This window comes from Nicotiana tabacum, chromosome 18 (assembly GCF_000715075.1).
Source record: "Nicotiana tabacum cultivar K326 chromosome 18, ASM71507v2, whole genome shotgun sequence".
In the NCBI taxonomy this organism is placed as follows: Eukaryota; Viridiplantae; Streptophyta; class Magnoliopsida; order Solanales; family Solanaceae; genus Nicotiana; species Nicotiana tabacum.
Window position 1 is genome coordinate 94,842,503 of NC_134097.1, and position 144,179 is coordinate 94,986,681.

At 39.0% G+C, this 144,179-nt stretch overlaps 4 protein-coding genes and 1 long non-coding RNA gene across 7 annotated transcripts; 3 read left to right on the forward strand and 2 right to left on the reverse strand.

Annotated features, from left to right (window-relative positions):
- Window positions 1-5,181: 5,181 nt before the first annotated feature.
- LOC107805767 (uncharacterized) lies at window positions 5,182-8,763 on the reverse strand. 2 transcript variants are annotated; one of them, XR_001652489.2, is made up of 4 exons: window positions 8,541-8,758; window positions 8,238-8,307; window positions 6,232-6,301; window positions 5,182-5,534 (listed from the first exon to the last, which is right to left on the reverse strand). It is a non-coding gene; the product is annotated as an uncharacterized LOC107805767 (long non-coding RNA). The 2 variants fall into 2 exon arrangements; XR_001652488.2 differs by having other exon boundaries at window positions 8,238-8,763.
- A 16,034-nt stretch (window positions 8,764-24,797) lies between these two features.
- LOC107805763 (uncharacterized) lies at window positions 24,798-36,492 on the forward strand. 2 transcript variants are annotated; one of them, XM_016629837.2, is made up of 10 exons: window positions 24,798-25,059; window positions 31,764-31,899; window positions 31,994-32,115; window positions 32,535-32,696; window positions 32,819-32,924; window positions 33,094-33,276; window positions 33,535-33,694; window positions 34,192-34,517; window positions 34,790-34,879; window positions 35,968-36,492. In XM_016629837.2, the coding sequence occupies exons 3-10, from the start codon at window positions 32,080-32,082 to the stop codon at window positions 36,018-36,020; spliced, it is 1,116 nt and encodes a 371-aa protein (XP_016485323.2). In that variant the 5' UTR covers window positions 24,798-25,059; window positions 31,764-31,899; window positions 31,994-32,079; the 3' UTR covers window positions 36,021-36,492. The 2 variants fall into 2 exon arrangements, with proteins under 2 accessions (XP_016485323.2, XP_016485324.2); XM_016629838.2 differs by lacking the exon at window positions 31,764-31,899 and having other exon boundaries at window positions 24,831-25,059.
- Window positions 36,493-37,072: 580 nt separating this feature from the next.
- LOC107805764 (protein GAMETE CELL DEFECTIVE 1, mitochondrial-like) lies at window positions 37,073-45,857 on the reverse strand. The gene is made up of 3 exons (XM_016629840.2): window positions 45,244-45,857; window positions 39,135-39,321; window positions 37,073-37,472 (listed from the first exon to the last, which is right to left on the reverse strand). The coding sequence occupies exons 1-3, from the start codon at window positions 45,798-45,800 to the stop codon at window positions 37,257-37,259; spliced, it is 960 nt and encodes a 319-aa protein (XP_016485326.1). The 5' UTR covers window positions 45,801-45,857; the 3' UTR covers window positions 37,073-37,256.
- A 1,899-nt stretch (window positions 45,858-47,756) lies between these two features.
- Window positions 47,757-50,612, forward strand: LOC107805765 (small ribosomal subunit protein uS4y). The gene is made up of 3 exons (XM_016629841.2): window positions 47,757-47,915; window positions 48,801-49,182; window positions 50,254-50,612. Exons 1-3 carry the CDS (start codon window positions 47,888-47,890, stop codon window positions 50,435-50,437), a joined length of 594 nt encoding a protein of 197 aa, XP_016485327.1. The 5' UTR covers window positions 47,757-47,887; the 3' UTR covers window positions 50,438-50,612.
- A 4,693-nt stretch (window positions 50,613-55,305) lies between these two features.
- LOC107805766 (peptidyl-prolyl cis-trans isomerase CYP23-like) lies at window positions 55,306-67,834 on the forward strand. Its single transcript, XM_016629842.2, has 9 exons — window positions 55,306-55,568; window positions 62,293-62,406; window positions 62,483-62,631; window positions 63,435-63,507; window positions 63,606-63,695; window positions 65,098-65,137; window positions 66,406-66,488; window positions 66,571-66,632; window positions 67,534-67,834. The coding sequence occupies exons 1-8, from the start codon at window positions 55,452-55,454 to the stop codon at window positions 66,589-66,591; spliced, it is 687 nt and encodes a 228-aa protein (XP_016485328.1). The 5' UTR covers window positions 55,306-55,451; the 3' UTR covers window positions 66,592-66,632; window positions 67,534-67,834.
- The last annotated feature ends 76,345 nt before the right edge of the window (window positions 67,835-144,179 follow it).

Below are 144,179 nucleotides of genomic sequence, written 5' to 3' on the forward strand. Positions count from 1 at the left end.
TTCGGGAGTTGATTCTGGAAGAGGCCCATAGCTTGCGGTATTCCATTCATCTGGGTGCCGCGAAGATGTATCAAGATTTGAGGAAGCACTATTGGTGGAGGAGAATGAAGAAAGATATTGTGAGATTTGTAGCTCGGTGTCTCAATTATCAGCAGGAAAAATATGAGCATCAGAGATCGGGTGGCTTGCTTCAGTGGATGGATATTCCGAGTGGAAGTGGGAGCGAATCACTATGGACTTTGTAGTTGGACTTCCACGGACTTTGAAGAAGTTTGATGTTATTTGGGTGATTATGGATTGGCTGACCAAGTCTGCGCACTCCATTCATGTGTGTACTACCTATTCTTTAGAGCGGTTGGCTGAGATCTATATCCGGAAGATTGTTCGTTTGCATGGTGTCCCAGTTTCCATCATTTAAGATAGGGGCACTCAGTTTACTTTGCAGTTTTGGAGGTCTGTGCAGCGAGATTTGGGTAGTCAAGTTGAGTTGAGCACATCTTTTCACCCTCAGACGGACGGACAATCCGAGCGCACTATTCAGATATTGGAGGACATGTTGCGTGCTTGTATCATTGATTTCGGAGGGTCATGGGATCAGTTTCTACCGCTTGTAGAGTTTGCTTATAACAACAGCTATTAGTCGAGTGTTCAGATGGCTCCATATGAGGCTTTGTATGGGAGGTAGTATAGATCCCCAGTTGGTTGGTTCAAGCCCGGTGAGGCTAGGCTATTGGGGACAGACTTGGTACAGGATGCTTTAGAAAAAGTAAAGGTAATTCAGGAGAGGCTTCGTACAGTGCAGTAGAGGCAAAAGAGTTATGCTGACAGGAAGGTTTGAGATGTGTCCTACATGGTTGGCGAGAAGGTTCTGTTGAAGGTTTCGCCCATGAAGGGTGTTATGAGGTTTGGTAAGAAAGGTAAATTAATTCCTCGGTTCATTGGGCCTTTTGAGGTGCTTCGGAGGATTGGGGAGGTGGCTTATGAGCTTGCCTTGCCACCCAGATTGTCGAGTGTGCATCTGGTGTTTCATGTTTCTATGCTCTGGAAGTATATTGGGGATTTGTCTCATGTTCCGGATTTTAGCACGGTTTAGTTGGATGGTGATTTGACCTATGATGAGGAGCTAGTAGATATTTTGGGTCATCAGGTTCGAAAGTTGAGGTCAAAGGATATAGTTTCAGTGAAAGTGCAGTGGAGAGGTCAGCCCGTGGAGGAGGCTACCTGGGAGATCGAGCGGGAGATGCGGAGCAGATATCCTCACCTATTTGAGGTTTCAAGTATGTTTCTTAACTCGTTCGAGGACGAACGTTTGTTTAAGTTGGGGAGGATGTGACGACTCAACCAGTCGTCTCATGAGTTACCGCTTTGTTTCCCCCATTTCTGCTTCTTATTGCTTTATCTAATAGTTCTACATGTGATCGGGTTGATTGGTTCGGGTTCGGAAAGGATTTGGTATGGTTTGAGACACTTAGTCTCTTTTGAGGAAGCTTTAGTTGAAAAAGTTAACCAGATGTTGACTTATGTGTTAGAGGGCTCGGATGTGAGTTCCGACGGTTCGGATAGTTTCGGGAGGTGATTTGGGACTTAGAATCGTGATCAAAATGAGTTTTGGAGGTTCGGAGTAGATTTAGGGTTGAATTGACGAAGTTGATATTTTGGCGATTTCCGGTTGGTAGGCGACATTTTGATATAGGGGTCGGAATGGAATTCCGAGAGTTACAGTAGTTCCGTGGTGTCATTTGGGATGTGTGTGCAAAGTTTTGGGTCATTCGGACGTGGTTTGGTTGGGTTTTTGATCAAAAGCGGAATTCGGAAGATTTTGAAAACTTAGGCTTGAATCCGATGTATTTTGGTTGATTCGATGTTGTTTGAGGTGTTTTGAAGATTGGTATAAGTTTGAATAAGGTTTCGGGATATGTTGGTGTTTTTGGTTGAGGTCCTGGGGGACTCGGGGTGATTTCGGATGGTTGACGGAGAGTTTGAGATTTTGTTGAAGGTGCAGATTTTTCTGCTTCTGGTATTTCTGCACTTGCAGATTGGGGACCGCATGTGCGATGCCGCAGAAGCGAGGAAGGGTCGCAAAAGTGGTCAGCCGCAGATGCGGTTGGTTGACCGCACCTGTGATGGCGCAGGTACGGCTACTTGGTCGTAGATGCGGTTTTGGACCATTAAGTGAAAGCCACAGAAGCGACTCATTGACCGCAAATGCGGTACCGCAGAAGCGGAATCTGGGCCGCAAGTGCGGAATCCCTGGGCCAGAAGGTATATATTGTTTCCTTCGCGAAAATTTGCTAAGTTCTCCATTTTTTAAGACGGGAAGCGAGTTAGGGTAGTGATTTCAAAGGAAGATCGAAGGGGATCAGTTGGGTAAGTTTTCTAAGCTTCATTATTTGGGTTTATGATCATTTTTCCATTGTTTAATCATGGTATTAGTGGAGATTAAAGGAGAAAAATTGGGGATTAGAGCTTGAGATTAAGAGACTTTAAAATGGGAATTTGAGGGGTCATTTGGACTCCGATTTCAGTGTGCTTGGTATGTATGGACTCGTAGAAGGATAAGGATTCCGTTGATGTAATTTTTACCGAGTTTCGAGACATGGGCCCGGGGGTCGGGTTTTGGCAATTTCGAGATTTATGGTATTAATTGATTATTTTCGCTTGGGCTTCGTTCCCTTAGCATATTGTGACACCGTAATTCTGATGTTGGATAGATTTAACGTGAGTGGAGGCCGATTCGAGGGGAAAAGGCGTCGCGGAGTGGTATTTTTATCAGTTTGAGGTAAGTAACTATTGTAAATCTGGAACTGAGGGTGCAAACCCCAGTATTTGAATTGTTTTGATAAATACGGTAACACACATGCTAGGTGACGAGCGTGTGGGCGTGCACCAGTAGGGAGTATGACTTGGTCCGTCCCGTAGCGACTATTAAGCCGCGTATTTGATTTTAAACCTTATGATATTCCGTACTTTAGTCATTATATTGTATTATGGGTTGTATGCCATGTTTGTGGCCTTGTGCCGACCTGTTGAGGCCCTTAGGGGCATTTTTACTGTTTTTCCTCACTCTACTTGTTTGAAAGCATATCCTCAGTCATGTTTTACCTGTTTATTGTTTAAAACTGGTTTTATCACTCTACTTCTTAATGTGAGGACTGTTCGAACCAAGTTCCCTAATTTCTACTGTTGTGTCCGAGAGGCTGTGAGGTTAATGACTGAGAGAGGTTGAGTACCTAAAGGTGAGGATATTTATATACGTATGAATTATGGATCGGGCTGCACACCACAGCGATACTTATATGGATTGTTCTGCACGTCGCAACGATATATATATTGGATCGGGCTGCGTGCCGCAGCGGTATGATGCTTGGGCTGTAGGAGCCCCTCCGGAGTCTGTACACCCCCAGTGAGCGTAGTCGACTATAAACTATGGATCGGGTTGCACGCTGCAGTGGTTACTATGATTTTTTTTACTATTATGAGATATTAATGAGCCTGAGTGCTGAGTGTGAGTACTGAGTGGCGAGAGTTGAGTCACTAGTGACTGAGAGGCTGCCCGAAAGGCCATATTCTGAGTGATATCTTGCCCAAGGGGCCCATTTATGATATTTTCACTACTTTCACTCTTCTCTTAAAATAAGCCTCTGTTGATGAATTGCTAAGTAAATGATTTCAAGTATTCCAAATGAAACTAGAGATTTTATGACGAAACTGGTTTTAAACTGCAGAGTTTGATCTATTATCCTGTTGTTTACTCCTTTATATGATTTTAACTGCTCGTCACTGCTTTCAGACCTTATTTACTTTAGTTACTTACTGAGTTGGCATACTCACGTTACTCCCTGCACCGTGTGTGCAGATCTAGGTGCCCGTGCGGCAGATTGAGGGTCCTCAACATTATCAGAGTTTGCTGGAGACTGCAAGGTAGTTGCATGGCGTCCGCAACCCTGCTTTCTTCCTCTATCCTTGTTTTTTCGCATTTTAGACTTGTTTTGTATTAGACAGTCAGATTTGTATATGTTAGAGGCTCTAGACTTGTGACACCAGATGTTTGGGCTGTGTTGGTTTAACATTGTATTGATTTCCGCACCTTTTGGCTGTTTATGCACTTCTTATGAAAAATTGAGGTTTTAAACTTGTGTTAGAAAAATGATTTTATAAAAGGAATTTGTTGTAGTTAATGGTTTGGATTGGCTTGCCTAGTAATGTGATAGGCGCTATCACGACCGGGTATTTGGGGTCGTGACATACGGCACTCAGAGTACTCACGATCGGTAGAGAATACTTAGGCGAAATTACAGAAGACGTAGCAAGAATGATTCCAACAATTGAGGAAATCATAACTCTAGACCTCCTAATCTTTTCTTCAACCCTTACTATCCCTAGTTTTTAATTTACTTTTTTAATTTATTAGTTAATTAGTTAGACATAAAAATCTTAATATTATAACTTAGGAATTGTTCGAGCTTGTCTTTCGAGTGATATTGAACAGTTATAGTGAAACCTTAGTTCTCTGTAGGATTCGACTCCGAACTTTTAGACCGGATTATATTTGCAGCGAACGCTTATCCTTTTTAGGATTAGAGTTGGGCGTGATCAGTAGAATAGACACTTTTCGCGAACTATTATTTATTTTTCTTCAAAATAAAATTTACATATTTTCATTTTTGGTGGGAACTATTTGTGATGGAAATTTAATCCGTCGTCTATAACTCTTATCTATTTTGTATTAGAAATTCAATGACAAATATTTATGTTGATTCCAACATTTAATATTCAATAGTACTCTCATTTAAATTTAATATTTTTGTCAGGCTTTTTTCCTCAAAAGCTTAAAGATTCCCAAAGAAAGTTTTTTTGGATTAATCATATAACTTCTTGTTTGTAATAACAACGCCAATGATCTATTCTATAGTTTAAAGAATTATATAAAGACCTTTTTCTAATATAATATATATTATTATAGAGATCGTTCCTACCATTAGATCATGTTATTGATAGTAAAAGTAACGTAGATATTGTTTTAGTTTTTACTCTTCGCTTTATTTTCTATTTTGCCTTTTTTCCTGCTTTCTTTTGTTATTTTGTTTATTCTTTTGCTTTAATGTTACACTCATAATTATTTTTAAGCGTCTATATCTATTAATGGTAGCCAATTCAACATTGAATTTTTATCGTAATAACTCAATTCAAGTTTTGCTCGTGAATATTCATTTTCATTGAATTGCCGTGACTTTCCTTGCATAATAATAAATGATCCAGCCGCCCCTTCTTTCGAAACTAGTTGGCGGTAGCCCGGGCGGTGCCTGGGCCCAAGGAGCTTATAAATTTTTGATTTAACATAAAAAACTTTTGTTTACAAACTGTGAAGCAAAGTTGAACAAAATCTACATAATTTGATTCAAAATCTATACAATTAATTAACTTTCTTCTTGTTGTTGTTGCTGTAGTTCTATCAGCTATATTAGGTCCCTAATAGTTGTCGTGCTCTTAGGAAGCAGAGTGTTTTTACCTTGCGACCGAGACAACAAGCTGGCCTGGAAAATGCAAAATAAAAAATGCTTTAGCATATGCGTAATACAAATTACCAGAATGAAAAAAGTAGAAAGTAACACATCCGTACATCACAATTATTAAAAGAAATATTTTTTGAAAATTCTCTTTAAATTCTTGATTGTAACAAACTTTAGAGTCTACTAACCTAAATTATTGGCTTAATTCCATAAATTTTAACAAAAGAGGAGGGATAATGTATTGGGTATAGCCAATACATTAGTTATAATTTGTGTTTGAATTTGTTTGACTTGCTTTATAGTCTTATATGAGAGTAGTGCAGATGAAGTCTTCTGTACAGTAACTGCACTTGGTGTTGCACTAATATAAAGTATCTAAAAATATTAAATTTAGATATTTGTACCCTGCCGAAGTAAGGAACCATGATAGTTGAGATAAAAATATTTGCTAGTGCTAGAAGTTAATGAATGTTACTCTCTTATGGAAAATTAATTATGTACCCTTTCTCTCTAAGGCATTTCTCACTATTTTTTCCACCAAGATATGAACGTTCCTGATCTGCTCAATTTAGGCGTTGTTCATCTTTCTTTTATTTGTAGGCATATAAATTTACTACTACTAAAGTACAGACATATTAACACAATAACATGAAATATAAAGCATAACTATTTAGCATTATTAATAAGCATATGACAATAGACTAAAGAAGTGCAGAATCACCTATATAGTCGAAGTCATGTATTTTAGTAGAAGCATTGTTTCTGCTTCCCAGGCCAGCACTTTGAAGAACCTGTGAAATCAAGCCATTATATTTCCAACAAAATTTATCAACCAAAAAAAACATAGAAATGTGGATAAGATGTAAACATGTAGGTTAACACTATTATAAATTTACATATCCAGAACAATGTCCTTCCTTAGACATAAAGATTTTTTTGAATCATTTCCGTTGTTCCTTCAATGATCATTTATCAATATTGTAGGGATGGTGATAGTTATTATTTCTTCTAATTTAAATTCTAACAATATATTTTCTACGGACTTTATATGTTCCCAATAGTACTGTAGTTCTATCTGTGATTCATTTAGGGATAAACATTTTGCTGAAGAATAAGGATTAACTAAATTATTCCTAAAGAAAATCATTTTAATTAACACTGACACATGTCTTTCGAGGAAATGCAACAATTAACTCTCAGAAGAAAATTAGAAAAATGAAGTGATACTCAAATGTGCAAACATGTATGTTTGTCTGTGTAGAGACAATGTCATAAGGGACCATCTAGGTTTATTCCTCTAAACATGTAGACCAAAAATTCAAAGAGCAATCTGTTGCAAATTGCCATAATGGAAGACTAAATAATTAGAAAAATATTTTAAATATTCTGAAGGCTTTGTTTTCTGTTGTGCAGTACATTTTAAAATTTCAGGAAAATCACCAAATCAGGAATGTTTACCTGTTAGTCCAAACTATATATACAAAAATACATAGTAGTAGTCGAACCAAAGTCCAAAATTACATGTACAACTAAAGATATTAAAAGATTAATCTAGTCATACCGGATATTGATAAAAACCTTCGATGGATTAACTTTGCAAACAAAGTATACTTTATATATTCTCTCTATGAAATCCCTACGGGAGAAATGGATAAATTTTGAGAGAATCCATTCATAACCCCATGGAAGGATTAGGAGAAAGAATAGATGGAAAGACTTTGAAGGGGAACAAGAGTTGTTTTAAGGCCAAAATTTGGGTGAAAATTAGCCACTTTATGCCATCACTATATTATGCTAGACTCGACTAATCAATACTCTGCATCATTCATTACTTGTACGGTAGGCGCCCCACGAAGAAGGTCATAGAAACTAAGTTTTATAAAATTATGGTTTTCCCTACACGTATATCAATAACAACTACTGAATAGTATATCTAATAAACGTTTTTAAGGAAATTATTATTGGAACCCACAAAAGAGATTTCAAATGCCTCGTCGTAAAGAAATTCAAGGGTAGAAACTGCTGAAATTTACTGATCCATAGTTATGGCAGATACTCCTGATAATTCAAATCTCATCAATCTGTTCACCAAGCATTGTCGCTACAAAAAATTCACTTTCAGACATTAACAAAATTATCACTTAGTATATTTTCGTTGTAAATTCAACAAATAGTAGCCCAGGCAGGTTGAACAATAAGGTAAACAGACACACATTATGATACAACAGGTACATCCAATTGGGATAAAAATCATAACCTTAAAATATAAAAAATTACATTTGATATTCTCAGGTAGAGAATATAAAAAATTACACGATATTATTAGGTAGAAAACTTCCCCTTTCTACATCAATTTTGAATCTATATAGTTATTGGTGTCGCTAGAGCCTATATTTTTAAGATAGTAAAGTAAAAATAATAGATACTTTAACAAACTGAGAATACTACTCAGATTTCAGTTGTGCTGACCAATTAACTTCCGTTTGTTCTCTTTTAAGGATAAATTCAAGAAGCACCACGACAAAACTAAGATTTTTAACAAACTGAGAATACTACTCAGATTTCAGTTGTTCTGACCAATTAACTTCCGTTTTTTCTCTTTTAAGGATAAATTCAAGAAGCAGCACGACAAAACTAAGATTTTCATGTAACTAAACCATTTAGTCAAACATTACTGGAAATAATTCATACACAAAATAGCTATCTATAAGGAATAGCAATTTTTACCTCTTTGTTTTGTTCCAAGTACTACTTCTCGTCTTTATCTCTCGGTATACATGAAGTTTATAATCTAACTCTGAAGGACAAAGATGGATTAACAAGCATATGCAAATTTGAAATACCACAAACATTGCAACAAAAATTGCAGACCGAAATTGGAATAGAGAAATTTTAAGGGCTTGGATTATACAAATTGCATAAACAAATCGAGTGTAAACTGCTAAGTTGAATTAATTTAGGCAGATCCTCGAGAAAACAATCCAAACCCAACAACAGTTGAAGGAAAAGAAACGGAAGAGTAAAACTAACCTTCTAACTTTGTGATTATCTTGATGGAGCAAATATTGAATTGCAAAAACTCAGCAAAAATCACAATCTCTTGTCAATATATAGCAGAAATTGATGCGTCAGTGGAGAAGCCAAGGGAATCTAAACAAAGCGAAAAGAGAGATGCGAAGGAAAATCTTGGTAAAGCAGAGATTTAGGCGGTGACAGTTAGAGTGGTTTGCGAAATTACCTATGTAGTCTTTCTCTAAACAACTCAAATATTTCTGCTTGACTGGTCACTTTTATCTTTTTACCTTTTTTCGAAATCAGTGTTTGACCATAATATTTTCAATTTTCATTTGAATATGAATTTCAGAAAAAAATTTAAAAACTCCAAAAAGTTATTTTCAAAAAATTTACTTCAAATCACTCACAAAAATCCAAAAACAACCCAAAATTGTATTCTTGTCCAAACACAACTCTAATTTTCAAATATCATTTTCACTTGAATTTTTTTCCTCACTTTTTTACGTGAATTTTACAATTCTTATGTCCAAACGCTCACTAATTCACGGACTTTTTCTGTATTGCTGAAAACATGCACGCAAACTAACATCGACTGTATCGACAACCGGCACTTCCCTAGGGTTAATCAGTGGTACACCGGCTCCTGGAGCAACTACATTATCGTTTTCCCCGTGAAATCCAAGACTATCATCGCCGTGTATGGGTGCGTATTGTGAGTTTGACATGTTTGAACCTGAGAAAGGGATCCCCTTTATACAGTAAGAAAATCCTAAATAAGGTATACTTCTAATTGTAGCAAGGAATCTTATTATACAACTGTCTAACCATCTAGTACAAATCCATTCTAGAATTTACGTCGTGATCTTAGGTCCACTGCGAGAATCTTGCTCTTTCTGTTATGAAATCATAACGGTATTATTTCGTGGTTGGTCACACTTGGCCTCGGTGTCCATCGAGCACTTCGATCTTCGAGTCTCGTACTCCACTATTTAGCTCGAGCCCGGTCTATTTTAAACATGTTCTCGAAGCAAACCCTTGAGCCTACGAAATCGGGCATACCTGATTTCGACCGTATATAGATAGTCCTTGCATTTCTTTGAATAAGATGATAAGAAACGATTTGATCCTTGATCCTTTGATGCCTCGATCATGATATCAATCCTGTAACGTCAGTGACAGAAGTGATTTAAAGGTCGCGTCTGCATAGTTCCCAAGGTCATTAATTGAAGGCGGCTGATGGTCGGCCATTGGCTTCCCCAAATCGTTGACGCGACCACTATAAATAGGTCAATTTCACAACCTTTGCAATCTTTACTTCTCAAATCTTTACTAGCTTCTTCATCTTCTTTGAGTCCATCCTTTTCTTCAATTTGTGCTTGTTACAATATCAACTTCTTCTCTTCTCTTGAGTTTCACAACAGTGATGGCTAAAACATCTAAAACTGTTCCTCAGAAAGAAAAAGCCTCATCATCATCGCGGCCGGCCGGTGGCACCTCGTATCGAGGAGTGCATTCCTGGGCCATGCAGCTATTTTCCGATTTCAAAATCGATGAGCCTGCATCAATTCTAGGCCGATGCGAGCCCATGTCCCAATACATCTGCTCGATAACTAAAGACGATATCGAGCAGGTGAAAAAGGATTGCAATTGGGAGGATAAGGAGGTGGCAATTCCTTCCCCTGAGGAGGACATCACCACCCACGTGGAAGGATACTTAAGCGTGTATACTTATCCTTTCACACTGGTCCCGTAGACTCAGTTATTCTCGATTTCTGTCATCAATATTGGGTGACCCTTGGCCATATCTACCCTTCTTTCTGGCACATCGTCAATTTGCTCAGGTATTTTTTAAGCAAGGTCAAGGGGATGTCTTTTACCCTCGACCATCTGATCAGGCTATACAGCCCTCGCCTCTATCGAGGTGGGTTGATAAAGCTCCAGCGTCGATCCTCGAAGGCGTTGTTCTTTAGCATCGATGAAGACAAGGATCGAGGATGGATGGTCCGGTTTATCCGAATCAATACCTCCAACCTACTTCATGCCGAAAGGATGACATTCCCCGAGGAATGGAACATGAAGCGTAAGTACAACCCCATCGATGATGCTTACTGCTATGCTTTCTCTATTCTTCTTTATTCTACTTTCTTTTTGATGGTGCAGCTTCCCCTTGGTTTCCTAGTGTGATTCTGGACCTCGCAGTTTGGGTAGACAATTGGCCTCCACTTCTTCACATGCTGAACATTGTTGGCGCGATTTGGCCAAGAGTCGGTGGGAAGCTAAAAACAATAGTGAATTTCTTTGTTCATATGTTGTCGTTTCTCTGTAAAATACTTACTTTCCCCTTACGCAGGCCTCAGGGACACTGTTGTTATGAGGCCGCCTTCGCCCAATGAATAGGAAATCCCGAAGCCAACCAAAGAGAAGAAACGGAAAAGGGCTTCTCCACCAAGTTCCCCGAAGCCCATAAAAAATAGAGCTCGAAAGCCTAGGGTCGATCCTGCAGCCCTATCATCTAACGTGGTCCAACAACTTCGGGATGACGAGGAAGAATGAGAGGATGATGACTGCTTGCTGGTATCTCGGAAGAGGGAAAACACTAAAGCTTCAAAGACTGCTGAATCGGCGGTGGCCGATGCGGTTCAATCTCGAACCGGAGAAATCTCGGAGGGGAGCTCGAGTAGAGTCCCCGATCTATCGGGTGATAAAAGCGCACCTCATCATCTGGCAGGTGAGCCCGAAGGGCATAATTTTGAGGCCCTTCAAAGAGAAGAGAATGTCCCAAGTGAATCACTTGGGATAATTAACATAGATGAATCGCCGCCCGACACTGTGTTTTCTGAAGGGAAGTTCCGAGATGCCCGGGCCATAAAGACTCCCAATGTGGGGACGACCCATGAAGGGAATGATATTTTTCGAGAATGCTTTGCGGGAGTCGAAGATGGTCTCGACCCGGATGCTTCGTTTATTTTTGACGAGGCTCAGCGACTTCTCAAACAAGTAAGTTTCTGCCTCCATAATTATGTTCGTGTTTTATTCTCGTTTTTCTAAGTCTGACTCCTTTTCTTTGTGTGAAGGTCGTGACGCTCCATCAACAAACGTTTTCCAATTCTCAACCCGAGCTTGCCCGATGCGAGGCTGAAATCAAGAAGCTTGTGGAAGAGAGGGTTGGCCTCAAACTCCTCTACGTTAAAAAAGAGGAGGAGATCAGGGACCTCGAGCCGACTTGGCGAAAGCTCATCGAGAACAGCCTGAGCTCATTGAGCAGGTAATATAACTTTTTGGGAGTTTGCTACATGTTCATTTGACTCAGCGATTAACATTTTGACTTTGCAGGCCCAGTAGAATGACGAGCTAGTGGAGCAGCTTCGAGAGGAGGTCAAGGCGAGAGAGGCCGAGACCTTGGGGTGGAAGCAACATATGGATCGTCTTGCCTCGGAGAAGGACATGCTTCAGGCCCAGCTGACTTTGGTCTAATTCTAGCTTCAAAATGTAAAGGGGGAAATCTTGGCTCGGAGCCGAAAGATTGAAGAGCTCGAAGCTAAATCAGTCACCGAACTTGCAGAGGCTAAATCTGAGGCGGAGGCGTTTATGGCCTCTTATCGAGCTAACGTTGAGGTTGCCAAAATTCGGGCACAGGAGATCACTATCGCTGCTAAAGTCAAATTTTTGTGTGTTGTCGATCACGCCAGGCAAAAATCCTGGAGAGAGACTCTCAAGGAAGTGCACGCTCGTGGCTTTAACCTCTCAACTGATATCAAAAAGGCAAAAACTTTGGAGGATGAGGCTGCCGCTTTACTCTCCGATGATGAAGACTTTGCTAGTAGTTCTGAGAGCGAAGGAGATGAGGATAAAGTCCCCGAGGAGGAGGTTCTCGAAGATGTGGCTCCCAAAGATGCGGCTCCCAAAGTAGACTAGGCCCTTAGGATTTTGTTTTTTGTTTTTTTGTGTAAGGCCCCTTGTGGGCATTGTAAATACCTTTTGTGTATATAAGGAATTCCTTTTCTTTCCGATCCATCTCCGATTTGTTATAAAGTCTGCTTCATTTTAGTTTTGTGAAATTTTTTGATGTTATAACTTCAATAATCGAGTTAGCACTAGCCCAGATTCAGAGTAAAACAAATCTTAAGTTTTTTTAGAAATCGATGGGAAATCTTATAATAGAATACCTCTTAAGGTTTTTTGATGAATCCTCGAGCTATGCTTAAGTTAATATTATGCGAACTCAGGATGGTGGAACCCTTAGGTCCGAGTTGAGTGAGAATAAGGTCTCGAACTCTAAATGTTTTGGCAAACTTAGGTTCTTTTAGTTTGGGCCGATACGACCGTTAAGAAATGGCTATTATTTTCCCTTTTCGGCATAAAGGCATAGTACAAATTTCTTTATGCCTTAGCATGCATGTTTTACCCATTGGGTTTTTTGAATGTTTAGTGTCGATCGAAACTCTTTTATTTTTTGTGCCTTAGCACAAGTTTGTATTTGAATAATTTGATACCTCTTAAAGTTTTTTGAGGGCTGATTTTATCGAAGCCTTTAATTATTTTGCCGAGCGTAGCCTTTATTAGTTGGTTTTCAGAGAATTCGAAGGTTTGTTTTTATTGCGGGATTCAGACATCTCCGAGCCGCGTTATTTTAGCCGTAGCCTTTATTATGGACGTAGACTTCGGGTATACCTCTTGGACTTGTTTCCCGATAACATTTCGAACTTGTTCGAAATGTCAGTCCCGAGTATGATGGCCTTGGCCTTTACGTCGAGGGGTGCCTGTTTGAGGTCTTATGAATCTGAGTTTAGATAACTCGAATGTGTTGACTGTCGACAACAGTCCCCGAGTATTCGAGGTGTATTTGCATTTTGGCCCTTGAGCCGTTTCATACAGAATCACAAGTATGAAGCTCGTATAATTGCAAATTTCTTTGATACACGAAGTGTTTGATATAGAAAGAATGCTTCTTTGAATAATTCATACATGCGTACATATTTTTCCATCAGGACTCGACTATTCTATATGGACACGGTTCATCTGACCGTTTGGCCCATTACAAAGTTTTCCTATCAAGGCCTTCTTTGGCGTGAAGTATTTTTCTCAAAAATATACCCTCCGAAGGTGATGCCCCCCCCAGTATTCAAGGTTGATTGAAAAGAAGCCTTGGATACTGTTGAATTCTCCTTAGGTAGCACATAGTTTTTGCCTCGTTAAAAACCTCGCCAGAAAAACCCATTTAGGATAAAAATCAGAATAAGGAAAAAAGAGTGCAACGCGTGCTTTAAAACCTAAGATCTTCGTGCTAAAACGTTTCCTCGACGCCTCGATCGAACACCTACAATAAGTTAGTATCGAATACAAATAGAAAAGGGAAAAAGTCATACCTCAACAATAATATCGTTTGAGTAGTGATACGTTCCAATTGTTTGGCAATTGTTTGCCTTCCGTCATGCCAAGTTTGTAAGATCCCTTTCCGATGATACCAATGACTCGATATGATCCTTCCCAATTCGGGCCTAGGTTCCCTTCGTTTGGGTCTCCAGTATTGAGGGTGACTTTCCTTAGAACTAAGTACCCGATTTCGAAGTGGCGAAGGTTAGCCATTCTTTTTTAATATTTTTTGATTCTTTGCTTTTGTGCAGCCATCCGAACAAGCGCAAATTCTCATTTTTCATCCAATAACTCGAGGCTAGTATTCATAGCCTCGTGATTTGATTCCTCCGTTGCATGACGAAATCTGGAGCTAGATTCCCCGACCTCGACTGGGATTAAGGCCTCGAAGCCATATACTAAGGAGAACGGGGTTTCCCCCGTGTTGGACTTTGATGTCGTTCGATATGCCCAAAAGACTTTGGGTAGGACTTCTCTCTATTTCCCCTTAGCATCACTCAACCTTTTCTTTATGTTTTGGATAATGGTCTTGTTCGTCAATTAGGCATGTCCGTTTACGCTTGGGTGATATGGCATTGGTAAGATCCTTTTTATCTTGTGTTCTTCGAGGAATGTTGTTACCTTGCTGCCGATGAATTGCTTTCCATTGTCGCATACGATTTCAGCAGGTATCCCGAATCGACACACGATGTGATCCCAGATGAAGTCTATAACTTCTTTTTCTCTGACCTTTTCGAAGGCATGTGCTTCCACCCATTTAGAAAAGTAGTCAGTCATAAACAAAATGAATTTATCTTTACTTGAACCGTTGGTAGAGGGCCGACGATATCCATCCCCCATTTCATGAATGGCACGGGGATATGACTGAATGAACTTGCTCGCCGGGCTGATGGATCATCGGTGCAAAACTTTGGCATTTATCACATTTTCGAACAAATTCCTTAGTGTCTTTTTCCATGCTATCCCAGTAGTGCCCTGCTCTGATGATTTTGTGAATCAAAGAATCAGCGCCGAAGTGGTTCCCACAAGTGCCTTCGTGGACTTAGCATAAAACATCGATGTGCCCCAGCCCTAAACATACTGCCAACGGTCCATCGAAGGTCCTCTTGTATAATGTTCCATCTTCCCATGTGAATTAGGTTACTTTGGTTCGTAGGGTTCTTGACTCTTTAGGGTCCGATGGGAGCTTTTCATTCTTCAAATATTCAATATATTTATTCCTTCAATACTAGGTCAAACTTGTAGAATTTAGTCCCAGGGATAATATCGTCCTCTTTGACTGATGATCCCAAATTTGCAAGTGCATAGACCTCACTATTTTGTTCTCGAGGTACATGATGTAGAGTCCACTCCTTGAAGCAGTGCAATGTTACCTGTAACTTGTCCAAATACCTTTGCATTCCATCCTCCCAAACTTCGAAGCTTTTGTTTACTTGATTCACTACCAATAAAGAGTTGCACTTGGCTTCAATGACTTCTGCCCCAAGCTTTTAACTAGATCGAGACTTGAAATCATGGCCTGATATTCGGCCTCATTATTAGTCAACCTAGAAGTTTTGATAGATTGCCCGATAGTGCTACCTGTGGGCGGCTTCAAAATAATGCCAAGCCCGGACCCTTTCACATTCGAGTCACCATCCGTGAAGAGGGTCCATACCCCCGATGATTTATCCGACTTTAATAGAAGTTCCTTTTCCACTTCGGGTACAAAGGCTGGCGCAAAATCGGCCACGAAGTCCGCTAAAATTTGAGACTTGATGGACGTTCGGGGTTGATATTTGATATCATACCCGCCAAGTCGACGGCCCATTTGGCCAATCGGCCCGATAACTCAGACTTGTACAAAACATTTTAGAGTGGATAAGTGGTTATCACACATATGGGGTGACACTAGAAATATGGCTTTAATTTTCTATACGCGCTTATTAATGCAAGTCTCAATTTCTCTAAGTGTGGATACCTTATTTCAGCATCTCCTAAGGTCCAACTTACGTAATAAACAAAAAATTGCGTACCTTGCTGTCACGACCCGTATTTTCCACCCTAGGGAGTCATGATGACTCCTACTAATATGAGCTAGGCAAGCTAGTCCTTTAAACTAATTACTTCATTATCCATTTATTTCTTTTTACAAACATAAAGCGATAACGTAAAAATAGCGGAAATTTAAATTAAGCAGAAGAAAATAATAAAATATCTGAAATCTGTATCTATTACAATTGCTTAAGCCTTAATCACCCAAAACCTGGTGTCACAGTACCACAAACGGTCTAAGACTGCTAAATACAAGGTCTGAAAATAAAAGACACATTGTTTCTGAAGCAGAAAGATGAAATAGGAAAATAAAAGATAGAGGAGATGTCAGGGCCTGCAAATGTCTGCAGGTCTACCTTGTATCTCCGCGTAGACTGAAGGTAGCCTCCAAACTACGGTCCAAGAGCTACTCTGGGATCTGCACATAGTGCAGAGTGTAGTATCAGCACAACCGACCCCATGTGCTGGTAAGTGCCTAGCCTAACCTCGGCGAAGTAGTGATGAGGCTAGGACCAGACTACCAAGTAAACCTGTGCAGTTATATAATATACAGCGGAAAGTAAAGCAAAAATAAACAAGTAAAAAGGGGAGGGAACACATACTTCGGGGAATAGCAGGTAAAAACAGAATATCAAGAGAATTACAAAGGAACCAAAATCTAACTACTAACAAGGATAAGGAAAACAAAGGCAGATTTCACTTTCATTTCACATCTTGTTGCAGGCGTGCAACCCGATCCCATTTTCTATATCTCGTGGCAGGCGTGCCACCCGCTCCCATTTTCTGTATCTCGTGGCAGGCGTGCCACCCGCTCCCATTTCATGTATCTTATGCCAGGCGTGCCACCCGCTCCCATTTCGTTTATATCGTGGCAGGCATGCCACCCGCTCCCATTTCAATTATCTTGTGGCAGGCGTGCTACCCGCTCCCATTTCATTTATCTTATGGCAGGCGTGCCACTCGCTCCCATCTCATATATCTTGTGACATGCGTGACACCCGCTCCCATTTCATTTATCTTGTGACAGGTGTACTACCCGATCCCATTTCATTTATCTTGTGATAGGTGTGCCACCCGATCTCAGTTACAAATCAACAACAATCACAAAGAATCCCGGCAAGGGAACAAGAGCAATATAACAACATCCCGGCAAGGTAACAAGGGAAATATAACAACATCCCGGCAAGGGAACAATAATATTTCAATAACCTCCCAGCAAGGGAACAATAATATTTTAATAACCTCCCGGCAAGGGGACAATAATATTTCAATAACATCTCGGCAAGGGAACAAGGGCAATATAACAACATCTCGGCAAGGGAACAATAATATTTCAATAACATGTGAAGTGCAATAATTCACAACGGAGTCATAACAATTATAATACAAGACTCACGGGCATGCTTGACACCGACGTATAGATACTCGTCACCATGTCTATACGTCGTACTCCACAATTAACATGTAGCAAATAAGACACGACTTTTAATCCTCGAGCTAAGGTTAGACCAAACACTTACCTTGATGCCACGAACACAATTCGCGTTTCAATTATAGCTTTACCCCTTGGTTCCACCACCAATTCGCTTGTATCTAGTCACAAGTTACTTAATCACATCAATAAATGCTAAATGAATCAATTCGAATGCATGAAAATGAATTTCCCAAAGTTTTACCCAAAAAGTCAAAAATCGCCCCAGGCCCACATGGTCAAAACCTGAGGTTCGAACCAAAACCTGATTATTCATTCCCTCACGAACCCAAATATATAATTTGTTTTGAAATCGGACTTGAAATCGAGGTCCAAATCCCCAATTTTTGAAAAACCTAGGTTCTACCCAAAATACCCAATTTCTCCCATGAAAATCATTGATTTTGAGTTGAAATCATGTTAAATGATGTTAATGATTGAAGGAAATGAGTTAAAACCAACTTACAATTGATTTTGAAGAAGAGTTGTTCTTGAAAAATCGCCCTAGAAAGTTTGTGTTTTGAAAAAAATGTGAAAATAGGTTAAACATTTGTCTAAGTATAAAAGTTGCAGGTTGCAGATGGGGAAAATGCGAACAGGGGTTCGCAATTGCAAACCCCGACCTCTGCTAGCTTGGGAATTGCGAAAAGACTCTCACATTTGCGAGTTGGGAATTGCGAGAGGGGCGTCACATTTGCGAGTACAGGCTGGGAGAAGGGGCATCGCATTTGCGATGGATTTCCTCGCATTTGCGAGATGGAGCTGGCCTGGGCTTCCTTCGCAATTGCGACAAGCCACTCGCATTTTTGATATCGCATTTGTGAGCCAGTGCGAAGCCTGCAGGCCTGCTATGCACAGTTGAAAATCTACAATTTTTCTAAGTCCAAAATACACCTCGTGGCCTATCCAAAACTCACTGAGCCCTCGGGGCTCCAAACCAAACATACACACAACCTCAAAAACATCCTACGGACTTATTCGTGTAATCAAATCACCAAAAAAACATCATGAACATCGGATTAAACCTCAAAATCACTAAAATTTCTCAAAACTTCTTTAAACATCAAAATTTTCATTTAAGGTCAGAATCACGTCAAATGGACTCCGTTTCTTACCAAACTTTACCAACAACACATAAATAACCATATTGAACCTGTACCGGGCACCGAAACCAAAATACGGGCCCGATACTATCAAGTCTTAATCAAAATTCATTTCCAAACCTCATAAATAATTTTCTTTAAAAATTTATTTCTCGGGCTTGGGACCTCAGAATTCGATTCCGGGCATACGCCCAAGTCCCATATTTTCCTACGGACCCTCCGGGACAGTCAAATCATGGGTCCGGGTCCGTTTACCCAAAATATTGACCGAAGTCAATTTAGTTCATTTTATATTTAAAATTTATCATTTTTCACAAATTTTCACATTTAGGCTTTCCGGCTACGTGCCCGGACTGCGCACGAAAATCGAGGTGATGCTAAAAGAGGTTTTTAAGGCCTCGAAATGCAGAATTCATTTTAAAACAAGTGATGACTTTTTGGGTCATCACACTTGCTTTTCTCGAACTAGTACACCACTTACCGCTATTTTGGACACTACCAAGTATAAGTACAACTTCTCATCTGCCTTCGGAGTGTAGAGAAGAGGTGGACTCGATAAGTACTGCTTCAATTCATCAAATGCTCGCTGAAATTTCGGGGTCCATGCGAAATCATTTTTCTTTTTGAGTAAGGAAAAGAACATGTGGCTTCGATCTAATGACCTCGAAATGAATCGGCCCAAGGCAGCTATCCGTCCGGTTATCCTTTGTATAGATTTCACACTGTCTACAACGGTGATATCCTTTATGGCCTTAATTTTATCGGGGTTTATTTCGATTCCCCGATTTGATACCATAAAGCCAAGGAATTTGCCCGAGACGACCCCCGAAGGCACATTTTCCGGGGTTAAGTTTCATGTTGTACTTCCTAAAGATCTCGAATTTTTCCTGCAAATGAGTCAAATGGTCCTCTGCACACAGGGACTTAACTAACATATCGTCAATATAAACTTCCACTGATTTACTTATCTGTTCCTCATACATTTTGTTAACTAGGCGTTGGTATGTAACTCCTTCATTTTTTATCCCGAAGGGCATTATATTGTAACAATAAGTTCCATACTTGGTGATAAACGAGGTTTTCTCCTGGTCTTCTGAGTTCATCTGAATTTGATTGTACCTGGAATAGGCGTCGAGAAAGGTAAGGATCTCGTGGCCAGCCATGGCATCGATCATGCGATCGATGTTAGGCAGTGGAAAAGAATCTTTAGGGCATGCCTTGTTCAAATCCTTGTAATCTACGCACATTCTAAGTTTGTTCCCTTTTTTAGGGACTACAACTACAATGGATAACCATTCGGGATATTTTACTTCCCGAATGGATCCTATTTTAAGAAGCTTAGTTAGCTCATCCTTTATGAACGCGTGCTTTACCTCGAACTAGGGCCTTCTCTTTTACTTCACCGGTTTGAACCTAGGGTCGAGGCTTAGCCGGTGTGTTGTTATCTCTGGTGGGATACCTATCATGTCTAAATGGGACCAAGAAAAACAATCCATGTTATCGATAAGAAATTGAATAAGTTTTTTCCTAAGTTCAGAGGTCAACCCCGTTCCTAGGTATACCTTTCGTTCGAGTAGATACTCGATTAGTATCACTTGTTCCAGCTCCTTGACCCTCGACTGGGTGCATCTGATTCTTCGAGAACAATGAAAGTTTGAGGAGTAAGGAAATCCTCTTCTTCTTCTTCGATTACCTGTTTCTCTAATTCGGTCGAGGCTGGGGAGGGTGATTGTTATTTGGATGTCTCCTTATCTTTGGTACTCGATTTTTCTGAGGTTTAAGGTGTTGATATCGGGTCACCTCGTCGACTGCAAATATTTCCTTTGCAGCGTGTTGTTCCCCGTAAACTGTTTTTACATCGTCCATTGTTGGAAATTTCATCATTTTGTGAGGGGTTGACGATACCGCCCTCATGTTGTGGATCCAGGGCCTTCCGAACAGTGCATTATATCTCATGTCACATTTGATGACATGGAATTTTGTATCTTGGATGGTCTCGGCCATGTTTACTAGTAGGATTATCTCCCCCTTTATTGTTTCACTTGCCATGTTGAAGTTGTTCAGGACTCAAGACGCAGGCACAATTTGGTTCTGCAGGCCGAACTGCTCTACGACCCTCGATCTGATTATGTTTTCTAAGCTACCTGGATCCACTAGCACACGTTTAACTTGAATTTTATTTAACAAAATAGAAATTACCAGGGCGTCGTTGTGTGGCTGAGAGATGCCTTCCATTTCTTCGTCATTGAACGATAGGATATCTTCGGGCACATAATCCCGAGTCCGCTTTTCTCGGGTGATCAACATTGGTACGTTTGAATACAGGCCCTTGTGGAACATCGACCCACCAACGATCATATGACTGACATGTTGCGGTTCTTCCTGTTCATTCTTTCTGTTGGCGTCTCTTTCTCTGAAGTGATTCTTAGCTCGATCACTGAGAAACTTTCGAAGGTGACCCTCGTTGAACAATCGAGCTACCTCCTCCCTCAACTGTTTGTAGTATTCGGTCCTATGGCCACGTGTGCCATGATATTTACACATCAAGTTTGGGTTCCTTTGAAAAGGATTGGTCTGTATAGGTCTGGGCCACCTGGTGTCTTTGATCCTTCCAATAGTCGATACAATCCCCAATGTATCGACACTAAAATTATACTCCGATAACTGAGGTGCTTCTACGGGATCAACATGTTTATCAAAACCACTATAACTCATAAGTCCCCGAGAAATTTGCCCTGGATCACTCCAAGGAGTATTGCGCCTCGAATCATCGTTTCTTCGATCTACGATATATGGTTGATATCGTTCTCTGCTCGACTTTGGTTCCCTGTCAGTATCCCTCAGAGTTTTAACCGCCAATCTATTTGGATGAACTGAACCCGATGAGGCTCACAGTTGGTTGTCCTTGACCCTGATCTTCCATGGATATCGATTGTGCACATCCGCTCAAGTTACAGCTGGATACTCGATCAGATTTTGCTTCAACTATCGTGAAGCTATCGAACTCCGCTCGTTCAATCCCTGTGTGAAAGCTTGAACGGACCAATCATCTATGATCGGTGGTAACTCTATCCGCTCCATTTGAAATTGGGACACGAACTCCCTCAGCATTTCGTTATCCCTTTGTCTTAATCTTGAAAATGTTTGATTTTCTTGTTGCGACTTTTATGGCCCCGGCATGCGCCTTCACAAAAGAATCAGCTAACGTGGCAAATGAATAGATGGAATTCGGTGGCAAGTTGTGATACCAAATCATTGCTCCCTTTGATAGAGTTTCCCTAAAATTTTTCAACAAAACGGATTCGATCTCATCGTCTTCTAAGTCATTTCCCTTTATCTCGCACGTGTACGTAGTGATATGTTCATTAGGATAGGTGGTCCTGTTGTATTTAGGTATATCTGGCATACGAAACTTCTTTGGAATAGGCTTCGGGGCTGCACTATGAGGAAAGGGCTTCTGTACGAATTTTTTTGAATCCAAACCCTTTAAGATCGAGGGTGCCCCCTATATCTGATCAACTCGGGAGTTGTATGTTTCCACCTTTTTGTCATTATCTTCGATCTTCTTTTCTCCCGACTCGATTCTTTTAGTGAGCTCCTCGAGCATTTTCATAATTGTAGGATCAGTCTCTGATCCGTTACCGCTTGTCCTTTCCGGTACTTGCTCGGTACGATGAGTGATTTCTGGCTCGACCACACTCGGAGTTCTATATTGACTCTGAAGCTGAGCAATAGCGGTCTGTTGAGCCTGTAGCATCTCGAATATTACTTGGAGACTAACTCCCCCGTCTCCTACACCTTGTGTTCCATGGCCACCAGATCGGTCGTCCATGCGTACACTTCCTCCGGGATCTGCGCGTAAGTCCGCGTTCAAAGCAATGTGCGAACTAACATCGGCTGGATCGACAACCGGTACTTCCCTAGAGTTAATCGGTGGTACACCGGCTCCTGGAGCAACTACATTATCATTTTCCCCGTGAAATCCAAGACCAGCATCGCCATGTACGGGTGCGTTTTGTGAGTTTGACATGTTTTAACCTGAGAACAAAAATTCTTAACAAGAACAAGTGTGAAAATAAAATGTGTTATCAGAATCAGTACTGAAACAATCATTATTATCCTTAGCCCCACGGTGGGCGCCAAACTGTTTACCCTAAAATCCGAGTAACAATTAAACTTGTATTGTGGTTTTAAAGATATGTGATTTAATCCAATATTAAATGATAAACAACGAATCAAAGATATAAATTAAAGAGTAGATTAAGTCAAACCAGTATGCAAACAAATCTCGACCTCAAGCTAAGGCAGCCTCGAGGTGGGTTAGCAAGAACAAAAAAATAATAAGGTAATTCTGATTAGAAGTAAGCAAGAAAGTGAAGTATGTATATTCTCTTGTCAATGATTGATATGTTACAAATGATTGGGATCCCCTTTATATAGTAGGGGAATCCTAAATAAGGTATACTTCTAATTATAACAAGGAGTCTTATTATACAGTTATCTAACGTTTAGTACAAATCCGTTCCGGAATTTACGCCATGATCTTTGGGCCATTGCAGGAATCTCGCTCTTTCTGTTATAAAACTATAACAGTATTATTTCGTGATTGGTCACACTTGGCCTCGGTGTCCATCGAGCACTTCGATCTTCGAGTCTCGTACTCTGCCATCAGACTCGAGCCCAGTCTGTTTCGAACTTGTTCTCGAACCGAACCCTCTAGCCTACGGAATCGGGCATACCTGATTTCGACCGTATACAGTTGTATAATATGTTTTCATAATATGAATATTATATCAACAGAATGGCTTCATATATACAAAGAAATAATATAATATAAAAAAACAAAAAGAATGTTACAAAAGAGAGAAACCAGTAGCATGGAGATATTTGATTATGTTGCCGAGTTTAGATCATAGCATATTGTCAAATTGGCATGTAATTATTTGCAGGAAAGAGTGGTCCTCTGCTTATCGTTGAATTCTTAATCAAAGGATCGGTTTGATGGACAAGTAGATCTGTTAGGTTGGACCACTTTGATTGTGAGCCCCAAATTATAAACAGAACTAAAAATGAATACTTTACTTTTACTACTACAAAATCTAAGTTACTACTTTCATAGTCCTATTTTCTCGGACACTCCATTTATTGAAGATCAATTTGACAAATTTTTATACATAAATCTAACCACATTAAATTATTTTTTCTGTATCAAAATGTAGGTACATTTAAATTATAACTTTATAGTATGTAGTTGGAGTTGTTCTCATATCAAAAAGGATATAATTTAAAATTAGTTTAAGATCAATTTACTTGATTCTAGGTAAAAGATAAGTTACATTTATTGTTTAGGCAGCCAATTTTCAAAAGTCGGCCAAATTTAATGTATACTTTTTCTAGTCCGTATATATAAATTATATATTGATTATCCACAATTATATATATATATATATATATATATATATATATTATATATTTTTCAGCTATTTTAGTTTAAGAGATTAAGTCGATAGCTATTTGGATTAATTCTTAGCAACCAACAATTCAGGCATTGCCTTTCCTATATTATTAAATTAGTTTTATGTTCTGTGATCTCTACCTTTATATGAATTTGAAATCTACTATATGAATATCATTATTTAAGTGAATTTGACACTATTAATTGGGTGTTTATTTTACCTTTTAAGTTTTAACTACTTTTATCGAGATTTATTAAAAATGTATTCTTATCCAATTTCTTTCTTTAGAACAACGATTCTTATAATTTTTACAATATGTATAATAATACTATTTTCACCTTATTATTTTGTTAGTTTTATTATGCTTTTATATGGTTTTTGGGTACCGTTCTTATTTATAATTTTATTGACGTGATACTTATGATTTCCTTAGCGGAAGGTACTTCTTGAATTTGTGCCGACTAACCTACTAACTAAAGTAATAAAACGTTTCTTACGAAAAAGTTTTCACTTGTAAAGCACAAAATGAGACATTTCGTTAAGGGTTCAATAATTAGAATAAAATACTAGTAATTGGTATTGTTGAATTTATGGTTTGGCGGTAATATGAAGTTTTTCATTAGTCCATTTGCCAACTAACAGTAACAGCAACAACTTACTGAACTACCAACTATTGGTAAACTAGTAACTACCAACTATTGGTAACTATTCCTTCATCCTATAATTAGAGGTTTGAGTTAGAGCTCTTGGTATGAATATCCAAATTTAGTCAGACCCCAATGTGAATACCGGACAACGAGTGCAAAACAAAAAAAACAACTTACTCAACTAAAATGGACCAATAACCACCCAGCAAAAAAAAACCATTTCTAAAACCTTCCACAACTGTTCCACTCTCCTCCTCTTCTTCTTCTTGTGGCCTTTAAGCCGTGCCTTCAAACTTTGGTGCAGAATTTTCAAGCTTAATATCTTTTAACTTTCCTAGTTAAATAAATACTTTATTCCCACTTCAAGATTTTATTTTATTTTTCCCTTCTGGTGATTTTAGTTGGCCAGCAAGCTCAAATTTGCCTCTTGTTGGACACCAGCAGATGCAGGTTCGTCTTGTTTTTCTCTTTTATATAAACACTTGATTTTCATTTTTTGGTATTTTTTATTTGCATATGTTGTTTTTATTTCAAGAATTGGGTGAGTCTATTTAAGCTCAAAATGCTAGCAATAACATTTCCTTTCCACTGATTAGAGCTTAGTGTGGAGATTTGTCAGATGGGATTCTTGTATGTTTGGAAATTTTGATTGTCTTTACTTAGTGATGGACATAGGGAGTTTTTTATTACTACAATCTTGATTGCAATAGTAATTTGTCTACAACTAGCTGAAGATAATTTATACTTTCTGCTTCTATGTATTGTGATGCATTAGGCTCTTGCAATGTGGATGTCTGATCTTTCCTAATTGATAATGTTCGTTAATTTTTATGATCTTTCTTTCCTAGTGTGATGCATTTAGTAGAAAAGACTTAATCTTTGTGGATAATTTGATCCTTTGGCAAGTCAATTTTGTTGTAGCTTTTCAATACTTCTTTGTTATGCCATACTTATACAAATAAAAAAGACTCTTTGTTACAACTTATGATGGTATTGCTGATGCTAGAGTTTGTTCCATTTTGAACTTTATTACGCATTACCCTCCCCATCGCTGGGTTTTTTGTTGTTGTCGTTAGTTGGTAGGCATTCTGCTCATTCAAAAGCCAACCTTTTCATTTTCAGCAGTATAGTTCCTCGAGTAGTCCTAGTTGCGGTGTTAGTTAAAGACACAGCAATTGATTCATTTTCAGCAGTATAGTTCCTCGAGTAGTCCTAGTTGCGGTGTTAGTTAAAGACACAGCAATTGATCACCTTACAGGGCCCGATAGGTCACATATCTGTATCCGGTAGCAGTCACTTATTCTTTTAGATTTGTGGCAAAAACTGACTTGCAAGTAAAGACAATGGGGACCTTCAGAGAAATGCCTGTTTTCAGCTCCCAGATTGAAGCTGGAAATTATCTTTGGTTTGGTATTTCGTAATCTATGCTAATCTCATCTCATGATGAGAAATAACTTTAGGACTTCTAATAGGAGGAAAATTTGTCATAAATCACATATAGTATCTAGATAGACAGGTTGCAGGATTATCAGGTACATTCATTCAACTCTACTATGTCAAATCACAGATTGGAGAAATTATCATGCACTTTCTAAATTGTTCCTGATGCATATGCACCTTCTTTGATAGATAATTGATTTCATTATCGTTTTCCCCGAGAAAAAGCAATTTTTTGGTTCCAATGCCTCTTTTTGATCTCCTTGCGCCGACGGTCTTTTGGAAACAGTCTTTCTACCCCCAAGGTAGGGATAAAGTCTGCAGGAAGAGTATGAAGGCTCATTCATTTATTCATGATGTACAAAGCTCTTTAAATACAAAGGATGGACCAAGAATTACTCCTAAATTATAGGATAATGAGCTGTATTTGACAAACTAAAGATACACCAAAATCTGCACAAATAAAGAAATAAAATAACAGTACAAAAATATCTACACAAATAAAGGAAACAAAATAACTAAGGATAATCGCCAATACGCCTCCGCAAGTTGAAGGTGGGATCGACAACCTTCAACTTGGGAAGGTGCCGGTGAAAGAGCAGACGAGGCAAAGGCTTTGTAATTGTGTCTGCAAGCTGATCAGCAGAATGCATCTGCTGAACTAGCACCTCTTTTCGCTGCACTTGATCTCTAACAAAGTGAAAATCAACTTCAATGTGTTTCATCCTACTATGTAAGACCGGATTTTGACAAAGGTAGGTAGCACCAACATTATCACAAAATATTATTGGTGGATCAGGTAGCTGCACATGTAGTTCTGCGAGAAGTTTTTGAACCCAATTGACTTCAGCAAGAGCAGAATCTATGGCACGATACTCAGCTTCAGTGGAGGAGCAAGCAACAGTACGTTGCTTCTTGGATGACCAACTAATTGGATTTTGACCTAGGTAAAGAATATAGCCTGAAGTGGAAGTCCTATCGTTAATATCACCAGCCCAATCTGCGCCAGCATACATAAACAACCTAGGAGATGTCTTGCTCATTATCTGTAAACCATGATTTTTGGTATGTTGAAGATACCGCAGAAGTCTCTTAACAAACGACCAGTGTGTTTGGGTAGGAGCGTGTATAAATTGAGATAATTTATTGACCGCAAAGCTTATATGTGGTCTGGTAAATGACAGATACTGAAGCTTACCAAGCACTTGACGATACAAAGTGGCATCCACGGAAGGTGTATCATCCTTTAGTAACAGGGATACAGTGGAACTCATGGATGTTTGAACAGGTTTACAGTCAGACATATTACGGGCAACAAGAATATCAGAAACATATTTGGCTTGAGAAAGAATGATGCCATCTGTTGTTCGAAGGACCTCAATACCCAAGAAAATAGTGCATTTGTCCAAGATCTTTGAGAGTGAATCTCGCAGAAAGAACCTGTATAGCTTGTTTAATAACATCAGAGCTGAACCAGTGATAATAATGTCATCGACATATGCAAGAATGTAAACCAACGCTCCATTATGATGACGAATAAATAAAGAGGAGTCAGAGTCTAAGTTGCGCAGACTCTTCGATTTTGATGCCGTCCCTGTCCCGATACGAGACCGGAGCGGGAGCGGGATATGTCCCGGATACGGTCAACTGACTCCAGACACTTTGACCAGAGTCCATCGACAAATTTGGGAGAAAACTTGAGATTTTGATTTCTCAAAGAAAAATAAAACAGATTTAGGAGAATGAAAGAATAATGTCCATCTTGGAGAGTGAAAGATTGAATTCTACAATATTCATGTAAGTTTTTCACAGAATATCTCTCAAAATTTACATATTTTTATAGCTCTATTTTTTATTAGCCGAATCCCTACACCCGTATCCATATCCGGACCCGCACCCCCGAATCTTAAAATTTAGATTTTGCCGAATTCGATACTCGGATAGGTCGGGTATCAGATACCCGCACCCGAGTCCGAGCAACTTAGGTCAGAGTTATACTTTTGAAAGCCAATCTGAGCCAAGAATTGCTTTAATTCAGAGTACCAGGTGCGAGGGGCCTATTTGAGGCCATAGATTGCTTTATTTAATTTGCACGCATAATGAGGACAATAAGGATGAACATGCCCTGGAGGTTGACACATGTAGAGATCTTCTTCTAGGTGTCCTTGAAGAAATGCGTTATTCATGTCCAGCTGGCGCAAATGCTAATTATGCTGAACTACAAGTGATAAATGAGTCTAACAGTGACAGATTTTACCATTGGACTGAATGTAGAGTGATAATCTACACCTGGTCGTTGGGTAAGACATTTTGCAACCAACCGATCTTTATACCTGTCAACACTTCCATCAGGTTTGGTTTTGATACGATAGATCCATTTGCAATCAACTACATTTTGGGAAGAGGATGGAGGCACAAGCTCCCACGTCGTATTGTTAATCAATGCTTCAAACTCAAGTTTCATGGCTTCTCTCCGGTGTGCGCTCTTTTGGGCTTGATTATAGGTGGTGGGAAGTGGTTCAGTAATGACAATGGCAAGGTAATCAAAAACTTGTTTGGGTTTGATGATATTGTTCTATGAGCGAGTTAGAGATCAGTTAACAAAGGGCAGTTGGGTATATGGTATAGCTGTGGTAGATGGTTGGTTGAGATTCAAAGATGGGCTAGTTATTTGGGCAGATTGTTGGGTTTGCCGATTTCGGCGTTGATACTGGATTAGTGGCTGAGGTGTTGGTGGAGGAACAGTAGAGCAAACTGGATCAGTTGGGTGTTGCGTGTCAGAATTAGAGACAGTAGCAGGAGCTGGCGTGGCCATGAGAGATGGACTTGGAGATGAACCTACGGAGGAAGCCACTAGAAATTGTAGACCTACCTTGATTGGCAATGAAATTTCATGATTTTCAGACGGCATAGATTTGGGGCTAGAGTCATGTGACTCTTTTTGTAGGATATCCCAATCTATATTTGAATTTTTTTTGTCTTTTAAGGATAAAAATATATCTGAAAAAGGAAATTTATTTTTCATAAAAAATAACATCTCTTGAAATATATATCTTTTGAGAGATAGGATCATAACATTGATGGTTGTGATAGGTATTCAAATAGCCTAGGTATACACAAGGAGTGGACCTGGGTTCTAATTTGTGTTTTGCATATGGTTTAAGCCATGGATAACAGGGACAACCAAATAACCAAATTACGAATTGTGTGGTAATTTGGAATTTCACCAAATAACCATTGGTATGGAGAATCATTTATTGAGTGTGGGGATAGGCAGTCTATTAATCAAGAATGTGGCTTGTTGACAAACAAATGACCAAAATACTGGAGGCATGGAGGCTTGATGTAAAATGGTTTTTGCTGTTTCAATAATGTGTCTATGTCTACATTCTGCCATGGCTACTCTTTGTGGTGTGTATGGTGGTGATACAAGGTGTTCAATGCCATTGGTATGAAGAAATGGTTTGAGGCCTTCAAACTCACCACCACTATCAGTGTAAAGCTTGTATGAAAACAAGGGGTTTGAATTTAGAAAAATTGTTTGGACCTCGCTTTTGTTTTTAATCGTATATAACCAAATATATTTTGTGAATTGATCAACAAAATTACATAACATAATTTTTTATCAATTGACAAAATAGGCGAGGGCCCCCAAAGATCATAAAAACAATTTGTAAAGGCTTCTTGCTCAATAGAGTGTTTTGAGAAAAAGGTTGCATGTGGCTTTTATTGGAACAACACGAATTACAATGATCAAACTTTGTAGAATTTGAAACTGGAATTGAAAACTTGTATAAAAGTGTCTTGAGCACTCTTTTATTTGGATGTCCTAATTTCTATGCTAAGACTGCTGAGATTCTGCCTTGTTGGGTTGGTAGCTCAAATTGCATTGGTATCCTCCGGAGGGCCACTCATAAAGTCCTTCTTTATTCTGGCCTTGTGCCAACAACGCCCCTATGCTCAAATCCTTCACAAGAAAATCATAGGGAAAAAATTCAATTGATATTAGGTTATCGTTACAAAATTGAGACACATATATAAGGTCACGTTTAATATCTGGGGCACACAAAGTATTCGAAAGCTGAAACCTTTTGTTTGAAGCATTTATTTGAACATGACCAGTGTGAGTTATAGGGATTTTATTACCGTTGCCCATCGTAATGTCCTCCGTACCAGTGTAGTCATCTGAATGTTGAGGATTCTGAGTATCAGTAGTCACATGATGTGACGCTCCTGAGTCAACAATCCAAGGCATGGCAGCAAAGTTTGCCTTGGCTTCCAAGTGATTATGAGAGCATGAGCGGCATACATTTGGCAGTATGCCCAGTGCGACCACATAACTGGCAAACTGGACGATTTTGTTGGGGAGGGGCTGTTGGACGCTAGTTAGGTGATGATAGTGCATTTTGCTGCCTGGGATTTTGTGAACGCCATGGTTGTCCTCGCTTATTGCTGCGAGGCACAAAATTGTTTGAGGAAGCTTTTTGTGCCACTGCGGCAGTGATTGAGGATGTTGATTGGTTCATCTCTTGATGCTTCAGGAGAAGTTCCCGATTCAGAAGCTTGTTATACAATTCTTCATACGAGATAGGTGCATCTCGTGCTAGAATCTCCGCCAAAATCGACTCATACTCAGGTCTTAGACCACTGAGTATTTTGACTGCAAGTTCGTCATCTGGAATAGGAGCTCCAGCAGTTGCAAGTTCATCAGCATCATTCCTGATCTCTCGCAAGTACCCAGTCATACTGCGGGATTTTTTTTTTAATTGTTGCTAAGGAGTTTCGAAGACTGAACAGTATGAGATTTGTTCGCATACAAGTTATGTAACGAGTCCCACGCTTGCTTGGAAGTGGAAGTTTTTGTGATTGCAGAGGTGATCTTCGGATCAATAGATGCCATCAATGCATTGCGGATCAACTGGTCCTGACGAAACAGAGTTTATATTTGGGATTGGGTTCCTCTTAGTTGTTGATGGTGACAGTTTTTGGTGGTATTGTCATAGTTCCGTCAAGATAGCCATAGATGTCGTGTCCCAACATCAGAGAATCGACTTGGGCCTTCCAATTGACAAAGTTGATTGGACCAGTGAGCTTTAGAGGAAGTTGGGAACCTGGATTAAGTTGAACCAGGTAATTGGTGTTATTAGCAGGGATGATGGAGTCACTTGGATTAACCATGGATGACATAGAAATTATGAGGTAGGTTTTAAAAAGACGAGCAGACAATTGATTATTGTTGGAGCTTTGAAAAGCTCCGATTCCATAAAGGTGCACAGTAGGAAGAGTATGAAGGCTCATTCATTTATTCATGATGTACAAAGCTCTTTAAATACAAAGGATGGACCAAGAATTACTCCTAAATTATAGGATAATGAGCTGTAATTGACAAACTAAAGATACACCAAAATCTGCACAAATAAAAGGAATAAAATAACAGTACAAAATATCTACACAAATAAAGGAAACAAAATAACTAAGGAGATTCACCAATAGGTACGTGGAAAATATGGATGCTAGGAAGAGGGAAGTGTGGAAAGAAGCTCCTCTTGTGTGTTTGACCAATTTGGGCATAAAGGAAAAGTAAAAAAACAGGATGGAAGTCAAAGCAGATCTTTTGTTTCATTGGTAATTTTGGTGAAAATGGAATATTCTTTTTTGCATAGATGGGTGGGTGGATCTTTGGAAACATAATGACACTACCTTTGTGTGATATTCAGTGCAAAAATCTTGGCTTTATCAAAATGGAGTTCATTAATTAGAGCAGATCAATTATGCTCCTGGGAAGTGGAAAGATATTGTTCCAATTTCATCTTAACTGGGAAGTGGAAAGATATGAGTTCCTTGCACAGAGAAGTGATGTTTACTTTCTTTATCCTGAAATTTTATGCTTAATACATTAGGTTTGATCTTTCATTTACACTGTTAATTCTTCCATTTTTTTCCTCAGGTGATTTATTCTCCTTTATTGAGAGATCTTAGAAGTAGTAATACAAGTTATAGCCATGGCGTATTCGAGCTTCATGGAGATATTTAATGTGCTTGCAGTTAGCTAAAATGAAGACCACACAGGTTCTTATGTTTATATCTTAACATAATTCCTTTTTTGACATGTTCAGATCCTTGATGTTTTTCTCTGCTTTGCTTTATGGATTTTTCACGTTTTTTGGCATTGCTGTATAATTTTTTCAAAAAAGTTTGTCAGTGCAACTTATTGAAACAAACTTATGAATCATTTGACTTGCTGCTTACATTTGTGGCTTATTATTTAAGGCTGAGTGATCTCAGGTCTATAATATAGGTTGTTCCTTTTTATCCTGTAATAGTTAACTGTTTATCTATGTTATTTTCTTATAGAGCCAGCAAATAATATAATCAGATGACTAAAATTCTGAAACCCTATTAAGTTTAGATATTCATTTTTACAACGGAATTCCTTTAATTCGGATGTGGAACTTTTTGTCATAAATTGTTTGTTGCAATAACTGCAGGATCTACAAAACACAACTGAGAAACAATCTTCCAACCAGGCTTCTCACGAGGCTCAAAGTGATCAGCAAAACAATACAACGGAAACACCTGTAGCAGATTCAGGTTCAGTTTCTGCATCAGGCAATGACAACCGGAAAGTTTCACGTGAAGATATTGAGCTAGTAAGATAGTTCTTTTTTGGAGAACATACTATTATACAAGTGTGTGTGAATGCGTAGGGGAAGTTTCTGTTCCCTGTAGCACCTTGTTCTTTAACTTAATTATGACACAATTGGTGATGTAGGTCCAAAATTTGATCGAGCGGTGCTTACAATTGTATATGAATAAGGATGAAGTCGTTAAAACACTTCTTAACCGTGCAAGGATAGATCCTGGATTTACAACTCTTGGTATGTATATCAAGAATGCAGTTGTTTGTGATTGTGGTGTTTTATGCATTTGCTGCTTGATTGAAATATGCTTTCTCATATTTATTGTTACTGAGTGGCTATCGGGTCTATAACTTTGGCTGTTAGGTGTCAGTTCTCAGTCCTTTAAACATCTTTATACTGAATACAGTTTGGCAAAAATTGGAAGAGGAAAATGCAGATTTCTTTCGGGCCTACTACATTAGGCTTAAACTGAAGAAACAAATCATCTTGTTCAATCATTTGCTTGAGCATCAATATCATCTAATGAAATATCCTGTGCCACCTAAGATTCCATTGACTCCGATGCAGAATGGAATAAATACCATGCCAGGTAATTTTATTTATCATTACTGTCATTTCAATTTCATAGCCATTTTTTGTCTTCGTCTTTCCCCCTTTCACTTTCTGAAAAGGAGGAGGACCATCACCTCTTCCCTTTCTGGCACAACGTTAAACTATCAGTCCCTTTCAAATAGGAGTTAAGCTACTTTAAGAGAGAATGATCTTAATTTTATCTACAGAGCTATTGAACAATACTCGTGCATGCTTTCTTGCCATTGTTATTCATTACCTCTTGTTTTCAGTGCAGTCAACAACTTTCCCATGGGATACCCCGTCCTACAGCAACCTCCACTTCCAGCTGCAGGTCAACCTCATTTTAATTCTATGGGCATGTCAAGTTGCCATGTGGTTAATGGTGTCCCCGCACCAAGCAACTATCATCCAATGCGGATGAATTCTGGAAATGAGTGAGAATCCATGTTTCCCTTTAAAATTTTGAAATGTGAGACTAGAACTCAATACTAGAACACTTTCCCAGCTGACCAGTGTGCCCTATTAGGGTCCATGTATTTCTTATTTAGTGACCCTCTTGTACTTGCATGTGCCCAAGGATCTTGAATTTGACTCTACTCCGTTACAAGTGCATATATTTCATGCTTCACAAATCTGGTGAAGACTCCAGCCACTTCTCATTGTTTAAGTATTACTGAAAAGTATAATTGGGTTTAATCAGTGTAGGTTGGTGAAAGAGGTTGCTTTTTCCTGCACAATCCGCCATACTTGTTTATTGTTGTCCATGCCTAGTTTGTTAATTTTCTCTATCAAGCTTTTCAAATAGGAATAGACAATCAATCTGGTGGAATATAATGTTTTTGGGCTTCAAATGATGAAAAGCTGTTTCTATTAGTTTCTTAAGAGAAATAGCATGACTAATGGCGCTCAACATTTTCCTATCTGTTGACAGTATGGTGGTAGAAACCAGTGTATCTGATGTGGCACCAGCTGTTCCACCTAGCAATGCCATGTCATCTATGTCCGATATGCCTGTAAGCCCTGCATCAGTGGCTTCAAGTGGCCACTTCCCCTTCACTGCTTCGGAGATTTCAGGGATGGGAATTGACACCTCAGCCCTTGACACTTCATTCCCATCTGATGTAGCAAGTTCAGTAGAATTGCAACTTCCGCCAGATAACGGGGTTGGTAATTCTAGAGATATGCTGAGATCTTTTGATCAGATTCCTTGGAATTTCAGTCTTTCAGATCTAACTGCAGACTTGTCAAACTTAGGAGGTAACTTTCTTCATACAAAATTCAAAGTTTTTTAATCGCACGACTCCTGGAAAGCAAATTTTGGTTCTAAGCATTGCTCTTTGAACTTCTTTAATAATTGTGTTGGCTGCATAAAGTTTTGAATTTGAGGATTCCTTTCCTGCTCTTAGCATTTTCTAGTCCCGGTTTCTCGTATATACAAGCTTGTCCCATATTTTTCTTCCCTTCTATCATTTTTCTCTCTTCCTCTTTGGTCTGATTAATTGTAACTTCTGATTCAATACTAATTGCAGATCTAGGATCTCTAGGAAACTATCCTGGTTCCCCTTTTTTGCCTTCCGATTCAGATATTCTGCTTGATTCTCCAGAACAAGAAGATATAGGTGAGAATTACTACTTTCTTACCCATGTAATATTATGCTTTGAATCAGAAACAGATTGAGAAGTTAGAAAAAGCATTAGCTTTAACTATCTCACATCTGTGTGCTCTTTCTGAAAGCTATTCAGATGTATATTAATGGCTGGGGTCTTTTTATAGTCGATATTCTTTTTCTTTTACTTTGAAATCTTGTTGGAATCTGGCTCTGATATTTGTTAATGCAATCTGGCTTTCATGCCTTTGTGTGACATGGTCTGGTCATGAACATTTAGTGCCACCTTGAATGTTCAAATGCAAATTTCTGACTAGCCTGATAAGCCACATTTAACTATTGATACATTGATTGCAGCACGGCTTTAAACATTCTAGTCTTTTGCTTTTGCATGTTATACTTACACGGTTCTCTTCTGAAATCATCACCGTCTATGCATGTTCTCTTGAAGGAGCACAGTGGTAATTGAGCTGCATGTTCTATGCAGTAACAGTGGTACCATCATTATCCCTTTTAGGGGCTACATTGTTTTATCTATCGGCCTAATGGTAGCTTTGTTGGTTGTATATCCTAGTTGAGAACTTCTGATATCATCTGTCAAGGCGCACATCAAATGTGTTTACTTTCGTTAAATGACTAGCGTCTGCTATTTCACAATATTACTTCTTGCTTTGCCTTCCCTTTTTCTTACTTGTTTCCTAGACTCCCTTATTCAATGAGGTTATTACAAGTTTACAACACAATGATGTTATGATTCGTGCAAGGCATGTCTAGAAAGTTGTACTTGTCTTCAGGGGCGGGGGTAGAAACTCTGTAGCTTTTGCTCAAACAATGTGCTTTTATTAATAAATGCATCAAATATGTACACACGTTAAATTTAGAATCTAGTTATTAGCACTTGAAGTCATCGTTCTAAAATCCAGAACCCATGAAGCTGAAATTCTAGCTCCACCTCTAACTGTCTTGGGATCATGAATAAGTTGCTTGGTAGGAATTTTTCTTATAGTTTATAGATGGCATGGCTGCTAAACTTTTTCTCTTTGCTCTGGTTTGGTTATGAACTAATAGTTCTCGTGCTTTTGGTTTTGGCTTTGTTTTAGTTGAGGAATTCTTCGTTGATGTTGAGCGTCCCATCTTTTTCTTACTTAAATGAAGAAAGACAGAACCCCTCTTTTCGGCCACAGCCAGCAGTTCGCTTTCCACTTCCAAATACCAAAGAGAGATTGAGAGAAGAGCAGTACGTAGGACTTAAAAAGAGGGTTCCTTCCTCTCTTCACTCTCTGAATTTTGATCCTCACCTTTCTGGTGCCAAAGGCCTACCCTTCAACTTTACAGGAAGTTCTAAAGGAAGAAGTCGAAAAGGAAAAGAAAGTCACCTTTTCTGCCAACCTTCCTCTTTGCTTAAAAAGAAGGGAATATATCTAAGCTTTGAGTTTTCATAGTCGGATATTTCTTTCATTAGTAGAAGCAGATCAGGATATGTTAATTTCATTCCTTTTGAATATTAAGGTTGTATCTTGATCATTGAACATTAGCAATCAAAAAGAATATGTTAACCAACTAATGTACCAATCACCTGAACAATGATTTTGGATGTATGATTATATGAAAATAAGTTATCACTACAGTCAAAGTGTATGCAAAATGTTCTCTATTATGTGTTAATTGCAGCTTTCATAAATCTGAAATAATACTTCCAAGTTCAAGTTCTTTCCCTTCTTTCTTTTCTTTTTGTTTTGAGTATGATCAAAATGAAAAGTTGTTCCCACATATACTGGTAACAACTCATGAAACATAGCTTAATGACAGTAAAGTGTAAAATTATCAAAGTAAATTGTAAAATTACGAAATCAAAGAGAAACGGACAAGTTTACAAAAAGAATTGACAAATATCACAGTTTTCATAATCTAGCAATGGAAAATAGCCATGGTTTTATTTTTAAAAAACAAAAAAAAATTACACCTGGAACTGGGTGCGAAAACCAAACCTACCTCAATGGTGCAAACTAAATTCTTTTAATCAAAATTTTTTATACGGAACAGATCAGCAGTTGATTACTACTTGTGCTTAATGTTGCAATGGTTTAAGCTTCTATATTAAACTAATGTAGGAATTTAATCTTGCTCATGTCAGGGATGGAGTTATTAAACGAGAAAATGATTAAAGTTATATTAAGCTCGAGATAGAAAACGAAGAGAAAAATATACCAACACAAAAATATAGATTATGTTTATTAAGATGGAAAAAGATGATTTCCACCAGGACCTACTGAGAATTTTGTACTAAATTCAACAACACTTCCTAAGACAAGTTCAGTACTAATTTTACAACATTGATGTCCATAGTTCCGCAATGAAACTCTGTTCTATGAACAAAAATTTACAAATACTACCTTCCAGTCCTCCCCCGATTAGAGGGGAAAGTAGTGTCCGATGATGTTACTTCCTCTCTAAAAGGCCGAGTTGATGCATCTGCTATGCTAGGCAACCTTGAAACACTGCCCTTCCCTTTCTTGGCATTTGGTCCAATCTCCTCTATCATGTACTTCCAACCATCTATAGGCCTCCTTCGGCTGAATATATGGGTTTTAATAAAACTAGCAATCTGCATAATGAACATTTATGCAGAGCATAAGAAACAACACCAAACAATAGACCATGAAGTTTCACCATCTATTGTCAGAACCTTATAAAATCCGTGTTAAACTTTACTTTGCTAAATTGCTACTTTATTCATTACTGGACAGAATCACAGAGGAATACTTGGTACATGTTAAAAGGAACACATGTCAAGATAAAAAATTTTAAAAAAAATAGCAAAGGCAAAAAATAATTTACAATGAGGTCCGTCTGGCATATGTGGAAACATATAGCCTATATTCCTGTCTACAAATAACTCACAAGTCACAACCAAGTGCATAAAATACTAAAATTGTACAACTGACAAGAATGGGATTGGCAATGAGCTTAGAGAACATGAAATTGGAGAATAAGTACTTCAAGCTCATATTGTTACAGAGTGAACTTTATAAAGACAGACCGAAAATGACAAGCCATCATGTTACCGACCAAGGTACGCAACAGCCACCAATTTTATTGGTCAATGATATACTAGGATTATAAGGCAAGCTACGTACTTGGTGAATAATGTAAGGCAACATGGACCTGCTATCAGAAATGACAAGCTCCAAAGAGAATGTTTACCCCTCCAGAGATGTGGACCGCCAAAGAAAATGAATTGGAAGGGAATTTCAGAGGCTATATTTGGCCGAAGAGATTTGTTGCAGACACTCAGCTACACTTCACTGGTAATGGAAGGAAACAAGAACAAAAGTTTTTCCCCGTTTTTCCCCTAAATGGACACTGCTCAGAGGACGTACAATTACAATGGTGTCATCCTCATTAACCAAGTGGTAAGAGGGAACAGAACAAGGAATGTGACAGGGCAACTTAACAAAACCTCTATGCATAGAGTTCCATTAAGAGACCACAACTTCAAAGCACCCAAATCCATTTGCAGGAAAATAACTAAGTGACTAGAAAGGCCAATCTCAGAGGAAGGTGGTAGTATTGGCTCTACAATGAAAGAGGAAGAGGCTTCAAGTTCGGGCATTTTTTTCGCCTAAATACTGCTGGGAAATTATTAGGCAGAATATTCTGATAGCCCTTCAACATGTCATATGACAGCAGACTATAATACAACGATCATTTGCCACGCCCCTAGAACAAAAAAAGTGCCTGGTAGAAGATATGGTAAGCATATTAGCCTTTTTTTTTTTTTTGGGGGGGGGGGGGGGTTGATAAATTCCTGTGGATGTGATGGTTAATGACTGAAAATTTATCACTCCTTCAGTAGCGGACAATGCCTTCGTCGAAGACTAGTTCTGGATATTCAACAGAGAAATACATTTCTAGTTCGACCCTCGTAAAACTTTGGATGGGCTGCAACTAGCACAACCTTACAGGGTGCTTTGCTGTTTTTTGCTAATAAGTAGCACAGTGTTGTCGCCTCAGTTGGTGTGTGCAGTTAAAATGATTTTTTATACGTTTCTGATCAAAGGAAAAATATAAAAAGGGAGAAAAAAAATCTATAAGAAGAACAAATAAGAAGGATCTAAGCAAAATAATCTGATACTTTTGGCAAGGGTGGGCACCAATTTTTTGGAACAACGACACATGCTTAAACCAAAGCTAGCGGATTCACCAAACTTAACAAGTCTGCTCTGCAACTAAGCTTGAATTCATAAATTGGAATTTCTCCACAAACCTGGAATTTATTGAATGCAATTCGGCGTTCAAATTCTTGGACTAAGATATCTTCCTCTCTTTGTGACATCTCCCATATATTCCCATCTTGCGTTTTCGACGTTGTTTCCCAGCCATCAGGTTTGTTTTTGAACTCAGAATTCGTAATGTTTGAATTGCTTAAATCATCATTAGGTGAATCAAAAATCCTACATTTGCACACACAACAAAGTGAAATTAAAAAGATATAGCAGGTCATCACGGTATCAAACTTAACCTTCAGATTGCATTGAAAGCAAGTATTCACCGCATCAGCTCACACAAGTTCAGGAATTCCATACTCACATTCCACCAAGACAAAAGATGCTTGAAATGTGGCAAGATTTCTGAGAAAAGGTATACTAAAGTCAACACATACTCAAGTGATATAGCCGCAATTCTACTACTTACGACTTGCTTTCATCATCAGTATCTTTCAAGACAATGTTTTAGCATAGGTAGTTGAAAACTTCTGTCTCCCCGGAATGAAGATATTTCTCTTTTGGGATGCGCCAAGATTTCTTATATAGGAAAAAGATCCTGAATGGAAGTATACGAAACCCAATACAGATCTAGCCCTTAGAATTGGGTTCAACCGAATGGCTCGCAAGAAATGCATTGGGTTCAACCGAATGGCTCGCAAGTAATGCATTGGGTTCAACCGAATGTATGCAAAAGATGTCAAAAAATGTCAATAAATAATAAGACTTCTACTAATCCGATCCACTAATTCTAAATTCTAGATCCACCTCTGACAAAATTATTAAAACTCACAATTGCATGCAAACTAGTTAATGAATAATGATACGATAACGAACCAATTCAAATGCACATCAAATAAGCACAGCCAACTACATCAATTTTTTTTTTTGATGAAGTAAGATAATTTCATTAAATGGCATCAAGAAGATGCATAGCAAAAATATACAACAAAAGTGTGGCTGCACATATACAAAAACTTACATAACTAAGGAGCAGACACAATCCCAAAAAGATTCAAAGCTAGTTACAGGGGCTTGGTTAAACCAAGTAAATAAATTGATTAGACAAGTTGCTTTAAGAGAGTGATTAGGAGTTGAAATCCCATCAAAACATCTGCGATTTCTCTCATTCCAGATGCACCAAAAAATAGTAGCAGGCACCATTTGCCAAGTTTTTTTGATGGATTTCCCAACTCTCCATGAGCTCTAGCTCTCGTAAGCATCCTTGATACTGCAAGGCATGACCCAAGCAAGTCTAAAAACGGATAAAAACATGTTCCATATGTCAGCTGCTACTGTGCAATGAAGAAACAAATGTCTCACACTCTCAGACTCCTCCTGGCACATAAAACATCTGTTCACTGTCGGAATGCTTCTTCTACTGAGGTTGTTTTGAGTAAGGCATGCTTCATGCAGGCTTGTCCAGATAAAACCAATTACTTTTATAGGGAGTTTGGTTCTCCATATGAGCTTCCACGACCATTTGTCAATCAGCTCTTTATTGGAGCATAGATTGTCATATCCTCTTTTGACAATATAGGTTTTATCTTTGGAATCTCCCCATTCCAGCTTGTCCTTCACCCGAGTATTGACCTTAAAATCTGATAGTTTTGAAAGCAATCTCAGCAAGTCATTTAGTTCCCAGTCTTGGATATCTCTTCTGAACTGCAGGGCCCATGAGTTATATTGCCAATAGTGCTCAATAGTGGAATCCTTGTTGCTAGCCAAAAGAAATAGACTTGGGTGTTCGTCTTTCAGGATCTCTAACCCTAACCATCTATCTTTCCAGAAAGAAATATGAGCTCCATTCCCAAGCTTGAGTGATGACTTGAGTTGAAAGTCACCCCATAACTTTGAAATGTGTTTCCATGGCCCAGAACCATGAGGCAGTCTACTTTGTCTAGTACACCAGTTGTTTGCCACCCCATATTTTGCTTGTATTACAACTTTCCACAGCCCAGGGTTCTCCATGTTGTACCGCCGGTGCCATTTCATTAACAAACTCTTGTTGTGTAAAGTGAGATCTTTTATTCCTAGCCCTCCATGCACCTTGGGGAGAATAACTCTTGGCCATTTAACCAAATGGAATTTGTGAGTTTGACTATTTCCTTCCCATAGAAAATCTCTCCTTAGTTGATCAAGTCTCCTTTGGACCTTAGCTGGGATTGGAAACAGTGACAAGAAGTAGGTAGGAATGCTATCCAACACACTATTGATGAGTGTAAATCTACCACCCAAAGAAAGATACTGCATTTTCCAGGAAGCTAACTTTTTTTTCAAATTTTTCAATTACTCCATTCCAGATAGCTAGAGCTTTGTATCTAGCTCCCAGACGAAGACCCAGATATGTTGTAGGGAAAGAGCCCACCTTACAACACATTACTTCCGCAAGCTCTTCCAAGTTTGGAACTGAATTGACTAGGTAGATGATGCTCTTCAACATGTTCATGTGTAGGCCTGAGATAGCTTCAAAGATCATAAGTGTAAGATTGAGGTATAAGACCTGTGATTTTTCAGCTCCACAAAAAATTAAAGTATCATCTGCATAGAGCAGATGGGAGACTGTAACAGAGTTGCCATCTGCACTTCCCACCTTGAAACCATCTAGCCAATGAAGCTGGTTTGCTTTATCTAACATTTTGCTAAGCCCTTCCATAGCAAGGATGAATAAGAAAGGAGACAGAGGATCTCCCTGTCTGACGCCTTTTTGGGGAGAAAAGAATCCAACTGGTCCACCATTGATCAGGATTGAGTACTTCACTCTAGTGATACAAAATCTGATCCATCTAATCCAACATTCACCAAATCCCATCCTTCTTAGTGTATTTATCAGATAGGTCCAATTAAGTTGATCAAATGCCTTTTCTATGTCAAGTTCGAAAAGTAGACCAGGTTGCCCTGACTTCATCTTCCAATCCAATATCTCATTAGCTATAAGAGTTGCATCTGTGATCTGCCTATTTTTTATGAAAGCATTTTGATGACTAGACACCAATTTTCCTATCACCCCTTTTAACCTTTCTGCTAAGAGTTTGGAGGCAATTTTGTAAACACTACCAAACAAACTAATTGGCCTATAATCTCTCAGCTCAGTGGCTCCTTTCTTCTTCGGGATTAGTGCTATAAAAGTGGCATTGCATGATCTAACTAGGTTGCCATTCTGGTGAAAGTGTTGAAGGGCTCCCATGATATCATACTTGATCACCTCCCATGCTTTCTGATAGAATGCCATAGTGTATCCGTCCGGACCTGGAGCTTTATCAGGTGCACAATTCATAATTACAGCCAAAACTTCTGCCTCTTCAAATGGCCTTTCCAGCCATATTTTCTCTTCCCCATTTAATGTTGCTACATCTTCCAGTCTTGTGGTAGGTCTCCAGCTTTCATTCTCAGTGTAGAGCTGTTGATAAAATTCTTAAATCTCACCCCTAATTAGATCTTTATCTTCAGTGATGTCATCCCCAACTATGAGTCTATCAATACAATTAGTTCTTCTATTGGAATTGACCACCTTATGGAAGAATTTGGTGTTTCTGTCCCTTTCTTTGAGCCACAAACATCGAGATTTTTGTCTCCAAGATACTTCTTCTGCTTTAGCCAGTTGCTGAATTTCCACTTGGAGTTTCATAATATTGGTTTTTTCTTCCTGGGATTGAGCTCTTCCTTTTGTTTGTTGTTGCAAGAAAGAAAGCTCCTCTAATGCCTTTCCCCTTTTCACTGCAATGTTGCCAAATTCTTCTCTATTCCAGATAGTAAGGTCTTTCTTCAAGAGCTTCAATTTTTGCACCAAAATAAAGTCAGGAGTGCCATTGACATCATAACTCTGCTACCATATCTTGATCTTTTCCAGGAAACCTTCTGTATTGAGCCACATGTTTTCAAATTTAAAGTAGGATGGGTTAGAGTCCCAATCCCCACTCTCCAGCATGATAGGGTTGTGATCTGATATAACTTTAGGAAGAGCAATTTGATTAATCTTTCGAAATATATCATTCCACTCAGATGATATAAGGAACCTGTCTATTCTTGAGGCTTGGATATTAACCTCCCCTCTAGACCAGGTGAAGTAAGCTCCCAGTAATGGTAAATCTACTAAGCATAGATCCTAAATCTACTAAGCATATATCCTGGATGACATCAGAGAATCCCCTCATGGCTCGTGATCTTCTCACACAATTGTGCCTTTCACTTTCAAATCTACAAACGTTGAAATCACCTCCAATCACCCATTGTTCATCCCATAATCCTCTAACAGCTCCCAATTCATGTCATAGTTCTTCCCTTTCCCAGTTTGTGTGTGGACCATACACCCCTGTGAAACAAAATCTGAAATTCTCCTGTGTGTTCTCAAGCATACTTGATATGGAGTGAGTTCCCTGTTGGATTTCAATGCAGTTCCACTGTCTTTTGTCCCACATCGTAACTATCCCTCCCCTAGTGCCACTGGCTTTGAGTTCTGCCCATTCAACCCATCTGTTGCCCCAAAATTGCCTTGCTAGAATTCCATTCCAATCTTCAATCTTTGTTTCTTTCAAACAAAGAATATCCGGCTTCCAATCTCTTACTAATGATTTGATAATATCCCATTTCCTGTTGTCATTCAACCCATTCACATTCCAACTGAGGATTTTTGTTTTCATCCAGAAAAAGATTGGTATTTCCTCCCCTTGTTCTTCTTTTTTTCCCATCATAATTCACCAAGGATACCAACCTCTTTGACTTCTGTTTCCCCTTTCTTTTTTGACTTTCTTTCTCCTTCTTTGGACTTTTGGTTTTTCAATTGAAGCTGTCTCTTTTCCTCCATCCTTAGAACCATCTCTAAGATTTCATGTTCAAACCCTTTGAAATTAACTCCGAATGCCTTGCATGCTTTTCCCATGACTAATTTAGTCCATTTTGATGTCTCAATTATTGTAGGGTTCTGAATTTGATCACCAGAATCATACCAGGGAAGAGAGAGATAATCACCAGTTGATTGTAATGAGAATGAGAATTCTGAATCTAAGTCAGTAAGAGGAGAAAGAGTAGGACCAGAGATGGATCTTGGCATGCAGAGAGAAAGAATTGTGCTCAGCTTCATCGCCCGCTTCATAATCATGGGTGGAGGCTGCTGGCTGGTCAGGCCTCGTATCATTTTTTTTTTATTAGGCACAACCAACTATATCAATCAACGAACAACTATGCCTCAATCCAAATTATTTACGGTCGAATATATGAATTCCTACATCCATAAGCACATTCAATCACCAATAAACTGCCCCTCAATCCTACTTATTCAAATAAAAGAAAGATAAAAAATACACCTCCATCCCAAACTATTTGGGGTCGGCTACGAGTCTGGTATATTCATAAGCAAAATCAACTATATCAATCAACGATCAACCACGCCTCAATCCGTAATGAATCCTCTATATATGTAAATTCATCTAGGGATTAAGGCATATTACTTCCATCCCAAACTATTTGGATCGGCTACGAGTCCGGTATATTCATAAGCAAAATCAACTATATCAATCAACGATCAACCACGCCTCAATCCGTAATGAATCCTCTATATATGTAAATTCATCTAGGGATTAAGGCATCAACTACACCTCAATACCAAATTACGTAATGCGCCTTAATCCCTAGAAAAATCCTACATATCCGTAAACACCACCAATTATATCAATCAAACAATTACACCTCAATATCAGACTACTTGGAAATCCTCTATATCCATAACACAGTCAAATATATCAATCAAAGAGCAATTGCACCTCAATCCCAAACTAGTTAGTGTTCACTACATGAATCCTTTATATCCAATATATGCAAAATCAACTGTATCAACCAATGATCTATTACACCTCAATCCCAAACTAGTTTGGGATCTTGAAATCCTCTATGTCCATAAGCATACAACAACAACTACTACTACAACTATAACTCATTCCCAAACAAGTCGGGGTCAGTTAAATGAATCCTCTTTGACCACATTACGCCATTTAAACTCATCTCGTGCCAATTATCTCAACTATACAACATATTTATCAATTTCATACCCAAAAAAAAAACATAAAATCAAAGAAATAACGGCCAAAAAAATTGTAACTTTTAACAAAAACATACTCTGAGCAGCTATCAAGAAGCTTTTCAATATCATCAGCATTGCCACCAATAGAATCCCCAAGCTTAGCCTCTTCCATTTTATCAATCTCCTTCAACCACAAGCCCGCATGTATTCTCTGCTTCTTCAACCTATAATCCCTCTTTATATTCTCCAAACTATACAGCGAACTCTCATTCTCATTCATCTTTATTATGCCCTTTTCATTATCATCATTAGTACTATTTTTCTGTTGCTTCCCCTTTCTTAAGTGCCAATTCTCATTCATGTCCTCTACAAAGGCTTTGGTTTCGGCATCAACTTCCGAAGCTCTAGGCACATTTTGGGTATTTTCGGTAGTATTGGTAGTATCATCGGGAAGTGCAAAATTTACATCGGCTTCCCATGGAGCTCGATTCTTGCCAGAGAGATCGTCCGGAAGCCATGCGGATTCCCATGCGTCGTTCCACTCGTCGTCGCCGCTTTTGGTCGACAATCGCCGGCGGACGGCGGCGGAGAAGGTGGGGTTTATGAGGGGTTTTTTGAGAAAGGTCAGTGGGAGTTTGCGGATTGAGTTCATTAGGAAATCTAGTTTCTAGGGGTTGGCTATCGTAGTTTTTGGAATTGTGCACATAATGTTACAATTTGGATATTTAAAGCTTGTTTGGATATGTAGCAATCGATTTGGTGTGATCATATTTTTAACTTATATTTTTCTCTGAATCTCACCCTTTATTATTATTAAATAATTTTATTTTATCATTTACCATACCTTTTATATAATATTTTTACCCTGTATCATAATTTTTTTATGTGCATGATTTATGAAATGATGGCAAAGGACATAATTTATTCAAATGTTATATTTATCAAACGATACAGTATAATATAAAATATAGTACGATACGATACATTATCAAACGACACGTGACAACCGTCCAAACAAGCTGTTATGTGCGAGCCATATAACTTTTTCCAGTCAAATGTGTAGGATAAGATTCTTATTTTATATACATAAATGTTGAAGTTAGGACACTATATACACACACAAAGTATAGTATTTAAAATACAGACTTTAAAATCGAGAAATCAAATTGCAACAATTTGTTCTCATTTTATAGTGGCAGTAAAATAAATTTAATTTTTTGAATAATAATAGTATCATATAAAATCGATAGGACTAGTCTAATCTATAACTGCAAAGTCCTTAACAATTTTAGCTTTTAAAACCCTAACACTAGATGATATTATTGATAGTGCTTTTATGATGGAAACTGATGGTGGATGTGAATGGTAATAGTGGATGGTAGTGGCAACTGGCATCGTAAGTGCTTTTATAATTATCTTATTTCTTATGTTTATGTCACTGCTCCAACTAACATTTACACATTACTATCAAGTTATTTTAATGTAATCACTACGGGTCGTTTGGTACGAGGTATCAGAAGGTATAAGGGTGGTATAAAAATTTAATATCACCTTAATACTCTGTTTGGTTAGCAAATTAGGTATAGGTTATCCCGGTATTAATTTTAACTCTGGATAACTTATACTTTATAGAATGTGGGATAATTAGCATCGGTATAACTTATACCTTCTTTTTAGAAATTATGCAATTGTCATTCTTAATACAATATACCAAACAATGAATAAACAACAATCCCAGCATAACTAATCGCTAAGTCGTTTGTTAATATTATTACTAATATTTAATAATTCTTTTTAAAAAATGACTCTCACTCCGCAATCAGACACCAAAATTTTTTTCTTAAAAAAAAATTCACATAAAATTTTTCTACAAAAGTTCTCAAAATCTAAAATTTCGGTCGCATGATTGAATTGAGACTTAAAACTAACAATAATTGTGGGTGAAGTGCAGTAATAGCCACTTTTAAGCCCCCTATTTAAAATAAACCCACGACTTACAATGTATTTAGAAATTGGTCAATTCACTCAAGCTTTAGGACTTGGTGTCCTGAATTTTTGAGCTGCTAATTTAATATTTAAGACTAAGTGTCCTGAATTTTTGAACTACTAATTTAAAATTCAGGACATAAAATTCCTCCAGGACACTATTTTCGAACTTTAGGACACGATGTCCTAAAGTTTGAATTTTGAGGTTTAACTTTAAGATGTCGCACCTTGAAGTTTTAACAAAATTGACTAATTTTTAAATACATTATAAACTGTAAATATATTTCAAACAGTATACTTAAAAGTGGCTACATAGTGTCATTTCCACAAGAATTGTTGGGGGAAAGATAAGATCCATTCATCCTTAACTAAGAGTTTCAGGTTCGAGCTTTATAAAATTCATGTTAAGAAGTGTTTCTCTTGAGTGGACCTTACACGTTGCGAACCCGAATTAACTTAGGCCCCAATACTAAACACCGAGTGGAAAATAAATAAATAAACAATCATAGATTAAAATAGTTCTTAGATGAAAGAAAATAAAATGAGTTGATAAAGTCTAATCTGTCATTTGGGTCACTACACAGAACTATTGGGCCTGACGTTAAACCCAATCAGTTATGAGACATTATAGCCCATTAGGGTTTAGAGTTGAAATATAAAGTGCTAGCTGAAAACCCTAGTCTGTGATCATCCATTTCCCCCCTCCCGTTCCCTTCAGCAGATCGCCGACGACAGCGGCGGTGACCGGAAAACATGGTACACGTCGCCTTTTATCGTAACTGTAAGTCTTCAAATTTGTATTCTTTCTCTTTATCGGCTTGCCGTGTTATTTCTTTATTTATTTAATATATGATTTCTGAATAATCATGATTGCATGTGTTTGTCCTGTTGATTTCTTTATTTTTTTAATAATTAGTAGGAATTTAGGCAATTGTAGGGTTCATTTTGACGGTGTAGATAAATTCGATCGGTTATAAGTTAGGAAGCTAAAGAATCTGATAAGCGATACAAATTAGTAGTTGGTAGCTGTTATTGGTATTAGGCGCAGTGTTATTCAGAGATTTGTATGTCATTGGAGGGATGTAAAAGATTTTGGGAATCTCTAGTTTTAATATTGGAATGAAACATTCCCAAATTGAGCAGAAATATATAAGCTATTCGAATAGCCGACCCAGCTCGTTTTGGGACTGATGACTATTTTTTGTATGATCATATACTTGGTAATATGGATGCATAATGTTAGAAGAGTTGATATTTTATTTCGATGTTAATGCTTTGTGCTGTTGTATTGGAACATCATTTCTTCATGATCAGCTGATAAATTACTGGGATATTTTAGAGAATTTTATGTCAATAGAGGGATGTAAAAAATATAGAAAACTGCCTAATAATTACTCAGTTCTGTTTGGGTCAGCCTGTTTCCGTACTGTCATATTCTTGCTAGTACCAATTGCTTTATGTTGGAAGAGTTGAATTTTATTTTGATGTTAACGCTTTAGGTAATTGTGTCGGAACGTCAGCTGACAAAAGCACTTAAAATAAAACCAGTATCATGCATCGCTTCCTTTTTAATGATTTTCATGATACATAACATTGTTTCTATCTGTATTTTCTCTTAAAATTTTTAGCATATGTTTATTTATTTTTACTTTGATGTGTACCTCAGATGGAAAGACCTTTAAGAAGCCTCGACGTCCATATGAGAAGGAGCGATTGGATGCCGAGTTAAAGCTTGTTGGAGAATATGGATTGAGGTGCAAGAGGGAGCTTTGGAGAGTTCAGTATGCCTTGAGCCGTATCAGGAATGCTGCAAGAATGCTTCTGACTTTGGATGAGAAAGACCCACGTCGTATTTTTGAAGGTGAAGCACTCTTGAGGAGGATGAATAGATATGGGTTATTGGATGAGAGCCAGAACAAGCTCGATTACGTCTTGTCTCTCACTGTGGAGAACTTTCTTGAACGTCGTCTTCAAACTCTTGTCTTCAAGACTGGCATGGCTAAGTCAATCCACCATGCTAGAGTACTAATTAGGCAAAGGCATATCAGGTAAAATTCATTGCCACTAAAAATTTATTGCCAGTTTTAGTGTCAAAGTTCAAATAAGTAGGCTTAATATGTTTTTTCCTGATATTTCCTGTGTCTGACTGTATGGTAGCGGGACTGCTAAGCGAATATTTTTTTTAGAATTACCTGCTATGGTGCAATAATATGTGGCATTTATAAAGTGTTTGATAGTCCAACATTTTAATATCTAGCAACTGATCTAGCCTTTGATTACACCTTTTGAGGGACTGTTGTGATGAACTTTTTGTTTTGAGATTCCTTATAAAAGAATCATTTATCTCACATTTTTTTTGCTAAAGAACTTTAATATAAACATGATGTTCGGGTGATAATTATTTTTATAGATGTGCTTTTCTCGAAGGTGCTGGTTGAGGTCTTGGCTTTTTTTTTTTCAAGTGCTCTACCGAACACTTGACTTTTTCTTTAGAGAACAATGGAATGAAAATTCTTATGAAGCTTCTGAGCCTCATTTCATAGGATTGTTTCTTTTAACAGTGAGGTCTTTATTTGGAAGCACTATGCAATGCAAATAATCTGTGATCCGATATTCTTGCAGTGAATTTTTGAGGAGAAGTTGTCAGAATAGTATCTCAACAAGGATATATTATCTGTTTTAGAGTTATATTTGCTTCCACATTAAGGAATCTGATTGAAATATCTAGACTGTTTTCTTGAGAAGCTCTTGTTTATTCGCTCACTGTAAGTTTGTTGATGCATCTCAAAATGGTTTGTGTTTCTAGGTGTTCGTAGAAGCTAATTTGTAGTTATTAAACTTCAGCTGGTAGATTTTTTTCCTTAGCTAGAGGAAGAAAGTGTTGGTTGTGTCATATATTGCATTATTTGTGAGTGTTCCTTCTTATATCATGTACTCTGTTCCTTATACAAAGTAGTAGTCTATGTATTATTTGTTCTGTTGTTTAGTACTGCTGTGAACATTAACAACTTCTCTTGGTCTGCGCATTTTGGGTTTTCTCAGATTTCTTTCACTGTGGGCTAGTATCATTTATCTGTCTGGCAGATATAACGCCATGACCTAATAATCTTGTCATGCAGAGTTGGTAGGCAGGTGGTGAATGTTCCTTCTTTTATGGTGAGACTGGACTCCCAGAAGCACATTGACTTCTCTCTCATCAGTCCTTTTGGTGGTGGGCGCCCTGGAAGAGTGAAGAGAAAGAACCAAAAGGCTGCTGCAAAGAAGGCATCTGGTGGCGACGGAGACGAGGAAGATGAAGAATGAGCTCTTATGTTTATTTGCATTTGGATCTTATACTTCGCCTATTTAGTACTTTCTTGTTTTATGTTTTGCAACTTTTATGTACTGTCGCGTGTTAGAAATGTTTTGGTTTGGTTTAGCACTTGTTAGGCTTTGGCCTAAATTTATGATTGAATCAGATGACCTGGTTTTAAGAGCAGTTTTGTCTTTGTTTAAACTAGACAATGAATTGTTGGGGTTTACTTGAATCAAATTCGAGATCATACATAACAGCTCCCAATCGTTTTTTACTGGCAAGTTATAGCAATTGTCTGATTTACAGTACTTAGTATTTGATGCTTGCAGTTGATAGATATTGTTGGAAAATAAGCTGCAAGTATATAGAAGCGTTGGACTGACCGAAATAATAGCGAAAATGAGATGCAACTTGGGCTTTGTTGTCGTGTGTTGCATATAATTGATGCCTGACTCCGAATAAAAGAAAAATAAATTATGTTATGGAAAAAAAAAATCATCCGTATGAGATACGTGTCAAGTTTAGTTAAATATCCAATAACCAATGCATAACTTATGCATTTTGCTTTTTTTGTTTTCCTTTGGCAAAATACATAAGTTACCACCTGACCTATGTATCAAATTCTTCTTACATGTGGACCAAAATTATCTTACACACTTAACCTTTCCAAAGTATATCTAAGATACACCTTTTTTTATGTTTGACCACTTTATCTCAGAGATTGTATCACATGTGCTAATTAAATCTTGACACGTGTCATAACTCAAGTATAAAAAGAAAATGCATAATTTGCATCCCAATTGATACTAATTTTTAAACAAGAAAAGAAATCAGAAAACAAACCCAAACCCACTCGTCTCTTATCCCCCCCCCTTCCCCCCAACCGTTTCCTCCCCTTGTCCATCACTTTCCTCTCCGATTAATCAGAAAACTTCCTCATAAAATACCTTCTTTCTCCCATTCTTTAAGAAAAACCCAGAATTTCTTTGATTGATATCTGAAATGGATTATTGATTTTGCACCAATTAAGTTGTAATGGAAGTGTGCAATGATTCTTCCTCTAAAATCTTAGCAGCCATGACAGATAAAAGCTTCAAGAAAAAACCCATTAACTCTCCTCTTTTGCCACTGCTATATTCATATAAATGAAGCACCCAATTGTATTAACTTCTTAATTTTTCAACTTGAAGCAGAATTTAAACTATTTCACTGGCCGGAGTTTCAAGCAGAACTCCATTTTCGACTGATAAAAGACGAAAAAGATAAGGGTTTCACTAATAACTCCATGGCTATGGAGAAAAATACGGGTAGAGATTTTAAATCTAAAGATTATTTCTTTTTTATTCCTACTTGGATCTACTGGAGCGGTTGGGTGACGTATATAGTGGGAACAAGACCAATGAGCAGGGAGGTTGGGGACGGAGGTTTTAGCATTAGCAATCTTTTTTCTTTTCTTTTTTGTGTTTTGTATATAATGGTAAAAGAAAAAAAGGATAAAAAGAAAAAAAGGATAAAAAGAAAAAAAATATTTAGACCTTTGGATCAACTTGCTTGAATCTACAACGTTCAAATAAAATTTCAGATTTTTATTTTTTACCTCTTCACGCACCTGTTTTGCGTGTAATTTACCTGGTCAAAAGTGGGGTGTCTTAGACACACTTCGGAAAGGTTGAGTGTGTAAAGTAATTTTGGTCCGCAAAAAGTGTGTGAGGGATTTGGTCCATAGCTTGGGGAGTAACTTACGTATTTTGCCTTTTCCTTTCTTGAATTTTTAGGTATTTTTAATCTACTATATAAAAATTATTTTTTCTTTTTTCTTTTAAGAAACGGTATGTGGTACCACTATAAAATTCTAACACTATAATGAGTATAATCCATGTTACTTAATTCATGGTTGCTTGATATAGTTTCGCGTTAAAAAATAACATAGTCATGTATTTGGTGATTTCGTGCATGCGTCTAATCTAATGTGAGCAGTTTTTGTCTTTCTAAATGTTATATCTAATGGAACTTTAATGATAAAAGGAAGTTTCATAAATATTTAGTACTAGCGAGATGAGTTTTGGCAAAAATCATTCTTGAATTATGCGCAAATCTAAAGTATATCCTTGTGACATCTTAGTAACAAAAAAACATGCATGTACTATTTATGTTATTGCAAAAATCATTCTTCCAATAATTTTTGTCAAAAAGACTAACGGCTAAGCAAAAGAGCATACCAAGCACGTGAGTTTCCTCCTAAAGTTTCCAAGAATGCCCCTCCCGTCCGATCATCTTCCACCTTCACCATAAAAGACAAGGCTTCAAAAATAAAAATTTCTTTCCATGTGATCTTTAGAGTATTATCTAGGGCAAACTTCTGAGCAAAAAGAGAAGCAAGGGCTATTGTTTCAAGCCTCACAAACAAGGTAAAGAATCAATAGTCAAAAAGTTATAGATTCTCCAATTCTATTACGATTTTTGCTATTTTTCAAAATAAGAAGGAAAGAAGATGATGAGCAAGGAGCCAGCAGGACGAAGTTAAAAAAGAGACCAAAATCAGTCCACAACAGTAGAACTTCCACTTCTTTCTTAGATGCTATTGAAATTCATCCACCAGACTACCTTGCAGTTTGGACTTCATTATGTCTGAGAGAACGTCAAGTTTTCATAATGTTGAAAAGCTACTGGTAAAAACATTTATTTCAATTTTTTTATTACAGTTTACAAATTAAGAGATTCATATTCAGTGTTTTAATTTGTTCTTTCAGGTTAGAAGAGGTACATCGTTGGTCAGTCAACAAAGTTGCATCTTTTCATCATCTCAACAAAATGACAATTCTTGAAGAATTTTGCCTTCTTATTATATTGAAGAAATATTGATATTTTCTTGTCTTTAATTCGTTTTCTGGTGTTTGGAGTTTTTTATTTCTTATTAATTAGCTATTGGTTTCTGCATTGGTGTTATGTAGCTAGTTTTTATCTTTAATTAATCAATGGTATTGCAGTATGTGAATACTGATTTTTGCTGAAATTTTTTGTTGTTTTTGTTGTTTTTCCCTGCTCATTATTGACTTTTGCTGGTCCTAATATGATGGTCTAAAGGTGTTCCTTGTTGCTGGGTTTTCACTAGTTTTAAGCATTAACAAAGATGAAAAGTTAACTGATAAATACTTTATTGTAACGTCTCACTGCTTCATCTTAACCAAAATAAAGAACTAGCGGTTTAGTGCACTTGTTCAGAAGAAACAAAATGATACTCTTAGGTAGCAACACTACTTTTTATTGAACATGTGCATAGATAATAAATTTAATATAAAACTGCAAATAAACGAATAATACAATCAGATTTTGCCTCAAATTTTCTCTCGAATTTTAAGACTATTCGTTGCTCTTGTTTAACCACGACATCCAATTTGCTTCTCATTGTTGCAACGATCTTTAAATTGTACTTCGCGATCAAGCACTTTTTTCGAGAGTTTTTTTGAATCACATGAAGGATCTTACATTAGTCTATTCCACTGTTGCTGCAACAAAGAGAAGAAATTTAAATATCTCCACGAATGAAATGGTCTTTGATGTAAACTTGTAGCAAGAAAAATATTTTCTTTTGCAGCAGAAAATATAGTTATCTAATGTAGACTCCTGAAACTAACAATTCTAATTCTAGATGAACAACTTCTAAACTAATATCTTCTTCTCCAATATTTTCTTTTGGGGCAGCATTTAGATTATTCAAACCAAGACGAGGAAAAAAATGAAATTAGAAAATCTTTCTGACATTTCAACAAACAGGTAAGGGACTTGGTTACTTCTAATTGTCCTTTAGACTTGCAGTAATCTCTTTCAAATTAAAGTGACAAAGAAGGCTTACAGTAAGAAGCCAAATACATTAACCAACTAATTCAGTCTGAGAAATAGCAAAAATCGTAATAGAATTGAAAAATCATTCTTTACCTTGTTTGTGCGGCGTGAAAAAATAGCCCTTGCTTCTCTTTTTACTCAAGAGTTTGCCCTTGATAATTCTTTGAAGTTCATTTGGAAACAAACTTTATTTTTAAAGCCTTAGTCTTTTTTGGTGAAGGTGGAAGATAATTGGGCAGGAGGGTATTTTTGAAAAATTTAGGGGAAAATCCACGTGCTTGGCATGCTCTTTTGCTTAGGCGTTAGTTTTCTTGACAAAACTTAACGAAAGGATAATTTTTGCAATAGCTTAAATAGTATAAGGATATTTTTTGTTCGCTAAAACATCACAAGGATGTACTTTAGGTTTATGATCTAGTCCAAGGATGATTTTTGCCAAAACTCATAGCGAGATCATGCTAGAATACAAGCTAGTAGTCATTCTATTTCTTCATACATCTTACAAGATAAACTACTTTAAATATACTTGTAATATGATTCAATCACCATATATATTTGTATTATAAAAGGAAACTCTTATACCCTTTCTACTACTGGAAGTCCAAATTTGCTTATGTATTATTTAATATCGAGTATAACTTCAGCATGTATTAAATTTTTGGTCCAATCTTATTTTTGCCTTTGATCCCTAGCAAACCTCTAACCCAAGGATAATTTTACACGTTAAAATCTTATTTTTGCCTTTGATCCCTAATAAAGCTCCAACTCGAGGATAATTTAGATCTTGATAAAAGATTGAAGGGTAAATATAATTTTTTTTATCTCAAAGAATCTGAATAGATGGACTCGTGAAGTGCACTAATTTCACGCTGGAACTCAATTAGAGGTAAAAAAAAAAAAAAAACTTTTCCTAACACAAGTTTAACGAGGAAAAATTACTCAATTTTGAATAATACAATTCGAACCTTGCAGAGAAATAAATTTCTGCTTTTTATGCGTAAAAAATAAATGGAAATGACAATTCAAAAGTATCTACTATTAGACTACAAATTAGATGCGAGCATTGAGAAAGCTGTAACCCGCCCCGGGACCCGGAGTTGACAATTCACAGGTTGATCGCCATTTCTGACATCTACTAGCAGAAAACACTGGAAAAATCCAACCCCTATTCAGAGAAACATGTGTAGAGACAAAAGGGTCTCGATTTTCATTGCCTACATAGCCCTTCTCTGCTTGGCTTCAAACGGTACCTATGCATTTGAACCAGAATTCGGGTCGACCCGCGTTGTCTTTCAGGTTGATCTTCTTTCACATTACGTCTCTTTATGAATGTACATGTATTGAGTCATAATAATTCATGTTGTACAGCTGAAGTTAATGCTTAAAAGATCAGAACTTGGTATCTTCTTTTTGTAGTGTATATTACTGTAAATTTGATAAGTTTTGGATCTTTGTTGTGAAAAATAGACGGAAAATGGAAGACATTTCTTGATTAGAGGGATAAACTCCAAGAATGTATATTTTCATGTTTAGTACATTATTAACTGTTAGAGTTCACGCTGTTTAGTTAATTTTGCTAGTATATGTGGTTGAAATCAGAGGTGGATTCAGGAGCCTTTAGTCAGTGGATGCGGAATACAATCGCACTCACTTCTAGTTTGTGGCAATAAGTAATCGGTTTCAGACCGCTTCATATACACACAGCGGTCCTCATCGATCATATTAAAGTAATAAGATTGTAATAACTTGATGAAATCTCAACTACAAATGCCTAAATGATTGTTTTAATCCATAAATGGACCTCTTGAGCTTGCGAACGTTGCACTCTTGAACATTTTGGATAAAATCTAATGGTTACTCGAGACTTAGATGATTCGGGCATCTGAAGAGGAGAGACACAGATGCACTGGTGAGGAGGTGTGAGAGGTTGTCCATGGAAGGCCTAAGGAGAGGTAGATGCAGCCCGAAGAAGTATTGGGGAGAGTTGATTATGCAAGATATGGCGTTGCTCTAGTTTATCGAGAACATGACCATGGATAGGAAGGTATGGAAGTTGAGAATAAAGGTAAAGGGTTAAGTAGCCGAGCGTTGTTTTTGTCTGTAACAATAGCTTTAGTACATGACTTAGTGTCATTTGTGTATTTTCGTATTCCTTGGCTTCTGTTATTACTTGTTGTTTTCGTTTCGGCTTTCTGATTGCAATACCTAGTGTTAGTTTTGTATTTTTACTTCGTTTTTCTGATTGGTGTGCTTGTTGTTTCCCTTCCATTTACCTTCCCTAAGCCGAGGGTCTACCGAAAACAGCCTCTCTATCTTCTTGAAGGTAGGGGTAAGTTTACACACTACCCTCCCTAGATCCCACTTGTGGATTACACTAGATTTTTTGTTGTTGTTGTTGTTGTTGTTGTGTTTGTTGTTCATCTAGCTGTCCATTGAGAAGTGGGTTTTTATATCCATTTGATGTAACTTCAAGTTCATGCTTGCAGTAAATCTCAAGAAAATTCTGGTGTTCTGATTTGTCACTGTGTAGATGACATGACATGTTGTACTTTGCAACTGATATTGAAAGAGTCAAGGAAACTAAATTATTTCTCTCTTCTCATTTTGAAATAAAAGATCTTGGAGAAGCTAATGTGATTTTGGCCATTAAAATTGTAAGATTTGTACTGGTTTGATTCTTATTGAAGCCAACTGTATTGAGAGTCTTAAAAAGTTTGGTTATTTTGATACTAGCTTGCTCCTACACCATCTGATCCTAGCATCAAATTAGCACGAAATTCCAGTGGTGCTGTAGATTAGCTGACTTAATTTTCGGATTGTTGGTCTTATATATGCAATGCATTGTACAAGACCTGATATTGTTTATGCAGTATGGACATTGAGCAAGTTTACTAGTCACCCCAGAGTTGAACATTGGAATGCCTTAAGCCGTATTTTAAGGTATTCAAAAGAATACAATTAATGTTGGAATGCATTACTCTCCCTTTCCGACCGTTCTTGAAGGGTATAGTGATGTGACTCGGAATTCTGCGACTCTAAGAGCACGTTTGGACATAAGAAATTTGTTCCCTTTTTTTTTCCAAAAAAATTTCACTTGTTTTTCGAAATCAACATTTGTTTGTAAAATTTTCAATTTTCACTTGAAGATGCATTTTGGAAATTTTCGAAAATTTGAAAACCTACAAAAAGTTTTTTTTTTCAAAATTTTCACTCAAATTACTGACAAAACTTCAAACAACCCAAAATTATATTTATGTCCAAACACAACTCTAAATTTCAAATACCATTTTCACTTGAAAAATGTGTTCACCCTGTTTTAGAATTTTACAATTCTTATGTCCAAACGCCCACTAAGTCAATTATTGCTTGGACACTTTAGCTGAAACAACAATTGCTTGGAAATCAAAGAAGCAAATATGTATTACTCACTCAACAACAAAAGCAAAATTTATAGCTACGTCTTCTGTTGGAGAAGTAGCCGATTGGCTTAGAAGTATTTTAATAGATATTCCTCTATGGAGTAAGCCAGTGCCACCTTTGACTATCTATTGTGATGATAAATGTGGTATATTTCGGGCTTTAAGTGATGTTACAATGACAAATTGAGACAAGTTTGTCCCAAACGTAATAACATGAGAAGATTATGGGAGGATAATGTATTATCCGTTGAATATATTATATCCAGGTTTAATTTAGCAGCTCCTTTGTCTAAAGGATTAGGCAAAGAGTCGGTGAAAACTTGTAAAGGGATGAGAATAAAACTTGTTGTAAATTTACTGTACTTTATGAAAACCCTACCTAATGATACTTTCTTAGGTTCAAAAGGACAAGCAAGTAAAGTTACATTCGTTGAGATGTCTTGAGCACATCAATAAAATTCCCATTATTTGAAAAGATGTAATGGATGTGCATATTTCTCTTGAAAAGGAGGATAATATTCTATTCTCTTAATAAATCTTGGACCAATTTCGACTGTAGTTAGTAGGAACACTCTTGATAGATTTATCAACACTTTGTTGTAAAGGAGTTTGAGACTAATATCTCTTAGTGAATTGATAGACTATTTTGGTCCGAGTATGCAAAGTTACTCTTGATCAATTCACCGGTCTAAGTGCATAGTGCAGGCTGCTTCGATAAGATTTAGAAAGGCAAAATTTTAGCACTTAGATAAAAGGATTCAGAGCACATGGGTGTAAGGTGACAAAGTTTCTCGATTTTCACAGGAAAATAGTAATGTGCATTCTACTTCATACAATGAACTCCTTTGTTCAAGATTCATTCACTAGCAATTCAAGATTCATTCACTAGCAGTTCAATGATTTAGAATGCTTTCACTAGCTAATGGTTCAAGTCCGGAAGATACCACTATTGATGCGTGTAACTAAATCAATTGTCTCAAACCTTCAAAGTTTCTTAAACAAGTAGAGGATTGTTGGAAATAAGTGTTTCAATAAATTTGGAACAATAATTTTTTTCCGGAAGACTTAGTTTTCCGCAGTGAATCAATCTTGAGAAATGAATTTAGAAAACTTTCTAAGTTCAATCTTGAACTCCTAAGATACATTCTTGATTTTGCAAATATATTTTGGGTATTCTAAAAATCATGAATTTATTCATGAACTCTATTTAACTTTGTTTACATTTTTCTAGAAATTCTTTGTGTATAAGTAGAGGTTCTTTCATTCGGAAAATATAAGTACAAACAACACAGACAAGCATGTTCCTTATTCTGAAAACAAAAGAAAGACATTGGTTAGAAGGTGAAATCCTAGATTCAAGAATATAAGATCAACGTTCTTGAATGCTACCTTGTTGAGTCTTAGTTGAACACCAAGACTTGAATGCTACCTTGTTGAGTCTTAGCTGAACACAGAGATGGTATTGTCATTTTTTTTTCATTTGCTCGTGGAAGAAACTTCAACTATCTTCAAACAGTGTATTTACGTGCCTCTACCCACAAGAAGATTATTATTGTTGTTTAACAATTTTGCATATGTTCTGGTCCACCAACTGAAGATATGTTTTATCTCTAGTTACAATGAACGAGTTAAAGTTATTATTATATCTGGTTCTAACAACTTGAAGATATTTTAGTTCGAGCAATTTGACAATTTTATTATCTTGGTTCTAATAGGGAAATATTTCCTGATATATGCCCGCAAGGATACATCCTACATGATATGCATATATGATTCCTATCTGTTTTAATCAAAGGATCGTGATTGTAGGAGGAAAAGAAACTTTGATTCTTTAATTAGGTGATCGCCTTTCAAACCTTAAGCAAGAATTTTTTGAGAAATTATGTGTTGCTTATTTATGCGCTATTTTTAGATGTGAAGTGCTTGGTTCAAGAGATATGGAGATATTTCACTGGCACGAGAGTGAAGTAGCGGGGAATGAGAAAGTCATTCTCTTCCAATGTCATGAGAGGAGACACAAAAGGGGATGATATGTGAAGGTAGTCCGAGGCATCACAAGAGATATTGGAAAACAAAGATGATGATTTTTTCTTAGTTCTCAAATATTTTCACCTATGCATCCATATCTCTGAAGTTCAAAGACATGATGGAAATCCATGGTTGATCTAGCTCATGGTAAAAATTGCAGCACGCGATCCACTTTTGGATATGTATTCTTGCTTAATAATGTTACCATTTTGTGGAGTATCAAGAAGCAGACATGCATAGCTTTGTCAACTATGGAAGCAAAGTTTATTGCATGTTCTGCAGCAGTGCAACAAGCTGTGTGGCTAAAGAGGTTTATGAAATACTTTGGGATCATTGGCAAGTTAATGGATCCAGTTCAACTGTGTTGTGATAGCCAAGTAGCCGTAGCTTATATGGAAGACCTTAAGCATCATTTTAGGACTAAGCACAATGACACAAAGTACAACTTTGTTAGACCCATCATAGCGCGTGAAGAAATCACTCTATAGTTCTCGATACAGAAGCTAGAATTGAAGTTGTAAAATCTTCTAAGTGCTTGAACTGAAAAATCTTCAATTTTTTTGAACCATATATAATAACTTCAACCCATTGAACCGGAGGTAAAACCTTTTGCGACAAGGCATTGGCATAATTGTTTTAATATTCTTGTCATTCTTAGAGGCACATAAAATCCGCTTTTTGAAGTCTCCTCTACGAACAGACAGAAGAATAAATTCAACACTATAGAGTTCAACTAAGGCACAACAAGGTAAACATCCAGGAATGTCTTTCTTTTGTTCTTCAAATAAGAGAACTGCTTTCTTGTCCTTCTCATAAAAAGAAATGCTTTCTTGTGCTTTTATTTTCCAAATGAAAGAACTCCTATTTATAGACTAAGATTTCTTGAAAGACTCAAACAACATTAAAGAGAATTCATGCCTTTTATGATACAAAATTGTATTTGCTAAATTAAGAATGTATTTAAGAGTTCAAGAATGAATCTAATAAAATTTCTAAATTCATTTTTCAAGATGCATTAACTTGGAAAGCCAAACGTCTTGCATGTATTTAATAAAATTCATTGTTTCAAAATATTTGAAAAACAAGTCCCAATTTAGTACAAATTAGTATTCTTAAAGATTGTTAAACTATCTAGAGTATTCATCAGGGGCAGCAGGCCCACGCCGCTGATGAAATGTAGTTTTAGTTATGTTACATCTAAGGATTAAAGTTTCTTGGTGACCCTTAGCATGTAATTATTCATAAGAAACAGAACTTGGAATCTTCATGTGTCATCCATAGCATGTAAAGGGCCGCCCAATTCACAAAGCATCCCGCATTCACATAGGGTCCGGGGAAAGGCCGTACCCCAAGGAGTGTGATATAGACATGTTACCCTAATGAAAGCATTAGTGACTGCTTCCACGGCCTGAACCCGTGACCAATAGGTCACACAGAAACAACTTTACCGTTGCTCCAAGGCTCCCCTTCTGTTCCATGGCTCTCCTTCATAGCATGTATTATTTTAAATTGGTAACTTTTGTTTTGTATTGTGAGAAGTAGAAGGATAATGGAAGATTTTTCTTGTTTAGTGTGATATTAAATTTAGTTTGTTGGGTATTTGAATGCAAATAATGTATATATTCATGTTTGATTATGAGCGGTTAGAAATTCACACTGTTTAGTTAATTCTGCTAGTATTATGTTGAAATCAGAGGCAAATTAATGATGTTTAGTTAGTGGATCCGACCCACTTGTATTTTAATTTTTCTTTGCACATTTTATTGGTGTAAATATATATATATATATATATATATATATATATATATATATATATATATATTTGGTTGGGAGATCATTAGCACCGATATACCATAGTGTCTATGAAGTGGGTGCAGAACCATGAGGTCTCAGGTTCAATCCTAGTGGAGAGAAAAAACACTAGGTTATTTCTTTCTATGTGTCTAAGACTTGGTGGGCACAGTTACTCGATATTTGTGCTAGTGGAAGGTAGCAGGTAATCGGTGGATTTAGTCGGAGTGCGCGAAAATTGGTCCGAACACCACCATTAAAAAAAGAAAAAAAGAAAAAGTAGATGTGATTCAAGCCGAGGGGCTGTGCCAAAAACACTATATCTTTGCCTGGTTGAATCATTGTATTTATTTAGTTTAAAACTTTGGATAAAAATTTCTTTGTGATCCTTGGCATGCAATGATTCATTAAGAAAATAGAACTTGGAATCTGTATTTTTATCAGTAAAGCAAGTATATTTGTACATAAGTAACTCTTGCTTTAAATTATAGAAGTTGAAGGAAAATGCGGAACTTTTTTTTTGGTTAAACGGATATTCAGTTAAGTGGGTTGGATACTGTGATCCCTAAGAATGTATATTGTAATTAGCTATCAAAATTCTCGCTGTTACTTGATTCTGCTATTATATTGGATTGAGATAGGGTTTTAGTTATGTTTTACAATGTAAGGATATAAGTTGCTTGCTGTGCTGACTCTTAATCTCCTCACCCCGCAAACCTCTAAGTACGAACTTTGTCTTGATCCATCTGAATGATTTTTGACTGATTTTAACTATGTGGCAGACAAATTACGGAGATATTGAATTTGGTTTCTACCCTAGTGTTGCGCCAAAGACAGTTGAGCACATCTTCAAGCTAGTGCGCTTGGGATGCTACAATACCAATCACTTCTTTCGGGTAACTGCCAAGAATTAAAACATTGTGCATTATTATGTTTGGAATTTGATGATGAGAATCTTAATGACGTCGGCAGGTTGATAAGGGTTTTGTTGCCCAAGTGGCTGATGTTGTCGGGGGGAGGAGCGCACCTATGAATGAAGAACAAAGGGCAGAAGCTGAAAAAACTGTTGTTGGTGAACTTAGTGAAGTGAAACATGTGAGAGGGATCCTTTCAATGGGAAGGTAATGTTTGTTGATTTTCTTGGCTATGAATAGCCAGATCTATAGTAAGTGGGCGTTTGGACATAAGAATTGTAAAATTCCAAAATAAAGTGAAAAAAAAAATTCAAGTGAAAATGGTATTTGAAAATTGAAGTTGTGTTTGGACATGAATATAATTTTGGGTTGTTTTTGAAGTTTTGTGAGTGATCCGAGTGAAAATATTGAAAAACTACTTTTTGGAGTTTTTCAAATTTTCGAAAAATTCCAAAATGCATCTTGAAAATTGAAAATTTTATGACGAAACGCTTATATTCAAAAACAAAATGAAAATTTTTCGAAAAAAGTGAAAAATTTCTTATGTCCAACGGGCTCTAAGTTACAATCATGGTACACTTATTCTTTTGAGACGCACTCTTCCTATATATTGCAATTCCTTGCTTATAAGAAATGTTCATCTGGAAAAATGCATGACATAGTCTAATATCTTTTATTGAATGGCGGTGTTTGTTAAGAAGCTGTACAATATAACTTTTAATAAAATAAGGGGAGACTCAGATATGTCAAAGTAGGAATTGACTAGTATAAAGGATTTCGTCTTTTGCTGCAGATAGTCATGGTCTATACTAAAGCCTGACCGAGGTGTATGCCGGTATTGTCTGGGATATGTAAATTAGGATCAAGTTCTATGGATGCTACATGCAATTAAAAATCTTTTCTATTCTCTACCAAGATACCTTCAATTTTGCACTTTCTGATTTTACTGGTATTTCAATTGTGCACCAATTAACTTTAGGTGAACCTTTCTCATATTTGCTTTTCCATAGGTATGATGATCCTGATAGTGGTACCTCATCATTTTCAATGCTCCTTGGAGATGCACCTCACCTTGATGGCAAGGTGTGCTGGTCAAAATCCTAGCTATCATAGTGAATAGAGAGGGATATTTTTAAATTGAGAATCTTACAGTGTTTTTCATTTTTTGTCGAATAACTCAGTATGCAATATTTGGCAAAGTTACAAAAGGAGATGAAACATTGAGAAAGCTTGAGCAGTTACCTACTAGACGTGAAGGGATCTTTGTAATGGTATTATTTCTAGTTCAATTACTTTCTTTTCATTTATTTTCATTTGAAACAGGTATAAATTTATTGTAATGGTATTATTTCTAGTTCAATCACTTTCTTTTCATTTATTTTCATTTGAAACAGGTATAAATTTATGTACTTTGCTTGAAAGTAGTATCTAATGAAAGGTATCTTGACTATGCTAAAACTATTACGTTGGCTGTAGTTTTATCAACTTGATCCTTTTTGAAGCATTTGAAAAGCAACACTTTAAGCACATCATATTTTTACGAATGTTTTCATGGAAGAAAGTTGTTTTTTGAGAAAGTTGGAACGCATGCATTTGTTTGTTGGTTGATAATGCAATGATTGCTCCTAGGAGTTGTGCTGGAGATTTCAGTTTAAACTCGTAGATATGATCTAAACTTTCAGAAGTTCTTCATTTTCTATGTCATGATTGTCCATATATGGAGTACATAGAAAATGTTGTCAAATCAATTTGGTCACCAACATTCGATCGGCAAAAACTGCAGCCATCACGTCTGAAATTATTTCTAATAGCTCCTTTACCATGATCCCGCTGTAATGTGGCTTGCACATGCTAAAACTAAGGAAAAAAGTGGAATATCGCTTCAACCAGCATAGTGAAATCCCAAATTGACTATAAAGATAGAATAGAAGGTGGTGCGGTCGTGCTGGAGGGAGTTGTAATGGAAGAATAAGAATAGGCCTCGGATGGAGGTGCTGGGGTGGGAGGGAAGAAGCTAAGTTGGGAGAAGAAGAAGCCTGGGACCGGAGGGGTGAGGTGCAGGAGGGAATTGTGATGGTGAGAGAGTTGGACGGGAAGAAGAAGGATAATAGAGGCTGGGGAGGGAATCATCCATGAGCGTGGCAGCTACCTGGGGTGCAAAGGAGGGCTATGATGGTCTAGAGGAAGTGAGGAGTAGCATTGTGAACCGGAGGAAGGGGGTGGGGAGTGCAGCGGCGAAGATTAGGAAACGTTGGATACGGAAAGGAATTTGAGGGATTGGATGCGATAGGGCGTTGGAAGATGATGGTTCTGGTAAGTTGGCGTACAGAGAGCATCATCATCATCATTTTTATGTAGTATGTTTTGCTTAATTCTTTTTGCATTTTAGGATCTTTTTCCATTTCTGCCATTAATTCAGCTGCTGGAAAATATACACATGTGGGGTTTGAGGGGGAGATTTCAAGTACTTTTTCTATAACCAGTCTCAGACATTGAGGATGTAATTGACACATCAAAAGATAGTCTTTCTGTATGCTCATTCATTTTCTTATACTTTTTTTCTTTTTTCTTTTTCTTTGTATGAAATATTATACTTTATCTAGTCATTTGGCTGTTTCTTCCAGATAGAAGTTTTTGTCTTTTTACTGAATAATCTTTGTTCTCATTATTCAGCCAACTGAACGCATCACAATTCAATCAACATATTATTATGGTAAGACGACGTTCTAATTTTCAGCTTTGTTTTAATTTTTTTCCTATACACATCATTTCTTTACATGTAACTTACACTTTCCGAAACCACAACACATGCTTAGCCATGGTTATTGCACCTCATGCATTTAAAATTTGACCTGTCAAAAAAGTGAGCATGCATGCATGAATTTGATAGTCACTCTGGATGGATGGTTCTCTTTGGAAATAGATCTGGAAGTGTTCATCTCACTAACATACAATGCCAAGAACACAGCACTTGCCTTTTTAGGCAAGGGGCCGTTTTTTTTTCCTGGTCAAGATGGAATTCATTTTGCTCACAAAGTCCAAATGCTGTTATCTTTGGCTTTAGATAACTCGTTAGGGATCGGGAACCTTACTTTTAACAATTTGAAAGGACGTTTAGATCCCTTCTAGGTGGACCTTTATTACCTTTATGACATTTCCCCCTCATGTCAATTGGGCAAAAAGCAGGTCTGATTCCGGAGGCTCTTACTGTAGACAGCGGGATGAACACTCATGGATGGATGGTTCTCTTTGGAAATAGATCTGGAAGTGTTCATCTCACTAACATACAATGCCAAGAACACAGCACTTGCCTTTTTAGGCAAGGGGCCGTTTTTTTTCCTGGTCAAGATGGAATTCATTTTGCTCACAAAGTCCAAATGCTGTTATCTTTGGCTTTAGATCACTCGTTAGGGATCGGGAACCTTACTTTTAACAATTTGAAAGGACGTTTAGATCCCTTCTAGGTGGACCTTTATTACCTTTATGACATTTCCCCCTCATGTCAATTGGGCAAAAAGCAGGTCTGATTCCGGAGGCTCTTACTGTAGACAGCGGGGCTTCACTTGGTCCCAAAAGCATAATTTGAGATTGGACTGTAGGATTTGGTATTCATGGAGTGAACCAATTGATCTTTAAGCTTTTCTAAGTGAAAATGTTACTTAAATTCACATCAAACCGATACTATTCTTGGCAGAAGTAGACAATATCTACCAAGGAGATCTAGTTTATTTGTTTGCTCCCAGAACTGTATAACAAAATTCTCAAAAATTACAAGGTACCCCATGAAAGCAGTGGAGGAAGGTATACTTTTTTGGAGAACCGGGTGAGGTGACTTTGACAATGTGTTGTTTACATCCTTCCCTTTCTGTGGTTATAGATCAATAAAATGTTGGTCAGTTCAGAATTAGGCTTTCTTATAAAGTGCTTACCTTCCTTGTATCTCTTCCATATGATGTTTGAACGTTCTTCTGTTTTGCTTAGACACCAACATGGAAACTTGTGAAGAAGAGAGGTCGTTGCTAAAAAGAAGACTTTCTGCAGCTGCTGTTGAAATAGAAAGACAGGTTTTCGTGATATAAACCAAACTTTTTTACACAAAGAAATCTTGACATTCTATTTACCAACAAACAATATTCTTTTCTGCAGAGGATGAAATGCTTTCCTTAATCAGGTGGAAAATTTGACAGCATTTCCAGCGACATTCTTATGTAAGCTTTTTACGCCCTCTTCCTCTAACTGAGTGAGTAATTTGTCATTGGCAAGTTGGAGTGCTGTCTAAACTTGTATCATAGGCTAGAGTTTCTACCAATAACTATTGAGTTGGAAATGGCTGGCAGGATTTATTATCTGCAAGTTACCCCACTTGTGGGAAACTACTGGGTTTGTTATTGTTGTTGTATTTATTATCTGCAAGTTTGACTTAAGTAATAGTTTACCTGCATTTGCTCATGAATTTTAGTTTTAACAACTCCTTGTCCATATTTTTGGAACAATCTCCCCATGGCACATGCTTGTCAAAATCATGGAGAAGCCGATATACATCTTTAGTTTGGGTGACTGGGATGGACTTTAGGATGAATTGTAGATCTTTCTTCGCTTTTAGCATAACAAGTTCATGGTCTTCGAATCCCAAAAATCGATTAATATATATGATGTTAGCACATTTTAGCATCTGTACAACATGTGGTTTTAACAATCATTTTTCTCTCCAAGTTCATCAGAATTTTTTAAAATACATCCCGTACCTCCTTGTGATGTATACTATAGAGTGATTCTTTTGCATTCTACAATGTTCATACCAAAAATCTCCCTGCCCTCCTAAGTAAAAGGAAAAGAGGAAAACCCTTTGGACTGTACCACGACTACATTCTTATGGTCATACTTATCAATAGACACACAAAGTTCTTCTGTTCACTCAGCTTGAGGACATGTCCGTTTGTTTTTCTATTCTCTTTTTCTTTTAACACTGTGTGTTGTTTATCGTCATCATTATTATGTACAGATGTAGTTGGTTTCATCTATCTTTACCCTCGCTTATGATGTGATTGGCTTTCCTTTCAAACTTTTGTACTACTACTGCTGATTATTGCTGCTATTAACTTGCAATAGTGGCAGAAGAATATGCATTCTAGAAGCTGGCATTCAAATCGATAATTTTGCAGAGGGAAATGCACTACCTACAAGCTAACTCTTTTTTGCATGATTTATTTCTCCTGGAGTTTTAAAAGGAAAAAAAAAAAAAAACAGAGGACGTAAGTCTAGCAAGGCTGCTGCTACAGGTGACGAGTCTGTATTACAGGTTGATTGTGTGCATTTGTTAGGAATATGTGTATCTTAATGACATATTTAATCATGTTTAATGGAATATAATTATATGTAAACTTTTTGTTTGAGATTTCATGCTTCTGCTTCACGGGTTTATCACTCCTCTCGATTTACTTACGATTTTTTTTTAAACGTGCATGCTAAGATTTATTAAATATCAAATATTATTTAATAATTGATAGAAATGGTGAAATATGATGAGTGTTTAGTTTCTCCTGGGGTGGGGGAGCATGATGGAGGAGTTTTTGGCAAAATCATCCTTAAACTATGGCTCAAACCAAGGGTACATCCTTGTCTTATCCTAGTAAACAAAAACCATCCTTATACTATTTAAAAAGTTGTAAGTATCATCCTTCCATTAAATTTTATCACAAAAACTAACAGCATCGTCAAAAGACCATGTCCATCACGTGCCTTTTCCCCTCAATTTTCCAATATTGTCCCTCCTGCCCAATCGACTTTTCCAAGAACGTGCTGACCGTCTTCTTTTTCCTTCTTAATTTTTGTTTCCTCCCTTTCTTCTTCTTCTTCAAGAAAAGTAGCAGGATGAACTAGGTGTTGCTTATTTCTTCTTTAAAGTTGCTGCTATTTAATGAACAAAAATGGCCTACACTGAAATAACTTCTCCTTAAGTTGTCTTCTTATAACAAGAAGATGATAACAAGAGATTGACACGACCTTGAGGTGGAAGTGCATTATGATCATGTAAAATCTTATATTTGTGCCGAGCTTTGATGAGGGTGCCGATTCTCTTTGTGTCAGTTTTATTAGTCTACCTATAAATGAGAAAAATTAAAAGGTTCTAGCTCTAAATCAAGAACCTGAAAGTCAGAAACTAGATTAGTTCTCTTCCATTTGTCGGAGTGAGTGGTTTCACAATAGTTGAGCTAAACCGAAGTTGGAGTCACATTTTAAAAACAAACCTTGCATCATCACCTCAAATTAAAGATAGAATATCAAAATCTACCGTACGTGCATTGAAATACATACTGCTGCTTAGAAAGTCAAAACTCTTCCACTATTTTTAAAGGCTTTGCACTTTCCTCTCCAAAAGGAAGGTAGCAAGAAATAGTATAGCATGAGATCGGAGAGTTCCAACTATAATACCATAGTTGGATGTGAAGTTCATATGGAAAGAAACTTCTAGTTTTGAAGTCTTAGTCCTTTTTGGCAAAGGTGGAAGACGATCGGGCATGAGGGACAATATTGGAAAATTGAGGGGAAAATGCACGTGATGGACATGATCTTTTGATGATGCTGTTAGTTTTTGTGATAAAATTTAACGGAAGGATGATTCTTGCAACTTTTTAAATAGTATAAGGATGATTTTTGTTTACTAGGATAAGACAAGGATGTACCCTTGCTTTGAGCTATAATTTAAGGATGATTTTTGCCAAAAACTCTGACGGAGAATAACTGAATAAGCATTGAAGAAGCCAATCGCGGAATGCCCTATAAACAACCTAGGAAAGTGGATTTACTGAGTTATATTTTCCTCAGATGGTGACTATAAACAAACTCGACAGGATGTACGCTCTCCTCTCTCGGATCTCTACTCTACTCAAGAGATTAAAAGGCTCGTGATTATGACAGGATGGAACTCAACTAAACATATTTTCTTTCCTGAAGCAGGATGTAATTAAGGGTATTTCCATTGTGAGCACTTTTCTCTGTATTTTTCTATCAGGATACGATGATGGTGAAGGAGATCACCAAGATAATTTTCTCTCCCACAAAATTTAAAATAAAGATGTCTGGCTATGGCGATGGAGTATAGAGAGAATGTAAGCGGAAAACAAAAGCTAGATTGAAGTATGATGCTTTAACAAAACGACTTTAAAAAGTTAGCCGGAAACCTATCAAGTAACTAAAGTAGTAAAGGGATGACCACCAAATCACTATTTACGTTTCCTATATCAATCTTAAGATGAATCGATAATAGTGATTATCTTTGGCTCAAAAAAGAAAAAAGAGGCAAAACACAAATGCATAGTGTACATGGAAGGAAGGAGCGTAAATAAGTAAAATCCATATTGTCACACCTCCTTTTTGCGCGCCCGCCCCCGAAGGGTTAAATGCGCGAGGGGAGTTTTTCCAATTTAAGTGACAATATTCGAAATGAGATTATTTATTTAATTCAGAGTCGCCACTTGGGAAAGGTTTGGCTTTTGGTGTCCCAAGTCACTGGTTTATCTTGAATCCCAAATCGAGGAAATTTTCGACTTTTCCAAATGAAGTCTGCGAACCAGAAATTCTAAGTAAGGAATTCTGTTGACCCGAGGGAAGGTGTTAGGCACCCTCGAATCCCGTGGTTCTAGCACAGTCGCTTAAATTGTTATAATGGCTAAATATCTGATTTAAATACATGTTATGACTTACGTGCTTTTATTAAGTTTAAACCGCTTTTATCATTATCATTTATTTTTATAGAATTGCAACGTCGTGGAAATGCATCTCGAACCACGTCACAATCAATGCACCCGTGGTCGTCGACACATTTTGACTCCGTTGAGATTTGGATTTGGGTCACATCAATGTGCACCCGTGTTTAAGAAGGTTAAATTATTAAAGGTACGCCTAAAGCAACTAGCGTATTGTTATTTTAGGAAGAGGCCGTGAAGGTTCATTAAACGGCCAAATCCAAAGTCTAGTCAATGGTTATGTATTTTATTGAGGACCCCGGCGGTTTGTGATTTATTTGGCGAGGCTCGTCTCATTTTTATTTTAAAGGATAAACCTATAGTGACTATATTTTCTATTAAGTTCGTCTCTAAAATAAAAGAAAATCTCTTAATTATTTACATGCTGAAAACGTAACTTATTAGTTATTAGTTTACGGCTAATGCGATTGGAAAATTGCGATCGAGTTTGTACAAAGAAAAACTGCTTTCATTTTTATATTCTATTATTTACTAATGCTGAAACATGAGAGGGATACACAATAATATCAAAGCCGATTAACTATTCTTCAAGTAATTTAAACTAGCATTATTAGATGAAGACATCATACATATGCAGCCTCATTACTAATTAATTAATCGACTACATTTTTATACAAAGAGAGGAAAATTAATATTCAAACACAGATCCAAACAAAAGAATTCAACATGAACAGGAGCCTGATTAATATTTCATTTTTCGCTTCAAGCCAAGAGTGTACAAATGTGTACCTGGAAACAGCAGTACAAGAACAAAAGAAGTAGGAGTCAGCGACAGTAATAACGCGGCAACAACAGGTTCAGCAACACCGCAAAACCAGTAAAAACCAGTAGAATAACCCAGTAACAGATTGAAAACTCAGCAGTGCAAAAGTACAATCGCAGTCAAAGCAGAAGAGAGAAAAGATACGAGATGCAGTAGTTTCTGACTTTTGAATAACACTCGAAGAAAAGCAAACAAAATTGTTCGAGTGAAAGTTCAAATTGTCTTTCTCTTTTACTATCACAAACTCTCTCCAAGTATAAAAGTATGTCAACTCTCAAGTGTAAAAAGAATCTGTCAACTCTCTCTAAAAATCCTCTCAATAATATTCAACTCTTTTTATCTCTCCCCCCAAAAATCTCTCTTAAAACTCTCAAGTCTCCCCCCAATGTCAAGAAATGACTCTATATTTATAGCAAGACTTTGCCTTGAATTCCTAAACCCAAATTATTCCCCCAATGACATGCTTTGTCCCACTATCAAATGTCTTCTTTATTTTAAAACTTTGTCCCCCATGCCTACATTAAATAAATGCCACATTACCAACCCATTACAATATGTCCCCCATGCCTACATTAAACAAGTGCAAGATTCCTCCCCATTATGTTTTGTCTTGTCCCCCATTATATTAAACAAGTACATCAAAAACCCCACCCCATTATATTTGTCCCCCATGCTTAACATAAAGAATCAAAATAATGTTCAATTACCAAACTACCCCTCCGACCTTATTGCAATTACAAATCTACCCCCGAATGCACTGCAATTTACCAAATTACCCCTCTGCTCTAAACAATCAATTAAATCATAATTTGACCAAAATATAGTCATGATGACCAATTTCTCAACAATCTTCAATAACAAATCATATGAACATGATGAACAACACAAACTCCAAATTAATGGAAATAAATCAACCATATCGGGAACCAATCCTGGTTAATTTAGATCATCAATGGATGAACAAAGATACAACAATACCAACAACAATGATTCAAATTAAATCAACAAATCACAAACAAACATAAACTCACATTAAATCACTGGATTTAAACATGAACTTCAAACAAAGATGAACATGAATTAAATCTGTTTTTTAAGCAACAAACATGACGAATTCTAACGATTCAAACAACATTAACATTCTCTGGAAAATTCATAACAACATGAAACAAATTGAAGAAATAATTAATTAAATTTCAATTTGAATCTAACAAACATTAAACTAACAAATATTCACTTAAACAACAACAAATATTCACTTGAACAACAGTACGAACATGAAATAAACATGAAAAACAATTAATTAATCTTTCATTTGGAATCTGAAAAATTAATTTAACAAACAACACATGAACATGAACTAAAAATTAATTCAAACGATAAACAAAACAAACATTTGCCGATTTTAGATTCGAAAATATCAAAACACAGTACGGACAAAATAAAACTCAAAAATCTACTAACCGAATCGAACAATCATACATACGGACTGTTTCGGCGACCCTCGACCAAAGCTCAACCAAACGACGACGAACAAATCTAAGAAGTCGATTGAAGCCGCGCCGGAGCAGCAGCAGCACCTGTCGCGGCAGAAGTGGAGGAACGAGGCAGCTGGGGTTCCGTTTGGTTACGTGACTGAGTTTGGACGACTGGCTCGAGCTTGGAACGTGAAGAAATAGCAGCGGGGGGGGGGGGGGGACTGGACGACGAAAGCTAAAAGCAGAAGGAGCAGCTACGGCAGCCATGGATGACGCGAAACAAGAGCAGCTGGGTGCGTTCGCTCGTGAAGAAACCATGGACGACGAGCTGGAACCGATGCAACTCGCGTCCAAGTAAACACATGCAACTCAGCCATGAACGATGAAGCTGGAACGAGGTCGGGGGCAAAGACTGCCATGGACGTCGAGCTTCAAACCCAAGCTTGACGTCGACGCAGCAGTCGCGGGGTTTACTTGGATGCGAGGGATGTGTTGTTGATGTGTGTGCGTGTGTTGTTGATAGGGAGGCAGCCATGGGAGCTGCTCGTGCGGAAGGGGAGGTAGCCATGGATGGCTTGGGGTGTTTGGTGTTTTGGAGAAGAAGAAACCCAAAAATGGGGGCAGATGGTTTAGGTCTCTTTTTTAGGGTTTTTTGTTCTTTTTTCTTCTTTTTTTTCTTTTGTTTTGTGTCTTTGAAATGCAAGATAGGGGTATTGGGTTATGGATTGGGTTAATGGGGCGGACCGGGTCGACCCATGTGGAGATGTACTGGGTCATGGAGAAGGTTGGATAAATGTTTGGGCCTGGGGTTGAATTTTGAAGAAGTGGCCCAATCCGATTTTTCTTTGTATTTTTGTTCTCTTTTCTTCTTTTATTTTCTAAAACTAAATTATAATAATACTTAAATTATTATTAAGAACTAAATTAAGTTATAAAAGCGCAAATTAACTCCCAATAATAATTAACGCACAATTAAGTAATAATTAAGCATAAAATTGTTCATTTGGACATTAAATGCTAAAAATGCAAAAGATGCCTATTTTTGTAATTTTTAATTTTTGTAAAACTAATTTAATTACTAACAATTGTAGAATGAAATCCTACATGCAAAATGCGACATATTTTTATATTTTTTATTAATTTAACAAATAAGCAAACACAGACAAATACCAATAATTATCCAAAAATATCACAAAAATACTCAAAATTGCACACCAAGGAAAGTTATTTTATTTTGCATTTTCTGGGAGTATTTCTCATATAGGGCAAAAATCACGTGCTTACAGCTGCCCCTCTTTGCCCGAAGACACGAAGGGTTTTCGCGCAAAGATAAAGTGAGCGATTTTTGCCTATCCGAGTACTCCGTGTGAAGCATTTTTTTTGAAAAAGATTTAACCGAACCTCTGCTTCAAAGGTTTCCTACATATCCCTGGCTAAAGGGGAATCAGGTTAATGTAGTTCGGGAAGTTTTGGTAGCTGGGACTACCATGGGATTGCAATGCTTGCTGTTACTGCTGTTACTGTTGTCACCGCTGCTTTACTGACTGCCTTATTACAACCAAAGAAAAATTGAAACTGAACTAAACACTTATATACATGTCAATTGCTAGTTACAAGATTCCTATCTATGATTCTTTTGCGACTTGATCTTGGGTCTTAGCTGATTCTGCTTGTAGACTCTGATCTGAATCTTGATGCTTGCAAGTTGTAGGTGCCTATTTATTTCTGCGATACTGAATAGGACGGGGTTGGTAGAACTCGGGACCTTGATCAAATCTTGGAGCGATCCGCCTTCCATTTTCTCCGGTGTCTCGGGACATCTTTTTTCTTTTTCTTCTTAGATTCTGAGTTAAGACTCATCTTGTGGGTCGTTTCGATCCGTGTGGCTCGAGGTTAGACCTGTGGGAAAACAAATGAACGAAATTTTCTGCCCCAGTTTCACTAGGAAAATTTCGTGAATTATTCGCCAGGAAGTTCATAAAATTGATGAAAGAGGATATGCATGCTCAGTTCAGGGTTGGAGCCCTAATATCGACTAGCTGGGGAAAGGTTCAGTTTAGAGTTGAAACTCTAATACTGACCAACTGGGGAAAAGTTCAGTTTAGGGTTTAAAACCCTAATGCTGACCAAAGGAAAAATTCAGTTTAGGGTTTAAAACCCTAATGCTGACTAAAGGAAAAGTTCAGTTTAGGGTTTAAAACCCTAATGCTGACCAAAGGAAAAATTCAGTTTAGGGTTTAAAACCCTAATGCTGACTAAAGGAAAAATTCAGTTTAGGGTTTAAAACCCTAATGCTGATTAAAGGAAAAAGTTCAGTTTAGGGTTTAAAACCCTAATGCTGATTAAAGGAAAAAGTTCAGTTTAGGGTTTAAAACCCTAATGCTGACTGAAAGGGAAAGGTTCAGTTTAGGGTTTAAAACCCTAATGCTGACTGAAAGGGAAAAGTTCAGTTTAGGGTTTAAAACCCTAATGCTGACTGAAAGGAAAAGTTCAGTTTAGGGTTTAAAACCCTAATGCTGACTGGAAGGAAAAGTTCAGTTTAGGGTTTAAAACCCTAATGCTGACTGGAAGGAAAAGCTCAGTTTAGGGTTTAAAACCCTAATGCTGATTGCATGGAAAAGCTCAGTTTAGGGTTTAAAACCCTAATGCTGGCTGAATGGAAAGAGTTCAGTTTAGGGTTTAAAACCCTAATGCTGACTAAATGGAAAAGTTCAGTTCAGGGTTTAAAACCCTGATGCTGATCAAAGGAAAAAGTTCAGTTCAGGGTTTAAAACCCTAATGCTGACTGAAAGGAAAAATTCAGTTTAGGGTTTAAAACCCTAATGCTGACTGGAAGGAAAAGCTCAGTTTAGGGTTTAAAACCCTAATGCTGGCTGAAAGGAAAAAGATCAGTATAGGGTTTAAAACCCTAATGCTGACTGAAAGGAAAAGTTCAGTTTAGGGTTTAAAACCCTAATGCTGACTAAAAGGAAAAAGTTCAGTTTAGGGTTTAAAACCCTAACGCTGATTGCATGGAAAAGTTTAGTTTAGGGTTTAAAACCCTAATGCTGGCTGAATGAAAGAGTTCAGTTTAGGATTTAAAACCCTAATGCTGACTAAATGGAAAAAGTTCAGCTTAGGGTTTAAAACCCTAATGCTGACTGAATGGAAAAAGTTCAGTTTAGGGTTTAAAACCCTAATGCTGACTGCATGGAAAAGCTCAGTTTAGGGTTTAAAACCCTAATGCTGGCTGAAAGGAAAAAGTTCAGTTTAGGTTTAAAACCCTAATGCTGACTTAAAGGAAAAGTTCAGTTTAGGGTTTAAAACTCTAATGCTGATTGCATGGAAAAGCTCAGTTTAGGGTTTAAAACCCTAATGCTGGCTGAATGGAAAAAAGTTCAGTTTAGGGTTTAAAACCCTAATGCTGATTGCATGGAAAAGCTCAGTTTAGGGTTTAAAACCCTAATGCTGGCTGAAAGGAAAAGAGTTCAGTTTAGGGTTTAAAACCCTAATGCTGATTGCATGGAAAAGCTCAGTTTAGGGTTTAAAACCCTAATGCTGGCTGAATGGAAAAAGTTCAGTTTAGGGTTTAAAACCCTAATGCTGATTGTATGGAAAAGCTCAGTTTAGGGTTTAAAACCCTAATGCTGGCTGAATGGAAAAAGTTCAGTTTAGGGTTTGAAACCCTAATGCTGACTAAAGGAAAAAGTTTAGTTTAGGGTTTAAAACCCTAATGCTGACTAAAGGAAAAGTTCAGTTTAGGATTTAAAACCCTAATGCTGACTAAAGGAAAAGTTCAGTTTAGGGTTTAAAACCCTAATGCTGACTGAAGGGAAAATTCAGTTTAGGGTTTAAAACCCTAATGCTGATTGCATGGAAAAGCTCAGTTTAGGGTTTAAAACCCTAATGCTGGCTGAATGGAAAAAAGTTCAGTTTAGGGTTTAAAACCCTAATGCTGACTAAAGGAAAAATTCAGTTTAGGGTTTAAAACCCTAATGCTGATTGCATGGAAAAGCTCAGTTTAGGGTTTAAAACCCTAATGCTGGCTGAAAGGAAAAGAGTTCAGTTTAGGGTTTAAAACCCTAATGCTGATTGCATGGAAAAGCACAGTTTAGGGTTTAAAACCCTAATGCTGGCTGAATGGAAAAAAGTTCAGTTTAGGGTTTAAAACCCTAATGCTGGCTGAAAGGAAAAAGTTCAGTTTAGGGTTTAAAACCCTAATGCTGACTAAAAGAAAAATTCAGTTTAGGGTTTAAAACCCTAATGCTGATTGCATGGAAAAGCTCAGTTTAGGGTTTAAAACCCTAATGCTGGCTGAAAGGAAAAAGTTCTGTTTAGGGTTTAAAACCCTAATGCTGACTAAAAGGAAAATTCAGTTTAGGGTTTAAAACCCTAATGCTGATTGCATGGAAAAGCTCAGTTTAGGGTTTAAAACCCTAATGCTGACTGAAAGGAAATAGTTCAGTTTAGGGTTTAAAACCCTAATGCTGATTAAAGGAAAAATTCAGTTTAGGGTTTAAAACCCTAATGCTGATTGCATGGAAAAGCTCAGTTTAGGGTTTAAAACCCTAATGCTGGCTGAATGGAAAAAAGTTCAGTTTAGGGTTTACAACCCTAATGCTGATTAAAGGAAAAAGGTCAGTTTGTGGTTTAAAACCCTAATGCTGACTGCATGGAAAAACTCAGTTTAGGGTTTAAGACCCTAATGCTGACTGGTTGGGGGGTAAAGTTCGAGAATGCTAGCTAGCCTCTTTTTTTTTGGATTTTCTTGTTTTAGTAGCAGATAAAAGGGAGTCTCGTAGAAACTTACCTTTCGAGTGAATTCCTTATTGTCAAAATATTTCTTGTACCCATGTACCTTCTTCTTTGGGCGACACCTGCTTCTTGCACGGTTGTCTTGGATTATACCTGTTTCAACTTTTCAGACAAAAAACAATTGTTAGTTCGGAAATGACGGTCGGTTTGGTGACCTTGATCGTTCATGTTGCTTTGTTGCGTCCTTATTTCTGTCGCGAAGTCCCGCCGTTGATTGGCTTCAAATGGCGAAACTCTTTTGACTGCTCAGGCTTTGTATTTCCAGATTCTGTGTTGATTTGCCTCGTAAGGCTCTCTTTTTTTCTCTTTTTTTTTTGTCCCATCTTGCTTGGAGATTCTCAACGGGGATTTTATTGGGGATACTCTGTGGGGATTTGTACAAAAGGAAGCTTTGTGGGGGGGGGGGAATATTTACAAAGTGGATTCTTTGTGTGGATTTTTGTACAACGGGGCATGCTGGGGATTTATTTCAAAGCGGGCTTTCTAGGATTTGTTGGGGTAAGCTTGTTAGGGAATTTTTACAAAGGGATTCGCTGGGGATGTGCTGGGGAAATTCCAACGGGGATTTTTTTTATATATATATTTTTTTGTTTTTTTTATATTGGGGAGACTCTGTGGGGGATTGTACAAGGGGAGACTCTGTGGGGATTTGTACAAAACGGACTTGCTGGGGATTTGTTGGGGCAAGCTTGCTGGAGAATTTTTACAAGGGGAGGCTTTATGGGGATCGCGTTGGTTTTTTTTTTAAACTTCGTGGAGGCGATTAACCATGTGAAACCCAAACCTTTCAACTTCAATTGCCTTTATAGGCTGCCATGACCAGTCGAGGTCGTCTTGATGCCCCCTGCTGAGGCTGGGTGCCCTTTGCACATTAGCGTGTATCCAACGAAAGCCCTGTAAATCAGTCTTGCCATCCTTTCTTTGTCTTGGTTTTGGAACAGTGTTAGACCAAAAGGGATTCAAAGAGAAACAAATAATTGAATGGAGAATGAGTTTAAAACTAGAAGTGTCCCTTTCGGGGAAAGGAGTGAAAGACTTATCCGGAGTACATGCGGACTTCAATGAACATGACATGCCTTTTGGACTGGATGCCTGATCTGAGTAAACCGTCTGACTCCCAAAAATTTATCACAACTTTGTTTCGAATACCGAGAAATCTTGCTAGGACTTTATTGATGACGGTGGTTGTGAGGATCTCATTTTCGATCATGGGTGCCCTTTGCGGGTTTTCACAAGCTGACATTTTCATTTCATTTCTTACCATCTCCTTATAGTGCCCGTGTGGGTGTTCACTAACAAGACTTCTCATTTGATTTTCTCTGCTTACCGTCGTCTTACGGTGCCCGTGTGGGTTTTCACCAATAAGACTCTCTCATTTTATTCTTCTCATTTTGTTGTATCAGGTCCAAATAACTCCATCTTCCTATTTTGAACCGCTTTGCCGATTGATCAGAAGGACTTGAACAAGGTTTGGGGTAAAAAGAATTTGGATTGAACTACAACTTTGGAACCTTTTGGGCGGGATCATTGCCGAACCATTATAACTTCTGCCCCAGTTTCACTTTTGGGGGACTTCTTGGATTTTTGTTTTGGTGTGACTGAACCCCAAGGAGAGGTTGCCTACGTATCCTTTCGGAATCAAGTCAAACGTAGTTCAGGCAACTTTTTTTTTTTTTTTTGTTTTTGGATTTTTTTTCTCTTTTTTTTTGATTTGCTCTTTTTTTTGTATATATATTTTCTTATTTTTCCAATTCTTTCTTCTTCTTTTTTTTTTTCATTTTTCTTTTCATTTCAATTTTTTTTTCATTTTATTTTCAATAATATTTTCAGGTTCCAAAGAGGGTAATCAAAGAAGAGTAACCAGCTCAAATGGGTTTTGCAAAGGGTTGATAGTGTTTGGGTAGCGAGAATGAAAGCCTTCGTCATCTCAACCGGAAAAGATTTTATTATATAAAGGATCCAACATAGTACCTTTTGAATGCGCTTGCATTGACAGTTATTTCAAGGACGTTTCCTTCGATGTGTCCCGAGTACAACACACTTTTTTTTTGGCAGTACTCTTGTTGTAATGTATGGACCTTTCCAATTTCGGGAGTCAATTTTCCTTGATTTGTTCCAACTCTTTGTCTTGTTTCCTTAAGCTATTCTTCATTGCGACCCAATTCTTGATTCATTATTTCGAGGTCTGACAGAGTTTTAAGATCCGGGCATGAAGTCCGCAAGCATGTCATATTATTGAAATCTGCATTTAACAGAACTAAAAGAGAATGAGAAAATTGACAAGATTTAAGAAAAGAGACATTCCAGGAAAATGAAATATCAATTTCATTTGATTTTTTTTTCTTTTTTTTTTTAATTTTTGAAGATAGAATGGTTTACATTGGAAAGTAAGACAATAAAGTAAAACATCCGGATCACACCCTGAGATAATCCAGATGCAGAAAGGATAGCAAGACTGGCTACCGAGACTCCCATCTGATGGGGAACTTTCAGGCTTGACAATCGTTTTTTGGCCTTTCTTCTGTCTCGGCAATGGCTGCAATAGCCTTCAGTGCCGGATCAAATTCCTCAGCTTCACAGATCATTCCATCTATTGGCCCATTTGTGAGAGTAGGCAGGGGAATGTTCATTATGTTAGGAACCTTTTCGTCCCGGTGAACGATTCTTTCAGCTTCAATCAAATCTTCAACTGCTATTTTGAGGGTCCAATGACCAACAGTCCTTTGTACCGTGCCCCACTGCTCCAGAGTGGCATTCACATCTAGTATTAGCTCGACGCGGGGAGGGGTGACTCGGTGTTTGGCCGATTTGGGGCCACTGGCTGCAGCAGACTTCGCCTGACTAGCTTTTGGAACAAGCCTGAGTATGATTCACCAATAGAGGTGAACTGATTCCTTTTGAAAGACTCTCTTGGGTGAGGATTGTACTGATGAACATTTGATTGGGGGACTATATGGAGCTTGGTAAGGATGGGCGTTTCTGGGAGGTGGAGCTCAGTTTTGTGTATAATGTTGTGGCGCGTGCGAGGCTGCTCATCACTGCATACCAACAAAACCAATCACCTGAACAGAACCTGGCTAATTTACTCACACACACAACCTTGTTAGTTTTGAAGCATTTAACATATAGGAAATCGCAAGATGGGATGCAATGCACCTAAACAGTTAAACGCTTTTACCATGTGTTTGAACGGGTTGCATGTTTCATCCCGACCCTAAACTAGCCCTCTTCACTATGTACCTCTTTTCTTTTATTCTTGCCTCTCTTTAGTCACTCTTGATCTTGTTTTTTTGCCGCTCTTTTATTTTTTGCACTCTTTTTTTTCTTTTTTCCTTTTTTTTTTCTATTTTCTTTTTCACTCGATTTTCTTTTTCCTTTTCTTTCAGTTTTTTTTTCTCAATTTATTTTATAGCTATGATCGAATCCGATGGAGATTGCTTACGTATCATGACCCCGCATGAATCAGATCTTGCGTAGTTCGGACCAAATGAAAGGTAAAAGTAATGAAACATTTTTTTTCTTCATAATAAAAATTGGGTTTCAACACTCACAAAATGCAACCGAACGGTTATTTTTTGCAAACGTGGCCCCTTCCAAATTTCACATGAATTTTGAGGCCGGGGAGGATCATTTTACAAACTTGTCCGTTCTTTTACGAAAATAACTTTTCGACAACTGAAAGATACTCTAAGGCTACTTCGGCAAGAACGGTTTAAGACGCGACCGAAGCTGGCTCGGCTTATTATGACAAAATTCAAACGGTATTCACCCGACCGCTGACTCTTTGTTTTTTTTTTGTTTTTTTTTTCAAATTACAATAAAAACCTGGTGTTGCAAACACGACCCTTCAGCGCCTCGGGGCGAAGGTTTTTAAGGCTGTGTGGGTCAACTGGACAAAAAATACTAAACAAGACCCAAAGGTGGCTGTTTATGCAAAGTCAGCCTTCCGGCGTCCCTTTCGGGAACATTCGGCTATTTATGACAAAACAACATCACCTGACTTATTTATGACTCTTTTTATCGTTTTTTTTTCAAATTAGAAAACTCAATATTGCCAACACGACCTTTCAACGCCTCGGTGACGAAGATTTTAAGGTTGTGCGGGTCAACTGGACCAAACCTTAAAAAATGACCCAAAGGTGGCTGTTTATGCAAAGTCAGCCTTCCGGCGTCTCTTTCGGGAACATTCGGCTATTTATGATAAAACAGCATCACCTAACTTATTTATGACTCTTTTTATCGTTTTTCAAATTAGAAAACTCAATATTTCCAACACGGCCTTTCAACGCCTCGGTGACGAAGATTTTAAGGCTGTGTGAGTCAACTGGACCAAACCTTAAAAATGACCTAAAGGTGGCTGTTTATGCAAAGTCAGCCTTCCGGCGTCCCTTTCGGGAACATTCGGCTATTTATGACAAAACAACATCACCCGACTTATTTATGACAGATTTAAAATTTGACATATATTTTTGGCTATTTTTAGCAAAAGGGAAGGTTGGACACCACCCAACTTATTTATGGCAAAATTTAAAATTTGACACGTTTTTATTTATTTATTGATTTTTGGCTATTTTAGCAAAAGGTGGGGTTGGACACCACCCAACTTATTTATGGCAAAATTTAAAATTTGACGCGTTTTTATTTATTTATTGATTTTTGGCTATTTTAGCAAAAGGTGGGGTTGGACCCGATGAGGGTTGCCTACGTATCTCACATCCGGTGAGAATCAAACCGGCGTAGTTCGGGCATCGAAAATGGAGTAACTAACCCTTTTTTTGGGAATTTTTGAAATAAATGCTTTTAAAAGAAGAAAGAATTTTTTTTTATTTTGATTTTTGTTTTATTTTTTAAAGAAAGACTTCTAAAAAATTTATTTGCTTTTGACTTGAACTTTGGGAATTTTTTTTTGTTTGGTTTTATATATATATATATATATATATTTTTTAAAAACGAAAAAGAAAATGTGTTTGGTTGATTTTTTTTCCATTTGTTTCACCTTTTCTACGGAAGAAAGAATGCATATTTTTTGATTTATGATGTTGCCTCTTCAATTTTGAAAGAGGGACTTTTAAGAAAATGAGGTGGAATTTCTGAGTTTTATTTATTTACAAAAGTACTTCTAAAGAAAAGTCCTAATATTTTGGAATTCAATTTTTCAACTATTTTTTTTTGAACATTTTACAAAAGAGAGACTAAAAAGCAAAGAGTATTTTTTGGATTTTTATTGCTGATTTTTAATTCTTATTTCATTATTTCACATGAAAGACTTCAGAAAGAAGGAGACTATTTTTTATTTGAGTTTAAAGAAAACTTCTATATTATTTTTTATTTCTTTTTTTTTTGTATTTTCTAAGGAAAAATTTATAAAGAAAGAACTAAAGGGAAATGTATTTTTTTTGATTTTTGAAAATTGGGGCCGGAACCAATGAGGTTTGCCTACGTATCTCACATCCAGTGAGAATCAGACCCGCGTAGTTCAGTAAAATTAACCGAATTATTTTAGAACAAAATTCTTTCCTTTTCAACAAACAACTTTCCAAAAATAAAAGACTATTTTTCTATCTTTTTGTTTTTCTTTTTCTTAGTAAAGCAAATTACTGAAAACAAAACATTTTCCCTTTTATTATCGTAAAATTTTGGCAGAGTTTTGACAGTAATTGGGCATTGCTATTTTTCAAAGTAGAAAATTAGCCCTATACACTGTCATTTTTTTTGTTTATTTTTCAAATACTCCAAAGTCAGGCAGCATGCATGTCCGAGACAAATAAATGCACGGAAACAAATAGGATGCAACAAGATGGTCTTTTCATTTCAGGTTGCTAGTCCTAGACGGACCCAACCCCTGTGTTGAGTCCCCTTAGTCAAATGCAACATGATGCAAATAAGCGTTCCTACTAGGGATCCGGCATAAAGTCAAGTTATTCTAGGTTCGTAACCTGGGTATTTGTTCTAGACTGTGTACCCGAGCGGACAACTCGAGTCGAGGAGGGGGCTACGTACCGGGGACCCGCGAGATCGTCCGGCTTTGTAACTTGTCCGACCTCTTTCTTATTTCAGGTATTGACACTAACAGAATAGGGAGTCTCGACCAGCGAGCTTCTCCCCGGAGGTAAGAAGAGAAGGGTTTCGGCACAGTTTATATACAGTTCAGATAATATCAAAGCGGTAAAAGACAACATTTAGCACGTTATGCAAAAACATGTAATAAAGATCAGATAATAAAGCCAAATATAACAATTATTCTAAGCTCGAATTCTTGAACCCTGAACCAGTGGTTCTGGGTTTATTCCCCAGCAGAGTCGCCAGAGCTGTCACACCTCCTTTTTGCGCGCCCGCCCTCGAAGGGTTAAATGCGCGAGGGGAGTTTTTCCAATTTAAGTGACAATATTCGAAATGGGATTATTTATTTAATTCAGAGTCGCCACTTGGGAAAGGTTTGGCTTTTGGTGTCCCAAGTCACCGGTTTATCTTGAATCCCAAATCGAGGAAATTTTCGACTTTTCCAAATGAAGTCTGCGAACCAGAAATTCTAAGTAAGGAATTCTGTTGACCCGAGGGAAGGTGTTAGGCACCCTCGAATCCCGTGGTTCTAGCACGGTCGCTTAAATTGTTATAATGGCTAAATATCTGATTTAAATACATGTTATGACTTACGTGCTTTTATTAAGTTTAAACCGCTTTTATCATTATCATTTATTTTTATAGAATTGCAACGTCGTGGAAATGCATCTCGAACCACGTCACAATCAATGCACCCGTGGTCGTCGACACATTTTGACTCCGTTGAGATTTGGATTTGGGTTATATAAATGTGCACCCGTGTTTAAGAAGGTTAAATTATTAAAGGTACGCCTAAAGCAACTAGCGTATTGTTATTTTAGGAAGAGGCCGTGAAGGTTCATTAAACGGCCAAATCCAAAGTCTAGTCAATGGTTATGTATTTTATTGAGGACCCCGGCGGTTTGTGATTTATTTGGCGAGACCCGTCTCATTTTTATTTTAAAGGATAAACCTATAGTGACTATATTTTCTATTAAGTTCGTCTCTAAAATAAAAGAAAATCTCTTAATTATTTACATGCTGAATACATAACTTATTAGTTATTAGTTTACGGCTAATGCGATTGGAAAATTGCGATCGAGTTTGTACAAAAAAAAACTGCTTTCATTTTTATATTCTATTATTTACTAATGCTGGAACATGAGAGGGATACACAATAATATCAAAGCCGATTAACTATTCTTCAAGTAATTTAAACTAGCATTATTAGATGAAGACATCATACATATGCAGCCTCATTACTAATAATTAATCGACTACATTTTTATACAAAGAGAGAAAAATTAATATTCAAACACAGATCCAAACAAAAGAATTCAACAGGAACAGGAGCCTGATTAATATTTCATTTTTCGCTTCAAGCCAAGAGTGTACAAATGTGTACCTGGAAACAACAGTACAAGAACAAAAGAAGTAGGAGTCAGCGACAGTAATAACGCGGCAACAGCAGGTTCAGCAACACCACAAAACCAGTAAAAACCAGTAGAATAACCCAGTAACAGATTGAAAACTCAGCAGTGCAAAAGTACAATCGCAGTCAAAGCAGAAGAGAGAAAAGATACGAGATGCAATAGTTTCTGACTTTTGAATAACACTCGAAGAAAAGCAAACAGAATTGTTCGAGTGAAAGTTCAAATTGTCTTTCTCTTTTACTATCACAAACTCTCTCCAAGTATAAAAGTATGTCAACTCTCAAGTGTAAAAAGAATCTGTCAACTCTCTCTAAAAATCCTCTCAATAATATTCAACTCTTTTTCTCTCCCCCCAAAAATCTCTCTTAAAACTCTCAAGTCTCCCCCCAATATCAAGAAATGACTCTATATTTATAGCAAGACTTTGCCTTGAATTCCTAAACCCAAATTATTCCCCCAATGACATGCTTTGTCTCACTATCAAATGTCTTCTTTATTTTAAAACTTTGTCCCCCATGCCTACATTAAATAAATGCCACATTACCAACCCATTACAATATGTCCCCCATGCCTACATTAAACAAGTGCAAGATTCCTCCCCATTATGTTTTGTCTTGTCCCCCATTATAATAAACAAGTACATCAAAAACCCCACCCCATTATATTTGTCCCCCATGCTTAACATAAAGAATCAAAATAATGTTCAATTACCAAACTACCCCTCCGACCTTATTGCAATTACAAATCTACCCCCGAATGCACTGCAATTTACCAAATTACCCCTCTGCTCTAAACAATCAATTAAATCATAATTTGACCAAAATATAGTCATGATTACCAATTTCTCAACAATCTTCAACAACAAATCATATGAACATGATGAACAACACAAACTTCAAATTAATGGAAATAAATCAACCATATCGGGAACCAATCCTGGTTAATTTAGATCATCAATGGATGAACAAAGATACAACAATACCAACAACAATGATTCAAATTAAATCAACAAATCACAAACAAACATAAACTCACATTAAATCACTGGATTTAAACATGAACTTCAAACAAAAATGAACATGAATTAAATCTGTTTTTTAAGCAACAAACATGACGGATTCTAACGATTCAAACAACATTAACATTCTCTGGAAAATTCATAACAACATGAAACAAATTGAAGAAATAATTAATTAAATTTCAATTTGAATCTAACAAACATTAAACTAACAAATATTCACTTAAACAACAACAAATATTCACTTGAACAACAGTACGAACATGAAATAAACATGAAAAACAATTAATTAATCTTTCATTTGGAATCTGAAAAATTAATTTAACAAACAACACATGAACATGAACTAAAAATTAATTCAAACGATAAACAAAACAAACATTTGCCGATTTTAGATTCGAAAATATCAAAACACAGTACGGACAAAATAAAACTCAAAAATCTACTAACCGAATCGAACAATCATACATACGGACTGTTTCGGCGACCCTCGACCAAAGCTCAACCAAACGACGACGAACAAATCTAAGAAGTCGACTGAAGCCGCGCCGGAGCAGCAGCAGCAGCTGTCGCGGCAGAAGTGGAGGAACGAGGCAGCTGGGGTTCCGTTTGGTTACGTGACTGAGTTTGGACGACTGGCTCGAGCTTGGAACGTGAAGAAACAGCAGCGGGGGGGACTGGACGACGAAAGCTAAAAGCAGAAGGAGCAGCTACGGCAGCCATGGATGACGCGAAACAGGAGCAGCTGGGTGCGTTCGCTCGTGAAGAAACCATGGACGACGAGCTGGAACAGATGCAACTCGCGTCCAAGTAAACACATGCAACTCAGCCATGAACGATGAAGCTGGAACGAGGTCGGGGGCAAAGACTGCCATGGACGTCGAGCTTCAAACCCAAGCTGGACGTCGACGCAGCAGTCGCGGGGTTTACTTGGATGCGAGGGAGGTGGAGCTTGTGTGTGTGCGTGTGTTGTTGATAGGGAGGCAGCCATGGGAGCAGCTCGTGCGGAAGGGGAGGTAGCCATGGATGGCTTGGGGTATTTGGTGTTTTGGAGAAGAGAAACCCAAAAATGGGGGCGGATGGTTTAGGTCTCTTTTTTAGGGTTTTTTGTTCTTTTTTCTTTTTTTTTTCTTTTGTTTTGTGTCTTTGAAATGCAAGATAGGGGTATTGGGTTATGGATTGAGTTAATGGGGCGGACCGGGCCGACCCATGTGGAGATGTACTGGGTCATGGAGAAGGTTGGACAAATGTTTGGGCCTGGGGTTGAATTTTGAAGAAGTGGCCCAATCCGATTTTTCTTTGTATTTTTGTTCTCTTTTCTTCTTTTATTTTCTAAAACTAAATTATAATAATACTTAAATTATTATTAAGAACTAAATTAAGTTATAAAAGCGCAAATTAACTCCCAATAACAATTAACGCACAATTAAGTAATAATTAAGCATAAAATTGTTCATTTGGACATTAAATGCTAAAAATGCAAAAGATGCCTATTTTTGTAATTTTTAATTTTTGTAAAACTAATTTAATTACTAACAATTGTAGAATGAAATCCTACATGCAAAATGCGACATATTTTTATATTTTTTATTAATTTAACAAATAAGCAAACACAGACAAATACCAATAATTATCCAAAAATATCACAAAAATACTCAAAATTGCACACCAAGGAAAATTATTTTATTTTGCATTTTCTGGGAGTATTTCTCATATAGGGCAAAAATCACGTGCTTTATTTTGCTTTGTTCTTCACATTATTCGCTTGCAACAAGAACCGTAGAGTTAATTTGTTCCTCTATTATTGCAGCTTTAAAAAAACATGTCAGCTCCTTGCTTTTTTGTTTTGTCTTGAAGTTCCTTCTTCACTCATGACTACGTCAAATTAACATTGAAACTTCAAAATTAGCTTTCCTGAGTATTGACTGCGACGAATTAACACAAGCACCGTACACTTTCTTAGTCATACAATCATAACAACTGTAAGAAATCAAAAATAACCATTGAATGCACTATATATAAACATTAGCATCAATTAATACATGAAATGGTACGACGGTGATAAAGCTGGTCCAGACATCACCGCCATAAAAAGATTTAGAAAGTAAATCCAAAAGAGAGAGCGCACCTGTTTGTGAGGCGCTGACCACTTTCTCTGTCGGTGCTTTTGCGAGAGAGTTGAAGGATCTGTTCAATGAAGCCGAATTAGGGCTACATTTTAGTTTTTTTTCAACTTACGGCTTTTAGTTTTGAGAAATTAAAAGAAATGCCTAAAAAGAGGGGAACTAAACAAGGCTGAAAGGGTTATAACAAAGAACCGTAAAGAACCGTAGCTACAGATGAATCTGTGGCAACGGTTATAACAACTGTTTATTTTTAAAAGTGCCTGAATAGGCTAAGAGATGATTTTAGACGTGCTATTGCAACCATTAAAAACCGTTGCCATAGCCCCAGTTTCTAGTAGATTGTAGGAGAAATATTCTTGCTATACCTCTCTTAATGCTCCATCTGTCTAGCATTAAAATGCAACGTTGAATCTTTCAGATCACCAGAGATAAGGGGACAAACCTATCATGTTAATATTGTATATTGTGGCTTGCTGAAACAGGATTGGAGCTCTAACTTTTCGGTTGTCCCTTGGATTCACCATTAAAAAGACAAATTGATACAGAAATGTTATACTCTTTTTTCTTAAATGTCTTCATGTTAGGACCAGTTAGAATTTTTAGCCTGTTGCGGACTCTCCAAAATGATACCGCACCCATGTCGGATTTGTTGGGGTTGAAATGTGGTAGTGTGAATGGGAAATGAGGAAAGAAGGTGAAAAGACAACTTTGGCTTTTGCACTTTGTCCCTCATTGGTTAAAGACAAGTATTTTATTGGGTTTAAATATAGAAGCACTTCCTTAAGCTCTTAAAAGGAGCTAAGAGGAAGGGGCCTTGCGCCATCGTCGTCGTTGCTCGACTTCGGATTTGGTCAATTGATATGATTGAATGACTTAATTTTTTGGACCTTCTAACGATAAATTTATTAATTTCCGTCTTTAATTTTATTTAAATATTCCCGCATTAAACAACCACCAGAGAGGCTGCATTTCGTTGGCTACAAATTAGCAGCCATTCCTTCAGAATTTTTCATCCGTGAACCTTGAGCAACAGTGAGGGGATAAGATTCTTTAAGGACACACAAGGAATTTGTGGGCTCGGGAGATAATACTGGCAATTTCTGTTGGTTATAAATTGAAGTGCCGCTCCCGCTAAGTTGGAAGTTCCGTTCTATCCTGGGAAGAATTTATCCGTGAACCTTGGGCAACAGTGAGGGGATAAGATTCTTTAAGGACACACAAGGAATTTGTAGGCTCGGGACATAATACTGCCAATTTCTGTTCATTTATTTTCCCTGTTTTAGTCACTTATAAATTTAGATTGACTAACAAGCTTAAAGAATCTTGTTTATATATATATCCTTGCTGTTCTGATTTTCAAAGTGACCGAGGAGACTAAAACCTTCGTGGTTTTCTACTCCTAATCAATTTGAAGAATAATTTCTTCACTGTGTTAAAATCAGTTTGAAGAATAATCTCTTCACTATGTTGTCTTGGGTTGAAGGATTAAACACTTCACCATTTACTGAATCTGTTTGTGTCATATTGACAGAAATGACTAACAGAGAGGAACAAATTGATCCTGTTGTGACTGTTACAGCTAACACAGTTTCGGGTAATTGAACCGGATAATGCTGAATTTTTTGAGACTATTTATCCGTTTAAAATGGAATGTGAGTCGTCTAATAAAAAATCTAAGCGACCTCGTGAAGAAGCAAAGGAAAGTACGTTTGATGAGGAAAATCCAAGACCTAGTAAACATCAAAGGACAGCTACTTCCTTTGGACCCGATTTTCTGGCATTCTTATTGGAAAATGAGCCTCAAACGTTCAAAGAAGCAATGTCTTCCTCGGAACCACAATATTGGAAAGAGGCAGTCAGTAGTGAGATAGAATCCATATTAAGTAATCATACTTGAGAATTGGTTGATCTACATCCGGAAAATAAACCTTTGGGTTCTAAATGGATTTTCAAAAGGAAAACGAAAGCTGATGGTACTATTGACAAATATAAGGCAAGATTAGATGTTAAAGGGTTTAGACAACGAGAAGGTCTTGATTACTTTGACACATACTCGCCGGTAACAAGGATCACATCTATCCGGGTGTTAATAGCATTAGCCGCCGTGTATGGCCTTCAATCCATCAGATGGATGTAAAGACGGCCTTCTTAAATGAGGATTTAGAGGAAGAAATCTATATGGAACAACCTAAAGGGTTTGTAGTTCCCGGAAAAGAAAAGAAGGTTTGTCGACTTGTTAAGTCACCTTATGGACTAAAACAAGCACTAAAACAATGGCATGCGAAATTGGACCAAACAATATTGTCAAATGGTTTCAAGATCAATGAGTGTGACAAATGTGTTTACATTAAGAATACTCCAAATCAAATAGTCATTGTTTGTTTATATGTGGATGATATGTTGATAATGAGTAACGTTATTGCTTACATAAATGCTACTAAGCGCATGCTTACTAGTAAGTTTGATATGAAAGACTTAGGAGTTGCCGATTTAATTTTGGGAATTAAGATCCTACAGACTCCTCAAGGTCTAGCTTTGTCTCAATCTCATTATATTATAATGGTTCTTGAAAAATTCAAATGTTTGGACTTTAAAGAAGCAAAAACGCCAATTTATTTAAACCATACTGGTAAAGAATAAAGGTGAAAACAAATCTCAATTGGAATATGCTCGAGTGTTGGGAAGTTTGATGTACATTATGAATTGTACACGAGCTTGTGCAATAAGCAAGCTTAGTCTATACACAAGTAATCCCAACCATGCTCATTGGATAGCAATGGAACGAGTTTTGGGATATTTGAAATATACTCAAGACTATGCATTGCATTACAATAATTATCCCGCAGTTATTGAGGGATATAGTGATGCAAATTGGATCACCGGAAACAAAATCCACAAGTGGATACGTTTTTACCATTGGTAGAGGAGAGTGTCATGGAAGTCGTCCAAACAGACATGCATCGCTCGCTCTATAATGGAGTCTGAGTTTATAGCTTTAGACAAGGCGGTGAAGAAGCTGAATGGCTCCGAAATTTCTTAGAAGACATTCCTTTTTGGCCCAAACCTTTGGCACCTGTATACATATATTGCGACAGTCAAGCAGCAATAGCAAGGGCTGGGAGCGTTATGTATAACGGGAAATCTCGTCACATTCGATGAAGGCATAATACCGTCAGACAACTACTCTCTAGTGGAATTATCACAATTGACTATGTAAAGTCAAAAGATAATGTATCGGATCTGCTTACAAAAGGCCTACCTAGAGAGGCGGTTGAGAAGTCATCAAAGGGAATGTGACTATGGCCGAGGACAAGTCACCATGGCGGTAACTCTACCTAGAAGACTGGAGATCCCAAAATTTAGGTTCAAGGAGATCAAACAAAGTCATTAGTGACGGTCCAACATTGTCAAATAAAATTTTGGTCCATTCTCGTGATGCAGAGTACCAAGGATAAATTGTTAGGACTTTTTAATGATTTCTAAGTTTGATATGAGGTATATTAAATTGTGTATCTACGGGATAACACGTTTAGGAATCACCTATATAAGTGTGAAGTGTAAGTCGCTTCAAAGAGAATGTTATAAAGCCAGTTCTCTACGCACTTATGAAACCATGCGGTGTTCATGGCTAAAACGAACTCAACAATGAGAACCAAAAAATGGATAAGGATTAATTGTGTGACATATGTTGTCTAGGTATACACTAAAGCTCGACGGTTCAAAGATATCAAATCTACCGATTGACCGAGTATATCCGATATATGCTTACTACAGAAAGTTTAAAGGGAAACCTACTTATCCCGATGTAATTAGTCCTTAGTTGCGAATCACACAAAAATTTTCATGCATGTTCATCATTCCCCATTCATGTGGGAGATTGTTGGGGTTGATGTGTGGTAGTGTGAATGGGAAATGAGGAAAGAAGGTGAAAAGGCAACTTTGGCTTTTGCACTTTGTCCCTCATTGGTTAAAGACAAGTATTTTGTTGGGTTTAAATATAGAATCACTTCCTTAAGCTCTTAAAAGGAGCTAAGAGGAAGGGGTCTCGTGCCATCGTCGTCGCTCGATTCAGATTCGGATTCGGATTCGGTCAATTGATATGATTGATTGACTTAATTTTTTGGACCAATAAAATGAAATTAAATATTAATATTTTATATTAATATTTTGAGTGACCATTATTTGTAACGATAAATTAATTAATTTTCGTCTTTAATTTTATTTAAATATTCCCGTGTTAAACAGCCACCAGAGAGGCTGCATTTCACGAATAACCACCTACAGTGTGAACAACCACTTTCACACCCTTTCAATCCAGAAATTCGTTGGCTATAAATTAGCAGCCATTCCTTCAGAATTTTTCATCCTGAAATCTTCTTCTTCATCTCTTTCTTCTTCCTGTATCATTACTTTCAAAACAAAGTAAGTCTGTCGTGTGATTTATACCATTATTTTGAGTTCGCTGATAACTTAGTGGTTTGAAGTGCCACTCCCGCTAAGTTGGAAGTTCCGTTCTATCCCGTGAAGAATTTATCCGTGAACCTTGGGCAACAGTGAGGGGATAAGATTCTTTAAGGACACATAAGGAATTTGTGGGCTCGGGACATAATACTGCCAATTTCTGTTCATTTATTTTCCCTGATTTAGTCACTTATAAATTCAGATTGACTAACAGGATCCTCCAAAAATACACTATTTTTGGAGATTTTTAGAGGATCCGACACGCATCCGGCAACATGTTCAAAATGTTTAATTAGAGTTGAAGCTTTGACTCTGCTCTATAATCTTTCATGTACAAACATATGTAGGTATATGGAGTGATAAATGTCATTCAAGTATGGCAGAAGAAGGCCTTTCATTTTGATTGGATTTTTTATGATCTCTATTGCGAAGTAGTATAGTTTTCTGTGTTCTATAGGCTTCCAGTTAAAGCACCTGAACTTAATTTTGTCATTTAAGTGATTGCAGGTTCTTTCTGTCTGTCGGTTCTGTTAATATTACTATCAATTTTCCGGTAAGCTTTGGAATTTATGTGAAATAGGTATCACCTTTCAAAGGTAGGTGCTCACACAAAGCTGCCATTATCTTCATTATTCGGATTTGAATGCTCAATCTTGCAAATAATACTGTATATGTTAGCTTCTGAAACCTTGAAATTTTGGCTTATCCTATCATGGATTTGTCCACTACTACTAGGAGCTAGGACTATATATATATATATATATATATATATATATATATATATATATTTCTATACAAGGTTTAGAATAATCATTGGCGGGTCCAGCTCGAGCTCTATTTAGCAGACTTGTCTATCGTGGTTTAGTATCATGATTTGGTACATCAAGAAAGTTAAACAAATGTTGTCTTCTTGAGCCGAGAGTCTATCGGAAACAACCTCTCTATCCCATCGGGCAGAGGTAAGATATGCGTACACACTACCCTCCCCAGACCACTATATTGGGTCGTTGTTGTTGTTGTAAGAAAGTTAAACGAATACAGTACTACTCGCATTGCTTGAAACATCACTTGTGGTTTTCTTTTTGAACGAATAGAGCTCGTTGTGAACCATGTGAAAATCTCAAAGCAATATCCTTAGTTGCAGTTGGTGAGTTCTTGCCTGGATTAGAGGTGTAACTTAGATGCAGTAATCTCTGCCCTTGAATCCTAATATGTGAAGACGGTTTGTTTTATCTGGTTTGTAGCAGTGATGCCCGTAGATGGAGGAAGTCGTAAATTTTTTATGCCTTTGATTCTTTTGCCCTTTTATAGAACCTCACAAATATACTCCATATATAGTAAAGTTGAGCCTTCTGATAACCTCACATCCTTACAGCAGATAAGAGAGTCAAATTAGGTGTTTGATTATTTTGATTTTGGCAGAAAGAGAATACTATGCTCTCAAGTTAGATATAACTATTTTTTGGTTTTTTCTTTTTCTAGTTCGAGTTTTATGATTAGTTTTACAAACAGGTAGCATCTTATGAGTTTTTTTTCTTTTTTGTTCTCAAACCAGCCTTAAGGTAGCATTTTACGACATCTGTTTCGTTTTTGTTTCTATTGTCTTTTCCAGTCTAGCTAATTTTATTGTGTTTCTGATGTTATACTTCAATACTACACAACACGGGTGATTTGTGTAGTGTCCAATTTTTCATTTAAACTGATTATGGAAGGGCCTGATTCTTCTAACTATTCCTTATACTACTGTTGCGGAATAATAAATGCAGAAAGTAAAGAACACAAGAATTTTTACGTGAAAAACACCCGGCTCAAAAGGTGAAAAAACCACGACCTACTACCCAGTAGGATTTTCTCCAAATACTTCACTACAACACTGAGCCAACAATAAAGTTTCTCTTGCAAACCTAAGGATTAACTCTAACCCTTATAGCAACCAGCCACAGGTTGTTGCGATTGCTTCAAGTTAACTCTAACTTGAACAATGCAACTCGAGTTTATAACCTCTTGCAAACCTAAGGATTAATTCTAACCCTTATAGCAAAATGCCACAAGTTGTTGCGATTACTTCAAGTTAACTCTAATTTAAAAGATAGAACTCAAGTACCTAGTACAATTTGCTTCTAAGAAAGCTGAAAGGTACAATTCAAAACGCCTACTACACTTTGAACTAGAAAAAAAAAAAGAGAGACATAATACTCTTTATGGAGCTGGTTCTTCAATCTGGTTCGTGTAGCTTCAGGATCGCACTTTTAAAACTCACAAAAATTGCTCTCAAAATGCCTTGCAATTTTCCTCTCAATTCTTGCTTAACTTCAGTATGTGTGCATCACCCATAAAAGAGAAGACAACTGATATATACTGAGTTATTAAATAAAGAGTTCTAGTCAGCTTCAACTTCTAACTCTTCCCTTATCTTGGATAGAGTTCTATTCAATTAAGGAGTCCTGCTCCTTATCAAATATGCAATATTTTCGTTCAAGGAATATCAGATATAACCACTTATACTTATTCCTTTCACGTACAAGCTTTTTGTTTGATTCTGTCCGTCACCTGTGTACACTATACATCGACCTGGTTCATGCATGTTTCTTTGTCGATCATTAAAACCAAAACTGCTAAGGTCAACAGTTTGCTTGTATATATGACCACTACTGCTATCATTAGCTTGGTTTCTAGTATGACAGAGTTGTCTGCTGATGCTGGTGGTGGTCTTACGTCCCTCGTCAAGGTATTACTAGAATATGCAGTTTGTTTTGTCAAATCTATTGAAACATATGCTGTTTCATTTGGTGGAGGGAATCATGAACCGGCTTTTGCTTTGGAATCTTTGTTTATCCTTGCTGCTAAATCTGAGTAGTTCTTGCAAATCAACAAGCTTCCAATTTGGTTGATACAGTTGCAGAAATATGGCCAGAACACCCTTGTATATGATTGAGCCTAAAAAGGGGCCGTCCGAGCAATAAGCTCTCGGGTCTACCTACATTTCTCCAAGAGGTTGTTTCCACAGCTCGAACTTGCGATCTCCTGGTCACATGACAACAACTTTACCAATCACGACAATATTCCCTTTCATAAAAATATGATAGAGCCTGCAAAAATAAAAGATTGGCAATAAAAGATCATATCATTGTATTATTTCTATCGCTCTCTTTAATTTTTTTCTTATCCAATTCTTGACGTTATTGTAGAATGTAAAAATTTCAATTATAGAACGATATAGCAGTTCTTATCTGTATTTTCAAAGGCGTTTCGAGGCGAGCCTTGGGGCGAGGCGTACCAAAAATGCCCTGAGGCGATGGTGGGGGCGAAAGTCTCAAGAGGTGTATGCCCAACAATTCGGGGTGTACACTCGGCGTTGTGGCGCGTTTTTGTACTGAGGCGTAAGTCCTAGAGACCTTTTCAAATTAAAATAAAATTTGTTGAATAAGTCCTTAATATAATACCCAAATTCTCAAAAGTTAGCTTGTAATTATTCAAATGTTTTAAAAAGGAACTGAAACATTAAATTTTAAAGTAAATACCTTTTTTTTATTGCTAGAATCCCTAATTTATGGTATTTTCCAATTTTTTATCTTGTCCGTTAGTCCGCTACTATTTCCCATAAACAACGAATAGCTTTTCTTTTTTGCAAATACAAAGAGAACTCCATGCTCCTCCATAACATCAAGTTCAAAATTCAAATTGCAGGTTAGTCGTCCTTTTTGTTCCTCCATGTAGAAAACTTTATTCTTTTCAACTCAAGTTATTTGTGCTTGTAAATAACGTATAATAGATTGTTTTGACTAGTTTTTTTTGTGGGGATAAAACATATTTTTCACATATTTATATTTTTCTTCAATTTTTATGCAATTTTAACTATTTATAAATATTTACTGTGATTATATTATTTTATAAAATATTAAAAATAAAATATCCATGGGGCTTACGTCTCACTGAGGCATATGTAAAATGTCTCACCTTACGCCCACGCCTTTTAAAATACTAATTCTTATACGTGAAAGACATTCTCCTTTTCCTTTTAAAAAATATATACTCCTTTAATAGCTATCAAATCATGTGAAAGAGGGGTAAATTATCTCTGTCTCATGGCTGGATAATTTGGCATTTCATTGCAGTTCTGGATATTAGAATCTTTAATTTTTCTTTCTTAATCTGTTCGAAATTTGCAAGAATATTTGAATGTTCTTGAACAAGTAGATAGAGGCCTAAATAAGAGACCATGTGCATTTTGGATATATTCAGGAGTTTAAGAAACATATATATGCAACTACAACTAGTTAGCAGAACATGTTGGATTATATTATTATTGGAAGTGTCAGAATCTTAGCCTTGTGGATTTGCAGCATAAAAGGTAGCATGTGATGTCCAATAACATGGAATTATTGCATAAATTATGTTTTAGATTCTGAAATGGCTGCCTTATTCTGTTAACGGCTTATTTAATAATCTAAAAAATTTCTTTACAAGAACAATACAAAGAAAATTATTTTATGCTACAGCCCGCAAGTATTTGCAAATTAAAATTACTGATAGAACAGAGACATTTGGATCTAATTTCGAGGTTGCTTGAGTAAAGTGAATAAAGCACACTTTATAAGCCTAATATAATAATTATTGGGGCTAACTCTTTAATCATAGACATTTCACGATGTATAAGAATAATGCGGAATAATGTGTATTAGTAATGCATGGATTAGTAATGCATATGTTAGTAATGCAAGCATTAGTTGTGCTTATATTATTTCTTATTTACTGTTTGATGTGGTATATTAAAATTATAATGCATTGCATAATTTTTAGGAAAAATAGTTGTTTATAAAAATGCCCTCCATATTATCTAGCTTTAAAGGACTTTAAGGACAATTTTGTCTTTAAACATACTAATGCATGCATTAATAGCCTTGGTATTACTAATGCCATAGTTTTCTATGCATTACCGATAACGCCCAACTATGCCTTTTAAAGGACAAAGCGGTCGCTGCAAATATAATCCGGTTTTAAGTCCGGAATCGAATCCTCAAGGAACTAACCTATCTATTACACTCTACGGCAATGTTATTATCAACCCAATCAATCTCTAGATGCAAGATTTTTGATCAATAAAGATTAGATTTTTGTTTAACTACTTCAACTACTATTAAAAACAACAGTAAGTTAAAACAAAGATAATTCAATGGTAAAAAGGTCTAGGGCAGTGATTCCCCCAATTGCTAGTTTAGGTCTTGACTCTTCCGCTATAATCTCGTCGTAATATTCTATGAAGATTAAGAGTTATGGGTTATCGTAATTATCTCTCGATCAACTACAATAGTTTACTAGAGCATTCTCTCGAACTACTCTAGCTGACAATAGTTATGCAACTCTAAATTATCCCACCAAAGTTTTGTTATCTCTAAACCCACTTTTAAGTTCAAGTAATGAATCTCTTAAATTACCCAAAAGTGGTGTTGCTCAATAGCTATCTAACCTAATATTCTCTCTCAAGCAATATAAGGTAATTAGACACGATTAATCAAGGGCCCATTCGATTAATCACCATACAAAACATAGTTGAACAATCATATCATAAATCCGGCTCGATTATAACAACTTGACTCAAAACTTCAACCAACAATTGGTTCCATCAACCCTAGATAAGTATTTAGCTACTCATAACAAAATAAGAGAAAACTACTAAATTGTTCATAATGTAAAATTGCAAGAATTAAAAAGAGATAGAAAAACTCTAATGTTTGGTTGATCTTCTCACTCTTGTTCTTGCCTCCAAAAGTAGTCTAAATTCAGCTTAGCACAATCATGGGCGAGTTTCTAAAGTATATAAGGGTTTTACAAAGTTTCCTCGATTTTACACTTTGGTCCTCAAACTTTCCAGCAGCGTGAACAGTGCACCGCGGTCGACCGCAGTGAATGCTGACCTTTCTGCCTTACGTTGTTAATCTACCGCGGTTCACCGCGGTCGCGGTGGCCTTCTTGCCCAGGCCATTTATACTTCTTTGTGTTCGGGTACTTCTCGAGTGGGTGTTTTTCTTCACATTATCGCCTCCAAAACACTCCATGTTGCTTCCTCTCATATAATATTCTCTACTAAACAAAAGAACACTACTTAGAGCATTTTGTTAGCAATTTATCTATAAAACAACAACAAAGTATGGTCATATTAAGGTGTAAATATCAACTATATAGCCTACTATCAACACCCCACACTTAAATCATTGTTAGTCCTCGAGTAATCCACCACACTCCATCAAAATTCCTTCCCTAAGCTTTTCCCTTACGACTCACACCATGAACATTTTACAAATGTTGTACCTAGTAGTGAACAACCTTTACTTCAAGAGTCAAACCTTTTATGCCATGCAACATCAGCACTTACTCAAACCACTCTATACAAGAGTCAAGACTTACCTTTTCTTCGTGAATCACATGCCCTCACATCACACAAGAGAGTAGTTCCACATATGATGATAATTAGAACAAGTAGGAACTAAGATAGACAAAATTCGCTCACTCTCAGAAAGAACGTTCACATGCCCCAAAGATGCACCATAGGCTTGCCCGTAGTGTAATACTTTACTAATTGAGCCCATTCGGTCTAAGATCAATAAGACTTTACTTGGTTGTAATGTAGGCTAAGGGATGGGTATGATATATTTAGATATAGTGACTAGCCTCCCTAAGCACTTTTAATACAATTACATTAAATTTAAAGATCATAGTTGTGCCAACCAAATACTCCACCTCATTTGTTTAAAACATCCCCATCCATTAGGTGCAATTTGTACAAGCCACCACTTATCAACCATTATAATTATTTATAACCCATATTTTTTACTTTTTTTTCGTGGTGCTTTTTCTTTTATGCTTCAAAATTCCACACCTTTTCTCTATCTCAATGGTTCCACTCAAAAACCAAACCACCACCCCACACTTTTGCTTTTGCATATTTTCACTACCATTCAAGTGCTTATTGGGAGGTAAAAGAGTTCAAACGACAAGCTATTCAAACAATTGGGTAAGGTTCGCAATGTGGTTGCCAAAGAAATAGGCTTATAGGCTCAACGGGGTTAACTAAGTGTATTGCATTCAGGTGAGTTTACTTTATATGTTTGGATCAACAAAGAAATGCCTATATCACTTCTAAAACTGAAATAAACTACTATTTCGCTTTGCAAACACACAAGGCAAGTTCTAGGCATCAAATATGAAACATGGAACATAGTAAAACTCGCACACACATGTCACATGACTCACTCCGGATTCGTTTATCAATACATTCTCTTTTGAGTGTTCAAGTTAGATACAAACGACAATTTTAAAACACTCTAACAGGATTTAACCAATGAAACTAGGCGTTATACTCTAGTGTCTATTATGCTCAGGTGTATCAACGCTAAGAGTTTTCCTTCGAATTTAGCTCGTAGCCCATTAGTCCTACTCTAAAAACTAAAAAGAACAAAAATAAATAAAAACTACCGATACCCAGTTCAAGCTAAACCCTTGGAAAAGAATCGTGGCCCAAAGAAAAACCAAGGGGGAGTTACTACACTACCTAAAAATAAAATAAAAAAATCTTTTTGGTCTTTTCTCTAGGCTAACTTCCCTCAAGAAAATTGTCTAAAGGATCCGTCATCAGGAAGAGTCTCCATATTCTAATTTCTTTTTCTCGACCTAGTCCCTCAAGAACCCCGCCAAAAGAGATCCGTCGTCGGGACAAGTCACTTACTATTTTAGCTTTCCTAATGAACTATTACTCTACATCAAAACAATCAAAGCAAGACAAAACAAGCAAAATCAAACAGTTAATTGTTACAATTACAAACATACAATGAAGTATCCCCCACCCCACACTTAAAATGAAGACATGTCCCCATGGCTTAAAAATTTAAAGAACAGTGAGGTTAAGGAACTTCCCTGAAGGCTCACTCCTGATCGGAGACAGTGTCTGGGTTCACGTTGCACGCACGTCCCAGCGCTCTCAACCAGCCCAAGAATTTCTTCTCCGACTTCACTTGCCTTTTAGCCACCGCATCAATACGGGCACCCAAATCAGTGATTGAGGTATGCAACCCAGCCATATCCTGCTCCAAAGTTGTCATACGGGTGCTCTAGCATGGCTGTGATGGGCTTGCCACATCAACTCTCGGAGGAGGAGGAACCGCAACTACCTCATCATCATCATCATCATCATCATCAACTGAATCATCATCAGAGTCATCAACATTCACCACTGGCTCTCATCCAATTCCAATTTTTTCGCTCGGAACGGGGCTTTTAGTGGCAATCTCCCATCAACCCGAGGGTTTTCAGGGACTCTAGCAATACGGCACAACCGAGTGATCAGCGAAGGGAAGTAGTTGCCCTTGGTTAGCTCAGGTGATCTAATGAACATCTCTTCATGGATGAGCCGAGCCACATCAAAATCATTGTGGGACATGAAATAGTGGATTGCAAATGCCCGTGGTAGATTAGCATCTGTCGTGTTGCTGGATGGCAACAATCGACTGTTGACAATGGTGAGCCAACACTTAGCCTTCCTTATTCAGACAGTGGGAGTTGAGAGTAATCTTGTGCTTGATCCATAGGTGTTCTCCGTCCGGCACACAGATAGTATCAAAAAGAGTTCCCCACAAGGCCCGTGTACCGCTAAAAGTACGATAAGGATAAAATTCACCTCGAAACACTGGCAGCCTGTATACCCTGCGGATGGTGTTGAGGGATGCGTTTACCGGGGTATTACGCACCATCACAACCCCATTCTCATGTTCTCGCAAGTTCACATAGAACTCCCTTACTAGTTGAACATTAGCCTCCTCCGGTACCTCGAAGAAGATGTCCAATTGACACCGCCTCAGCTCATTAAACATATTGGGGCATTCCACCTCCAAAGTCGTGCAATCAATGTGCACCTCATGTTGTAACTTCTTAGCTGCTTTCTGGTTGTACCTATCCTCTGCTGCTCTGGATACAAACCGAGTGCTATCAAACTAAGGTGCACTGGCTTGGCTCCTAGCTCGTGAGGAGCCTCCCGGTCTACTAGTGGAGGGCCCAGTGTTTCGTCTCTTTCTAGCTAAACTCATCGCACCTGTCAAATAACAAAACGCCTATTAGTGAGTGCGCAAAATGTGCGACTATGGGTGGTTACTCAGACTTCACCACAACCATGTCACATTAGCTCCTTATAACTCCATTGGGGTAATTCCCCAAACACCTTGTGGGCAAGACAAATATCTTCATATACACTGCCCATGTAGCAAAACTTCCCCAAATCAAATATGATACTACACCCACACACCCCACCAACAACACCGTTCCACCACATTAAATAAATAGCCCCTTTACCAATCATCATCAAAAACGAAATTTAATATAAAAACAAGAAGAAACTACAAAAATCTACCAATACAACACCATATCAGCATAAAACTACATAAGCTACAACACAATACAACACAAAACCAGAGAAAAGAGAGAGGAGAGGTAAGTACATACCTTAGTTAAAGAATGGGTGAGAGGAATGGCGGTGGGGGATGTTAGTATGAAGAAGAAGGAGAAGAAGAAGGGATTTGGGGGTTAGGGTAGTAAAGAGAGGGAGATGAAGAATTAGAATGAGGGGGGGATGGGTGTCGGTTGTTTTGATATTTGGGGGAAGGGAGTTTTGTTATAATAGGGGGTTATTAAATTAAAAAAAGAGGAAAAGAATAAGTAAAACGGAAAAAAATAAATTAAAAATACCTGGTACCCCCGCGTTCGATTGCGGTCCACCACGGCCGTGGTGGGTTTAAAAATTTGGGGCAGAATGTTCACGCCTCACCGCGGTTTACCGCGGTCCACCACAGTCGCGGTGGGATGAAAAATCTGTGGTAGAATGTTTGCCTTCCAAAGCGGCCACGGTGCTGGCATTGTTTTTTTTATATATATGAAGTTACATGAACACACTAACAACACACTCGTGGGTTGCCTCCCACGCAGCGCCTGATTTAATGTTGCGACACGACGCAAGCATTTGATCATCACTCCTCATTCGCGTACTGGGGCTCTGCCAAATGGACTACCACTCTATCCCCTTTTTCTTCATCCATTCCAAAGTAATGTTTCAACCTTTTCCCATTTACTGTGAACTTGTTTGTCCCATCTTCTGATTCAATCTCTACAACTACACTTAAGAACATTTGCACTACTCTGAAGGGTCCTGACCATCGGGACTTTAACTTACCCTGAAACAATCTCAACCTCGAGTTGTATAACAACACTAGATCTCCGGGTTTGAAGTTTTGATCCAAGATGTGCTTATAATGCATTAATTTCATCCTTTCTTTGTATAATCTAGCACTCTCTAAGGCCTGGAACCTGAATTCCTCGAGCTCATGTAACCCAGTGATTCTGTTAGTACCTGCTGTCTCCATATCTAAGTTTAACTGCCGCAATGCCCAAAGTGCTTTATGCTCTAGCTCAACTGGGAGGTGGCATGACTTGCCAAACACCAACTTGTACGGTGACATACCAATTGGGGTTTTGAAGGCTGTGCGGTACGCCCACAATGCATCATCCAATTTATTTGCCCCGTCAGTCCTTGTTGCATTCACTGTTTTTGTGAGGACACTTTTAATCTCCCTGTTGGACACTTCAACTTGCCCGCTCGATTGTGGGTAGTACGGGGTGGTCACTTTATGACGAACTCCATATTTTTCCAACAGCCGTGCGAATGCTTTATTGCAGAAATAGGTTCCGCCATCACTGAGTATAGCTCTTGGGTTACCAAAACATGTGAAAATGTTCTTCTTTAGAAAGCCTAGTACCCCTTTAGCATCATTGGTCGGAAGAGCCACTACTTCGGCCCACTTGGAGACATAGTCAACTGTTACCAATATGTACTTGTTACCATACGAGCTGACGAATGGCCCCATGAAGTCAACCCCCACATGTCAAAAATCTCCACCTCTTGAATTGTGGTCATTGGCATCTCGTGTCTACGAGATATATTGCCAGTTCTTTGGTATTCATCGCAGCTTTTAACCCAAGCATGGGCATCCTTGAACATAGTAGGCCAGTACAAGCCTAACTCCAACACCTTAGCTGCTGTCCTAATTCCTCCAAAGTGTCCACCATATGGTGAAGCATGGCAAGCCTGCAAAATATAATGTTGATCTTTCTCGGGGATACACCGCCGGATCATGTTATCTACACATATTTTAAACAATAGAGGTTCATCCCAATAATAATACCGACAATCACGAAAGAACTTTTTCTTTTGTATTGAGGAGAGTTCATAAGGTACAATACCACTTGCTAAATAATTAGCAATATCAGCATACCATGGTGCCTCATCCATTGCCATTGCCAGTAACTGTTCATCCAGGAATGTCTCTATTATATCCTCAACCTCTACCTTCTTTTCAGCTCCTTCCAACCATGAGAGATGGTCAGCTACTTGGTTCTCTGTCTCTTTTTTGTCACGTATCTCTAGATCGAATTCTTGCAACAGAAGAACCCAGCGAATCAAGCGTGGCTTTGACTCCTTCTTTTCTACCAGGTACCTAATTGCTACATGGTCAGTGTAAACAATAACCTTCGAGCCAATCAAGTATGACCTGAATTTGTCGAATGCAAAAATGACAACCAACATTTCCTTTTCCGTGACGGTGTAATTGAGTTGTGCACCGCTTAGCGTTCTGCTTGCATAGTAAATCGGGTGCATCAATTTATCCTTTCGCTGCCCCAAGACTACTCTTATGCATAGTCACTTGTGTCGCACATGAGCTCAAATGGCTGCTCCCAGTTGGGTGCAACAATGATGGGTGCATTCACCAATCGCTTCTTCAGCTCCTCAAATGCCAACCTGCAATCATTAGAAAACACAAAGGGTGATCCTTTTCAAGGAGTTTGCATAATGGGTGAGCAATTTTGGAGAAATCTTTTATGAATCGCCTGTAGAACCCGGCGTGCCCAAGGAAACTTCTCACCTCCTTGACTGAAGTGGGCGGTGGTAGCTTTTTAATCACGTCAACCTTAGCATGGTCGACCTCAATTCCTTTACTGGACACTCGATGCCCTAGGACTATCCCTTCCTGTACCATAAAATGGCACTTCTCCCAGTTCAATACCAAATTTGTCTCCACACATCTTTTGAGCAGTCTTCTTAAGTTGTGAAGACAGTCCTCGAATGAATATCCCACCACGGAGAAATCATCCATAAAGACCTCCATAATATCCTCCACTATGTTTGTGAAAATGGCTAACATGCACCGTTGAAATATCGTCGGTGCATTACAAAGCCCAAAAGGCATTCTCCGAAAGGCGAAGATGCCATACGGACAAGTGAAGGATGTTTTCTCTCTATCTTCGGAGGCTATTGATATCTGATTGTACCCCGAATATCCATCCAAGAAATAGAAGTGCGATCGCCCGGCCAGCCTGTCCAATATTTGGTCAATGAAAGGTAAGGGGAAGTGGTCCTTCCGGGTGGCTATGTTTAATTTTCGGTAATCCATGCAAATCCTCCATCCCGTGACTGTACGGGTTGAGATCAACTCATTGTTCTCATTTTGCACAACAGTCATTCCCCCTTTTTCGGCACAGATTGGACATGGCTAACTCAATTGCTATCAGAGATAGGGAAGATGATTCTCGCATCTAACCATTTAATCACTTCCTTCTTTACTACCTCTTTCATGTTCAGGTTCAGCCTTCGTTGATGTTCTCTAGAAGGTTTGTGCCCTTCTTCCAAGAGAATCTTGTGCATACAGAAGGCTAGGCTAATACCCTTTATGTCTGCCATGGTCTAACCAATGGAGTTTTACTTTCCTGCAGTACCTGTAAGAGCTGTTCTACCTGCACATCTAGCAAACCGGATGATATAATAACAAGAAAAGTAGAATCAGGGCCTAAGAAAACGTACCTAAGGTGAGTTGGGAGCGGCTTCAGCTCCAGCTTGGGTGGTTCCTCTACTAATGGCTTTGCTGAAGGTGTAGCCCTTTTTTCTAACTCAAGGGACTCGAACTGAGGTTCTCTTTTCCAGAATCCTTGGCCTTCAAGTGCCATGACCCACTCAGCTAACCCTTCACCATCCATCTCTTCTAAATTTGTCAGACATGCCTCCAATGGATCTTTAGCAGTTAAGGTCATATCATCTTCTTGCAGGATCACATCCACTGCCTCCATTAGAGAGCAATTAGCATATTCACTGGGTTTCCTCATATATTGATGAACATTGAATATGACTTCTTCATCGTTCAGTCTCATTTTTAATTCCCAGTCTCACAATCAATCAGTGCTCTCCCAATGGCCAAAAATGGCCTACCTAAAATGATAGGTATCTCCTTATCTACCTGACAGTCCAGAATAACAAAGTCTGTAGGGAACACGAACTTCCCCACTTGCACCAACACATTATCAAGAATCCCAGTAGGCCTTTTTACCGTGTGGTCAGCCAGCTGCAGCAGCATTGAAGCCAGTCTAGCTCAGCCAATGCCCAGTTTGGTGTATACAGCCAGATGCATCAAATTTATGTTGGCTCCCAAATCACATAATGCCTTTACAAAAGCATAACTCCCAATCGTGCATGGAATAGTGAAGCTACCTGGGTCGGACATCTTTTGAGCCACCGGTCAAGTCACTACTTGTCACACCTCCCTTTTGCGCGCCCCTCCCCGAAGGGTAAAATGCGCGAGGGGAGTTTTTCCAATTTAAGTGACAATATTCGAAATGAGATTATTTATTTTAATTCAGAGTCGCCACTTGGGAAAGGTTTGGCTTTTGGTGTCCCAAGTCACCGGTTTATCTTGAATCCCAAATCGAGGAAATTTTCGACTTTTCCAAATGAAGTCTGCGAACCAGAAATTCTAAGTAAGGAATTCTGTTGACCCGAGGGAAGGTGTTAGGCACCCTCGAATCCCGTGGTTTTAGCACGGTTGCTTAAATTGTTAAACCGCTTTTATTATTGTCATTTATCTTTATAGAATTGCAACGTCGTGAAAATGCATCTCGAACTATGTCACAATCAATGCACCCGTAGTTGTTAACACATTTCGGCTCCGTTGAGATTGGGATTTGGGTCACATCAATGTGCACCCGAATTTAAGAATGTAATTTAATTAAACCGCGCCTAAAGAGTCTAACGCATTATTGTCTTTGGAGAAGGCGGGGAAATTCGCTAGACAACCCATCCCAAATTCTAAATATTTATTATGATTAATTATTGAGGGCCCCGCAATGTGTATCTTTATTTGCACGAGGCTCATCTCATTATTTTTGAAAGGGATATCCTAAAGTGGCTACATTTCTATTATATTTGTCTCTAAAAAATAGAAAGGAAAAGGTACGTGCTAATTCAATTGCATGTTTTTTAGCCAAATCCGGATTTCCTATTAATCATCTGATTAGTTGTCTACAAGATGAAGAATGTCATACCTCATGGAGCCTGCTTTTAATTTGGTAAAAATTACATACAAGCTGATGAAACGCTACACTTACATCCAAACATTTTTTGAATTGAATTTAGCTAAACTTATTTAGGCTAGATTAAAGGAATTGACTACTAGGCATTGTTACTAATGGGGATTCGAACGTGATCCTATATACTGCTTAACGGGACCCGATAAAAGAACTATAATAAAACAGAACAGCATTGTATAAAGTTGAAGTGTTCTATCCTATGCATATCATTATAGCTGAAAAGGAATCTGGTCAGTCACTATGTCAATTATCCATGCATTCTGTGTACTGTACAATTACATACCTCGTACCAATAAACAACTATAAACTAAACCACAAGAGACTAAAACTCAGTTAAGTATCAATTAACTATCCTTTCATGCTATTGAATACAAACCAAATCAATTATACGAGCCCATCAATATACCATGAGTATTACAAAAAATACTTAAACTTCTTCAACATCTTTCATTTCATGCTTTCAAACTGTTTCAGTTACACCAATATAGGACTCGAAATGTGTACCTGGAATGTTGAAAATGCAGAGGAGAAGAAGAAAGAGATAGGGAAAATCAGTAGCAGCAGGGCACAAAGTAACAGCAGCAGACAAAGTAACAGCAGCAAACAGAACAACACAACAGAATAGGCTTGAGTGCAAGAATGCAACTATAGCCGATAGAAAAGGTAGCCAAATGACAGCAGCCCACAATGGAATAGAATCAAAACTCCAGGCAGACCAGAACCAACAATAAACCAATGAAAACACTCAACCAGTAGACTCAATTGGAACTTCAAAGAATCAGAATTGTTTGAACAAGTTGAAAACAAATGAAACCCAAACAACAGTAGGAAGAAACAGTTTCTGATTTTTTGTATGTTTTCTCTATTGCGTATGTGTCTGTTTATATCTAACAAACAAAAATCTGAGTCCAATTTTCATTCTAAAAAAATCTGTCTGCCCTCTTTTTCTTTTCAAAATTCAGTCCCCTCTAATGGAAGTTCTGCCTGTTTTTTATAGCCTAGCAATCATCCCTTTACAGTCTGTTAAACACATTCAGGTCCCCTCCCATGTGGTCTGTGGTTTTCCACTCATCTTTTAAAATTAACAAACCCCTCCCATGATATTCCCTGACAGTCCTCTTTAACATTTTATTAAACTAAAAGCAGGCAGGGCAGCAAGAATATAATCTGACAGCATATGCTGTCAAACTATTTTAATCTAAAAAGGGCCTTTAGGCACATGTTGTGCACAAATGCACATGCCACCAATTCAGACTACGGTTACAAACCAAATCCTTAAGTTTCTGATTCAAATCAACAAATATAAGTAGCTATAGTCGATTCTCAATTTTGATTCAAACAATGTTCAGCAAGAATAGATCAATTTGTTATCATTCAGACAACTGAAACTATTCGACGACACGTATCGAATCGACTATACTAATTATACAATCAAAGACCATGATCAGAAATCTAACAGTATTGAACAAGGGGTTCAGGTTGTAATGTCAATACAGAAATGACCTTGGGAACTAATTAAATGACCAATTACAAATACAATCAAATATGCAGTTTACAAAACACACACATTATCAGTGAATGAAGAAAGACTTTGACCATATACAGAGGGGTCCAGGCAAGGTGGTCAACAACAGTTGATAAAAATTCAAAACACAAACTAAACAAGACGTTTTGGCCATACGAACAGACCTTTAACAATCACATGGAATGAATAAAGAAAAGAAAAACAAACTTACCTTAAAGCCCTTGAAAAAATCAGAAAACCAGCTCGTGTTTGAATAGGCCCTTCTTGGGGTTGAACGGACTTTAATCGAAGTGTTCTCACTGAGAACACTTCGATTAAGGTCCATTAGACCCTAAATACTTTGGCTCAAACGGACACAGACCAGTCACGAGGAACCCTAGGGCTCCTAAAAGCAGATCTGGGATTCATGTTTCCCTGGTTAGATTCGGACCAAACCAAACATGGTTTGGTCATGAGGGAGGTCCGAGGACTGTCTGGTGTGAAACTAGGGTCAATCGGTGTAAGTCAGGTTCCGACTCGAATCTTCATTCTTCAAATGAAGATTCGAGAAGGTGGGAGGGGATTCGAGCTAAGTGGTTGGTGGATTTGGGTTCAGGATGGTGAGGTGATCTATGGTGTTAAGGCGGGGGACATCGGCGTCCATGCCGCTGGGTTTTTGGTGAGGGGAAAGGGGGCGGCTCTAGGGTTCCGGGGTTGGGTCTGTGGAAGGGATGACTAAGGCAGGGGGGTTTGGATATGGGGGCAGGGTGTGATATGAGGCTTTTTATATGGGGTGGATGATTGTGTCTTGGCCGTTGGATTGCCACTGATCAACGGCTGTGATCTTTCCATTAAAAGAAACGGTGTCATTTGCTTTCATACTGGGGTGGATCAGGCCGGGTTTCATTGGGTCGGGTCTGATAACGGGTAAAGGCGATGGGACGAGGGCTGTTAGATCAGCCCGGCTTGAACGGCTGAGATTAGACGGCCTTATACGGCGTCGTTTGGGTAAAGGATTGGCCTGATCTGGGCCGTTCCTTTGAACCAATCAACGACTCGAAGAAATGATGCCTATACAGCATCGTTTGGGGCGTCTTACAGAAGGCCTGGTTGGACTGGGTCATTTGCATTGGTTTGGGCCTGATTTTATTTGAAATCTTGGCCCAAATCTAATGTTTTCCTTCTTATAATTAAAAAAAAAAGAAACAATAAAAAAAATCTTAAAAATAAAATCATACCAATATTAATAAGTACTCAAAACAACAATTATCACTCACATTGACATTTAATTAAAAAATAAAATCATTAAATGCAAACAAAAAAAATAGAATAAAAGACACATATATTTTACGATTTTGCTTTTAAAATTAATTACGGTTCAAATACACATGACACACATTTTTTTTATTTTGTTTTAATAAAAAATAATAAATGGGCAAAAATCATAAATAATTAACAACATGCCACGTAAAATTCCAAAAATTGTACAGCTAGACCAATTGCTATTATTTTTGTTTCTTTTGGAGTGATTGTCGCGTAAAACAAAAATCACGTGCTCACAGCTGCCCCTCTTTGTTCGGAAACACGAAGAGTTTTCGTGCAAAGATAAAGTGAGCGGATATGAGCGATTTTTGCCTATCGGAAAACTCCGTGTGAAGCACTTTTTGAAAGATTTGACCGAATCTTCGCTTCAAAGATTTCCTACATATCCTGGGCTAAACAGGAATCAGGTCAATGTAGTTCGGGAAATTTTGGCAGCTGGGACTACCATGGGATTGCAATGCTTGCTGTTATTGCTGTTGCTGTTGTCATTGTTGCTTTACTGACCGCCTTATTACAACCACAGAAAAAATTGAAACTGAACTAAATACTTATACTCATGTCAACTGCTAGTTACAAGATTCCTATCTATGATTCTTTTGCGACTTGATCTTGAATCTTAGCTGGTTTTGCTTGGAGACTTCGATCCGAATCTTGATGCTTGCGAGTTGTAGGTGCTTGTTTATCTCTGGGATACAGAGTGAGACGTGATTGGCAGAGTTCGGGACCCTGATCAAGTCTTGGAGCGATCCGCCTTCCATTTTCTCCGGTATCTCGGGACATCTTTTTCTTCTTCCCCCTTTTTATTCTGGGTTGAGACTCATCTTGTGGGTCGTCTCGATCCATGCGCCTCGAGGTTAGACCTGCGGGAAAAAACAAACGAACGAAATTTTCTGCCCCAGTTTCACTAGGAAAAATTTCGTGAGTTATTAGCTAGGAAGTTCATAGAATTGATGAAGGAATTGGAAAATTTCAGTTTCCAAAATGCCGATTTCGGGATTGGATCTACGGTACGGCCAAAAGATATGAATGCTCAGTTTAGGGTTGGACCACTAAGGCTGGCAGAATGGAAATATTTCAGTTCTGGGTTGGAGCCCTAATGCCGACTAGCTGGGGAGAAGCTCAGTTTAAAGTTGAAACTCTAATGCTGACCAACTGGGGAAAAGTTCAGTTTAGGGTTGGGGCCCTAATGCTGACCAACTGGGGAAAAGTTCAGTTTAGGGTTGGGGCCCTAATGCTGACTGAATGGACAGAAGTTCAGTTTAGGGTTTAAAACCCTAATGCTGATTGAAGGGAAAAAGTTCAGTTTTGGGTTTAAAACCCTAATGCTAACTAAATGGAAAAAGTTCAGTTTAGGGTTTAAAACCCTAATGCTGATTGAAAGAAAAAGTTCAGTTTAGGGTTTAAAACCCTAATGCTGACTGAAGGAAAGAGTTCAGTTTAGGGTTTAAAACCCTAATGCTGACTAAATGGAAAAGTTCAGTTTAGGGTTTAAAACCCTAATGCTGACTGAACTGAAAAGAGTTCAGTTTAGGGTTTAAAACCCTAATGCTGACTGAATGGAAAAAGTTCAGTTTAGGGTTTAAAACCCTAATGCTGACTAAAGGAAAGAGTTCAGTTTAGGGTTTAAAACCCTAATGCTGACTGAATGGAAAAAGTTCAGTTTAGGGTTTAAAACCCTAATGCTGACTGAATGGAAAAAGTTCAGTTTAGGGTTTAAAACCCTAATGCTGACTAAATGGAAAAGAGTTTAGTTTAGGGTTTAAAACCCTAATGCTGACTAAAGGAAAAGTTCAGTTTAGGGTTTAAAACCCTAATACTGACTAAATGGAAAAGAGTTCAGTTTAGGGTTTAAAACCCTAATGCTGACTACATGGAAAAAGTTCAGTTTAGGGTTTAAAACTCTAATGTTGACTAAAGGAAAAGTTTAGTTTAGGGTTTAAAACCCTAATGCTGACTAAAGGAAAAGAGTTCAGTTTAGGGTTTAAAACCCTAATGCTGACTGAAGGAAAAGAGTTCAGTTTAGGGTTTAAAACCCTAATGCTGACTGAATGGAAAAAGTTCAGTTTAGGGTTTAAAACCCTAATGCTGACTGAATGGAAAAAGTTCAGTTTAGGGTTTAAAAACCTAATGCTGACTAAATGGAAAAGAGTTCAGTTTAGGGTTTAAAACCCTAATGCTGACTGAATGGAAAAATTTCAGTTTAGGGTTTAAAACCCTAATGTTGACTGAATGGAAAAAAGTTCAGTTTAGGGTTTAAAACCCAAATGCTGACTAAATGGAAAAGTTCAGTTTAAGGTTTAAAACCCTTATGCGGACTAAATGGAAAAGTTCAGTTTAGGGTTTAAAACCCTAATGCTGACTGAATGGAAAAAGTTCAGTTTAGGGTTTAAAACCCTAATGCTGACTAAAGGAAAAGTTCAGTTTAGGGTTTAAAACCCTAATGTTGACTAAATGGAAAAGAGTTCAGTTTAGGGTTTAAAACCCTAATGCTGACTGAATGGAAAAAGTTCAGTTTAAGGTTTAAAACCCTAATCCTGACTGAATGGAAAAGAGTTCAGTTTAGGGTTTAAAACCCTAATGCTGACTAAAGGAAAAGTTCAGTTTAGGGTTTAAAACCCTAATACTGACTAAAGGAAAAGTTCAGTTTAGGGTTTAAAACCCTAATGCTGACTAAAGGAAAAGTTTAGTTTAGGGTTTAAAACCCTAATGCTGACTGAAGGAAAAGAGTTCAGTTTAGGGTTTAAAACCCTAATGCTGACTGAATGGAAAAAGTTCAGTTTAGGGTTTAAAACCCTAATGCTGACTAAATGGAAAAGAGTTCAGTTTAGGGTTTAAAACCCTAATGCTGACTGAATGGAAAAAGTTCAGTTTAGGGTTTAAAACCCTAATGCTAACTAAAGGAAAAAAGTTCAGTTTAGGGTTTAAAACCCTAATGCTGACTAAATGGAAAAGTTCAGTTTAGGGTTTAAAACCCTAATGCTGACTAAATGGAAAAGAGTTCAGTTTAGGGTTTAAAACCCTAATGCTGACTGAATGGAAAAAGTTCAGTTTAGGGTTTAAAACCCTAATGCTGACTGAATGGAAAAAGTTCAGTTTAGGGTTTAAAACCCTAATGCTGACTAAAGGAAAAAGTTCAGTTTAGGGTTTAAAACCCTAATGTTGACTAAAGGGAAAAAGTTCAGTTTAGGGTTTAAAACCCTAATGCTGACTGAATGGAAAAAGTTCAGTTTAGGGTTTAAAACCCTAATGCTGACTAAAGGAAAAGAGTTCAGTTTAGGGTTTAAAACCATAATGCTGACTAAAGGAAAAGTTCAGTTTAGGGTTTAAAACCCTAATGCTGACTAAAGGAAAAAAGTTCAGTTTAGGGTTTAAAACCCTAATGCTGACTAAAGGAAAAGTTCAGTTTAGGGTTTAAAACCCTAATGCTGACTGAAGGAAAAGAGTTCAGTTTAGGGTTTAACACCCTAATGCTGACTGAAGGAAAAGAGTTCAGTTTAGGGTTTAAAACCCTAATGCTGACTGAAGGAAAAGAGTTCAGTTTAGGGTTTTTAAACCCTAATGCTGACTGGTTGGGGACAAAGTTTGAGGATACTAACTGACCTCTTTTTTTTTTTTTGAATTTTCTTGTTTTAGTAGAAGATAAAAGGGAATCTCGTGGAAACTTACCTTTCGAGTGGATTCCTTATTGCTAAACATGTTTCTTGTACCCATGTACCTTCTTCCTTGGGTGACACCTACTTCTTGCACGGTTGTCTTGGATTATACCTGTTTCAACTTTTCAGACAAAGAACAATTGTTAGTTCGGAAATGACGGTTGGTTCAGTGACCTTGATCGTTCCAGTTGCTTTGTTGCGTCCTTATATCTGTTGCGAAGTCCTGCCATTGATTGGATTCAAATGGCGAAACCCTTTTAGACTGCTCAAGCTTGTATTTCCAGATTCTGTGATGATTTGCCTCGTAAGGCTCTTTTTTTTTGTGTCCCGTTTTGTTTGGGGATTCTCAACGGGGATTTTATTGGGATACTCTGTGGGGATTTGTACAAGGCGGACTTGTCGGGGATTTGTTGCAAAGCGGACTTGCCGGGATTTGTTGGGAAAGCTCGCTGGGGAATTTTTACAAAGGGAGGCTCTGTGGGGATTTGTACAAAGGGAAGTTCTGTGGGGGATTTGTACAAGGCGGACTTGCTAGGAAAATTTATTATTTTTTTTAAATGCAGTCAAACATCATGATCCATCGGGTTTGGACAAACGTACCAACGAAACGGGGCATTTCCTTTGCGAAACGGAATTCCGTGAAACCAAACCTGCCACCTGTCCTTTCCAGTATATCTGGAGACTTAGGGTTAAAAATGAAAGGGATTTGAAGAAAAACAAAGAAAGGAGAAAGCAAACTTCAGAAAAGAAGTATCCCTTTCGGGACGAAAAGACTTATCTGAGGAAAACAATGCTGACTTTAAATGGACATGACATGCTCTTTGGACTGGACGCCTGACCTTCAATGAACTTGCATTTCCCCCTGAACCAAAATGGGTTTGTGTTTCAAACCGGTGGAACTTTGCCGAGACTTCCTGGGGTGGAGTCATCTTTTCGGCCAACAGCGCCCTTTGCGGGTTTTCGCTAGCTGACCTCTCTCATTTCTCTCCTTGCTGTCGCTTGATAGCACTCTTTACGAGTTTTTACTACACAAGCTCTCTCATTTTGGTTTTTCTACTCCCGTCGCCTCACGGTGCCCGGAGGTTTTCACCGACGAGACTCTCTCATTTTATTTCTCTCAATTTACAGTGTACCGGTCTTCATTCGTGACGCTTTTGGCTTCCCATTACCTTTGGTAATTGATCTGAAAGGCTTGTGCCTGGCAAAGTAGACGATACTACGACTTCTAAGACGCTTGACGTGCCCCGGTTTCAATTTCAAGGTAAATGGGATTTTATTATTGGTATGACTGAACCTCAGGGAGAGGCTGCCTACGTATCCTTTCGAAATCAAGTCAAACGTAGTTCAGGCCTCGATCAATGTTATGTTTTGTTTGTTTTTGTTTGTTTTTTTCTTTTTTTTTTCTTTTTTTTTGTAACCGGCTCAAAGGCTTGTAGAGAGAGTTGATTGTGGGAATAAAACCTTCAGCATTTCAAATGTGTCAGGATCGCTGGGGCGTCACTCAGACATAGTATCTTTTGACTGCGTCCGTATTCACTGCTGTTTCGGGATCATTTCCTTCAATGTCACCTAGGTACAATGCTCCTCTCGGCAATATCTTCCTGATGATGTATGAGCCTTTCCAGTTTGGAGAAAATTTCCCTTTTGCTTCCTGGTGATGTGGCAGAATGCGCCTCAGTACCAGTTGACCTACTTCGAAATTCCTAGGTCTGACTTTCTTGTTGTAAGCACGGGCCATTCTTCGTTGGTACAACTGTCCGTGACAAACCGCGGCCATTCGTTTCTCATCAATCAAAGTCAACTGCTCCAATCGAGTCTTAACCCATTCGCTGTCCTCGATTTCTGCTTCAACAATGGTTCGAAGCGAGGGGATTTCTACTTCCGCTGGTATCACAGCCTCGGTCCCATAAACCAAAATATAAGGAGTTGCTCCTACTGACATGCGTACCGTAGTGCAATACCCCAATAATGCAAATGGTAACTGCTCATGCCACTGTCGGGAACTTTGGATCGTTTTCCTCAAAATCTTCTTGATGTTTTTGTTTGCCGCTTCTACAACGCCATTGGCCTTTGGCCGATAAGGAGTAGAATTCCTATGCGTTATTTTGAATTGCTCGCATACATCTCCCATCAAGTGACTGTTCAAGTTTGCTGCGTTATCTGTAATGATAGTCGCAGGAATACCGAAACGACAGATAAGATTCGAGTGTACAAAATCCACTACAGCTTTTTTAGTGATCGACTTGAGAGTGACAGCCTCTACCCATTTTGTGAAGTAGTCGATGGCAACCAGTATAAATCTGTGTCCATTTGAAGCCTTTGGCTCGATTGGTCCAATGACATCCATGCCCCATGCAACAAATGGCCAAGGTGCAGACATGGGATGCAATTCCGTGGGAGGTGCATGAATCAAATCACCGTGCACCTGACACTGGTGACACTTCCGAACAAAACTAAAGCAGTCCTTTTCCATGGTTATCCAGTAATAACCTGCTCGAAGGATTTTCTTTGCCAAGACGTACCCGTTCATGTGGGATCCGCACACTCCTGCGTGTACTTCGTGCATGATCTTTCTTGCCTCCTCAGCGTCAACACATCTTAGTAGATTGAGGTCCGGGGTCCTCTTATACAACAATTCACCGCTCAGAAAGAAACCACTTGCATGCCGCCTAATGGTTCTCTTTTGATCTCCAGTAACATGCTCGGGGTATTCTTGCGTCTTTAGGAACCTCTTGATGTCATGGTACCAAGGCTGCGTATTTGATCCCGCCTCGATTACGTTGCAGTAACCGTGTCTTTCCCTGATTTGGATTTCCAAAGGATCCACGTGGGCGTTGCCCGGGTAGGGTAGCATTGAAGCCAGAGTAGCAAGTGCATCCGCTAGTTCATTGTGACACCTCGGGATATACCTGAACTCTATTGATTTAAAACGCTTGCCGAGGTCCTCCACGTGTTGTCGGTAAGGGATAAGCTTGACATCCCGAGTTTCCCATTCACCTTGGGCTTGCCGGATAATTAGGTCAGAATCTCCCATGATCAGTAAGTCTTCGATATCCTGATCGATCGCCATATGCATGCCCATGATGCAGGCTTCATACTCAGCTGTATTATTTGTGCAAAAGAAACGCAGTCTAGCTGTGGCTGGATAATGCTGACCGGAAGGCGAAATCAAAATTGCCCCAATCCCTACATCTTTGGCGTTTACGGCTCCATCAAAGAACATCTTCCAAACATGAGCGTTCTCCGAGACCACTTCTACCGTGTTTATTTCTTCATCCGGAAAGTAGATACTCAATGGCTGATATTCCTCATCGACTGGATTTTTGGCCAAATGATCTGCTAGCGCCTGGGCTTTCATTGCCGTGCGAGTGACATAGACTATGTCGAATTCAGTAAGCAAGATTTTCCACTTGGCTTGTCTTCCAGTAGGCATCGGTTTCTGGAATATATACTTCAAAGGATCCAGCCTGCTTATGAGAAAAGTAGTGTGAGCTTGGAGATAATGTCTCAGTTTCTGAGCCACCCACGTTAAAGCGCAACACGTTCTTTCCAACAGAGTATACTTGGCCTCGTAGCCGGTGAACTTCTTGCTCAAGTAGTAGATTGCTTGCTCCTTCTTTCCGGTTATGTCATGTTGCCCGAGGACGCAACCGAAAGAGTTTTCCAAGACTGTCAGATACAAGAACAGTGGTCTCCCTGGCTCTGGCGGGACCAAAACTGGGGGGTTTGAAAGATATTCTTTGACTTTGTCAAAAGCTTCTTGACATTCAGCCGTCCATTTGATCGCCGCATCTTTCCTCAACAGCTTAAATATGGGCTCACACGTGCTTGTCAGCTGGGCAATAAATCGACTGATATAGTTTAATCTGCCCAACAGACTCATCACGTCTTTCTTCGTTCTTGGGGGAGGTAGATCCCTGATAGATTTTATCTTTGTTGGATCTAATTCGATACCTCTCCTGCTCACTATAAAGCCCAAAAGCTTGCCCGATGGAACTCCGAAAGCACATTTGGCTGGGTTCAGCTTCAAGTCATACTTCCTCAGTCTCTCAAAGAACTTTCTCAAGTCTTGGATGTGATTATCCTGCGTCCTGGACTTGACTATCACGTCGTCCACGTACACCTCTATTTCTTGATGCATCATGTCATGAAAAATGGCAGTCATGGCTCTCATGTAAGTAGCCCCAACATTCTTCAGACCAAATGGCATGACCCGATAACAGTAGGTGCCCCAAGGCGTGGTGAAGGCAGTTTTCTCGGCGTCTTCTTCATCCATCAATACCTGATGATATCCAGCGTAACAATCTACGAAAGACTGTATCTCGTGTTTGGCGCAATTATCAACGAGGATGTGGATGTTGGGCAGTGGGAAATTATCTTTGGGACTTGCTCTATTCAAATCTCGGTAATCTACACATACTCGAGTTTTCCCGTCTTTTTTCGGTACTGGAACCACATTTGCCAACCATGTTGTATACTGGACTACCCGAATCACTCCTGTTTTCAGTTGTTTGGTGATCTCCTCTTTAATCTTTTCACTGATCTCAGTTTTGAACTTTCGCTGCTTTTGTTGAACTGGAGGACAATCAGGGTGAATTGGCAATTTATGAACCACTAGATCGACACCTAATCCCGACATGTCATCGTATGACCAAGCAAACACATCTTTAAATTCAAAAAGAAGTTGAATTATCGCGTCTCGCATTTTCTTGTCCATGTGAATGCTTATTTTGGTCTCCCGGATTTCTTCAGGAGTTCCTAAATTAACCGGTTCGGTGTCATTCAGATTTGGCTTAGGTTTATTCTCAAAATGTTCCAACTCTCGGTTTATTTCCCTAAAAGCCTCTTCTTCATTATATTCTGGTTCTGGGTTCATTATTTCGCAATTAAATAGCTCGTTGTGATCTGGGCGTGAAGTCCGCAAGCATGTCATATTTAAAGCCGCATTATTATAACTGAAAGAAAAGATAAAGGAAAAATAACAAAATCAGAACAAAGGAAAAATGGGAAAACAACGATGATTTTTTTTTTATTTTTCTTCTTGAAATTTGGAAGACAACAATGTTTACAAACTCAGGAATTCAAAACAACAAATAAAATAAGAAAACATCCAAGTTATATCCTGGAGATAACTTGTGATGCAGGAAAGGTGGCAGGACAGGTCTACCCGGACTTCCGTCTAGTCGGGAATGGCGTGGCCTCCCAGTTTCGGAGTTTGGCATTTCGCCCCATATATAGTATTTCGGCGGTGCTGGTGCCTTCTCCTGGCTGAACCATATGAGCTTCATAGAGCATTTCTCTCATTGCCCCACATATCTCCTCGATTTCCTCAACCGTAAAAACCTCGTCGTCTTCTTCTTCAGTGTATCTTGGTCCGACGAAAGTTTCATATAAATCTGGCAGCGGCCGAGGCAATTTCCACCCCTTATTCTTCCTTTTCTTCGCCCATTCTTCATCTTCTGGAGTGGGTCGAAAACCTATCCCAAAAAGTTTTTTGGCGGAAGGCAGGGTGATGGGTTCTGTTATTCCCTGTAATGTTCGTCCGAGCCCTTTTCCTGGCCTGAATCCGTGCCGGATCATCTCTTTAGCCACCATAACCGAGGCGTTAGATAAGAAAGGTTGGGGGCAAGGTTTTCCCTCTTCATGCTGCTCTGCTAACACAATCTCGAAAGCTTGATAGACCGTGTGTTCACTCCCTTATCTTGGTTCAAGATATGGGATGGATGGGTCCCGATAAATAGCATGCTCGTCTTCTCCATGGACCACAATCTCTCGGTCTTCGTACTCAAACTTCACCATCTGATGAAGAGTGGAAGGTACAGCTCCTGCCGCATGAATCCAAGGTCTGCGAAGGAGGAAATTGTAGGACGTATCCATGTCAAGCACTTGGAAAGTTACCTCAAACTCTACTGGCCCTATGGTCAAAGCCAAGTCTATTTCTCCAAGGGTGTCTCTTTTGATGCCGTCAAAAGCCCTCACGCAGACATTATTGGGGTGGATTCTTCCGGTCCCAATTTCCATTCTCTGTAGTGTGGAGAGCGGACAAATGTCAACACCTGAACCCCCATCCAACATTATCCGCTTGACGTAGTAGCCTTCGCATTTAACTGTTAGATGCAGGGCTTTGTTGTGTGCCGCTCCCTCTGGGGGTAGATCGTTCTTGCTGAAAGAGACTTGGTTGATGGCAAAGAACCTCTCCGTCATCCGTTCCAATTGTTCAACTGAGGTTTCTACTGGTACGTATGCTTCATTCAAGGTCTTGAGTAAGATCTTTTGATGCTCGGTTGACCTCATTAGCAGAGATAGCATGGACACTTGCTCAGGGCACTTGCCCAGTTGATCTACTACTTCGTAGTCTGGCATTTTCATTTGTCGGAAGAAAAATTCCGCTTCTTCAACGCTTACAGGCTTCTTTGGTGGGAAACGTCTCCGTGTGGCGTCGTTCAGCTCTTGGGTATTTGAATACCTTCCAATGAAAGTATTTTCTGGAAGTTCTCCCGTGACTTCTTTACCTTTGTACGTTACCAACGTCCTTTGATAATTCCACAGCACTGTGGACGGGTTGGTCATCGGCTTTTGTGGCACGCGTCCGATAACCACTGGCTCATTCAGCCGAGGTGGTTGAATCATCCCCCGGACCACATAGGCCCCCTTTGGTACGTACATAGGCTTTGCCCTTTTGACTTCAAAACTCTGCGTCTTTTCTGCTCGTCCTCGTGGGATGTAAAGAACTCCATTATTCACAGGCACCGCCTTCTTCTCTACCTTCTTTTTGGATTCGCACTTTACAGTACCGGCCTTTTCCCTTTTTTCTGATTCTTGGGCTGTTTCAGGCTTTTTCCCCTCGTCAACAATGGCGATTATAGCTTTCAAAGCAGGGTCAAATTCTTTGTATTCGCAAATCATTCCGATCAGCGACCCATTATTGTGAGCAGGTAATGGATTGTTAGTCACATTTGGGACCTCCTCGTCCCTTAGCACTATTTTCCCTTGCTCTATTAAATTCTCGACCACTCTTCTCAATGACCAACAATCATTTGTATCGTGCCCCTCGGCCCCTGAATGATAGGCGCATCTGACACCGGCTTTGTAAGAAGGTGACGCCGGGTTGTGCCTTGTCTGGGGGACTGGCTGCAGGAAACCCAACTGAACTAGCTTCGGGAACAAAGTAGAGTATGGCTCACCAATAGGTGTGAAAGTCCTCCTCCTAGGTGGTTCTTGAGGACGGAAGTTATTTTGCGGAGGTTGTGGGTTATAGTGGTTGCGGTAAGGAGGCTGATTTCTGGGAGGTGGAGGTTGGCCTCTGTTGGCTTGGTGCGGCGGATGGACATAAGGCTGGGCGTTCATGATCATGTAGGGCTGAGGAGGATATGCCGCATTTGAGTGGGGGTAGTAGTGTTGTGAGGTTCTTTCCGGAAAACGGGGCCTGGGATTACGATATTCCCTTGCTTCTGAGGCTGCCATGGCTGTTTCTTCCTTTTTCTTCCCTCTTGCCATTCCTCCGGACCCGCTTTGGACGGCTTGGGAGGTCGCCCTTATGGCTGCTTGACTCAAAATCCTACCTGTTTTCAGACCATTCTCCACCATCTCTCCAATCTTAATTGCTTCTGCAAACGGCTTTCCCATGGCTGACATCATGTTTTGGAAATAGTCAGAATCTTAAGCCTGGAGAAAAGTAGTGACCATTTCTACCTCATCCATGGGAGGCTTCACCCTCGACGCCTGCTCGCGCCACTTAATAGCATACTCTCTGAAGCTTTCTGAAGGTTTCTTTTTCAAGTTCGACAGAGAATTTCGGTCTGGTGCGATGTCGATGTTATACTGGAATTGTCTCACAAAATCTCTAGCGAGATCATCCCAGACATGCCATCGGGACATGTCCTGGTCCATGTACCATTCCGAGGCTATTCCTACCAGACTTTCCCCGAAATATGCCATTAGCAATTCCTCTTTTCCGCCGGCTCCCCTTAATTGGTTGCAATATTTCTTTAGGTGAGCAATGGGGTCACCGTGCCCGTCGTACTTCTCAAACTTTGGGGTCTTGAAACCCACTGGTAGGTGTACGTGAGGGAACATGCATAGGTCGGCGTAAGAGACGCTTTTCTGTCCGCTCAAACCTTGCATATTCTTCAAACTCTGTTCAAGGCTTCTCATTCTTTTGGCCATCTCATTTTGTTCCGCAATTCTGGGGTTCTGATCCTGCCCAGGTGCAAGCTCGCACTGAGGCTGTGGAGGATTAGTGCTGGTAGCGAACCTAGTTGGTTCCATCGAGAAAGATGGGGCTTGGAATGTAAACGAGGACGAGTCAAAAGTCGGCTTGTATGCAGCAGGTTGTGCCGTGATCGGGCAAGGTGATGCAGTAAAGATATTGGTGTTTACATCCGTCATTGACACTCGAGGATGAAACTCAGAGGGCGATCCAGCAGAGAAGGCTGAAATGGCTGGGTATCAGAATGGGGTAGCAGGATAACTTATGGGGACATTAGAAGTCCCGCTTGTCCTGGAGAATAACTCAGGGAATCCAGGGACGATGCTTGGTGGCTCTTTTCCATTATTCCAGTCATCAAGCATTTCCAGCATGCGAAGACGCAAGATTCTATTTTCCTCCGCAGTTGCGGATTCGGGAGTGAGGACAGCCGAGATAGAACTTTCCTCGGAAACAGGGATTGTTGGCAACGGAATCTCTGAAGACATTTCTACACTTCCTTTTGACCTTGTAAAGTAAGTGTGAGCACTGCCTCCTGTCTTAACAATAGGTAATTGAACACTCCCTTTCGATCTCGTGAAATACGGGTGCGAGGCCAGACTTTCACCAAACCAACCACCTTTTCCAAAAACCTGGAAGGAACTCAATGACAAACGAACGGTTAATTCGAATCAAATAACAGATAAGCAATCTCACGTTGGGGCATGATGCACCTATACAGTTAAATGGATTCCTACATGTTTGCGACGAAAGCATGTGTCATTCCGGCATTCTTTTAGGCTTTTTATTATTTTCCCTTTTTTTTTCAATTTTTCTCTTTGGTTAAACCGCGACCGGATCCGATGAGGATTGCCTAAGTATCACGATGCCACGTGAATCAGATCATTACGTAGTTCAAAAACACAAATGAGCGTAAAAGAAGCAACCTTTTTATTGTTGAAAACGGTCTATTACAAACTACATTTTGCAAAAGAAAGAGCAAACTTTGAAAATAAACCTAGACTCAAATAGACTAAAACAAACTGATGGGAAAAACAGGCAGAAGATGCTTGACTTATGAGTACATTATGGTTTTGAACATTGGTGCCCGCTGTAAGCACGTGATTTTTGCTTTACGGACAATCGCTCCAAAAGAAAATAAAAATAGTGACAAATGACCACGCGATACAAATTCTTCATGACATGTATTGCTAGTCATTTGTGGGTCTGTCCATTTTGCATTTAATCATTATCAAACAAAATACAAAAATATGTGTGTCATTAAAAGAAAATTCGAAATATATATATGTGCATCGTTCGTTCTAGGTTGTGATTTAACTTACTTAAATATTTTTGTGATAACTATGTGAAAATGTTACAGTGTGGTTGATTTTAATTTCATTATTTTATTATCTCATTTTTGTTTAAAAGAAAAAAAAAAGAGCAAAAGAGTGAAGGAAAATCGGTTTGGGCCCAAAGAAATAAAACAAAGCAGGCCCAAACAGACACTCGAGTCCAGTCCAAAACCGGCTGCCCAAGCAGCAATTCAAACGACGCCGTATAAAGGCGTTCGATCTGAGCCATCCGTCCAGGCCAATCCAACGGCTCAGTACCCCTTTCAACGACCCATTTTCAAACCCGACCCAATAACCAATCCGATCCAACCCCTCACTTAAACCAAACGACCCCGTTTAACTACCAAACGACCCCGTCTCATTTCTCACCCTTAGATCTAAGTCGTTGAGATCATCTGATCTAATGGCTCAGATCCAATCCCATAGACCATATATAAACTCAACCCTTCACCCCACGCCCCCTATCCGAAACCCCCTTCAGTCATCTCCTTTCCCGAACCCTGAAACCCCCAAACCCTAACGCCGCCCTAGTTTCCCTTTCACCTAAAGCCGGCGGCACGAATGCCGGTGACCACCCCCTTCACACCCCTAAAGCATCCAACCACCCTAAACACGAATCCACTAACCACGAACCTCGAATCACCTCCTATCGTCTCGAATCTGGATTTGAAGATTCGAGACAAAACTCGATCTATGCAAAACCACCCCATCTTCATACCAGACACTCCCCTGACCTTCCTCGTGACCAAACCAAGCTTGGTTTGGTCCGAATCTACCCACAACTCTTAAAAATCCAGATTTGGAAAAGCCAGACCTTAGAACACATGCACCTGGGGAATCCGGCCGGTTTTGACAAGGGTTTGAGGTCTAATAGACCTTAATCAAGGTGTTCTCATGTGAGAACACCCTGATTAAAGTTTGTTTGGCCTCAAGAGTTCGAAGTTGAGTCTGATTTGGGTCCGTTTTGATTTCAAACTTTTTCGGTAAGTTTCCTTTTCTCTTTGTTTAGTTCTAATTAAGTTGTCAGCATGATTTGTTGTTGTGGTTATTTGTTTTGGTCTGTTACTTTGTCTGTTTTCTTCCATCTCTAGCAAAGACCCTTTATTTGGTCGATTGATTTTCTATGTGTGTGTTCTGAATGTACTCTGTGATAAACATGATCGTCGATTAGTTTAATCGTCAGATAAGTTAACTCATATAGGCCCCAGTAATTGAACAAAAATTGTCTGATGCCCTTTAGGTCCCTGAACGTATTGTTTATATGAGCGACTGATTATTACCTGCTATAATTAGTATAGTCGACTCGATAAATGTCGTCGTTTAGTTTTCTATAACTAATGAATCGAATGAGCTAATAATGTCGCATGACTAATTGAACGTTGTCACTGACTGAATGCCCCAGCATTGTTTAAAATGGTTTGTTTGCATTATAAAAATGATTGAAAAGGTTCAGTCCAGGCAGTCTTGAATTTGAACTTTCATCAGTTCAAAAATGCCCTGATGCTGCAATAGGCAGGGCAGTAATAATCAAGGTTAAGCAGGGGTATTCTGGGGTGTTATAAAGGACAGAAAGATTAGTTTAAATGAGCTGACAAGTAGGGTACTAATTTAGGATTAAACTAATACCAATGGGGAGCAAGACATAAGAGTATGGGGCTTAAAATGAATAACAAAATGATACCCATAACTCTTGATTAAACAAAAACCAAGCGTGGGGAACAAAGGGGCTGGCACCAAAGATGCTTAGGCATGGGTTTAAAGGGTATGGGCAGACTGCAAGTTGTAGAAAAGGGGAGCTTAGCTGCACTTGGTCATTTTGGCTTATAAATAGGCCATTCGAGAACTTAAGAAAGGGCGGGGATTTTTGGAGTCTTCAGAAAAGAAAAACAAAACAAAAGGCTGAAAGAAAAAAAAACTTTAGTCTGAAGAGAGGTCTAGTGAGTCCCAAATCACAACAGTATAAACACAAGGTAGTTTCCAATAGACATTGTAACCAAACACTGCCTGAAAGTTGTATAAGAGTACATATTGGTCAAGCTGTCTTGGCCAAGTTCTGTTGCTTGCATTGACTGAGTTGTTTGTGGTTGTTGAACTGGTGGTTCTACTGCATTTGAACCCTCAGTTACTGCTGTTATTTCCTTACTCTTTCCTGGGATTGCTGGCTTGGTACTCGACTATCTGCTAGTCCTTGTATTCTGGAAGACATTGTTGGTTATCTGTGGCTGTGGAAAACACTTGGTTTAGTTGGTTGTTGCTGTGTTGTTGCTGTGTGTCTGCTGCTGCTGTATTCGTTGCATACTACTCAACTGATCACTCTCCTTCTTCCTTTCCTTTCCTTACCAGGTACACAATTGATACCACCAATGTAACTGAGAGTTTGAACATGAATGCAAAAGAGAGGACCTGCAGATTGTTTTTATATACATATGGACTGTTGTATTAAATGTCATGTAGTATATAGTAGTTACATTTTCGTTTGGATAATAGAAGTAGCCTACATGCTTAGTATATCAATGTAGGTAAGTGAATGCTAGTCATATATGTATGCTGTTAGGTGAAAATATTCTCATTGCAATAAGTTGTATTTTAAACTTAGTCTGATGATGTAGTATATTCTCTAACGTAGGTCAAATAGGAAAACTATCCACTTTAATTAAAGTACTTTCCTCTTTTGTCAGATTGTCACATATAAATTGATAAACTCATTTATAGAACAAAGAACCAGTTCAGGGCCTCAACCTCATGAAGGTCGAGCCCAAATCGAAGCAAACCAAGTAGGCCCGCATCGAACAAGCAGAGGCCCAGGTCTGGCCTATCACGCATGGACTGGATTTGGGCCCATGATTATTTGTTCGGCTGACTGTATATGCAGCCTCATTTCTGATTTTTTTGCTTTTCTGAATGTCATTACAAACAACTTGCAAGCATTTAATTAATTAGGACTATCTATTGTTTTCAATTGATAAAGACAAAAACGACAAGAAACGTAGTTGTTATAGGATATCCTTTTAAAAAATAAGAACGAGATGAGCCTCGATGAAAATAAACAAAACGCGCAGATGCGGGGCCCTTGTTTAAATGAATATTATCGAAGCATTTAGGTTCCAGGACGGGTTGTTTAGCAAATCTCACAACCCTCCTAAAATAACAATACGTTAGACTCTTTAGGACGCGCCTTAATAAATCTTACCTCCTTAAACTCGGGTGCGCATTTATGTGACCCAAATCCAATTCTCAACGGAGTCGAAATGTGTTTCTAATCACGGGTACATTGATTGTGACGTGGTTCGAGATGCATGTCCATGACGTTGCAAACTCATTAAAAAAAATAAGAACGAGACGAGCCTCGCCAAATAAAAATACAAATTGCGGGGCCCTCAGTAAATATTTGCTTTAAAAATTATTTGGACTTCGGGATGGACCGTTTAGTAAAATTCCACGGTCTTACCCAAAATAAATACGCTAGTCGTTTTAGGCGCGTCTTTAATAATTTAATTTCCTTAAACTCGGGTGCGCATTGATGTGACCCAAATCCAAATCTCAACGGAGTCAAAGTGTGTCGACGACCACGGGTACATTGATTGTAACGCGGTTCGAGATACATTTTCACAATGTTGCAATTCCTGATAAAAACAGTAAAATGATAAAAGCGGTTAAAAGTTAAATTTTGCACATAAGTTCACACTTGTATAAAATCAGATAATCAAGTCGAATATGACAGTTGAGCGACCGTGCTAGAACCACGGAACTCGGGAATGCCTAACACCTTCTCCCGGGTTAACAGAATTCCTTGCCCGGATTTCTGGTACGCAGACTGTAATATAGAGTCATTATTTTCCTCGATTCGGGATTAAAATTGGTGACTTGGGACACCCTAAATCTCCCAAGTGGCAACTCTGAAATAAATAAACAAATCCCGTTTCGATTGTCCTTTAATTGAAAAAAAACTCCCTTGCGCCCTCGGTGCGGAAAAAGGAGGTGTGACAGCTCTGGCGACTCTGCTGGGGATCAGACCCAGAACCACTAGTTCAGGGTTAAGAATTCGAGCTTAGAATAATTGTTATTATTTGGCTTTGTTTATTATCTGGTTTTTATTTTACGTGTTTGAGCCTAATGTGCTAAATGCTGCTTTTACTGCTTTGATATTAGTTGGACTGTATATATAAAATGTGCCGAAACCCTTCTCTTCTCTCTTGAGGAGCGCACGCTGGTCGTGGCTTCTTTCTGTTAGTGTCATATGCCAAAATGGAACGAGGATTCGGAGGAGTTGCAAAATCGGATGGCCTTTTGGTTACCGGTACACAGCTCCCATCCTTGGCTCGAGTTGTCCGCTCGGGTAAGCCAGGTCTAGAACAAACACCCAGGTTCTGAACTTAGTATAACAAAGCCACATGCCAGGATCCCTAGTAGGAACATTTATTTGCATCATGTGCATTTGACTTAGGGGACTCAACACAGGGGTTGGGTCCGTCTAGGACTAGCAACCTGATATGAAAAGACCATCCTGCTGCATCCTGCTTGCTTTATGCATTTACTTGTTTCGAGGCTTGCATGCTGACCGGTTTCGGAATAACGGATAAGGAGATAATTATTTTTTGAAATATCAACACCCAGAAAATGGTTAAAACTCTGCCAGAATTTTGAAAAAAAATAAAAAAAATGGGTGTCTTATTAATTTGTTTTAGTAAGGGTCTTTGATTCATTTCTAAGAGAAAAATAGTGTGTCTCCAAATTTCGGCTTATGCCTGAACTACGTCAGTTCGATTCTCGCCGGGTGCAAGATACATAGGCAACCCCCATCGGGCTCAACTTGTTTTTCAAAATATAGGTACAATCCAAATAACGAAAGTTTTAAGGTAACATCGTACTTTTCAGAAACAACCAAAATTTCGTTTTTCTAGAAAAATAGTGTGTCAATTTGTGTCTTTGAGTCTAATGAGTCTGGATCTTTGCTTAATCACCCCAATAAATATGCAGAATGAGCATGAGTCCATGTTTGCCGGTAACAGTTAGAAGCAAAATCCCCCTGGAAGTGCGATTATGGTGGGAGGATTTGGAAAGGTCAGAGCAAGACAAGGTCAAACTGCACCTGGGAGGTTTGGTTGATTTGTTGAAAGTCAGGCCTCGGTGCGACATCATAAAGGCTTTGGTTACATTTTGGGATCCAGCCCACAACGTGTTCCGTTTCTCAGATTTTGAACTCACCCCAACCTTAGAAGAAATGGCGGGTTACATGGACGTCACTGAAGGTTTGAGACACAAATACCTGATCGCTCCAAGGGCTGTGAATTCACACAAATTCATGGATCTGTTGAAGATAAGCAAAGGAGTCCCATACGCTGAACTGGATAGAGGTTTTTCTACCCTACAATTCATATACCAGAGGTACGGGAGCAAAGGAGGATTTAATGACCCAGAAAGTGGTATTTGCAGCAGGGGAAATCTGGTAAAATGGAATGAGCATAGGCGGTTCGCTTTTATGGTGGCGTTTTTGGGCCTTGTGGTGTTTCCCCGAAAAGATAGAAATATCGACCTAAAGGTGGCTGGAATCGTCAAAATCCTGATTACCAACGATAAAAGCATCCTTGCTCCCATGATAATGTCAGAAATATACCGAGCCCTCACGGCTTGTAAGGCTGGAGCAGACTTCTTCGAAGGGTGCAACTTGTTGTTACAGATGTGGATGATCGAACACTTGTGTCACCACCCTCAGTATATGCGCTACATGTCTACAAATGGGGGCTGCATCGAGGGTTATAGCCTAAGGGTTTCAGGTTTCCGATCACCGGGAGGGTTTGAAGAATGGATATCCTATCTCCGGATCATCACCGCAGACCAAATAAACTGGACTTTGGGTTGGCTTTCTGTGGAAGAAATCATATACATGCCCGCCACTGGTCCTCACTTCCTCTTGATGGGACTCAGGGGTATTCAACCTTATGCCCCTTACAGGGTAATGAGACAGTTGGGAAGATGTCAAGTACTACACCCGGACGAAGATCTCAGCACTTATGCAGTCGAGGTCAGCAGTGACGGCCAATTTCCTGAAAAGACAGTTCGTTGCATATGGAGTGAATGCCAGTACTTAACGGCAAATACCCGGGTAAATGATGTGTCTAGGGGTGAAGTCTCGCCGGCCTATCTCACTTGGCAGAACAAGAAGAACATCGTAAAACGGCCAACCAAACGGCCTCACCTCCGAAATTTTGTTGAGTCATCGCAAGAACAATGGGACTGGATCGCAAAAGAGGAAGGTTACCTGGTTGAAATTAGGAAGCTGAAGCAACAAATTGAAAGGATGGTATTCGAAAACAACGTACAAGTCACCCAAGAGCAGGCTGAAAAAGACAAGTTAGCCCAAGAGAACCAAACCCTGAGGGCCCGCCTTCGCCAAGCCAGTAAGAATAACATCGACCGACAGAAGCGCTGCTCCGACGAAAGATTGATAGCCAGTTTGAGAAATCAGGTCATCCAGAGCCAAGATGAATTAGACCAATCAGAGGCTTGCATAGCAAGGATGAGGGTCAAATGTGCAGAAGGTACGATGGCCCGGAGGAAGCGCCTACAGCAAGTCATGAGGAATTGTGAACTGAGCGTCAAAGCAGCAAAGGAAACAAATTCCGCCCTGCAAGAGCGGATCTTCAAGCAAACACAAGATGCCCAAGCCGACAGGAGACGCTATTACAATGCAATGACAAAGATGGAAAGGCAAATGGATATGTTCCAGGATCAGCTCGCCACCAATGCACAAACGCTAGGATTAAAGAGCCGACATATAAGGCAGTTGTTCGCAGAAAGGGACAACATTCGAGCAAGAATTGACAAAATCGGGCATTACATCTACCTAAAATGTTTGGCATGCGAGCAAACACCTCGGGAAACCCTCATTGCTTCCATCATGGGCTGCGTCCACCGGATTATGAACGAGTTGAAGAGCCTGCAAAGAGACCTTACACCTAGGGCCGCGAAAGGGCCGAAAGATGCCTCGTGGGTCCCTAAGTTGGAAAATTAGTTGTTGATCGAGTCCTGATCGTTTTGTTTGTTGTTTCCCCATATGTTGTTTTCTTTTCCTCAAACCAAGTTTAAAACCGTGGAGTCTGTACTGTTGCTATTTTTCTTGAAGTAATGTGTAATGGCAAATTTTGATAATGAAATTAAGCAACTCCGAAAGAATTTCTATGTGTCTTTACTTCGAGGCAGAACTACGCCTGGTCTGATTCACGCGGGGACGTGATACGTAGGCAATCCCCATGAGATTCGACCGCTTTTAATAAATAAAGAAAAGAAAATGTAAATAAAATAAAATGCAGGGTTTCGCAAAATACTTTAAAGAGACGAATGAGCAAACCGGGATGACGCATGTTGTTTGAAGCAAAGCATGTAGAAACGGTTAACTGCCTAGGTGCATTGCATCCTCTATGTGTTATGATCAAATCTGTTAAGCTCTAACACTAACAAAGTTTGTTGTTGTCTGATACCAGACAGTTAGTTGTTAAAGAATTCTGGCAACACATTCATACCAAACCAGATCCAAAGGACCGATAGCATCAAGCATGACTACTTCGGAGAATAGCAATGAAGAAGAAAGGCCGATGAGCCAGTTGTTAAAAGAAGCGATGGAAAAGATTGAAAGGATGGGACTAGAAATGAATGCAATGCAACTAGCCCTAGCCAAAACACAAAAGAGTCCCGAAACACTGGGACACATGCCGGAGTACCCTCACTCTGGCCTTTCCACAAGCCGCCCAAATCCCCTCTATCATCAAGAAAGAAGCCCTCATGATTCACAAGCTCCACCACCCCATCAACCTCTCCCAACACCCAATATTCCCATTTTTGTGAGACCTACATCAGCCCCTTTGCAGAGAACGACCAGTGAGCCATTGTTTCAGGCTCACGATACCCAGTACTATCCCCCCGAGCCTACATTCCATGCACCCGAACCACAGGCTTACAATCCCCATTTGGAAGTACCAGCAGAGATTGAAAAGCCGGTTAATGCCCCTGAACAAGATGAAGTGTTGAGAAAGTTCAAAAGCCTGGAACAATCCTTCAGGAACTTGCACGGGCTGGGCAATCAAGTCAGCGTGGCATACAAAGATCTGTGCCCTTTCCCAGATGTCCAACTCCCGGCTGGGTTCAAGATGCCCAAGTTTGATTTATATGAAGGGCATGGTGATCCCATGGCACATTTGCGGGGATTCTGTAGCAAAATGAGAGGGGCAGGAGGCAAGGATGAGCTTTTGATAGCTTATTTCGGCCAAAGTCTGAGTGGATCTGCACTGGAATGGTATACCAGGCAAGATTTCAGCAGGTGGTACACGTGGGATGATCTGGCGCAGGCTTTTGCAGGTCATTTCCAGTACAATCTAGAGATAGTCCCTGACCGTCTCACGTTATTAAGAACTGGGAAGAAACCCGGGGAAAGTTTTCGCGAGTTCGGGTTCCGTTGGAGAGAACAAGCAGCTAGAGTCGATCCTCCCATGAGAGAGGGAGAGATGGTGGACTATTTTTTGCAGACATTGGATCCAACCTACTTTGGTCACTTGGTGACAACGGTTGGAAAATCTTTCAACGAGGTGGTCAAAATAGGGGTCATGATAGAAGAAGGTTTGAGGTCGGACAAGATCTTGAACTATTCGGCACTTAAGGCCACAACCCAGGCTATTCAAAGCGGCACGGGAGGTGCGCTGAGAAGAAAGAAAGAAGAGGTTGCCACGATCGAGGCAGGCAGTTGGTCCAGGGCTGGCAGGCCGCACTACAATCAACCCAGGCCTCACAGGTCAAACTACCCATACAACCCACCACAAAATTTCTATCCACCTCGAGAACCACATTGTTCCGTACACCAAGCCCAGGTATACACTCAGCCTCCGGTTCGCCCACAATGGCGCGCACCGGCTCCCCAGAACATATATGCACCACCACAAAACACCTACCCTCCACCAAGGGCATATAGAAACCCTTCAGGGGCAGGCTTCCGGGGAAATCCAGATGCTAAGAATGACAGGTTGCGGAAGCAAAGAACCTTCACGAAGCTGGGAGAAACCTACACCGCTTTGTTCCACAAGCTGCGACAATTGGGTTTGGTTAGTCCTGTCCAGACTCGAGAACCAAATCCCCCACCTCAGAATGTAGATCGATCAATCAGTTGTGAATACTGTTCAGGGATGCTCGGGCATGATACCGAGAAGTGTTGGAAGTTAAGGCATGCCATACAGGATCTTATTGACACCAATAAGATCGAGGTCCAGACACCGGAGGCTCCTAACATCAACCAAAACCCACTGCCAGCGCACCACGAAACTCACATGATTGAGTTGGTGTGTGAGGAAGGAGAATTGAGAAAACCCTCACAAACTGTGATGATGATCCAAGCCGCCCCGAAAGAGGTCTTAACTAGTGGAGGAACGAGTGTACAGTCACAGGGAGGAGGCGTCAAGCCGGTAGTGATATTGGGGAAGAGCCCGTCCGTCATAGCAAGCAAACCCGAGCCAAGCAAGTTGGTAATACCAGGGATCCTGCCCACACCGGCAGTCGTGTTGAAAGGGGTATGTAGAGAACGGGTGACCATAAAGCCTGTGGTCCAACTGCCAATGATTGACAGCAGGGCTGTGCCCTGGAAATATGAAAAGGCAGTGGTGACGCACCAAGGAAAACAGGTGGAAGAAGTCAGTTGTGAAGCGCAAGGGCTGACTCGATCAGGTCGATGTTTTGCTCCGGTGGAGTTAAGAAAAACCAACCCAGTGGCAACCAAGAAGCCAGTGTCAGAAGAAGAGGCTGAAGAATTCCTGAGGAAGATGAAAGTACAAGACTATTCTATGGTTGAGCAGCTGAGAAAAACACCTGCCCAGATCTCACTATTGTCATTACTCCTCCATTCCGAGGAACATCGTCGGGCCCTGTTAAAGATATTGAACGAGGCCCATGTACCCAGTGAGATTTCTGTAAACCACCTGGAAACCATTGCCAGCAAGATTTTCGAGGTGAACAGAGTGACATTCTCAGATGATGACCTGCCGGTGGAAGGAACGGAGCACAATAAAGCTCTATACCTAGCTGTCAAATGTGAAGACTCGATGGTAACCCGAGTATTGGTGGATAACGGCTCAAGCGCCAATATTTGTCCATTATCCACCCTGGACCAGTTAAAGATTGACCGTGGAAGAATCCGGGAGAATAGCATCTGTGTCCGGGGGTTTGACGGAAACGGAACAGCCACTGTGGGGGATGTTGTACTTGAACTGACCCTTGGTCCGGTCCTGTTTACCATGGAATTCCAGGTGTTGGACGCCACGGTATCTTATAACCTGCTGTTAGGACGACCCTGGATTCATGCAGCTAAAGCGGTGCCTTCCACCCTACATCAGACAGTGAAGTTCGAGTGGGAAAGACAAGAGGTCGTATTGCACGGCGAGGATACAACATGCACCATGGGCGGAACCATTGTACCTTTCATAGAGACCACGGATGACAAAGGTCCTTGGGTCTACCAGATTTTCAATACAGGGTCGGCCAATAAAATTTCTGAAGGAGAAATCATCCCGCACCCTAGGGTAGCTGCCGCAACACTCATGATGGTCTCAGAAATGCTGGGTAATGGATTTGTGCCGGGAAAAGGCCTGGGAGTCGAGATTCAAGGGATAGTCCAACCTGTCTCCCTTCCTAAGAATCTGGAAACTTTCGGGTTGGGGTTCAAACCAACCGCAGCAGACAGGAAGCAAGCGCGAAAAATGAAGAAGAGGGTCTGGTTTCTGCCTAAACCAGTGCCACGCCTCTCAAGGTCTTTTGTTAAAGCAAGTGCCAAGGGGTCAGCGATCCCAAAGATTCGAGGACCTTTGATCGGTATAAATGAAGACCTGAATCAGAGTTTTGAGAGGCTATTCGCGGATGTCAGTATGGTGGAAGCTGGAGAAGGTTCCAGCAGAGCAGAGATACAATTTGTGGGGTCTGAGGCCAAGACCAACAATTGGACGATTACTCCTCTTCCTGTCCGAGGGGAGTCTTGGTAGTAGGCTTTGATTAATGTTTTGTTTGTTTGTTTGTTTGACCGGATTATTCAAGGGTGTAATCCAAATTTTACTTTCGTTTTTGTAAAAGTGTGAACCCTTTTTATCCCGCAAATTTAATAAAGTTCTTTTCTTTTGTCCCATTTTAATTTTTGTTTTGTTCTTTTTCTTTCTGAACAGTTCTCTTTTTACTGGTTCTAATGACATGGCATGCACAGCGGATCTTCGACCTAGTCTAATAAATCAATCTGAAACCGACTCAATGATGCAAAAGGTTGTTTGTGACGATGAATCTGAATGTGACGAAGGTGAAGCCTTCGAAGAAATAAACCGAGAACTGTGCCAATTTGAAGAGAAACCCAAGCCTAACCTAAATGACACCGAGGCTGTGAATCTAGGAGACGTTGATAACGTCCAAGAGACCAAAATTAGCATCCACATTGAGCCGAATGTCAGAGCAGAATTGATCAAAACTCTCAGGGAATTCAAAGATGTTTTTGCCTGGTCATATGATGATATGCCTGGATTAAGCACCAATTTAGTGGTTCACAAATTACCCACTGACCCGGCATACCCTCCGGTCAAGCAAAAACTAAGGAAATTTAAAACAGAAATGAGTGTAAAGATCAAGGAAGAAGTGATTAAGCAGTTACAAGCGAAGGTCATTCGGGTCACTCGGTATCCCGAGTGGTTGGCCAATGTGGTACCAGTCCCAAAGAAGGATGGAAAAATCAGGGTGTGCGTTGATTACTGCAACCTCAACAAAGCAAGTCCCAAGGACAATTTTCCGCTGCCCAACATTCATATCTTGATCGACAATTGCGCAGGGCGCGAGATCGGATCCTTTGTGGATTGCTATGCAGGTTATCATCAGATTCTAATGGATGAGGAGGATGCTGAGAAGACAGCGTTTATTACGCCATGGGGAACCTACTGCTATCGGGTAATGCCGTTCGGATTAAAGAACGCCGGGGCAACGTACATGCGGGCAATGACTGCCGTGTTTCATGACATGATACACAAAGAAATTGAGGTGTACGTCGATGATGTGATCATCAAATCTTGGCGTCAGGAGGACCATGTGGCAGACCTAAGGAGATTTTTCCAAAGACTCCGAAGGTATGATATCAAGCTTAACCCGGCCAAATGCGCATTCGGGGTTCCATCAGGAAAGTTGCTAGGATTCATCGTCAGTCGACGGGGGATTGAGTTAGACCCATCCAAAATTGAATCCATCCGAGATTTGTCACCGCCAAGGAACAAAACAGAGGTAATGAGTTTGCTGGGTAGACTCAATTACATCAGCAGGTTCATCGCTCAACTCACAGCAACTTGTGAGCCCATATTTCGGCTGCTGAGAAAGGATGCTGCAGTAGGTTGGACGGCAGAGTGTCAGGAGGCTTTCGACCAAATCAAAGGGTATCTGTCTAATCCACCCGTATTGGTCCCGCCTAAGCCCGGGAAACCCCTAATCCTTTACCTGACGGTTTTGGAAAATTCATTTGGTTGTGTACTGGGGCAACATGATGACACAGGAAGGAAGGAGCAGGCCATCTACTATATTAGCAAGAAATTCACAGTGCATGAGGTCAAGTACACTCAACTCGAGAAAACATGTTGCGCCCTAACTTGGGTAGCTCAGAAGTTGAAGCACTACCTGTCTTCATATACTACTTATCTCATATCCCGCTTGGACCCATTGAAGTATATCTTTCAGAAACCTATGCCCACGGGAAGGTTGGCAAAGTGGCAAATACTACTCACAGAGTTTGATATCATCTACGTAACGAGGACGGCCATGAAAGCCCAAGCATTGGCAGACCATTTGGCAGAGAATCCCGTTGATGAAAAATACGAGCCCTTAAGAACGTATTTTCCTGACGAAGAGGTGATGCATACGAATGAGTTAGAATTACCTGAGGAACCGGGTTGGAATCTTTTCTTCGATGGAGCTGCAAACGTAAAAGGGGTTGGAATAGGAGCAGTACTCATTTCTAAAACAGGACGGCATTATCCTGTTACGGCTCAACTACGCTTCTATTGCACCAACAATATGGCCGAGTATGAGGCTTGCATTCTGGGTCTGCGCTTGGCTGCTGACATGGATGTCCAAGACGTCTTGGTCTTGGGAGACTCAGACCTCTTGGTACATCAAATTCAGGGTGAGTGGGAAACACGAGATCTAAAGCTCATACCATACCGACAATGCTTGCATGATCTGAGCAAGCAGTTTCGATCGGTGAAATTCAAACATATTCCGAGAGTTCACAATGAGGTTGCAGATGCCTTGGCCACCTTAGCATCAATGCTGCACCACCCTGACAAAATGTATGTTGATCCTCTACACATCCAGGTCCGTGATCAGCACGCCTACTGCAATGCCATAGAAGAAGAAGCAGATGGCAAACCCTGGTTTCATGATATCAAGGAATACCTCAGGATGGGGATATATCCGGAACATGCCTCTGGAGACCAAAAAAGAGCCCTTCGGCGTTTGTCGAATGGTTTCTTCCTCAGTGGGGGAATATTGTACAAAAGAACTCCGGATTTGGGATTGTTGAGATGCATAGATGCCAGTCAAGCAACGACGGTTATGGCTGAGGTACATGCTGGAGTTTGTGGACCACACATGAGCGGATATGTGTTGGCAAGAAAGATCCTTCGAACAGGGTGTTATTGGCTCACCATGGAACACGACTGTATCACTTTCGTGAGGAAATGCCATCAGTGCCAGATACATGGAGATTTGATTCATTCTCCGCCAACAGAGTTACATACGATGTCAGCACCCTGGCCGTTTGTGGCATGGGGCATGGATGTCATTGGGCCCATCGAGCCAGCAGCGTCCAACGGTCATAGGTTCATCCTAGTGACCATTGATTACTTCACCAAATGGGTTGAGGCTAAAACCTTCAAATCAGTAACCAAGAAGGCAGTGGTGGACTTTGTTCACTCCCATATCATCTGCAGATTTGGGATCCCAAAAGTGATCATCACGGATAACGGTGCGAATCTTAATAGCAGCTTAATGAGAGAGGTATGCCAACAATTCAAGATTACACACCGCAATTCCACCCCATATCGTCCTAAGGCAAATGGAGCAGTCGAAGCAGCCAATAAGAATATCAAGAAGATACTGCGAAAAATGGTAGAAGGGTCCAGACAATGGCACGAGAAATTACCCTTTGCCTTGTTGGGTTACCGCACCACCGTCCGAACTTCCATAGGCACAACTCCTTATTTGTTGGTATATGGAACTGAGGCCGTGATACCAGCGGAGGTCGAAATTCCGTCCCTCCGAATTGTCGCTGAAGCCGGGATTGATGACGATGAATGGGTCAAAGCTCGATTGGAACAGTTGAGCCTGATAGATGAGAAAAGATTGGCAGCAGTGTGCCATGGTCAGCTGTACCAGAAGAGAATGGCAAGAGCGTATAATAAGAAGGTGCGCCCCAGGAAGTTTGAAGTAGGGCAGCTGGTATTGAAGAAGATCCTCCCACATCAGGTCGAGGCAAAAGGCAAATTCGCCCCAAATTGGCAAGGGCCTTATATCGTGACCAGAGTATTGTCCAACGGTGCTTTGTGTTTGACAGATGTCGAAGGTAGATGTGTCGACATGGCTATCAATTCAGATGCAGTCAAGAGATATTATGCGTAACTTCTTTAATTATGGCAATTTTTGGTCTATTTGTTTGTATTTGGCATTCATTGGATAATGAGATGACGGAGGCAATTCTTTCTTCTACCCAAACACTGTTTAACCCTTGCTTCCCCCTTTTGAGCCTTAAGTTATTCTTTCATACCCCTCTTTTGGAGTCACTAATGGAAAAGACATGAAAAAAAGAGAAAAGAAAAGAAAAGAAAAGAAAAGAAAATGAAAAGAAAAAAAGAGATAAAATCACAAGAAATACAAAACCGTGGGAACTACGTTTGACCTGATTCCTCAAAGAGGATACGTAGGCGCCTCACGGCTCGGTCATAGTATGCATCATAGAAAATATAGGATGCATAATGTACATAGTGTGCACAATATAGCACAATGTGCGTAACGCACGTAACTCAACATAAGCGTAAAAAATAAATTCCCCAAGCAAGAAAACTGGGGCAGAGGTTATGTTTTAAGTTCCAACAAAGGTTTGATTCCAAAAGTTGTAGCACATCACCCTTCAAATTGTTTTCATTTTTATAGACTTTCTTCAAACCCACACCAAAACCAACATCAACATCCAAAAGACCTCCCGATCAATGTTCGAGAGATGCCAAGTCCGGCGAATAAGGCCGAGAATAATACACTGATCCCCAGCAAAGAAGAGGATCGTAAGACTAGAAATGAGTTGATGGTCAAGGGAATCTCCAGAAAGAAGGGACGTATCTACAACACCCCGATTTCCCGAAAGGAATAAAATGAGAGAGTCTTATCGATGAAAACCTTCACAGGCACCGAGAGGCGATGTAAGATGAGGGACATGAAATGAGAGAGTCTTATTGGTGAAAACCTTCACAGGCACCATAAGGCGCCGGGAGATGAGAGAAAAGAGAGAGTCTCATTAGTGAAAACCCCTCGAAGGGCACTATGAGGCGACAAGACAGATCAGCAAAGCTACCACATTCGAAACGAAATGAACACTCCTTTATCATCCCTAGCAAGTCAAACCATCGGGCAAATCAATTGATACAAATAGACTGGGTCGGGAATCTATGGTGCACGCCATGATCACGGGGACCAGTTGTGTCCTCCAGATAAGTTCTTTTGATTGTCTCCTCCCACGAAAATATTGGTTCAGAAAGATTTTCTCCTTTCCATATCTTTTATTTCTTTTCCTAAAATGTGTCTTGAAAGGATTTTTCAAAGCTTACTACCAGAAACCGAAGGGGAATTCATCCAATGCAGGATAATACAAACAGTCTTAAAGGCCGGTCCCAGGCAATGCAGTGATCATACCCGACACTATCGGAGGAAGTAAGCTTCAAAAGGGAGTGGTTCCGGGAGTTAGAAGCAGACTCCCACATCATGTGTTTAAAGAGAAAGCAGAAAAGGGGATAAATTGAAAACCAATCCCCAGCAGGCTAGAGACCCCCCCAGCAGGCAACTCTGCCCGTTAATCGATTATGGGGACATAGAGCAAGAAAAGGGGAAGAGAGAAAAGTTGCTCGCCGGAAAGGCACCCTCTACCACCACAATTAAAACTGACTAAATCCTTTTGTCTGTTGCAGGAGAACAAAGAATTGATGATGGCAGCAAGATGCAACGCCATGGAAGTCACCAAAAACCGGGGCAGAAAATTTTCTGCCGATTGTCGAAAATTTTCTCGAAAAACGGGGAAGCAATTTCAATACATATATGTTCTAGGTCGCCCACCAGTATAATGCGGAAATACATTTAAGTTCTAGGTCGCCCACCAGTATAATGCGGGAATACTTTTAAGTTCTAGGTCGCCCACCAGTATAATGCGGGAATACATTTAAGTTCTAGGTCGCCCACTAGTATAATGCGGGAATACTTTTAAGTTCTAGGTCGCCCACCAGTATAATGCGGGAATACTTTTAAGTTCTAGGTCGCCCACCAGTATAATGCGGGAATACTTTTAAGTTCTAGGTCGCCCACCAGTATAATGCGGGAATACATTTAAGTTCTAGGTCGCCCACCAGTATAATGCGGGAATACATTTAAGTTCTAGGTCGCCCACCAGTATAATGCGGGAATACATTTAAGTTCTAGGTCGCCCACCAGTATAATGCGGGAATACTTTTAAGTTCTAGGTCGCCCACCAGTATAATGCGGGAATACTTTTAAGTTCTAGGTCGCCCACCAGTATAATGCAGGAATACATTTAAGTTCTAGGTCGCCCACCAGTATAATGCGGGAATACTTTTAAGTTCTAGGTCGCCCACCAGTATAATGCGGGAATACATTTAAGTTCTAGGTCGCCCACCAGTATAATGCGGGAATACATTTAAGTTCTAGGTCGCCCACCAGTATAATGCGGGAATACATTCAAGTTCTAGGTCGCCCACCAGTATAATGCGGGAATACATTTAAGTTCTAGGTCGCCCACCAGTATAATGCGGGAATATTTTTAAGTTCTAGGTCGCCCACCAGTATAATGCGGGAATACTTTTAAGTTCTAGGTTGCCCACCAGTATAATGCGGGAATACATTTAAGTTCTAGGTCGCCCACCAGTATAATGCGGGAATACATTTAAGTTCTAGGTCGCCCACCAGTATAATGCGGGAATACATTTAAGTTCTAGGTCGCCCACCAGTATAATGTGGGAATACTTTTAAGTTCTAGGTCGCCCACCAGTATAATGCGGGAATACTTTTAAGTTCTAGGTCGCCCACCAGTATAATGCGGGAATACTTTTAAGTTCTAGGTCGCCCACCAGTATAATGCGGGAATACTTTTAAGTTCTAGGTCGCCCACCAGTATAATGCAGGAATACATTTAAGTTCTAGGTCGCCCACCAGTATAATGCGGGAATACATTTAAGTTCTAGGTCGCCCACCAGTATAATGCGGGAATACATTTAAGTTCTAGGTCGCCCACCAGTATAATGCGGGAATACTTTTAAGTTCTAGGTCGCCCACCAGTATAATGCGGGAATACTTTTAAGTTCTAGGTCGCCCACCAGTATAATGCGGGAATACTTTTAAGTTCTAGGTCGCCCACCAGTATAATGCGGGAATACTTTTAAGTTCTAGGTCGCCCACCAGTATAATGCGGGAATACTTTTAAGTTCTAGGTCGCCCACCAGTATAATGCGGGAATACTTTTAAGTTCTAGGTCGCCCACCAGTATAATGCGGGAATACTTTTAAGTTCTAGGTCGCCCACCAGTATAATGCGGGAATACTTTTAAGTTCTAGGTCGCCCACCAGTATAACGCGGGAATACATTTAAGTTCTAGGTCGCCCACCAGTATAATGCGGGAATACATTTAAGTTCTAGGTCACCCACCAGTATAATGCGGGAATACATTTAAGTTCTAGGTCGCCCACCAGTATAATGCGGGAATACTTTTAAGTTCTAGGTCGCCCACCAGTATAATGCGGGAATACTTTTAAGTTCTAGGTCGCCCACCAGTATAATGCGGGAATACTTTTAAGTTCTAGGTCGCCCACCAGTATAATGCGGGAATACATTTAAATTCTAGGTCGCCCACCAGTATAATGCGGGAATACATTTAAGTTCTAGGTCGCCCACCAGTATAATGCGGGAATACATTTAAGTTCTAGGTCGCCCACCAGTATAATGCGGGAATACATTTAAGTTCTAGGTCGCCTACCAGTATAATGCGGGAATACTTTTAAGTTCTAGGTCGCCCACCAGTATAATGCGGGAATACTTTTAAGTTCTAGGTCGCCCACCAGTATAATGCGGGAATACTTTTAAGTTCTAGGTCGCCCACCAGTATAATGCGGGAATACTTTTAAGTTCTAGGTCACCCACCAGTATAATGCGGGAATACTTTTAAGTTCTAGGTCGCCCACCAGTATAATGCGGGAATACATTTAAGTTCTAGGTCGCCCACCAGTATAATGCGGGAATACATTTAAGTTCTAGGTCGCCCACCAGTATAATGCGGGAATACTTTTAAGTTCTAGGTCACCCACCAGTATAATGCGGGAATACATTTAAGTTCTAGGTCACCCACCAGTATAATGCGGGAATACATTTAAGTTCTAGGTCGCCCACCAGTATAATGCTGGAATACGTCTAGCTCTAGATTTTGGAATCAGTCACCCCACCTGAAAACGGAAGGGTACAACAGAGATCCCCAAACGGGAAACAATAAAATCCCCAGCACCAAGAAGCAGACGACTGCAGAGGCAAGCGCGCAATTCAAAAGGAAAAAGGAACGCGTCTCAAAAGAAGCAGTTTGGGAACGTTATAGCATGCCCAACACAACAATTTTGATAGAAGCCATACCACCAAAGAAACAATGGAAAGGCTTGAAGAAGAGGGTATGTTCCCAGCGAATCAAGCAAAGTGATGAAAACTGGCATTCAAATGTCAGCGAAGGACCAGCATCCTCTCCCAAGGTCACGAGATAAAGGCATCGGAGGAAAGCGTTAGCCGACAAGAAAGCAAGGCAGCAAGAACAAGTGGAAGATGGATAAGATCTCATGATCCTCAGTCTAGCTTAGCTTCTTGTTTTCCTTTTAGAGCAATGTAACAGGGAGATCGATTGAGCAGTAGCATCCTACAGCAGCATGCGACAGCGCACAACAGCACCAGGCACTACAGTCACACGGTAGTCCCAGCTACCAGAATTTCCCGAACTACATTGACCTGATTCCTGTTCAGCCCAGGATATGTAGGAAACCTCTCAAGCAAAGGTTCGGTCAAATCTTTTTCAAAAAATGCTTCACACGGAGTATTCGGACGGGCAAAAATCGCTCGCTTTATCTTTGCGCGAAAACCCTTCGTGTCTTCGTGCAAAGAGGGGCAACTGTAAGCACATGATTTTTGCTTTACGGACAATCGCTCCAAAAGAAAATAAAAATAGTGACAAATGACCACGCGATACAAATTCTTCATGACATGTATTGCTAGTCATTTGTGGGTCTGTCCATTTTGCATTTAATCATTATCAAACAAAATACAAAAATATGTGTGTCATTAAAAGAAAATTCGAAATATATATATGTGCATCGTTCGTTCTAGGTTGTGATTTAACTTACTTAAATATTTTTGTGATAACTATGTGAAAATGTTACAGTGTGGTTGATTTTAATTTCATTATTTTATTATCTCATTTTTGTTTAAAAGAAAAAAAAAAGAGCAAAAGAGTGAAGGAAAATCGGTTTGGGCCCAAAGAAATAAAACAAAGCAGGCCCAAACAGACACTCGAGTCCAGTCCAAAACCGGCTGCCCAAGCAGCAATTCAAACGACGCCGTATAAAGGCGTTCGATCTGAGCCATCCGTCCAGGCCAATCCAACGGCTCAGTACCCCTTTCAACGACCCGTTTTCAAACCCGACCCAATAACCAATCCGATCCAACCCCTCACTTAAATCAAACGACCCCGTTTAACTACCAAACGACCCCGTCTCATTTCTCACCCTTAGATCTAAGTCGTTGAGATCATCTGATCTAACGGCTCAGATCCAATCCCATAGACCATATATAAACTCAACCCTTCACCCCACGCCCCCTATCCGAACCCCCCCTTCAGTCATCTCCTTCCCCGAACCCTGAAACCCCCAAACCCTAACGCCGCCCTAGTTTCCCTTTCACCTAAAGCCGGCGGCACGAACGCCGGTGACCACCCCCTTCACACCCCTAAAGCATCCAACCACCCTGAACACGAATCCACTAACCACGAACCTCGAATCACCTCCTATCGTCTCGAATCTAGATTTGAAGATTCGAGACAAAACTCGATCTATGCCAAACCACCCCATCTTTATACCAGACACTCCCCTGACCTTCCTCGTGACCAAACCAAGCTTGGTTTGGTCCGAATCTACCCACAACTCTTAAAAATCCAGATCTGGAAAAGCCAGACCTTAGAACACATGCACCTGGGGAATCCGGCCGGTTTTGACAAGGGTTTGAGGTCTAATAGACCTTAATCAAGGTGTTCTCATGTGAGAACACCCTGATTAAAGTTTGTTTGGCCTCAAGAGTTCGAAGTTGAGTCTGATTTGGGTCCGTTTTGATTTCAAACTTTTTCGGTAAGTTTCCTTTTCTCTTTGTTTAGTTCTAATTAAGTTGTCAGCATGATTTGTTGTTGTGGTTATTTGTTTTGGTCTGTTACTTTGTCTGTTTTCTTCCATCTCTAGCAAAGACCCTTTATTTGGTCGATTGATTTTCTATGTGTGTGTTCTGAATGTACTCTGTGATAAACATGATCGTCAATTAGTTTAATCGTCAGATAAGTTAACTCATATAGGCCCCAGTAATTGAACAAAAATTGTCTGATGCCCTTTAGGTCCCTGAACGTATTGTTTATATGAGCGACTGATTATTACCTGCTATAATTAGTATAGTCGACTCGATAAATGTCGTCGTTTAGTTTTCTATAACTAATGAATCGAATGAGCTAATAATGTCGCATGACTAATTGAACGTTGTCACTGACTGAATGCCCCAGCATTGTTTAAAATGGTTTGTTTGCATTATAAAAATGATTGAAAAGGTTCAGTCCAGGCAGTCTTGAATTTGAACTTTCATCAGTTCAAAAATGCCCTGATGCTGCAATAGGCAGGGCAGTAATAATCAAGGTTAAGCAGGGGTATTCTGGGGTGTTATAAAGGACAGAAAGATTAGTTTAAATGAGCTGACAAGTAGGGTACTAATTTAGGATTAAACTAATACCAATGGGGAGCAAGACATAAGAGTATGGGGCTTAAAATGAATAACAAAATGATACCCATAACTCTTGATTAAA

What these genes read in the sequence shown, in the direction of transcription:
- LOC107805763 (XM_016629837.2), top strand. Translation starts at nt 32,080, where the DNA reads ATGTGCTTGCAGTTAGCTAAAATGAAGACCACACAG. An exon ending in TCCTGGATTTACAACTCTTG is followed by an intron (nt 32,925 to 33,093) that starts GTATGTATATCA and finishes TACTGAATACAG; the next exon opens with TTTGGCAAAAATTGGAAGAG. An exon ending in TCCAGAACAAGAAGATATAG is followed by an intron (nt 34,880 to 35,967) that starts GTGAGAATTACT and finishes GCTTTGTTTTAG; the next exon opens with TTGAGGAATTCTTCGTTGAT.
- LOC107805764 (XM_016629840.2), bottom strand. Translation starts at nt 45,800, where the DNA reads ATGAACTCAATCCGCAAACTCCCACTGACCTTTCTCAAAAAACCCCTC. An exon ending in CTTCTTGATAGCTGCTCAGA is followed by an intron (nt 39,322 to 45,243) that starts GTATGTTTTTGT and finishes GTGCAAATGTAG; the next exon opens with GATTTTTGATTCACCTAATG. An exon ending in TTGCATTCAATAAATTCCAG is followed by an intron (nt 37,473 to 39,134) that starts GTTTGTGGAGAA and finishes TTCATTATGCAG; the next exon opens with ATTGCTAGTTTTATTAAAAC.
- LOC107805765 (XM_016629841.2), top strand. Translation starts at nt 47,888, where the DNA reads ATGGTACACGTCGCCTTTTATCGTAACT. An exon ending in CGTCGCCTTTTATCGTAACT is followed by an intron (nt 47,916 to 48,800) that starts GTAAGTCTTCAA and finishes TGTGTACCTCAG; the next exon opens with ATGGAAAGACCTTTAAGAAG. An exon ending in ATTAGGCAAAGGCATATCAG is followed by an intron (nt 49,183 to 50,253) that starts GTAAAATTCATT and finishes CTTGTCATGCAG; the next exon opens with AGTTGGTAGGCAGGTGGTGA.
- LOC107805766 (XM_016629842.2), top strand. Translation starts at nt 55,452, where the DNA reads ATGTGTAGAGACAAAAGGGTCTCGATTTTCATTGCCTACATAGCCCTT. An exon ending in ATACCAATCACTTCTTTCGG is followed by an intron (nt 62,407 to 62,482) that starts GTAACTGCCAAG and finishes TGACGTCGGCAG; the next exon opens with GTTGATAAGGGTTTTGTTGC. An exon ending in GTGAAGGGATCTTTGTAATG is followed by an intron (nt 63,696 to 65,097) that starts GTATTATTTCTA and finishes CTCATTATTCAG; the next exon opens with CCAACTGAACGCATCACAAT.